The sequence below is a fragment of the Podarcis cretensis genome, assembly GCF_951804945.1.
Source record: "Podarcis cretensis genome assembly, chromosome: 5".
Classification (NCBI taxonomy): Eukaryota; Metazoa; Chordata; class Lepidosauria; order Squamata; family Lacertidae; genus Podarcis; species Podarcis cretensis.
Window position 1 is genome coordinate 74652516 of NC_137174.1, and position 113620 is coordinate 74766135.

General features: G+C 42.2%; 2 protein-coding genes and 2 long non-coding RNA genes across 9 annotated transcripts; 2 read left to right on the forward strand and 2 right to left on the reverse strand.

Moving 5' to 3' along the window:
• Positions 1-17673: 17673 nt before the first annotated feature.
• Positions 17674-31337, reverse strand: PAQR9 (progestin and adipoQ receptor family member 9). Its single transcript, XM_079978110.1, has 2 exons — positions 28050-31337; positions 17674-27995 (listed from the first exon to the last, which is right to left on the reverse strand). Exon 1 carries the CDS (start codon positions 30953-30955, stop codon positions 29582-29584), a length of 1374 nt encoding a protein of 457 aa, XP_079834236.1. The 5' UTR covers positions 30956-31337; the 3' UTR covers positions 17674-27995; positions 28050-29581.
• Positions 31338-31352: 15 nt separating this feature from the next.
• On the forward strand, positions 31353-32277 carry LOC307217286. The gene is made up of 2 exons (XR_013839527.1): positions 31353-31691; positions 31745-32277. It is a non-coding gene; the product is annotated as an uncharacterized lncRNA (long non-coding RNA).
• Positions 32278-50934: 18657 nt separating this feature from the next.
• Positions 50935-86513, forward strand: U2SURP (U2 snRNP associated SURP domain containing). Of its 5 annotated transcripts, none has more exons than XM_079977724.1 (27): positions 50935-51065; positions 55805-55852; positions 57245-57343; positions 59033-59147; positions 59554-59696; positions 61218-61285; positions 62550-62644; positions 62727-62762; positions 62853-62935; positions 64091-64256; positions 65100-65311; positions 66828-66871; positions 70928-71032; positions 71755-71821; positions 71920-72083; positions 72462-72624; positions 73076-73155; positions 73888-73975; positions 75308-75430; positions 76996-77152; positions 78023-78118; positions 78398-78464; positions 79945-80107; positions 81782-81892; positions 82947-83065; positions 84266-84442; positions 84657-86513. In XM_079977724.1, exons 1-27 carry the CDS (start codon positions 51021-51023, stop codon positions 84793-84795), a joined length of 2973 nt encoding a protein of 990 aa, XP_079833850.1. In that variant the 5' UTR covers positions 50935-51020; the 3' UTR covers positions 84796-86513. The 5 variants fall into 5 exon arrangements, with proteins under 5 accessions (XP_079833850.1, XP_079833851.1, XP_079833852.1 ...); XM_079977725.1 differs by having other exon boundaries at positions 62727-62759; XM_079977726.1 differs by having other exon boundaries at positions 59557-59696.
• A 28-nt stretch (positions 86514-86541) lies between these two features.
• Positions 86542-90464, reverse strand: LOC307217264. Of its 2 annotated transcripts, XR_013839503.1 has the most exons (3): positions 90264-90464; positions 87869-88444; positions 86542-87372 (listed from the first exon to the last, which is right to left on the reverse strand). It is a non-coding gene; the product is annotated as an uncharacterized lncRNA (long non-coding RNA). The 2 variants fall into 2 exon arrangements; XR_013839502.1 differs by lacking the exon at positions 87869-88444.
• Positions 90465-113620: the final 23156 nt, after the last annotated feature.

Consider the following 113620-nt stretch of genomic DNA (forward strand, 5'->3'; position numbering starts at 1 on the left):
TGGCTAATTCCAGAATTCTCCTGTAGGCCAATCAGGTTGTGGATTCACTTCCATCTGGAACCGGATTGGGTGGCTCCTGCAGACCAATCATACTGCTGCATTGTTCTAGGACCAATCAGACTGCTGCATTCTGAATCCTATTGTTCTAGGACTAATCAGACTGCTGCATTTTGGACCATATTGTTCTAGGACCAATCAGACTGCTGCATTTTGGATCCTATTGTTCTAGGACCAATAAGACTGCTGCATTTTGGATCCTATTCAACTCAGTACATAACAGTTTTGCTGTCAGAGGTGCAGAAAAGATAGTATTTATTTACTTGCACAGACCTGTAATAGTCAAACCAAGATTTTGCTTAAAATGCTTTAATATGAACGATGATGGAGGTTACATTAAAGCAGAAAAGTATTTGTGAAAGGAAGTGTTTTTAAAGGAAAAAGTTCACTCTATGGGAGCAGACCAGAAGCAGTTACTGGGGTGGGGTGGGGAGAGGTTCTGTAATTATTACTTAGACTGATAAACGATGCTTCCAGATGGGTGTTTATTGTGGGGTGGGGGTTTCGATGCAATTGCTTTTGCAGATTCTACAGAATGTCATTGACATAAAAACGACAGGTCATATTTCTCCTCTATTTAATCTGCATTTACCCTTTCCAAGAAACATCAAGTTTAAAAGGCTGTTGCCAAGAACCCATTTGTGGTAACTAAAAAAATCAATTTACAAATATTAAGCTCCCATTAAGAAGCAGCATTAAGGAACTTACTCTTCCTCCAGTATCGGAGGAAAGGAACCTTTGGATCCAATGTATCAAATTTGTTTTTCCTTCTACATAAATCAACTGGAATTGTTACATGGCTGAAGCCAAACAATCCTTGAGATCTGTATCTGAAAAGGTACTTGACTTGCCAAGCATAATATACCGCTTTGTCTGTGGTTGCACAAACTAAAGATGGCTATTATAAGCTCTGCTGTGTTTGTAGTTAGATTCTCACCATTTAAGGGTATAATTGTGGGGGAGTGGGGGCAAGATTTACCAGATTGAGCAGATGTGTGGCTGAAATGACTGATTCCTAGCTTAGCCAGTGTTAAGTCCTCAACCCCAGCTCTACTGAAGATACACTAGTGTCGGGATTCATGATGACCTTAACAGACTGAAGAACTGACTGAAACTAACAAAATGAATTTCAATAGGGACAAATTGCAAGGTTCTGCACTTAGGCAGGAATAACGAGCTGCAAAAATATAAGATGGGGGACACCTGGCTTGCAAGTAGTACATGTGAAAATCATCTAGGGGTCTTAGTAGACCACAAGTTTATCATAAGTCAACAGTGTGATGCAGCAGCAAAAAGAACTTACGTTATTCTAGGCTATAGCAACAGAAGCATTGTGTCCTAATCGGGGGTGGGGGTGGGGGTTAATAGTACCGCTCTAGTCTGCTTTGGTTAGAACACACCTGGAGTACTGTGTCCAGGTCTCGGCACCACAAATTTAAGAAGGAAGGTGTGCAGAGGAGGGCAACCAAGGTGATCAGGGATCTGAAAGCCAAGCCTTATGAAGAATGGTTGAGGGAGCTGGGTATGTTTAGCCTGGAAAAGAGGAGACTGAGAGGAGATATGATAGCCATCTTCAAATAGCTAAAGAGCTATCACAAGGAGAATGGAGCAAGCTTGTTTTTTCCTGTTCTGGAGAGTAGGACCCAAACCAGCGCCTTCAAGTTACAAGAAAGGAGATTCCAACTAAATATCAGGAAGAACCTTCTGACAGTAAGAGCTGTTCAACAGTGAAGCAGGCTCCCTTGAGAGCTGGTGGAGTCCAGTGGCGTAGCGTGGGGGGTGCAGGGGGGGCCAGCCGCACCGGGCGCAACATTTGGGGGGGGGCGTGATTGCACTCGCAGCTCTCTGCCCCTACCTGGCTCACTCGCTCTCTCTCACTGCAGTGCTGGCTGTGCGAATCCGATCCGAGCTGCCGGGTCGCCGCCCACTGTGGAGGGGGCAGGTGCCAGGTGTGCGTTGCGGTGCGGAGCAGAGAGAGAGAGCGAGGGAGGGACTATCTGGAGGAGGGACAGTGCAGCGGCCGCCCAGCGCAGTGCTAAGCGCGGGAGAGAACTACACCCGACCAGCCCAGGCAGCAGCAAGAAGAAGCTGGCAGCGGCGGCAGGTTAGGGGCGCAAATTACTTGCCTTGCCCCGGGCGCTGACAACCCACGCTATGCCGCTGGTGGAGTCTCCTTCCTTGGAGGTTTTTAAGCAGAGGTTGGATGGCCATCTGTCATAAATGATCGAGTTGAGAAGGTTAGAAGAGATGATCCTTGCATCCAACGCTGGATCGGAAACCCATTCAGCTCGGTCACATTACCTGGCAACCTAGCATGGAGCACTATTTTAAATACTTGTTTTCTCTCTGCCAGGCTGAGGCAGATCAGCTGCTGAATGGGGTTTGGATCTGGTACAACTTTAAATCATCTTAACTTACACCAGTGTGCTTGACACCAGTTTTTTTGTGCATAGCATTGCTCCCTATGTTACCAAGATATTAATTCAAATATTCTTTCACCAGTATAGTGGTACCTCTGGCTGCGAACTGGATCTGTTCCGGAGGCCCGTTTGCAACCTGAAAAGAACGCGACCCACGTCTGTGCGCCTGCGCGGGTTGCAATTCGCCGCTTCTGCACATGCACATGATGTCATTTTGCACGTCTGCACATGCTTGAGCGGCGAAACCCAGAAGTAACCCTTTCTGGTACTTCTGGGTCGCTGCGGGACACAACCTGAAAATGCTCAACCTGAAGCAAACGTAACATGAGGTATGACTGTACTTTCCCTATTTTGAGTCTCCCTCTGTTGGGGTTATTTTTTTGCTATCTATACTTTTTAAAAACCTGGCTAAAAAAAAGAAAAACATTTTGAAAGAAAAAAGCAGGAACTGGATGGGCCTCCAACTTGGATCTGGAGCATGTTTCCAGATTAGGGCCCACAGCCTCTTATCCAAAACAAAATTGTCCAGATTAAGTGCTTTTTTAAAAAAGCATTGTCAGGGGTTCAGGAGCAGAAGCACAGGGAAGAGGGGAGATGGAGAGCGAAGGGGAAGAATCTGAGGGCAGCGTAGGAGAAGATGACAGTGGCCCGAGAGATTCCATGAGCCTCTCCAGCGAATCGGAAGATTCACAGAAGGGGGCGCCGGTGGCCAGGGCAAGGGGGGGTCCCAAGGGGGACACCCCAGAAGCAAGGGGCCAGCGGGGACTCCCAGAGCAGCAGTTGGAAATCAGGACCAGCTTCCCCACCAGAGCATAGTGGGGGGGAAGAGTCACAGGTATCGGGAGTAGCGTCTCCCCCAGCAGGGAGAGGAGAGGAGTCAGGGCTGACCACGCCTCCATCGGAGAGTCAGACAATGGAGGGGAGGTCAGATCCGGCCAGTATCCCGGAAGAGGGAAGCAGTGACAGAAGTAGTGTAACGGTCAGGAGGAAGGTCACTGGGTTGGCGCGAGAGGCAAGTTCAAATGTACAGGAGCGTGGGACAGCAGAGAATGAGGATTGGGAACCGGGTCCTAAAGCCCGCCGGAGGCAGGGGGAGGAGCTAAGCGACTCAGCATCTGAGGAGTCCAGAAAGGGGAATGCCCCAGCAGGCAGGAGGACCCAGAGGAGAAGAGAGCAGCGGAAAAGGTGGAGCAGGGCTAGGATCTTAAACTGGTGTAAGAGGGGAGGAGATTCAGACGGGACTTCGCCGATCTAGGGTTTAAGATGTAGGGCTGCGCGCTGCGGCTTTGAAATGGAAATTGAACTTCAATAAAGACTTTTGTACATTACGACAGCCTAGCGTTGGTCCTCTGTGAGCTGGGACCTAGAGGCAGCTCTGACAAGCATGAATACCCTGCCTGACATGTAGTTTGGCCCCGAGTCTCTGGCAACCAGCTAGAGCCAAGTCTCTTTGATCTTTGGAAGCCCTCTTGGTACAGCTTGCTGTTGCCATTTTCAGTGTCATAAAGTACAATGCTCATTTACATGACTGGCTGATCCTGCGTTTGTTTGTACAGTGGTACCTCGGATTAAGAACTTAATTCGTTCTGGAGGTCCGTTATTAACCTGAAACAGTTCTTAACCTGAGGTACCACTTAACCAATGGGACTTCCCGCTGCTGCCGCACCACCGCCGTGCGATTTCTGTTCTCATCCTGAAGCAAAGTTCTTAACCCGATGTACTATTTCTGGGTGAGTGGAGTCTGTAACTTGAAGCGTCTGTAACCCGAGGTACCACTGTATAGTGCTGTAACTATGCTGTATTCCCATCCACTGCTGCCCACTTTTATCACTGGGAATGTTTGTAATCCCTACCCCTGCAAAGGCAGATTGCCTTTGATGAATGAGTTAAACAAGTTTTGCGCTATACAGAATCCTTCTCCTATGTGTGGACAAAAGGATAGCTTTTTAGTTAGCTATATTTACTTATATATATAAACTAAACTCCTTGTGGCTCTGGATGGTGGTGAAAGATGTAATATTAAAGAATAGAGATCCAGGGAGGAAAAATTCAAGCAGCTGGGGAGTAATCTTCAAACAGTAAGGTATGACAGAAGGCAGAGAGAGACAAAGGATTTCCCTCAAAAGTAAACAGAAAAGGCTTTTTATAGGGATGGACTGATGAGGTTTCCACCTTTTCTCTTGCTACATTTTCCAGGCTGATTGCCTATATGGTACTTAGTAGATATTGAAAGCAGATATTGAGCCTGGGAGTCGTCCCTCAGAGACCTTCCCTCTCTGCCCATTTTCTTTTAGATGTGCGCTGAAAGCTTTTCCCCACAGCTTATCTCCAGTGATCTTTTGCTTTTTTTTTATCAGCCATGCCTTCTCTTCCTCCCTCCCCCTGCCCAAATAGCTCTCCCTAGCCAGGATTCTCCCTCTTCTGCACCTCAGTCTGGTTAAGACTGCCTTGAAGTAATGCAGACCCCTGAGTATTTGTACTTGAAGAAAATGGGCAAGATATAGGAAAACTACAACTCAGTGGAATCAACCAAACTAAATCTGCTAAACAGCATCAACTCATCTCATTCAAATCTCATTTTAAATAAGGACACTTTTTTTAACAACCAGAAGAATGAGGTTGGGTTGCACAATCATTCTGTGTTTTAAGAATATGCTGAGAAAACGTCCCAAGATAATAAATATTTTTATGAAGTAAATTGCACTTGTAAATGTCCTAAGTAATAAAAATAAGAAATAGCATTATTCAAAGTTGATTGTAATGGAATTTTTTTAATGTGTTGCCTGGGATTAAATAAATTTAAGCAGTGGTCTGTCTGGAGTAATGAAGGATTCAAGGGTACAATACTATATCTGGGATCTACCAGCTGTGGGGCTACATTCAGAAGAGGCATTGCTATGCCAACAGATATGCCTGCCACACACACACGCACAAACATCCTGGTGGGACACCTTAGATGTGCTATATATATATAAAAAATGACCTAGTACAGTGGTAACTCGGGTTAAGAACTTACCGTAATTCATTCCGGAGGTCAGTTCTTAACCTGAAACTGTTCTTAACCTGAGGTACCACTTTAGCTAATGGGGCCTCCCAATGCCGCCGGTGCACAATTTCTGTTCTCATCCTGAGGTAAAGTTCTTAACCCGAGGTACTATTTCTGGGTTAGCGGAGTCTGTAACCTGAAGCGTCTGTAACTCGAGGTACCACTGTACTCTGTTCCAAAGCTGAATTGTGAGGGTTCATGCTTCTCCAGGCACACAAGTAGGATGGATTCTGCTGCCAGGGTGGTGGGGAAGGGGCACTGAGTGGTATGCAACATGGCAGGGCTGTCAATAATGGGGTGGGGTGGAGTTGGTCTGCCATATGGATTGCCAAGAAACAGGGTGGGCCATGAGGGCTGGCTGGCTGATGCAGATTGGTGCAAATAATTTTTCAAGGGCTGTGTAGACAGGGTGTGTGCTTGTTCTAGCTCAAGCACAGGCAAACTCAGCCCTCCAGATTTTTGGGACTCCAACTCCTATCATCCCTAGCTAACAGGACCAGTGGTCAGGGATGATGGGAATTGTAGTCTCAAAAACATCTGGAGGGGCGAGTTTGCCTATTCTTGTTCTAGCTGCTCTGTTCAACTGCACACCTGCTGACTGGCTCAGTGACTGCCTTTCTTGACGTTCCCCAGCCTTTTGATCCAGAGCTGAGCAGCTTTCTGCTCGTTAAGCTCAAACACAGTGGTTGATCTGGCCTACCATCCCTGACAACCTCAGGGGCATTTTGTAACACACAAACATGCTCCAAATTATGCACCACTTCTAAAGCAATATCACTTCCTGTATTCATCCCTAATCTAAACTAATATTACCTGCCTGGGTGTAGTGTTGACTTGTGTGCCTATCTATTGGATGTCCAATATAAAACCCAATGGAAAATACTTTATATTGGAGCCAACCTCTATCACGTGAATAATATGCACAATTCCTTTGCAAGAGGAATTGTGTTTGAAGGGGAAGAAATAGAACTGGATGCTCTTCTTGGATAAGACAAAGGAAGTTCTCTGTTACAAGCCTCTGTTTTGAACCTCAGACCATTTTATCTTAGTGTGTCTGCATTAGTAAAATTTCTTTTCCCACATTGTCCTGAAACAGCATGTGCTGTTAGAATATGGGCGGTCCAAAGATGCAAACAAAGAGCTGCAGAAACCACTTGCCACTAGTGCGCCCCCCCTTTAAAAGGCTTAGACGCAAGTAGATTCTTTGGATAATGGCTGAAGCCTACCCTCCACTTGCAAGGAAAGGATGTCACAAAAAGCAGCAGCCCTACTCCTTGGAATTGATGTCATCCAGACCCTTGAGCTACATTTTGAAGTCTTGTAAAAACAGGAGAAATGCTGTTTGCTCTTGGGACTTGGTCTGCATTGACCATACCCGTACTGCGTCTTTGATGTGGGGGAAAAGACTGACAGTTTGAAATAATACACTGGCTTAGGGCTCCAGGTCAGGAACAGCAGCTTTTCTGGATGGGATTTTGGGATTCCAGCCATAATGAACTGCAAGAGGTTATGTATTTACAACCTTGGAGAAGGTGGGCCAGCACTGCCAAACAGCAGACTAACCAGTGTGTTTATTTTCTACTACTTCCATTCTTGTGCTTATACTTTTTTCTTCCTTAAATAACATTTTGATTTAAAGAAGCGTTTTCTTGTTTTACAGTGGTACCTCAGGTTAAGAACTTAATTCATTCTGGAGGTCCGTTCTTAAACTGAAACTGTTCTTAACCTGAGGTACCACTTTAGCTAATGGGGCCTCCCGCTGCCGTCATGTGATTTCTGTTCTCATCCTGAAGCAAAGTTCTTAACCTGAGGTACTATTTCTAGGTAAGTGGAGTCTGTAACCTGAAGTGCCTGTAACCTGAGGTGTCTGTAACCCGAGGTACCACTGTACTTGGGATTTTTTTTTTATCCTCCCCCCTCCCGTTTTCCTGATCATTAGAGATGATAAACTGAAAAAAATACCTGGATGTAAATAGAAGTGGGCCAATCACTTTGGTTCCACTCCCCCCACCCCACCCCGCATCCATGGCTGTGGACAAAAGGCATTTTATTTTAGAATCAATGGAGACCACCCAAATATTAATTCTAAAAATTGCTCATTACTAAATGCCCCACTATTTTGAATCTCATTTACCTTTCCAGAACAGGCTAGCCAGGAAGATACACCTCTGAGACAAAGCTTTGCCCAAGGTTATTCGGAAACCTTCATGGCTAAGCAAGTGTTAACGCAACACAGGGTCAAAGGAAATACTGTAAGAATGCAAATGTGGGGACTCTCCCTTAGGTACAAAAGGAAAGCTTAGGAGAAATGGGGTTAGGACTAGAGTGATGCAATCAGGAACCAGAGAGGCTGCAGAGGAGGGATGTTGATACTGTGGAATAAGCTGGCATGTTTTGGGGGTGCTGCTGCTGTGAGCCCCTCCACTGAAAGCTCCAGGTTGTTTACCCGTGGAAATAAACCATATATCATAAAGTCACACAGCCCCTGTTGTTCTCCATTCCCAAAGGAAACACAAACCCTGTATAGCACGCCTGCAACCCTTTGAATCCTGTGCAGCCGCTCGGCGGAGACTGGGAAGGCATGTAACATTATTATTAAAAAGCTGCTTTTAACGTGCCTATAACGTGATGACTCACAAACACCCACAACAGCATTTTCAGCTTCAGAGAACTCAAAAGTCACTGTAAGATCCCCTTTGTATTAGCTCCAGTGCTATATTTTTAGGTTTTTAAATTTAGAACACTTCACTGCAGAGCTCTCATTCCCAGCCCACAGTTTCACCTTATAGTAGTCCTTCATAGTTATAATTTTGTTTGCCCGGTTTTCTTTACTGTGGTTGCAATGCTAGCTAGGCAGACTTCTTTGGAAATAAAAGTCCCATTGACAGCAATGGGCTTTTGCTCCTAAAGCAAAGCACACACACTTCGCACTGGTGCAGATCATCTTGTTTACATGGAAAAAGCATCAGATCAATTAGTTTTAAATGAGACATGTGGGGTTGCTTTGGCTGATTACACACTGCAGCTGCCGGTGCTTCACACCCAATTTTTCTTTTCAGTCACCCAAGCTGAAGTACCTCCCTTTTCCAAACGCTTTTTCGTTTTCATTTATCATCAACTGCGATGAAATCAAAACAGCTGTTCTGACAGATACTCTTCCTCAGTCAAACTTCCATCGTACTGTTCCATTTCGGTTCCCACCCTTTTCATGGTCCCTGAGGAAATCCTGTGTTGCTCTTAAAGCAAATGGCTCGAGCCGCAACCCAGCAAAAGACTTGGATTTGACCTCCCAACAGAGAGATCACTTCTCCCTGAGCGCAGCTGCACATTTCACTGTTTAGCAGAGTTATCCCCTTAAGAAAAAACACATTCAGGAGTCTGGATGCCTTTGCTACAAGTAGCTCCATTTCTTGACTGGGCTCTAAGCAGCAAAGCAAGCATTGACCTTGAGAAACCTGGGAGCAGGAACGCAGCCAAGGAACGCCTCACAAAGCCCAATTTCTTGACCCCCTTGGACAGCGTACAATTGACTGCACTGAGCGGCCCTCTTGCTCCCCCTCGTGGTCAATTTAAAACACCTCCTACCACTCCCACAATAACACAAGGGCCCTGCAGGATCAAGCCAATGGCCCATTTATTATGGCTCCCTGTTTTCACAGTGGCCAAGCAGATGCTTGTGGGATGCTCAAAAGTAGGCCATGGGCTCCTTTTCCAGACCAGGCCCTCCTTTTAATATAAAGCAACAAGCAACCCATTATTCTTTATTATTCTTTTGGGCAAAGAAATAAGGGCATACTATGGTATCACAGGCACCAACACCTCTGGGGTTGCTGGGGAATACAAGAAGAGATGTACTCAGCTGGTCCCTGTGGGAACAGTTGAGTTAGACCTTGGGTCTGATCCAGCAGGGCTCTTAAAAAAGCTTTTTTAAAAAATTGATTCGTGGGGGGGGGGGAAATGTGTAAATATAACAAAAAGAAAACAAAAAGTGTAAATCATAAAGCACAACAGGGCTCTTCTTGTGTACCTCGTATCTCTGCATTATGTAAGTTGTGTACTCTCAATCTCAGGTTTCTTTTAGCTTCAGCGGAGCCAGACTTTTATGTACACTCTGTTCCCCTGCTCTGCCTCTTGCTAGGCAGTGCCTAACTAATCATCACCCCCTTTGGAATGCATTTCTGATCCAAGCGCTCATGACAATGTGTCGGATATATTTAGGTTTCCTTCCTTGGGACACTTGGTGGCCCCTAATGCCCTAATCACTGTGCTACTGTTGTTTACACTTCTACCAGACAAACCGCTACTGGGTGGAACGCATTTTGGTGTTTGCATTATCTGCTTTGCGTAAATTTTGCAAACTTCTTTGTCAGTAGGAAGCGGGGAAGAAAGCATAATGCTTTGTGCAGCTTACCTGGTAACTGGCAGGTGCTCAGATCTTCCTGGAATCTGTCCAGTCTTTTTCTTTAAAACTTAGTCATACTACTTGCCTTTTCCATTTTGAAGATGGAAGGTTCCAGTGGTCGACTGCATATGTGTGTGGTAGGGTTATGTTATACAGGTACAAGCAGATGGAAGTTTGACAATTAACTGCAACAACCTTTTTTTTAAAATTAATTATCAATAAAATAAAATGAACCAAGGAAAATGATCGGTTGCAGAGAAAAACTTCACATGCAACTAACAGTTGGTTTGATAATACTGATTAATTGAGGTTTGGGGGGCTTAGTCTGGAATATTAGCAATCTCTTACAACTAAGTTTAATATATGAAATATCTCCAATAAATATTTTCCTTTACCAGCATTGTATATTGTAAGCATGGATATTGTACTACTCTTTTAAAAATTCTAGATCACTTTTCTGCATGTGCTCATATATATTTATGTAATTCTAAATATCAGTCAATTTTTATGTGATATAATACCAAATATACTTAAAAAAAGTTAAATTACAGACGTTGACCTGGATATTCTGATAGGATAACTTAAGAACATAACCAGAAGGAAAGAATCCCTTCCTTCCCCCCTCTGATGTTGAACAGTTCTTTGGAAATAACTAACATTATATTTAAATTTTTAAAGTAAAAATGTTAAAAATGAGCATCAGTAAGCCATGTGCATGTCCAGTACACAGTCCCCTGGTTATAAAATGTTTCTGGAAATACAAAGAAAGGATACTGTTATGATCTGTGTTTGGCCAGGTGGGTCCCTGGCATACACAGACTGATCCTTGTGATTTGTGCCTCTTTGCTGCTGCCCCCATCACCTGCAGGTCCCTGGGCTTTAGCCTTGTAGTCCAGCCCCAGCAGCAGTACTGTCCCCCAGCAGCCCTGTTCCCTTTCCCATGTTGTTCTGGGCCCCACAACCCTAGAGAGAGGCTTTGTAGAAGGGTGCAGGTGGTTGCAGAAAGGAGGAGGGGGTGGGAAACTCTTCTTCTGTGAACTTCCTTAAGTCAATAGTGGACAGCAGGATGGAGTGTTCACCTGACTTCCCAACATGGAAGCCACTGCCAGTAACCAAGAGCGGGAGGGGTAAGACAGAAGGGCAGTTGGTGCAGTGTGGGTGCAGCAGCAAAGACAATCTGATGTTCCTGCCACTGCAAACACACCATGCTGACCTCCGCTCTTGGTTACCAACAGCAACCTCCGCATTGGAAATCCAAGTACAGTGGTACCTCGGGTTAAGTACTTAATTCGTTCCGGAGGTCCGTTCTTAACCTGAAGCACCACTAATGGGGCCTCCTGCTGCTGCCATGCTGCCGGAGCACGATTTCTGCTCTCATCCTGAAGCAAAGTTCTTAACCTGAAGCACTATTTCTGGGTTAGCAGAGTCTGTAACCTGAAGCGTATGTAACCTGAAGTGTATGTAACCCGAGGTACCACTGTAAGCAATTCTGTCCCACCCCACTCGACCAACCGCTGTGGACTTAAGTTGCCTTAGTATTCCAGTCTGTTCTCTTAAAACAAGCACTTTAAAAGTTGAGAGAAACATACCACATATGGCTGCTGTATATATTGTAAGCTACAATTCATATTGAATCACAGAGCATTTTTTTTTTTTTTGGTATTGCTTTGCACTAAAAAAACCTCACAGCCCTAAGTTCTTTTAATGCAAAACTTTAATGCTTTCCCGGTGCATTAAATCTTAAAGGGTGCCCATAGGAAACCCAGTAAAAGCATGAATGTTTAATTCTGATCAGATTAAATTGTGAGTGGAAACTGTATCAGGTCCGCGTAGGTCTGCAGACCTGCTTCGTCTATTCAATTTGACTCCAAGATATACAGTGCATATTAAGTCATACCGAGTGTAATGGAAACCCTTTATGCTATTCTGCGAGGAAGTTCCTGTTCTATTCTTCAACTTTTGCAATGTTTATGACTAGCCTTCCCCAACCTGGTCCCCTCCAGATGCTGCTGGACTCCAAGTCCCATCAGCCACAGTCAGCATAGCCAATGCCCAGGGATGATGGGAGTTGTAGTTCAAAAAAATGGATAAAAGGATCAGCAGGAGTAGCAAAGCAAGGATGGCACAAGAACCTTGGTACCATTGTCCCAGTTGATACCATAGTTTAGGAGGCACATGCCTCACACCCATGCACTTCTTGGTTTTTTTGGCAACCATTACTAAAGAAAGGGACGCGGGTGGCACTGTGGGTTAAAACACAGAGCCTAGGACTTGCCGATCAGAAGGTCGGCGGTTCGAATCCCCATGATGGAGTGAGCTCCCGTTGTTCGGTCCCTGCTCCTGCCAACATAGCACATCAAAGTGCAAGTAGATAAATAGGTACTGCTCCAGCGGGAAGGTAAATGGTGTTTCCGTGCGCTGCTCTGGTTCGCCAGCAGTGGCTTAGTCATGCTGGCCACATGACCCGGAAGCTGTACACCGGCTCCCTCGGCCAATAAAGCGAGATGAGCGCCGCAACCCCAGAGTCGGTCATGACTGGACCTAATGGTCAGGGGTCCCTTTACCTTTACATTACTAAAGAAAAATATTGCCTGAATGCAAACTTACAGCCCAGTTCCATACCTGTTTACTTGAAAATTAAGGCCCCCAGCGTTCAGTGGAGCTTTAACACAATTCAGCATACTTGGGATTTCAGGCTCAATTTCTAAGATGTGCAGCAATCCTGTATGGAGGTTATATTATTAGGAACCTCCTCTTGGTGGACAAAATGGATGGTAAAACTACCTCAAAAGTATGGATGGAGAACAAATCATCATCATCATCATCATCGTCATAGTCATCCCAGTTCAGTTCAGTTCATATCTAAAGGCAAACCTACCTAATTTGAACTTCCCAACACAGTTCACTTTCTGAAGCGTAGTCATCCTCCAAAATGAATTTTGCAGTACAACTCTGTTAGGAGATTTTCAGTTAAACGCTGATAACTTTCCATGAAGATTTCTCTTTCTTTCTCTTTCTTTTCTTCTTTTTAACTGACATGGAAACATGAAGAGCTGAACTTTTGGTAGTTTTGAACTGAAGACTGGAATAAATGAAAAACTGAGAGCATCCAAAATTTGGCAGATTTGCCCATCCATACTCATGACACACTTTTTGAATTACCGTATTTTTTGCTCTATAAGACTCACTTTTTTCCTCCTGAAAAGTAAGGGGAAATGTGTGTGCGTCTTATGGAGCGAATGCAGGCTGCGCAGCTATCCCAGAAGCCAGAACAGCAAGAGGGATCGCAGCTTTCGCTGCGCAGCGATCCCTCTTGTTGTTCTGGCTTCTGAGATTCAGAATATTTTTTTTCTTGTTTTCCTCTTCCAAAAGCTAGGTGCGTCTTATGGTCTGATGCGTCTTATAGAGCGAAAAATACGGTATATGTTCAACCTGTCCCTAACGCCAAGATAAGATACTATACTACCATTTTGCTCTTGGTGTACAATAACTTGTGTACAAGAAGTAATTGCTTGGTGAGCTCTATACTGGCCCATCAATCAGGAACTACCGTATTTTTCCATCTATGAGACGCCCCCATGTATAAGACACCCCCTATTTGGGGGGACTCTGATTTAAGAAAATGGGGGGAGATCTATCCATGTATAAGATGCCCCAAATTTTGGATATTATTTTTTAGGGGGAAAACCTAGTCTTATACACGGAAAAATGCGGTACTTCCTACCCAAGGCATAAAATGTTTTGCAGAACAGGACCCAGACTAATCTTCCTTAATACATTGCAATCCAGAAGCACCTGGATAATGAACCAATCCTCTCCAGAGTGCCAAGCAATACACAGCTGAAGATTTAGCTTACTTTCTGGTACTGCTACACATGGAGACCAAGGCGAGCAAGTCATTATTGATGTCCTTAGTAAGAAATAATAATAATAATAATAATAATAATAATAATAATAATAATAATAATAATTTATTTATACTCCACTCTTCCTGGTTCAGAAAACAGGGCTCAGGGGGGGCTAACAACAAATTTAAAACACTTAATTGATGCAACAAAAAACAGCATAAAATACAATATAAAACGGGAATAACAATAAATTCAGAATTCAAAAATCAATTTAGGGGGAAAATCCATCCAATAAACATTAGATGATCACCAGGGCTAGCTGGCTAAATTAGTCCTATTTGGGCCAGCAGGGAGACCAGGAGTGAATTAGCTGTGGGATCCAGAGTGGGTAATCTTCAAAATTCAATTCTTCCAGGGAAATACCATTTTTTTAATTGTACTTTATAGTGTGGAAGGCAATCCCCTTTCTTTGCCTTTTGCAAGTCACTACTGTGACAAATGACATGACGGGGGGGAAATGACCACAACTGACACTGGTGTACTGACAACTCAGGAGCAACGCAGTACAACATGGTAAATACCTAATTTACCACAGCAGGAGCTTGCAGATACATACCAGTGAATAAAAAGTATGATGCGCTATTTGGTTAGCTCTCATCTGTCTTAGTGTGGGCCCCAAAGATAACAAGTGTTTGATCTTTCCAGACTTAAACAAACGGCTGTCACTTACATAGATGGTGGTTTCTCTGACATACAGTGGTACCTCGGGTTAAGAACTTAATTTGTTCTGGAGGTCCGTTCTTAACCTGAAACTGTTCTTAACCTGAGGTACAACTTTAGCTAATGGGGCCTCCCGCTGTCGCTGTTCTCATCCTGAAGCAAAGTTCTTAACCTGAGGTACTATTTCTCGGTTAGCGGAGTCTGTAACCTGAAGTGTCTGTAACCTGAAACGCCTATAACCTGAGGTACCACGGTACTAGTGCTTTTCTATAGAATAGTAATTATCTTAGATTAACAGCAAATTTACTGCTATTAATCTCACCCACATGATATATGGTAGGGTAGAGGCCCTGTGCCCCACCCACCTCAATATTGTTGGACTGTAGTTTCATCATCCTTGACCATTAGCAATGCGGCTGGCACTGATGGGAGATAGAGTCCAGCAACATATGGAGAGTCACAGGTTCCCCATTCCTGAAGTATGCACCAGACCTCGTGTGTCTCAACATTCCCAAAAGTATGCTTAATTGGGACTGGGGACAGGCCTTTTTCATACTGAGCCATACTGAGGCTCTGGAACAGCCTCCTGAGAGAGGCTCCTTTTGCTCTCCTTAATGTGGACAGCTAAAATCTCTTATACCGTAAATGATTTATATATCCCACCTACATGTATATCCCAATTTTCCTTCAATAATCTTAAGATGTGCATAGTCTTTCCTACTTTACATTCACAACAACCCTGCAATGTAGGTTAGGCTGAGAGAGAGCAACTGGCCAAGGTTACCTGGTGAGCTTCATGGCTGAGTGGCGATTTCTCTCACACCTGAGTCCAATACTGGCTCTCCTGCCCTGATCTATTTTAAACTTGCAATTCTGTATTGGCTTTTACTCCATGAGGATGCCAATTGTCTTAATAGCTGCCTTGTACTTGGTTGTGCTCTGCTCCTTTTAATAATTTTGTTTTACTATATTTGCTTCAGCTTGTCGTTCGTCTCCTTGATCTTCTTAAAAGAAACGTGGAGTATGCGCGCTTTAATGAAGGAATAGATTTAGACACACAAGGCCAAACCTACAATTCTTACACTTGCTTTCATTTCCTGCACACATCCCTTGGTGGAGCGCCACTAAAAGTGAACAATGATTAATTGTGTCACTTAAGATGGCGATCTGTGTTTTTTGTTTTAATGCAACATCAACTTTACCGTGTGTCAAGAGAGGAAGTGAATTAGTGTTGCATTAACAAAACAGGTCACCACCTCAAGTGACATAATTACACTGCCATCTGTACTCAATGGGACTCACTCCCAAAGCAGCAGGTAAAGGCTAACAACTTTGGTGCATGCCTCAATTTTTTAAAAATGAGCTTTGTACATAGCAGCCAGAAGAATGATGCCACATTCAGCACACCCCCGCCTCTCCCTTCCTGTAGAGTTTGTATCTAGAGACAATCATGTTCAACAGGTTCACAGTCAGTTTTCTGCAATTCTATAATTCCAGCAATAGCTATCTCTTCTCTAATGCCGAGCACTCCAGTTTGCCTGTCTTGGCCTGCAGGTTTGTAGAATTAGCATATCTAGAAAGATACTACCTGTATCTTTTGTGACTGGAACAGACACATACCCAGTATATGTGAAGGCAATTTAAGTCACCTGTTACTACAGCACTTCCCTTTTAGAATAGGATGCCTCCTTGATTTCATTCTGCAGCTCAAGACCAGCCTGAACATTTTGATCAGAGGGATGATAGCACACCCCAAAGCCAAAAGGAGGAGCTGGAAAGACAGGTGCAAACATAAAACAGAATATATGGCAGGCTGCCTTCCAACTAGGTGAGAACTCACCTGCTGATTACATGCGCTTTGCAAGTAGGAACACCAATAGAGATTGCAAGGAGATGCGGAGAAGCTCCTGACACAGACTTCTGGCAAGCCTGTGGCACTGATATACAGCCTAGGAGGGCATCTTATGACTCCAGTGTTTAGTCAATTGAGCACAACGACTGTCAATAATAGGTACAAATCAAAACAAGCTCCTTATCACTCCTTAAAAAGGAGGTTGGATCCTTCCTAAGAAACAACTGGCAACAAAACAATGAAAAGAGATGTCTCTGCACAACAAGATGAATGATACTGTACGGAATTTTGCAAAATGTTATGCTTTACCAGTGACCCTCTGGTGTAAAGTGAGCCTCTTGGGTTTGCCGATTGGAAGGTTGATGGTTCGAATCCGTGCGACGGTGGTGAGCTCCTGTTGCTCTGTCCCAGCTTCTGCCAACCTAGCAGTTCGAAAGCATGCCAGTGCAAGTAGATAAATAGGTATCGCTGTGGTGGAAAGGTAAATGGTGTTTCCGTGCGCTCTGGCTTCCGTCGTGATGTTCCACTGCGCCAGAAGCGGTTTAGTCATGTTGCCCACATGACCCAGAAAGCTGTCTGTGGACAAACACCAGCTCCCTTGGCCTGAAGCGAGTTGAGAGTTGCACCCCATAGTTGGCTTTGACTGGACTTAACTGTCCAGGGGTCCTTTACCTTACCTTTTTACCTAAAGCAACCATGATCATCAGGATCTTGCTATCTTCTTGAGCCATGGTAGCTAAAGAGAACGTTTCTGAATATAGTCATGTCCTAAGGACTTATTATTAAGAATATGGTGCCGTGTTGTGCTGACACTGAAGAAATGATAGGGCCCTAACTTTGTCTTGTAATATAATCACTGTAGGACCAGCTAGGCTGATTCTACTGAAATGAAACCACTGACAAAGCGTTCAAGGCTCATCTGTACAACAATGTAGCCTTCTTGAAACTTAACACGTTTCAAAATTGTTCAATTCAATGATGTATGGTTTTCCTTTTTATTTGCTCATATTGGCTAGATCCAGAGAGAGCAATGCTTAAAGTGAGCACAATGAAATCAAAGAGATTCAAATCAGCTAAGACTGATTTGTCCCACTGATTTCAATGGGTCTGCACTGAGCGTGACTAACACCCATTACATCTTCCAGATTGCATCACAGTCTGAGTCTAAGTGACAGTAAAAATGCAGTGAGAACACTTATGTACACATTGCATGGAATCGTTACAGCTGTGAAGGCCACCATTTACATGTAACATGGGAAACAATGGGAACTGCGGTGCAGCAGATCTAATAATGTTCATAAGCAAATTTCACAAGTTGATCTAAAAGCTGATTTCAGAAACAGTTTTATTTGGATTTCTTTACTTCCCCCCTTTCTGCCAAAAAATGTACAGTACCTTGATTTTACAATATAATTAGCAACCAAGACTTTTAAGAACAAATCCTTTAAAAAGCAAACAAGCAAACACAGAAGATTAAAATAAACGCCTGCACTTTGCTATCTTCATTTTCACAGGCATCATCGTAACAAAACCCTGTGGCAAGAACAAGTGCTCAACACACCAGCAGGTACAAGGATATCCCTAACAAATTCCATTCAATAAACTCTTAAATACAGCAGCAAACTCAGAAATATGAACTCATAGTGGGATGTACAAGGTAGGCCTTTTAACCATGGAGTTCCTTCACTGGTAGCCCAAGGGGAAATTGTTGCCCATTGGATCAGACAAGAACCCCCCAGAAATGAACAGACATTGACACAGTACACATATCTCCTTCTCCCTCCTGTAATAGAAAAGGGATGGAAGGAGAGCTGCAAGGTTGATAAAGAGAGACTGGAAAGTGACTGGAGAAGGATTTTTTTTTCCATTGCAGCCATCAACCAGGGAGACTATAAGTAGCTTCCATGGCACCTGATTTAAGGCTCTTGAAGGTGGCTGAATGAAGGTCTCTTATTTCAGCTTCCCAGCCTCAAAAACACAGTGCAACTTTATTTGGCCCAGTTCTGGGGACACACCTCCCCTCCTCTTTTTTGCCACCCTGCAAGGAGGCAGAGGGAAAGAATGCATGCAAGGAAAAGGTGCATAGCCCCGAATCCATGGCAGGCCACCAAGGAAGCAGTTGTTCAGTGGCTGCTCTTGTTTCACCTGAACACACTACTTGGAAGTGGTATTAGACAGCATAACAGCAAGCTGTGCATCCTCTGTCCCTGCTTATGTGAACAGGGGAACCACCACATCTCTCCTGGGTGTGCGCATGTCTATGAGCTGTACCTGTATTAGCAGCACATCAACCTCTTTTTAAGTGAGATACACAGTCCCCCGCTGTGCCTGATATTTTGAACTATGTTGCACCAGGTCTCCATAAATTCGACAATGAATTACTCAAGCCTACCCCAGGGCAGGGCAATAGGCACCCTGTTCAAATATGCTGTTTCTACTTTAACATTTCCACTGAAGGGAGAGTTTCTACTTCCAGGGAGATGCTGACATATAAGTGCTTCCAAACAAGTGAGCTATATTCATCTGGGCTCACCTCTTTTACCCCCTCCCCAAAATTATTGGGTTCGTCGGGTGACAACAGCAGAAAACAGCTATTTTTGCAGTTTGCATCCTGGCTGTGGAATGGTCTCCCTAGAATGACTTGCCTAGTGCCCACTTTGTGGTCCTTTTGGGCCAAGACCCTTTTATTTTCCTAGTCCTTCGACTCTTACATTTTAAAATCTAAAATTTATTTCTTGGTGAGGATTTGTTATACTGATTTTGTACTCCTGGTTTATATATTTTTTTGTTTGCACTTGCATTTTACTGTTATTAAAAGCCATCCAGAAAACTCTGTTATTGGGTAGCATACAAATATTGTGAACGAATGAATAAGTAAATACATTCAGCTACACTTCTGAATTGACTCTAAAAACCAAAATCCCATTCTGCAGCAAGTGTGATTGCAGTTTATGCCTCTATTAGCAATCTTTCTAGGGAGATACACTACCACAACTTCTGAAAATAAAATTGGCCTTAAAGAATACATAGGTGCTGGAGTTATCTCTCTTACTCTGTGCAAGTTATGTTGGGCAGCTCCCAACAGAAGGACCGAGAAGGAAAAATTCTCAGTAGGCTGTTATCAACAAGCAACACATGGGAGAGAAAGAGATCTGCATTTTTATAAGATCGAGTACTTACAGGCACACCCCGGCTCTTTAAAAACCAAAGACAGCAAAAATAAATTACATAATACCCAAGAATAAAATAATATAAATACCCAGTGGAAGTTACTGAGAATTAACTGGCTTTAATCCAAACTCTTCTCTTTAAACTGGCTGAAGCACAGACTGCCCTTCAAATTTATCCAGATCTGATTACCACCACTCATCAAGTAAGTCCCTAGATGTATTTTGTCTGCCTCACTTACTCAGATGTACCATTCAGAAAAGTAGTTTCAAAAAGAGGACCACGAGGGTTGGGAAAGGGATAGAGTCTTTGAAGCTACAATTTTGTGGGGAGTCAGCTCCACTGGACTGTGAATAATTTTATCTGAAGTAACATTATTACATCTGGGGAACACTGCAGTCATTTCAGTGTGTAACTGTACCTTGTGTTTCACTCTGAAAGGTGAAACAACACTGTACCAGCGTTGCACCAAAACAAATACAACAATATAAAACCAATGAGAATTTTCCCTATTTATTTTCACTGGCAGACGGCAGGACAGACGGTGACTTTTTTCTAAGCATGTACTAAAGGTAAATTCTGGGCAAAGCAATAAATATTTTCAAAAGAAACATGTTTGCCTTACCCCTCTCTTGCAATTCTGTATTCTGTTGTAAAGACACTTTGCTGTTCACACCATACCTGGGTAAGGCATTTTGGTAAAGACAATGAGAATTTGCAGTGCAATCCTAACCCTGTCTACTCAGAACTAAGACCCATTGAATTCAATAAGGTTTACTCCCAAGATCATTTCTGAATTTTTTAAACAGAAACTGAACCACAAGTGGAAGGGTTTGCAAATGTTTGTTTGTTTGTTTAAATCTTACAGGCATAAATGCTTCTTCTACAGATGAGAAAATGAACCACCAGAAGTAAACAACACTCTTAGTGTCAAACACTCCATTAGTTCTTTCTGCATTGCTTTCAAAGTGTTTCGAAGACACTTACTCATAAACATTTCTGATGAGGTAGTTAAGCAAATAATCCCCATTTTATAGATGGAGTAACAGAGAAGGATGACTGAATACATGTCTGGCATAATCCTGTTGACTAAATGGTTCATTCCTATGCACAATCAATGGAACTTAATTTTTTGGGGGGGTCTTAATTCCCCAGTGAGGACAACAAAACTGCATTTCAAAAACATGAGCAATCTAGACAAAGTTAAGCACTACAACATACTGTTTATTTCTCTGAGCGTTAATCAAGCATGTGCTTGAAATCGGCAGCACTTTAAAAAGTGCCGAAGCTTTGCTGGATTGCACCACAAAGCCACGACCACAGTGCCCCAACATGGCATCAGCAGCTGGAAGATACCCAAGACTCAAATAAGCCCTGTTTCCCCCTCCCCACATTCATATACAAAGCTCTACACCAAGAATGAGGAACCTGTGGCCTTCCTGACCTTGTTGGACAACAACTCCCATCATCTCTGACCATTAGCCATGCTGGCAGAAGCAGATGGGTGTTGCATTCTAACAACACCTGGAGGGCTCCAGGCTTTTTGTTCTGCTTTCTGCCCATGGTTGAACCAGATTGTGTCCCAAGTGTTTATGGTGAAGTTCTTAATTACATTTTCTTCTTATGAAAAACTTGTGAATGACTATACTGACTGCTGGCAACCAAACTGGAATTAGAATCCAGGTGCAACTTTAATTCTCAGCTCTGTGCTCCAACAACTTAAGCAGGAAACTGTAACGTGCATAACTGGGCAATTACTGTGTGCATGATGCCTTGCTTGTAAGGCAGGGGTGTGCATCCTGTGATCCTCCAGATATTGTTGGACTACAATTCCCATCGTCCCTGACCACTAGCCACATTGGCTGGGGCTGATGGGAGTTGGAGTCACTCAACAACATCCTGCTGTAAGGCATGTGGACAACAACCAAATGATTTTAGCTAGTTTCAAAGTACAACGTCCCCATACAATTTTGCCAGGAGGAATACTATACTAAGATGGCTTTTACTGATTCAGACACAGAAAATAGTCAAGTTACAGTTCTGTTGGAATGGCTAACTAGGTGGGAGTCTGAACATGGGAAAATAAGTTCAAAAGAAGCTCAACATGAGTAAGGCAGAATGGTAACATTTTTGGTCTGCCTGCTCCATTTCTACATATTAAACATGGAGAATTGTGGATTCACAACCTTTTCTGTGGCCTCTCAACTTGAAAATGTTATCCTCAGAAAGGGATGAATATTTTGATGCCAGTCCTAAGGATACCTTTCTTTGAAAAAGTGCAGCTGATGAAATGGACTGTGGTCTTTGAAAATTTATGCTGTAATAAATTTGTTAGTCTTTAAGGTGCCACAATAATCCGTGATGTTCTCGCTCAGAAGCAAATCCCATTGATTTCAAGGAATCTAATTCTGAATAAATGTGTTGTGAACAGCCCTGAGACCTACGGGTATACGGCTGTATACAAATTTAATGAATAATAATGATGGTGAACAAATGATTTGAAGTGAACTTTTAGCTGCACTCTTAGGTAGGTACAAATGACATACAAATGAATGTACTCCAGGCCGCACTTTCAGACATTCTATAATATCTAGTATGGTCAACTTGGGACGAAAAATAAACAAACTGAGAACCGGAACATGTTCTGCAGCAACTGGAAACATTATGTTCTCTGTAGAAATCACTATGTTTTGTGGCATATATATCACATAAACTCTCAAACAAAAGAATTTGCCAAAGTCAGCAGGTTTCCCTTGGTATGCACAGCACCTGCCCTTTATAAGTGTGTATAAAGATGCTTTCAGGATAACATCCACTGGTGCACTATTTTACAAAACACAGTTTGTAAGCCTTGTATGGCTTGAGGGCCACATCTGTTCTGGGAAACCTTCCAGGGGCCTCATGCCGGCCCAGAGGCAAAAGTGGTCAGAGAAGCAACTATAAGATTTAACTTTATGCAGTACACTAGTTTCCGCACTCATACACCTTTCTATCTTCCATCCAGACAAACAAGGGGTCGTGATCAGAGTTCAAGATCACATTCCAGCAAAAACACCTGAGGCTGCTGTGAAGCAGGGCTAGCAAGGGGTGTGGCCTGGGAAGAGGAGGTGTGTCAGGGAAGAGGAGTAGCCTGGGGGGCGGAGCCCTGAGGGCTGAATAGGCTTTTAGGGCTGGTCCCTGGATCTGAGAATTCCTACCTACCCCTGGTCTGTTAGGGAATCTTCCATAAAGGGGGTCCATTGCTCAAATACCAATGAACAATGGCCATCCCATTCCCCTACAATGTTTTAGAGAAAGGTGTTGAATCCAGACACATTACAGAAAGGAAGAAATATTCAAAGCTTTGTACAAATCTCTTCCCTAAACAGCCCTCAGTGGCAGAGTTGGTGTCTGGACATAGAATATGTCTACGGATATAATGAATGGCGTCATGCCCTCATACCTATCTGGAGTCGCCTCTTGCTCACAAATAACGTAGCATAGATTTTGCCACTGACTTAAAAAGAAAATGATGGACCTTCATATTATAGCTTTCTCCCCATATTTACGGACAATAAATCATCAATTAGCAAACTATGCCGCCTTTGCTATAGGTGTGCCCTTCAACGGGGCTAAAAGCAAGCATTCAAATACTTGCACCCTAGAATTCCTGCACAGAAATGCGGTAATCGATATCTGAAGCACATATAGCCTTAGCAATGATTTTCAATTAAAAAACGGTGCTCTAACGTGATCTACTTTATCGGCTGTCTTATTATTTCTTGTTATGATATAAACTGGGTTTACACCGCCCTGAAATTCAAATGGGGTGAAGGGCAGTATACAAAGATTTCTAAACAAATATTTGCCTTCTGATAGAGCCAGTAAAAGACATACTGTATAAGCAACCACAAGTAACAACTGACTCCTTAGGTGGACTTGGGATGGTTAGCATGCTTCATATCCATGGATCATGGAACGACTCCCGACTAGGAAAAAGGCTGTTAAGTCTCTAGGTGGAAAGAGTAGTAAAGTAAGTAGCTGTAAGAACAGCTAACACCATATCAGCACCATAAGCTTTTATCTGTAATTGAGATATATATAGAAGCCATCACATGGTCTAAATATCAAATGTATTTTTACCGTTCGCCACGGCCTTTCTGACATTGCTTTGCAGGACGCCCCTTACGATGTAACTAGTAAGCACAAAAAGCAAAACAAAAAACCCGCCCGCTACTCATTATACTGTATAAACCTCTTTTCAGATTTAAATTGGACTCTGAGGTTTCTCATAGCAGTGAGAGTGTTAACTCCTTGACTTTTCCATTTTCCAGTGCCTTTCTTAATTGCCGAACTCGATGCTCTAATGGCCTCTCCTGGAGAAATGCTTCGGATAAATTATTTATTTTGAAGGCTGGGTGAGTCATTTTGGGGGCAAATCATTAAAACAATTATGTTGTTCTGGATGAATTTCACCCCAACAACAACATTTATTTTTAGCAAGCCCATGTCAGATTCACTGTGCCGTATACGCGGAATATGTGCAGAATATGATAAAAGGTTAAAACCTGCAGCTGCTCCTCATTTGGAGAAGAGAAGTGTATGAAACTATACAAAGTCACAGGCTGGGCAGACTTAGCTAAAGAGAAACAAAATGTTGATATATTGCATATAGTGCAATAAACATGTATTTCCCCAGCCAGGCCTTTTTTTCCTTTTTACATAGTGCTTAGCCATAATTGAGACTAATGAAGGTTAAGACCACAAAATATGTACCAAACTAAGGTTTCACATTCTAGTTTGTGGCCTATACTTAATTTATAATTGTACTGATACCTGTGTTATCTTACTGGGCTTGGTGTTTTAAATTGGTTTTAACACCTGTCATTCAACTCATGGCCTGCTATTTGTTGTTTTGATGTGATGACTGTAATTTTCAATAGTTGGTGGTGCTCTCTGTTAGCTGCTCTAGAAACTTCATTGGAGTTGAGGAGTGGAATATATATATGCACATTTAATTTTTTTTATATAAAAAAACCTAATGTATTAAAATGTAACAGTTAGCCATGGTTAAGGAAAACATAACCATGGTTAAGGATTAATCCGGTGCTGATAATCATTCAGTCACCAGGCGAAAATGTTTCTTTATAAATAGGCCTTTGGCTGATTAAACATTCTATGGCCTTTTAAATGTGTTTATGGGAGAAAGGTTATTGCTTTGATTTCTGTGTTCTTGTTTTGTTATGTATTTGTGTTCTCATTTTGTATTTTTACGTTGTGAACCACCCTGTGATCTTCAGATGAAGGGCAGTATACAATTTAATAAACAAATATAAATTATAATAAATAAATCTCAGCTCAGTTATCCACAATATGAACAATCCTTTCCCCTCCCCTCACTTAGCCCCTCTGCTCCTAGCTTTTCATGACACACAACTAAACCAGGAGCCCTGTAATTATTCAGTTTCCCATTTTGCCCAAACCTGAAAACAATAATTATTCGCTGCAGAACAAGTCAGGATATTAAACCAACTTCAAATTATGGTTTAATATCCTAGAAGCTGGCAACCATAGCTTCCCAGTTTGGATTAAATGGGAAACTATGGTTGGCTGAAGAGTTCCTGGTTTGTTTGCTTGCTCTGCCGCAGGCGTAGGCAAAAAATTGTTCATCTTGGCTTATTAAGCAGAACCCAACCATTCTATCTGCATGGGAGGGCCTCAGTGTTCTAGTCTTATCTGTGATTTGATGATCTAAGAGAAGAGTACCAGGAACAATCCACTAACAAATGATACCATTTATTTCCAGTGGAGAAAACCAATGGTTTGCCACCTAAACTTCCTAGTATAATATCCTTGCATTATATAGTACCATACCACTATGTCATGACAATTATTGTCACGATTTGCTCGGATTATGTTATCTCCCCCTCTGGAAAAAATACTGCCTTGCTTACAGGCTTAAAATGATATGAGTACTGACAGAATGTCTGGTCAAGAATAAAAGCAACTGTTCATCACAGAACAACTTTTGAATTGAAATACCCTGAACTGCTCTAGAATTTATTCATTAAGGGGGTGGGGGTGCTCTTTATCCATACATCTAACAGGAAACTGAAAAAAACAGAGTCACCTAAAAAAACCCACCTTCGGATTATCCTGAAATTAGGTGACTCTTAATGCCCATGTATGACTGCACAATGTTGAATTAGGAAATAGCAGAGGAACAGAGAAAGAGTATAGAATGACAATTTTACTTCACCTAAGTTCCTGACAAATAGTTCACTCTTCCAAGTTGATCCTGATGTTTTCCTTACATTTTAAAGTATTCAGTTTAGGCCAACCCACAATACGTGTTGTTTCTGCTATCAAAATTCAAGGCCACCACTACATGATAAGGCTACTTATCATGCCTACTAACCAAAATGGCTATGTTGTCAATATGGGAGTCTGAATATGAGTTGGTGGAAATTACAAGAGGGGAGAGAGTGTTGTTGTGCATCCCATAGGGATCTAGTTGACCATCGAGAGAATGGGATAGTGGACTAGATGGGCCTTTGGCCTGATCCAGCAGGGCTTTTTTATGTTCTTATGTAGGATTATGGATCACAGAGGGGTAGCTGTGCTAGTTCATTATAGTAAAAAATAAAAAATCATTTAGTATTGTGGCATCAAAAAGACTAACAGGTATATTGTAGCATAAGGTTTTGTGAACTGGAACCCATCATCACACACACAAAGAGGTATCTTCAGTTGGTAGATTTTTCTACAGTCATACCCAGAGGTACAGAGGATGCAAAATAGTAAACAGTGGAGCCCAAAGGCCATGAAATTCAACAGTCAGTAATGTTTCCATGAAAAGCTCAGGTGTATGCAAAATAAGCACAGTGACCACTCCCAACTGCAGTAATGCTCTGTGCTTTGCTATGCTAATTCAAAGCCCAGGGTGGAAGAGAAAGATTTGTTTCCAATTTGACTCTTAAAATAATTGATTCAAACTGCTTGTATATTCAAATTTGGCATTTCTGTGCTGGAACCTCCCTTGGAAAGTTTTTTGGTTTTGGAGTGCAGTGATTTTCCTGTAAGCAGCAGTGTGTTCTGGGAGAGTGAAATGTTCTGCTGTTTTCTTTTTAATGTCTGATGTACACAGACTTTGGGCAAAGACTGACCTGTTTGGGTTAGGCAAGACAGCAAAAGGGTGTTTGTTTGTAAGCAAGGAGAGGCCTCTACCCAAAGGCCTGCAAGATGATGGATGCCCACGTCGGACAATGATATTCCTTTTCATAGGTCCTGTGGCTGGTTTGATCTCTTAAGAGTTCCCTTACCAGCAACAGGACAACTAGTGAGACACACACCTGAGGAACCAGACTCTGCAACAAACCTAGACTATATCAATTTGAGGTAATAACATTACACAATATAACATTACCCAACAAGAAGGTAACAACATTACACAAGGCCACTCTGTCAGGGACTCATTCACCTGCTCCTCTCTGAACTGGATATATGCAGTGACCTGCAAACAATGTCTTTTTGCTGTCTACCTGGGACAAACTGGAACAGACACAAATCTGACACAAAAAACGGGGAAGCTCACAAACCAGGGAGAGAACATTCCAATCCTCTCTTCTGGAAACTTGCCTCCTTTAAGCAGGCAATTGGGACCTTCCTCTTTAGACAAGTGTTTTGTTATTTGTTCGGCTTAGTTGTTTAATTGTTCCTCACTTTTACGATTGTAGTTGTGCTGTTGTTTTAAAACTGTATCCGTTCTTTGAGAATCACAATGATCAAAAGCATAAATAAACAAATAAATAAATCACCCAGGACACCGCTGTTGATAACAGACAGCTGATGAACAGAACAATTTCAATAGGAGCCCCCGGTGTAAAACTGCCAAACTATAATTGCTTGTAGGAGTCTGATTTTATTCATTTAGGGCTTGACTCTACCCAAGGTTCTCTCCAACACTATGGGTATTCAAATTAGCACAGGAAAGCTAAGATTATAATCAATTACTGGCATTGTGAGTGGTCACTGTGCTGAGTTTGCACAGAAATGGCACAGCATGTCTTGCCCACAGTTCAGGTTGTTCTTTGCTGTGCTGCTTATGATCCCATCACTGCCCCCAGTTTGTGTGTGTGTGTGTGTGTGTGTGTGTGTGTGTGTGTGTGTGTGTGTGTTATATTCCAACTGAGGAAACACTTCATGCACCTGATGAAATGGGTTCTAGTCCATAAAAGCTTATTATTGTAGGTTTCTAAATGCTGGTTTTTCTTCTTGGAATAGGAATCATGGACCAGTGCTTTGTTTACTTCCACAACTCTCCTGAAACAGTACAGTTGCGGATTTTCTCTCTGTGCCTCTGAGCTTTTATTTTCATAAGTTTTACCGATGATTTGTTTACACAATCAAAATTCAGAAGTAGTCCCCCCCCCCCGAGTTATAGTCCTGAGATAACAGTTGCTATAAACGTGAACATAAAATTTTCAGCATCTTTCATGAAACACTTCCTTGTCATCTATCCTGGGACATCCACATATTTTTCTATGAAACTGTAAACTTGACCAAGAGGTGTAACAACCCTGCCACTATCATATAGCACAGGAGGTGATAAAAGAACTTGCCATTGGATTGTTGTAAAGCTCTCTTTCAGCTCAACTCTGCCATACCCTCCCTGGGTATGTATGTATGTATGTATGTATGTATGTAAGCAAATCAGAAAGTTTGTTCTGTGGCTGTTATGCCAGGATAACTAATAGTGCAATCATATTCTGACACGTTAATAAACTCACTGGTGATTTGGTCCTGTATTTAGTGCTACTTTTTCTAGGATGTACTGAAACTATGTTAGTTCTAAAGTGAACAACTCCTTCAGCTATACTTTCGGCTTACGTGCCATTTATATAAATGTGCACCCTTCACAACTGTCAAGACATGCATATTTTGTAAATGGGCACCAGAACCAGAGTACAGTCGTACCTTGGAAGTCAAATGGAATCCGTTCCGGAAGTCCGTTCGACTTCCAAAACATTCGAAAACTGAAGTGCGGCTTCTGATTGGCTGCAGGAAGCTCTTGCAGCCAATCGGAAGCCAGGGAAGCCCCGTCGGATTTTCGGCTTCCAAAAGAACGTTTGAAAACCGGAACAGTCACTTCCGAGTTTCGATCGTTCGGGAGCCAAAACATTCGACTCACAAGGCATTCTGTATAAAGGTACGACTGTATAAAGAATTTTGCAAGAGGCGGGTTTTATGTGTAGAGGTTGGGCTGGCTATGTTCCCTGCTCACCTTTTGTTTCTCACAGTTTAACCAACAGCTTCTGATCAAATTATAACCCAGTTCCACTATAGTTCACAGTTACTTAAAGGTATTTCTATACAGAAGTTTTAAGTACTGCATTTGCCTTGGGGCCAAGGCAAGTTAATGCAAAAAGAAACAGAACTCAATCTGCTTGTGTTGAAAACCAAGTTCCAGTGCATATGACTTCAAAATACTTTAACAGAAAATGCACACACACATCCTTGAGTGCATCATGTGCATTATCTGATTTTAAATCTCAACAGTTCGTCAGTGCAGGCCTAGCATATATTGCTAATTGAAATAACATCTCCTAGACAGTCTGAAATCAGTAGATAGCATTCATATGGTCCATGCATATTGTTCCCCTGAAACCTTGATCCTAGGCACATTAGTTGAAAGTAAGACGGTGCGGCTTGCTTTCAAAAAATTTACTGAGGATCAAATTGTAGGAGAGTTCAAGAAAGGGTCCTAAATGGCTTTTCTTTGTATCCTAAGCAGCAATAAATAAGAGTAAGTTGTATACAGTGATGCGGCTCGAGCGCCTTTTTCTAAAATCTAAATTTGTTTCCAGAGAAACAGAAGTGTTCATTTTCTCCTAAGGAGTTCAGTGCTTGATTTGGACGAATTCAGTGCTCTTCTTAGCACCTTTCTCTGAAAGGTACTAGGGCTTCTTAGAGAGTCAACCTCCTTAAGTTTTTCTGCGGCAAGCCAGCAAAATAAAATATTTTTTAAAAAAATACCCTCCGGGCGATTGAAATGGAGACCTGCAACAGAAACCGTAAGGGGAGGCTACCTCAATCGTGTTTGCAGGCTTCGGGGACGTTGAGAAACTTCCTGATGACCAGGCCCAGGCACAGTATCAAGAGCAGCATGTAGCCCACCGTGCCCGCGAAGGTGGGCGAGGCGGGCGCGTGCCCTTGCAGGAACTGCTGCAGGCCTTCCTCGACGTAGAAGAGCTGGTCGTAGATGCTGAGGAAGGTGAAGATGTGGAAGAGCTGGTGGCTGTGGCCGATGATGTCGAAGAGGCCCGGCTGGATGCGCTCGGGGATCTTGCTGACGTTGAAGAAGGCGGCCACCAGCAGCCAGAAGTAGCGGCGGTAGAAGTGGACGAAGAGCGTGGGGTTGTGGCCCTGCAGGTCGAAGAGGAGGCTCTCCAGCATGATGGGGCAGGCCATGCTGAGCGGCATGACGAAGACGAAGGTGCGGATGGCGAAGGGGTAGGCGCAAAACTCGGAGCGGCTCTTGCAGCAGGCCACGGTGCAGGCCACGGCCAGCGCGAAGGCCACGGGCAGCACCAGCGCGCTGTAGGCGGCCAGCGGCGCGCTGCAGTCCACGTGCCAGCCCAGGCGCTGCTGCAGGTAGCGGCTGAGCGCGCGGGGCTCCAGCAGGCTGAGGCCCGGCAGCAGGTAGTAGTAGTAGGCCACGGTGCTGGCGAAGCCGTAGTAGCTGATGGAGGCGTAGTCCAAGTAGAAGAAGGCGGCGCGCAGGCGCAGCGACAGGCAGCTGAACACATGGGCCGTGCAGCTCATGGCGAAGGTGAGCAGCACGCCCGACGCGTAGCACCAGAGCGGCAGCAGCGCCGGGTGGTGGAAGGGCACGTCGCCGGCGCCGCGCAGCAGCAGCAGGCGGCAGAACTTGGCGGCGAAGAGCAGCAGCGGCACGAAGTGCGTCCAGAAGTTGAGCGTCTCGTTGGTGGGCTGCAGCACCGACGCCAGGCACTCCTGCGCCGTGCAGTGCAGGCGCCGGTAGCCCGACAGGATGAAGCACTCCACGAAGTCGTCGGGGACCTCGTCCCAGCGCAGCAGCGGGCCGGGGCCGCCTTCCCGACGAGGCGGCGGCCGGCCCAGGGAGCGGGCAGGCTTGGGCGACGGCGCGGCTCCAGGGGGCGCCTGGCCCTCGTCGGATCCGCCGCCCGCGGGCATCCCGGCGCCCTCCTCCCTCGACGGCTCCCCGGCCTGGGGCTGGAGGAGAGGCCGGCCGCCGGCTGCTGCGTGCCGCTTAGAGAAACAGCAGCCCGAGCCGGGATTGTGATGTAAGCTCACCAAGGCAAAGCCGCTTTCCTTGCTGCTGCTGCTGCTGCTACTGGAGGAGTTGCGGTGGATTTGTGCTTCGCCCGAGCAGCGCCGGCGGCCACCGCCTCCTCCTCCTCCTCTTCCCGCATCATTCATTGCAGCAAGGGCAGGAGGCAGGCAGCAGCAGCAGCAGCAGCAGCAGCCTCGCTCGCCCCCAGCCAACGCGCAGCAGCTCCTGCAGGGAGAAACGGCAGGCGCATCGCCGCGGTAATTCAAGCCCGGCCAGGCACGCCTGGGTCAATTTCTATAGCTCAGCCAGACTCCCCACCCGCTTTCGCCGCGGCTTCGGTTTCTTAACTCCTCTGCGGGGAAAGTTTCCCCTTTCCCAACTGCGCCCTCGGTGCCGCGCGCCGGTTGAATGATTGATGCCCCCGACGCAAGGCATAGACTGCAGTGCCTCTCCGGGAGCACCGATTAATTGCTAAAGCCGGGGATGCCCCGCCCCCGCCGCCGCCGCCGCGTGAGCCCTCCCTCCCTCCCTCCCCCTCCCCCTCCCCCCTGCCTGCCTGCCTGCCTTCCCATCTGTCACTTTCTCTGAATACTAGGCGAAACCCTGGCCAAGAAAAGGGATCCCTTCTGCTCTCTCCGCGGAGCTGTCCTCCTCTCACTGGTAATTCGATCTCCTTAGGCTTACCTTGGAGGTCTCTCGGTGTCAGCTCCTGTGCTTGAACATTGACGGGGGAGAAGGCAAGAGGCTGATATTATAGATGGGTGCACAAAAGCCATAGATTTAGGCGCAGTGAAAATTGATTTAAAGCAACATGTATCCATTAACAGACACAAAGATCTGCAGCCTCATTTGTGGGCAGCCCATTGAATACAGTAGGACTTGGTTCTGCTTTTCCTGTAACTGGTCTGTAACTTCTGACAACAGTGAACAAAAAGGACCCAAGGGGACAACACACGCTTCAGTACTAGAGCATAGAGATTTTTTTTAACAAACAAGTTAGTGTGAGTCCTTAAAGGTACATCAACTAAACAATTTACTTAACCCCCCCCCAAAAAAAAATATTGCTTGTGCTATGATAATTAACCCATATAATGACATTGTGTTATACATTTTAATGCAAATTAATATGTACAGCACAATGTCATTCTGTGGATTATTAAACTGACTGGTATATGCTTGACCTTTGTGAGATAAAGGGCCTCTTTTTTTCCATGCCAGATGGTGTGTCCATGATTTTTAGAGCACTTCCAGACTGCCATTACTTTGGGGTGGGATCCAGACCCATCCCGGCAAATTCAGGCTGCACAATTAAAGCTGATTTTGAGCCCTTGTGCAACAAAGCCTCTTTCCCAAAAGGTAAGACTTTTTGTGAAAAGGGAGTATGCACTGGAAACTGTGGGATAATGCTTGATGCAACATTGTCTAATCTCACAAATCATGATGAATGCTCATTAAATCACTCATGTAAGCTTCTCTTGTCCTTGATAAACAGATACACCAAAAAACTGAATGAAACAGGCCTGTTATCTGTGACTGGCAGTATGGAGCAATTCCTTTGGTTTATCTAGCGTTTCTCTTGCCTCCCTGCCTAAAAGCCGCCTTCAAAACACATTACTGTATTTAAAAATCAGTTGAACAGGGTTTTCGATTGTCATTGCATATTAAAGAAATTTAAGTATTCTTATTGTACTGGGGCATGATGACTGACCATAACTGATGATTCGTTTCAAAAGATGAAATGAAGCAGCCACTTTAAATTTCCCACCAGTTTTAGGTGACCAATAAATAATAAAACAGGGAGATGTAATGTATATGCAACAAATTAATAATTGAAAAGAAAAGACAAAGGAGTGTTATACTGTAAACAATGGGACTTTCCATGTGATTAGATGTGCCCATCAGTGTATCCTGGGTGGCCAGAAGCCTATTAAGATGCCACTGTGCTTAAGACCCATGAGTGCAACAATGCCACCCCCCCCCCATGATTCTCAGCACCTTATATCCAAAGGCATTCTCTGCCTCCAATACCTGGAGGCAGTAGCCACCTTGTCTAGAAGCTTTATCCCCCACGAGTGTCTAATCCCCTTTTAGAGCCTTCTGGTGGCACTGAATTCCACAGCTTAATTATTTGCTCTTTGAAGAAGTTACTTTTGTCATGGCTCCTGAATCTAGCAGTAATCCACACACATAACGAGGCTGCAGAGGCACCAGCTGAGGAGTCAGATGAAGTTTAGGGTTCTAAGCTGGCTGCCAGATACCAAGAGACCATTGTAACTGAGGCTGTAGGACAGGGGTCTCCAGAAGAACCTCTGGACCATTAGGGTCCGTAGGGACCTTGGTGGGCATCTTCCCCTGAAGAATCAGATGCCTCCCACTACACTTCACCAGTCTAGCAGCACAGAGAGTGCTATGGAATGAAGAAGGAGTAGCAGTCTTGAGGCCAGAGGATTTGCCCTTTAAAGTTCTGAAGTTCTCCGCAAGCGGGTGGATCCTAGAGGAAGTCGACAGAGGGCTCCTCCACACTTCCAAGGAGAAAGCATGGGTCCGAGCAACTTTTGGAGCAAACGTCAATCCGTGGAAAACCCAGTGGTAAAGATCAGGTTTCCCTGGGGGAAAGCAGTGCAAGGGGAAGTCTGGATGAGCCCAGAAGTTTAAAGGATATCAGTCTGCTCCCAACTTTTGCTAGGGCAAGTAATTTACTTGGAGCTATCCGTGGTCCTGTAACTTGTGAACAGCCTGGCCTCCATGAGATCAGGCATCAGATTAGAACATGACAATTTGGTTTTTTGTTCTGACACATTCTACCCTCTTTTCCTCCTTTTCCTGTTTGGCTCCAGGCCAACCAGTCAGTGTGACGCAAAGCTTAGAGTAATGGATGATGAACAGGGAGGCAAACCTGCAGTCAGCCACAAAACTTGCTGGGTGAACTCAATTGCTTATGATCTTTTGGTCTAATGTATCTCGCAAGTTGTTTTCAGGAAGTGAGGTGGCATCTATTTCCTTGGAGGAAGGGTGGAATAAAAATGCAATCACTCAGATCAAGTCAGAATAAGAGGCAATGAACATTTGGAGAAAGAAAAGAAAACAACAAGCCATGTTTAGCTTTCACGCTAGAACAACATATCCTACACAGAAGAAGATACTGCACATCCAACAAATTTATAATAAAATACATATGGCAAAGGAAAATAGTATTTAATAAATATACAGAGTCATTTTGTATTCCAGTAGGGAAGTGGAAAAATATTAGGAAAAAAACTATTTTCCGTACGTAGCAAGAGAAGCTTAGGATCTTTGACCATACCAGTTATATTGCTTTATCTGCAGGCTTAGTATCTATGAAGAATGATGTTTCTCTTTAACTTCATATAATGTGACATTGAGGAATAATGCTTTTCTTAAGAGCCAGCTAGTACTGGAGTCTATTTTGTGTCCTCTTTCTCCATCTATGAGAATCTGAAATGGCATCAGTGGTTATTCTGGCTGCTTTAAGGAACCTTTCTTCCATTTGGCTCCAACTTGTATACAGTATTTGTAAACAAAGACAACACAAGTTTTCAGTGCTCTTCTTAATTACAGGAAACCACTGCTCAGGGAAGTGGAGAGCATTTAATCAGGGTTTAGGGTGCTGCAATAAAAACAAGTTGCAAAAGCATAGGCAGCTCCCATAATTCCCCTCCCATTCCCCCCCCCCTTAACAACCATGGGAAGCAGTGTAAACTATGAGATAGTAACTGGCCCAAAGTCACTCAGTTGGCCCTATGGCTAGTGTAAATTTGAACATGGACCTCTCAAGTTCATGTCTTGATACTTGAACAACTCTACCCCCCATCTGGAACCCCGGACAGCTGGTGTAAGTCAATGTAAACAGTACTGAACTAGAAGGAGCAATGGTTTGATACAGCACAAAGGCAGATTCCTATGTTCCCAACTGAGCAAGCACACAGGCCACCTGCTTACAGGTTTCCCCAGTATCGTGAGATGCAAGGTATTTATATTTAAAGTAATTATGGGAGCATCCAATCCCAAGTTCCGCCTGGATTAATGGAATTTGGAATAGGCAGATCTCCAGCTGAGCTGGAGTTTGCCCAGCTGGAGTTCCTCATCCCAGCTCAAGCTCGGATCCACCTGTTTAAGTCTTCCATTCTGGCTCAGCTGGAGCAAATCCTGAAAAACAGGCAAGGCAAGGTAGGGCAGAAGAAGGGCAAAGGGAGATTTACCCTTATTCCAAATTCCCTTTAACTTGCTCATGTGATCTAGCCAGGGCCAGATTTAGGTTTGATGAGGCCCTAAGCTACTGAAGGTAATGGGGCCCTTTATATGTCCAGCTGTCCTTTGTCAACAACAAATTGTTGCTTTTTTGTGTGTTGAATATATGATATATGATATATATATATAGGGGTCCATTACTTACATCACAAGAGCCTACACAACACAAAACACTGTTGCTGTATGCAGGTTTTATTTTATTTGTTTTTTGTCTTATATTCTGGAAATGTACATCCAGGTTTTTTTTCCTTTAAATTTTTTTGGGGGGGCCCAAGAAGAGTGTGGCCCTAAGCTATAGCTTGTTTATCTTATACAGTGGTACCTCGGGTTACATATGCTTCAGGTTAAATACGCTTCAGGTTACACACTCCACTAACCCAGAAATAGTGCTTCAGGTTAAGAACTTTGCTTCAGGATAAGAACAGAAATCGGGCTCCGGCGGCGTGGCGGCAGCAGGAGGCCCCATTAGCTAAAGTGGTGCTTCAGGTTAAGAACAGTTTCAGGTTAAGAACGGACCTCCGGAACAAATTAAGTACTTAATCTGAGGTACCACTGTATGTAAATCTGGCACTGGATCTACCAGAAGGTATACTGACAAAAAAGGGTGGCATAAATCAAACTGTTTAAAAGGCTTGTTTTTCTCTCTGCCAGGTCCCAGTCAGCTCAGGCAGCAGTAGCGCTGCTCCTGAACAGAGTTTGGAATAAGGGTAAGTTACACTGGCATAGAGCATTCCTACAGTTTGGAGTGCTCTGTATTTCTAAGTGTGCATCTCTACCATCAATTAGCACATGCAGCTTTTATGCAAACACATCTTATTTTCCAGAGATGTGTTTCCTCTTCTATAGTGATAGATAAGTGGTAACCCCAAACAAAGCTTCACCCACACTTCCGTTTGGCCCTTCTAGGCATGGATTTCCCTGCTGCTTTCCCTGGGGAAACCCGCTGTTTACTGCTGAATTGGAGCAAATGTCCATTGGGTTTCCAGCAAATTGATGTTTGCTCCGATTCAGCATTAAACAGCAGATTTTTCCAGGGAAAGCAGTGGCACAAAAGAAAAACATCTTGGACCCATGCCTAGAAGCCATGGACCATACAGAATAAAGTGTGGGGCAAAGGGAACTGCAAGTGAGCCCTGGAGAGGATTCACCAGAAGCAGGTGAATGTGTTGCATATACACATGGCTTGACCTGGCTTGCCTAATATGTGTAGGCTGGATTGAGGTATTAGAAGAGATAAAATCTCAAAGAACCTGCTGTGGTTCACTTAATGTACAGGGTTTGGCCTGTTGCACTTAATGTACAGGGTTTTGGCCTGTTGTGCAAAGGCCTCTTATTTCTTAATTATCATTGTGACCAACATTCTCCTCACGCCAAATTAGCAATGGCGAATAATGATCTGTGCAATGCTTAAGCAGAATACCTCTTCCAGTGGTGACTCGTCTTGTAGCACAGAAGACAGAAGCAGTTTGTCTACAATGGCAGCTTGGCAAAAGTCATAAAACTACTCCAGTTTGAATGCTGCCTTAGGCTGCAACCCTAAACACATGTACCTCTGCATAAGTCCTATACATCCCAGAAGAATTTGTTTCCAGGTAGACATGCAGAGGATCGTGCTATAAGTAATCCCATACACAAAGAGTACTCCCACAAACACAGATTATTCAATGGGTTCTCTCCCACCAACAGTTGCCAAACAACTGCATACCTCTACATAGGTTTTGTAACCATTTGCCAACGAAGTGAAATTTATTGCTCAAGATACCATGTGAAGCGTTCCTAAATCAACTAGGAAAAACAAATGCCTGCACATTTTCTTTTGCATAATTTATGCTTCCTATTTAAATGAGACTTTCAGTGTAGAGTACCAAAAGAAGCAATATTTTTTTACCTTACCACAAGAAGCACAATCTTTCATAACAAGGGGAGAGGGAGAAGTTTGGTCAGATTCACCCTGCATGTAACTTCCTAATCCAGATGCACAGCTATTTCTTTTCTCCTTTTTTGACCTTTTATGTTTTGCTTGATATCTCAAAGGTTTTACAATGCTAATACAAAAACATTTTACAATAAAATAAAATAAATCAGAAAAAATAATAAAAAGGAGAAAGTAAACACCACTCTCATTAACACTGAACAATACAAAAGAAAAATACAGGGCTCTTTAACATTATCAGAACTACTTTGATTTTTTTACACTTAAATAAATTCAACTGACTGTACCACTCCTAACAAGGAGTGTGGGGTTGTGTTTTCTTGTACCTTGTTACCCAGTATATAATTAAACATACATATATTTCTTGGCAAAATGATCATACAGTCACCTTGGTTGTCGAATGCCTTGGTACTCGTATGTTTTGGCTCCCGAACGCCGCAAACCTGGAAGTGAGTGTTCTGGTTGGCTAACGTTCTTTGTAACCCGAACGTCCGACTCAGCTTCTGCGGCTTCCAATTGAGTGCAGAAAGCTCCTGCAGCCAATCAGCTGTGCCTTAGTTTTCGAATGTTTTTGGAAGTCGAACGGACTTCCGAAATGGATTCTGTTCGAGAACCATGGTATGGCTGTAATCCTGTTTGCCTTCTCTCACACAAATCAGTTAATTTGATGATACAGGCAACATCCTTTACTTTATTTAACCAGTCATTTGGTTTCAGAGGGAAGTTTGAACATATGAGAGCCATTGGGGGTCTTTTCCAGCCATATTTGGAGATGCCAGGGATCTTCTGCATGCAAAGCAGGTGCTCTGCTACTGAGCTACAGTCTTCCCCCATTTGCTGTCCAGGTGTTAGCTATTGATGGGCAACATCAAGGTCTCTGTTCTCCTATTTTTAGCTTTAAGCCAGATTTGAATACTGGACAACCCTTCAAATAGAGGACAGCTATCTGTAAGGAAAGACACATGGCCACCCTACTCTCTGGGGTTGTCAGCATTCACTTGTGGACAGCTGCATTTCTGGGCATTGTAACAGGCGTCTAGAAAAGCTACATTGCAGGCGCAGGTTACAACAACAGCCAAGGCGACATTTTTCCACCTTTGCCGCATCAAGCAGTTGGTCCCTTACCTTTCCCACCCCGACCTGGCCACAGTGGTCCATGTGATGGTCACCTCCAGGCTTGACTACTGTAATTCGCTCTACACGGGGCTGCCCTTGTTCCACCTGGCCTTTGGCTTAGAATCAGTTTGATTCCCAACCCCTCTTCCTTTTTCCTTTCTCCTCCTATGAAGAGACTGCATACTAATGTTTTAATGTTGTATCTTAATCTTTTAAATTGTATTTTAATGAACTTGTTTTTATTGTTGGTTGTTAGCCGCTCTGAGCCCAGTCTTGGCTGGGGAGGGTGGGGTATAAATAAAAAATTATTATTATTATTATTATTACATTGCTTACTTTCCATACTGTGATGGTTCTAGCAACTGTGAAGACATAAATGCATTCTAAAAGCTTCTGACCTACCTCTGATCTCACCTATGTGTACATTTTGGGGCAAAAATAGCCTGTTAATGTTTGAACAGCTAGAAGAAACACATTGGAGAAATGCTTGTGGATGTGTGATGTCACCGCCATATGCAAGAAGGTGGAAGGAATTGTGATCACGCAAGTAAGCAAGTTCATGTTGACTGTGGAAAAATTCTTATACAACCACACCAAGCAAGAACGGAATCCTAAACAGTGGACAAGGATGGCATTTCAATAGGGGAGGGTCATATTCACCAGCCGCATGATGTGCATGACACAGAAATGGACAATTTCCAAAATATGGTATAAAGCAGGCATCCCCCAAACTCAACCCTCCAAATGTTTTGGGACTACAACTCCCAATATCCCTAGCTAACAGGACCAATGGTCAGGGATGATGGGAAATGTAGTCCCAAAACATCTGGAAGGCCGAGTTTGGGGGTGCCTGGTCTAAAGTGCACGGTGTCCTGGTTGAATTGCATCCCTGACTGGGCCCTACCCTTCCAGAAGCTAAATTAAAGTACTCATTTTAAAAAAATAAAACTGCAAAGAGTGTAATTTTCCTACCTCTAATCGCCACTAGGTATCAAGCCAAATAAGGGGGGGGGTCCTGTGGCCTTTGACATAATTTCATATGGGGGGCAGAGGGAGAGATGGTGGGTAGTAGGTGGAAAACATAGAGATAGCAAATCAAATTAACCCCCTCCCCCCCAATGTCTCAACAAATGAAACTGATTTGTAAAAATGTTACACGGAAAAAATACGAGAGACATTAGACAAACCTCTGTAAAACAAGAAAATCTTTAATAAAAAACAACAACAACAAAACAGTAAAACCTTGTTTTCTGGATTAAGGAAGAGCTCAGCTTTGTGAGGAGTAGATTGCAGAACAGAATCTCCTTTTTACACAGAAAGTCAATAAAACTTCTTACCAAAAAGGACAATAATATCCAGCTTTTCTTAGTTCATTCCAGAAGAGGCCACATTGCCAAACTTGGGGCCACTTCTAAATTGTGATGCTGTAATAAACAAAAATGATTCTCATGCAAAAAATTAAATTAAATTAAATTAAAACTGGAGTGGGGAATCCTCTGCAAGCAAACAATGGAGACCTTTGGAAGGGTGATATGCCCCTCACCCAGCAGTCCAATGGGCAAGAAGAAGTGGGTGGCAGGAAGACAGAGAAGCAGAAATGTATGGCAGAGTGTCAGTGGGAAAAGTGAGTGGCTCACCCACTGTCAGCTCTGGCCCTGCCCACTACCAACATGTGGCCCCTGACAGATTATCTTGTGAGAATGCAGACTTCAGATAAAAAGGTTAACCACCCCTGATTTATAAAACGAGGTATTGCTCAGAATGGGGGAGTGCAGTTATTTTTCACTACAGGTGCAGAAGTGTTCTCCCATCAATGATTAAGGCTGCAGTTCAAAGCATGTTGGCTAGACAGTAAGTCCCACTGAACCTTGTGGGATTTCTTTCTGAATAAACACACTTAGGATTGTGCTGCATGAGTAGCTTCTCTTAGGATTTTGGCATTTTCCATCAACTATTTTTGACATATACATGCTGGTCTAGTGCATGGTCAGCATGTTACATGCTGCTAGAGCTAGTTAAATATTGAATAGTAGTAGTAAAATAAATGATTCATAGTGTAAGGCATCACATATTTAGAAGTCTGAACAATTACATCTTTCGACCTTGTAACCTTGAGCTTGTGGATCAACTGAAAAAAAGAATGTCCACCCAAAAATGTTTATTCAAGTATAACATGATGGTGAGATTTTTGAGGGGTTTTTTTGTATACTATGCAGTTTTTTTAATGAAAAAAAAAGATGCTGATACACATCACTTATTACTTGCTAAATAATCTCTTCTGCCTTTTATAAGACTTGGGATAATTACAGGCAAGTTCGTTTTCCAAATGAAAGTGGCCCATTTCCAAGAGTTCTATGATAGTTTTCTTTCTGGTGAAATGCCACTGATAATTCTCTTTAAAAAGATAAATTAATTTATGCATACCTGATACATAAATGTGGATAAACAGGCATATTTGTGTGACACACCAATAGCGAAATTTTCAAAACTTAGTTGCCCTCAACTTGTATGTAATTAAACAGCCTAATTAAAAGCCAATCCCATATGTGGATTAAGTACATTTATTCCCGATGTCTTGCAACTGCAATATTATCTCTGGTCTCTATCTAGGGTGTAGAAACCTTCATACAGTATTATTTAGTGGAGGAAAGGCCACATCTCAACATGCATTGGCTATCTACTTCTTTTCTCCTAGCCTTCTAAAGCATTGTTGGATTTTCACGTTTCCTGGGTCCAAGTATCCTCCAGACCAGGCTTCCTCAACCTTGGCCCTCCAGGTGTTTTGAGGCTACAATTCCCATCATCCCTGACCACCGGTCCTGCTAGCTAGGGATCATGGGAGTTGTAGGCCAAAAGCATCTGGAGGGCCCAAGGTTGAAGAAGCCCAAGGTTGAAGAAGCCTGCTCCAGACAGTTCCAAACGGCTAAGGGAGCTGGGCATGTTTAGCCTGGAGAAGAGGAGGTTAAGGGGTGATATGATAGCCATGTTCAAATATATAAAAGGATGTCACATAGAGGAGGGAGAAAGGTTGTTTTCTGCTGCTCCAGAGAAGCGGACACGGAGCAATGGTTCCAAACTACAAGAAAGAAGATTCCACCTATACATTAGGAAGAACTTCCTGACAGTAAGAGCTGTTCGACAGTGGAGTTGCTGCCAAGGAGTGTGGTGGAATCTCCTTCTTTGGAGGTCTTTAAGCAGAGGCTTGACAACCATATGTCAGGAGTGCTCTGATGGTGTTTCCTGCTTGGCAGGGGGTTGGACTCGATGGCCCTTGTGGTCTCTTCCAACTCTATGATTCTATGATTCTATGAATCACAAGGTTGCCGCCTGCAGTGGGCCACCAGATCTGACCTCCAAAGAATGTGTCACCTGTGGCTTGTTCCTCTGAGGCTGGATCTGCCATCACCTTGGCACCCCCATGCCACTTCCACAGCAGCCTCTCAGTGAATAGGGGACACAGCTGGTCTCCTCCCACCCTTAGGGAAGAAATGGTGGGGGCTGCTTTTGTTAGGATTTTTATCCGAGCTGCTCCAGTGAGTGGTACTATGATTGTATACATCATGTGTGTGTCTGAGACAGCGTGAGAAAGGAACTCTGTACTATCTCTTCCTTTGAGTACTATTGGAAGTTAGTTTCACTTCTGTGTGTGTCACAGGTTTCTGTACTGGTATTCCAAGAGCACGGACATACTGATGGAGTCTCTGTATATGACTGTAAATAAAGTAGTTTTAGAACTACGATTGAGTCTTTCTTCTCCTATGATATGCCAGAAGACTGGCGTGCTCTTTTCAGGAGAGGCGGGTCGCCTATTACCGGTGTCTCTGGACTGAGGGAGATTTATAGCCAGAGAGGATCACCGGAGAGACGCCCCAAAGATTTGGGAAGTTGGCAGCCATTCCCAGGGCATTTTTCCAACAGCCTTCAGGGGTCTCCTGAGCTCTGTACCCACAGACCCGTTTCTCCCTGTGAAGTCTTTAGATTACCAGTTCAGCTGCTGGGTAAGGTTGACTCGATTCCCTTCTTTGTTCCCAATGTCGATCTTTACTCTCCCTTGTTGATAATTATTCCCCCCTTTCAAATTTTTCTTCACACCCCCTTCTTTCCTGAAAAAGGCCCATTTTGTGATTTGCCTCAGGTGCCAAAATGTCATGGGCCAGCTCTGTTTTTTCCCATTCTGTTGTAGCTGGCTATTCTGCACAGCCCACTGGTGGCTGAGATTCCCTCTCTGGGAGAGAGACTGGGGCTGGGAGCAGGGGGCAGAAAAACACCAAAAATAACAACTATACTAATCAACCGAAGGAAAGGGGAATTAGGGTTGCAAAGAGAGTTGTGAAGGGACATAGCAAAGGAAAGACATAGTTGGATTTAGAGAAATCTGTGGAGTGGTGAAGGATAGAAAAAATGTGGGGGTTATTGAGATAGGGTGAGTGTGGTGGGTAGGGCAACAGGAAATCAGCAAAATAACAGATGGAGAGTTTGACGCTGTTGCCTGGCAACCAGCAACTGCCAGTAAGGGAAGACTGTTTCCATCATGGGATGAACCAGGTCCAGCTACTTGGCCTCAGAGGATTTTTTGTGAGAACTGTTGCCTGGTATGACGCTAGGGAAGAGACAAGGAAATGAACAGGAAATGCTGCCTTGATACTGTGAATTTTTCGTCCTTCTACCAGATTTCTACTAGATCTGAGTGTGATTTTATTGTGAGAATCTTTTGTAAGCTGCTATGAAAACTTTGTGGGGCTATAAAGTAGGGTGGAACTATTTTTTATATAAATCTGCATCATAACCTGCCCTATGGGGTGCAGAAGGAAGACAGAGCGCTATAAAGCAGAGAAAGAAAAGGAGAGAATGGACAGCGTGCATTCTGGGGTGCTGAGGAAAGTGAAATTGGGTTAAAAATAACAACCATACCGTTAAGACATTAGCAATTTCCTCACTTGCTGGCCCTCAGAGTGTCTTGAGAGATTCATCCCTGGTTTTCAGAATAAGCTTAATGTACTGAAATCACCAAAGCCGAGACATCACCTTGCCAACAAAGGTCCATATAGTTAAAGCTATGGTTTTCCTAGTAGTGATGTATGGAAGTGAGAGCTGGACCATAAAGAAGGCTGATTGCTGAAGAATTGATGCTTTTGAATTATGGTGCTGGAGGAGGCTCTTGAGAGTCCCGTGGACTGCAAGAAGATCCAGCCTCTCCATTCTTAAGGAAATCAGCCCTGAGTGCTCACTGGAAGGACAGATCCTGAAGCTGAGGCTCCAATACTTTGGCCACCTCATGAGAAGAGAAGACTCCCTGGAAAAGACCCTGCTGTTGGGAAAGATGGAGGGCACAAGGAGAAGGGGGCGACAGAGGACGAGATGGTTGGACAGTGTTCTCGAAGCTACCAGCATGAGTTTGACCAAACTGCGGGAGGCAGTGGAAGACAGGAATGCCTGGCATGCTCTGGTCCATGGGGTCACGAAGAGTCGGACATGACTAAACGACTAAAGAACAACAACATTGAAATCACCATTCACTGGAGTGACAGCTATACATATTTACCATTGGAAACAGTTTGTGGGGTTTCTTTCAGTTGTGCAAGACAACAAAGATAAGCATGAGCCTGCTGCTAAATGCCATCCTTTCAAGTGTCAAGATCAAAGAAAGGTGTGCCATATTTTCACTATTTATTTATTTCATTTATATGCAACTTGATTAACAAAAGCTCTAATTGATCCTAAAATGTATCAATTAAAACAGTTACAAAATTAAGAGCATTTTAAAATTTAGTCTCTTTTACCCCAATGTCAACACTGAGGTCCCATCATAAGCATCTCTGAAAGATCTCCAGTGCAAAAGACCTGGCATACTGAGTGATATCATTCAGTGGCTGCTAATGTGTACTGGAAAAGAGCTGTGCCACATTGTGTTATAAATAGCACAAATTCAGGGATATACTTCCATATGGAATCAATTGTTAGGGGGATGACCTTTCAGATTCCAGCTAAATCTCTGCCATGCTTTCCCTTTTCACAGAATTCCCTGATACCACCCTGCTTGTAATTTGGCAAAGATTATTCATTATGAAAGCGCACAGAAGCTGAAATCATGCGTGCGCGCACACACATACCAGTTGGTTTCAGTTAATGAGGTGGATAATTAAAAAGGATTAATGAAGTGGAGTAAAATGAATGGGTTGTGACCGAAGATAACAGTGGAAAGCACTACAGACTCTGCAACCATTCCTGCTTTCACACGGACACTGTCATTTTCTCATTCTTCTCCCCAAACCAAACATCTTACCTTAAATGCTTCCTATTCACCTCACGAGCAGAACTCTAGGCTCCCCACTCCTGTTGTTTGGCCTTTTACTTCTCTGGATGCATCCACTATGGACCAGATTAGTTCATGGTGCTTTGCTTCTAAAGTATGGCCTCTGGCTGGGCCCCCTTTGGCTCAGAACCAGATCAAAAATAAAGAAGCAAGGCAGAGGATGAGACTGTGTGTCAGTTCTGCTGTGAAAGATGGAGGGGCCACCTAGAAGTTAGCAGGAATCCAGTGGGAAGCAAGTGCCCTATTCCCCTGTCAGGTCAGCTGTGTTATTGCTGAAGACAAAAATGCTGCAATAATCACATTTTAAAAGAATGAATTAACACAGATTACTCTCTGTCCCAATAAACGAGGACTGGATTAACCATAGACCCAACAGCCAGTGTAGCATAAAGTTAAGAGCCAGTGTCACATTACTGTTAGACTAGGTCGGACTTGGGAGTTCAGTTCCCCAATTAACCATGAAGCTCACTGAGTAACCTTGGACCAGTCACTGTCTCCCAGCCTAACCTACCTCACAGGGATGTTGTGAGGAAGAAAGGGGAGGGGAAGAACCATGTACACAATCTTGAGCTTGGAGGAAAGGTGGAATAGAAATTGAATGAAAATGCATAAGTAGTGGAACCAAGGACAGGTTTTAAAGGTCTAGGGCTGGCTTTTCCACACTATTAAGTTTCTTAAGGGTGCTGAGAGTTGTTAAAAGACACCCCTCCATTCCCCTCACAGAGCTCCAATTCCCAGAGTGGATTAACAACCAGTCCTTCTTTCCCAGGGAACTCTGGGAATTGGAGCTCTGTGAAAGGAAGAAAGAGGAATCTCCTTACCAATGTAAGTGGTCAAATTATCCTTGTCCAGAAAAGGGCACAGTTGATGCACCTGCTGAACCTGGTGATAAATGCTCTTTAAAGGTGCCCGGGCCTCCATGGAGAACGACTGCTCCCAGAGCACCCCTAAACTGCATACAAGTTCTTTCACAGGGAGTGCAACCTCATCTAGAACAGGCAGACCCCCAATTCATGGACCTGGGAACCACTTGCCCACAGTGATCCTGTCTTAAGAAAGGTAAAAGGTAAAGGACCCCTGGACGGTTAAGTCCAGTCAAAGACGACTATGGAGTGCAGCGCACATCTTGTTTTTCAGGCCAAGGGAGCTGGCGTTTGTCCACAGACAACTTTCCGGGTCATGTGGCCAGTATGACTAAACTGCTTCTGGCGCAACAGGACACCGTGATGAGTGCCAGAGCGCACGGGAACGCCGTTTACCTTCCCACCGGAGCAGTACCTATTTGTCTACTTGCACTGGTATGCTTTCAAACTGTATTAGTAAGACTGAGCTTCAGTCTGTTGACCATTATTCACTCCACTGCATCCAGGCATTGGTTCAGTTTATCCTCTCCTGACTCTGATTTAATAGACAAGTAGAGTTGCGTATCATCAGCATGCTAAGGACACTGTGCCCTGAACCTCCTCTTGAATTGTTCCCAAGGGCTTCATATAGATCTTAAATAGGACTGGGGACAAAATAGTGCTTTGCAGCACCCCACAGCTGTGCTGCCAAGATGTAAACATGTAGTTCTCCAGTGCTTCTCTCTGCCACCATCATGCATGTAGAAGCGGAACCACTATAAAACCACATCTCCAACTCCCAACCCATAGAGATGGTCCAAGAGGATATTCTGCTCAATGGTATCTAAAGCTGCTGAAGGATCCAGCAGCAGCAGGCTTGCACTCCCCTGGCTGCTCCATCAAAGGTTCTCTGTCAAGGCGATCAGGGCCAATTCCATGCCAAACCCAGGCCTGAATCATAGGAGCCAAATCCTACAGCTCCCCCGTAAAATATTTGAGGGGGTCACGCCCACAAAGTTAATGGCCATTGCCATTCAAAAGGTGTGTGTGCACCATGTCATGTAATTGATTATTCAGAGTGGCGCTAACCTGCCCCTACCCCCCCCCCCCAATATTTTATTCTAGTTGGCACCCCTAGCCTGAAACCAGACTGAAACAAGTAATCTGTTTCCTCCAAATGTGTCTGCAGCCAAACCGCTATCACTCAAAGCATCTTATCCCAAAAGGAGGTATTAAAGACTGGGTGGTAGTTGTGAAACCCCTCTGGGTACAGGAAGGGTATTTTCAGGAGCAGACGTACCACCTTCTGCTTTAAAGCAGTCGGAACAACACCCCCACCCCACCCCACCTCACACTGTTTGTCAGTGCTGATCACCCTCTGAATGAGGAACTGCCTTCCTCCCACGAAAAAAAGTTCAGCCTGTGAATCATTTTAGGCAGACAAAAGCATGTGATAAACAAACAAATCAGTGTAAGAGTAAGCCAGTGTTTCAGAGTACAGTGGTACCTCAGGTTAAGAACTCAATTTGTTCTGGAGGTCCGTTCTTAACCTGAAGCTGTTCTTAACCTGAAGCACCACTTTAGCTAATGGGGCCTCCCGCTGCTGCCGTGCCGCTGGAGCACGATTTCTGTTCTCATCCTGAAGCAAAGTTCTTAAATTGAGGTAATATTTCTGGGTTAGCGAAGTCTGTAACCTGAAGCGTCTGTAACCTGAAGCATATGTAACCCGAGGTACCACTGTATATGCTGCCTTGAGGTGTACGTATATGACACATTGTTAGCGTCTATGAATAGATTTCAGTAGTGTTCATCTTTTCCTTTAGAAAAATGTGTTGACTGCACCCCCTAGTGGTGAGGAACCCCACCGAACATCCTTTAAAGACTTTTGTGTTCATGCAAAAATGTGGCGTGGGTGAGCACAATCTTTTACTAGACCATGGTACTGAAAATGCGAGGCCTGTCAGCTGACTTATCTTTATATGATGTACATGCATCTATATACACAGTTGTTTCAAAAGCTCAAGACTTTTAGGATTCTGGAGATTTCTTCCATTCCTTTGATACGACAGCTGCATCACCACTATGAACCAAATATGATGTAGGCTTTTTTCTTCTTCCATATATTGCCTATTTGTTGTTGTTGGGTTTTGGGTTTTTTTGCAGGTTTCGGCACTTGAATGTATTTTTATCCCACCCTTCCAGGCTGGAAGGGCCTCCCAATGCAGCTTACAGAAATAACAACACTCAATAAAATAAAAATGATGAAAACTAAAACAGCAGCATAGAACAAGGTAAACTCAGATCAGCAATACACAGAAAACATCATAAGCAGTGGTGACTTAAAAGTCTAGCCCCACATTAATAAAAAATGAATGAGAACAAAAAGCTTTTTAAAGTCCAATCTGAAATGGCTAAAGTGGTGGTCAAATGTACTTTGGTGGAGGAAGAAAGTTCTACAAAGATGAGGCCACCAGTGAAAATGCTCTTTGCACCTTTTTCATTTGGGCCCACTGAACTGATTGGCCTTAATGTAAGTACAATCTGTGTGATTGCTCTTAAGAGTATACCAGATGGAGGAGCCGTATGGGCAAGTTCATTTAAGTGTCCTGATACAGACTAGTTATTATATACTCTTATCACTTTACTCCTCAAGCAGCTGAGCAGCTGTGCTTTATGGTAGGTGAAGTTTTTGAACAGCCTTTAAAGGCATGTAGAGCACATTACAGTAGCATACCCTCCAACATTTCTCTGATGAAAATAGGGACATCCCATTCTATAATGATAATTTTATTATTTATACTCCACCCATCTTACTGGGTTGTCCCAGCCACTCTGAGTAGCTTCCAATATATGTCAAAAGGACCCCTGACAGTTAAGTCCAGTTGCAGAGGACTCTGGGGTTGTGGCGCTCATCTTGCTTTACTGGCCGAGGGAGCCGGCGTTTGTCCACAGATAGTTTTTCCGGTCATGTGGCCAGCATGACTAAGCCGCTTCTGGCGCAACGGAACACCAAAACCAGAGCAGCGCACAGAAACGCTGTTTACCTTCCCGCCTGAGTGGTAACTATTTATCTGCTTGCACTTATTGGCATGCTTTTCAACTGCTAGGTTGGCAGGAGCTGGGCCTGAGCAACGGGAGCTCACCCCATCGTGGGTATTCGAACCACCGACCTTCCGATCAGCAAGCCCAAGGGGTTCAGTGGTTTAGACCACAGTGCCACCCGCTTCCCCTAACATACGTAAAAACATAATAAAACATTAAACATTTTTTAAAACCCTTGCCTATACACTACACGATTGCCTTCAGACGGTTCGAGGGTTGGATAATTCCATACCCTCCAACATTTCTTCAATGAAAATAAGGACATCCTAAAGAAAAGCGGGACATTCCAGGATCAAATCAGAAAACGGGCCAGCTTCTCTAAATCAGGGACATCCCTGGAAAATAGGGACACGTGGCGGATCTGCAGTAGTCTATTGATTGTACGGTAACTTGTTTGTTTTCTCTTTCTGAATCTAGTCCAACCTCCTGCATTGCTTTGGGTCCCGTGCAACCCTACAATTCTATGACTAATACATGATTGTAACAAGTCTTCATACACAACCCTGGACAACCAAGTGGCTTGCAATAATTAATGTATGTAATTTTCTACCACAAGGTGTGGTGGTTGTTAGCTTCATGTTTTTCCCCCCTTAATATTTCTGGGTTGCTTTTCCAGGATGTTGTTGTTGTTTAGTCATTTACAGTAGTCATGTCCAACTCTTTGTGACCCCATGGACCAGAGCACGCCAGGCACCCCTGTCCTCCACAGCCTCCCACAGTTTGGTCAAACTCATGCTGGTAGCCTTGAGAACACCATCCAACCATCTCGTCCTCTGTTGTCCCCTTCTCCTTGTGCCCTCAATCTTTCCCAACATTAGGATGTTTTCCAGGGAGTCTTCTCTTCTCATGAGGTGGCCAAAGTATTGGAGCCTCAGCTTCAGGATCTGCTTTTCCAGGTAGTGCCCATTTAAAGTGGCTTACAACAATGCAGTGGGACGCAGGTGGCGCTGTGGGTTAAAGCCTCAGCGCCTAGGGCTTGCCGATCGAAAGGTCGGCGGTTTGAATCCCTGCGGCGGGGTGCGCTCCCGCTGCTCAGTCCCAGCGCCTGCCAACCTAGCAGTTCGAAAGCACCTCCGGGTGCAAGTAGATAAATAGGGACCGCTTACCAGCGGGAAGGTAAACGGCGTTTCCGTGTGCGGCTCTGGCTCTGGCTCTGGCCAGAGCAGCGATGTCACGCTAGCGCTGGCCCCTGGCCTCTTAAGTGAGATGGGCGCACAACCCCAGAGTCTGTCAAGACTGGCCCGTACGGGCAGGGGTACCTTTACCTTTACCTTTTTACAACAATGCAGTACATGAAGCACACAAGTAAGAGATAAAACCACCTAGTCTTCTCAAAGATAAAAAAGACCAACAAAACAAAAAGGAAATAGCCACAGTCCACCCAACTTCATTATGCAGGCAGGATAGCGTAGGTGAAGCCAACTTCGGTCCAAAACATTTAGAGCTTTAAACATTAAAAACAGCACTTTAAATTGAGCCTATAAATACACTGAAGCTTTTCTCCCAACAGGACTCTGGATCAGCTCAAGTTTTCAAACCATCTTCAAGCACATCTGCAGTGTGTATTGCAGTAGTCTAGTCGAATCTTTCCAAATAGTGCTGCAATTCGCATACCAGCCGAAAGCTGGAAAAAGTCACTCCTGGCTACCAAAGCCACGTGCTATTTCCCAGCCAGCTATGAGGCCCTCCAAACGGCACACGTGGTCTTTCAAGGCGAGTGCCGCCCCATCTAGAACAAGCTGCAAGCCTCCTTCTACAGCTGGGCGTCTTGGAACCTACAGGACCTCCGGTTTTCTCAGATTTAATTTGTTTGCCCTCATCCCAGAACTGTCTCCAAGGCGCCAGTTTAGGATTTCAACAGCACTTCTCTGACTCACATTATCCCTGAAATAAAATCCGCCCGAAAGCTCTGTCCAGTAACGCTATTTATTATACACATTACGACTGGAGCTACTCAGCGCTATAGGAAATGCATATAATTTACTTATGGCCAGGATTCTATACTGTGTGTGTGTGTATGTATGTGTGTGTGTGTGTGTGTGTGTGTATATATATATATATATATATATATATATATATATATATGGGGGGGAGGGGGGGGAGAGAGAGAGAGAGATAAAATGAATATATCCCTGCACAATGAATACACACACACACATATATGTGTGTACATATGAATATGTGTGTATATATGTGTATAATGAATATATATATTTATTATGCATTACTTAATTAGCCGCAATTGGGCTCATGGGTCGGCGGGCTTTGGGCGACTTATTTGAGTGTCCGGATCAGCGTTTCCTGCACATGCCAAGCTGACAAGACGTCAATAGGATTTAAGAAATCTGCATCCCATTCGAAGCAAGCCCTTTCACCGCGCATGCGCGCCAACGCCCCCCCCTCTCTCTCGCCTTATGCCCTGCGGGCGAGGCGGAGCTAGGCTTCCTCCTTTGCCCAACCTTTTTTTTTATAACCTTCCGAAATCTCGCGCTCGGCCATCGGCTCGCGGTGCCTTGCCCTTCCTCCTCGCCGCCGCCGCCGCCGTTCCTTCCGCCTAGAATCCCTCTCTCTTCCAATCCGTGGAGTCGGCGCTCGATTTCCCGCCGCTGAGGCTCGAGCTGGGGAACAGAATCAAGATGGCGGACAAGACGCCAGGCGGTTCGCAGAAGGCCAGTGCGAAGGTGAGGCCGCTCTTGGGGCCGAGTCGGCGGCTCCGCCTGGTCCGAGGGGGGCAGGCGGGCAAGTGCCGGCGGGTGGACGCGGAGGGTTGGCGCGGGGAGCCGGCCTGGAGACGCGCGTGCCGCCGCTGCGGGACGTGGTGCGCAGGCGGGCGAGGAAGCGAGCTCGGTTGGCTTCGCGGCCTAGTCTCTCTCCCGCCTCCCAGCTCAGCCGGTGGCGGTGCGAGGGCGACGGAGAGGGGGGAATTATAGCGGGGAGGAAGCGGAGCGGCCGCGTCGCCTCCTTTTCCTTACACATTTTTTTTTAAAAAAAATTCTCCCTTCTCTCCGGGAAAGAGCTGCTTCAGTTTTTTCGCTCTCCCGCTCCTCCGATGCACCGTCTCTTCGGGGTTTCTCGGAAAAGGCTGCAAAAACGTGGGGTGTATATGGGTCACGATTCCATTCTGCATTGATTATTATTGGGAGTTTATATCGGTGTGGACTTTTAACCTCCCCTCCCCATTTTTAAGCCCTCGTGTGCTTGGAGAGGGAGGTCTGGTGTGTGTGATCTAGGCTTGTGAGCATCCCCTCCGCCTCCGAGCCGCATAAACATTCAGTTTATGCATCCTGGCGATCATTTTACTTAGGTAATATTGGCATATATTTGCGACGCGGGGCTATTTAAGATAGCTAACAGTGTAGCAGTTTACAGTATTTTGAATGTACTGTCTTGCATTGTCACGAAGGAGATGCAATACTTAAAAATGACAGAAATGATTAAACTGTAGATCAGTGCTAACAAGGCTGCACGATTCTCATGACTGGCTTTTCATTGAATTTACACACCACAAAGTACGTTATGATGTACAAGGCCTTTTGTTACATGGGGAAAAAATAGGGATATAGACTTGAGTGAAATGGCCCTTCCTTATTTGACACGTTAAAGCTGTTCTAGAGCAGTTTATTCCTGCTTACATGAGTTATGTTTCAGAATTTTGTTGACTGATTTTGTTCCCCAAAAGTTTCTTGTTTTTAGGTATAGATTGAAAATATTTCCCTCGATTTTTGTGCTGCCACCTTACCTGGGTTTCTGAAATTAAATGATGTTTATTATAAGGGAGGGTACAGAGGTTAACTTATGCATCTTTTAACTTGGCACCAATTAATCATTTTATTTGTGTACTGCCTTTATAAAGCTAAAACCATGCTCAAGGCAGTCTGCAACATATATATTAAAAAATCACATAATTACAAACATAACAAAACTAAAAGTAGTCATAAACAACAAATTACCGTATTTTTCGCCCTATAGGGCGCACTGGCCCATAGGACACACCTCATTTTTTTGGGGGGGGAATGAATAAAAAACAATTATTCCCCCCCCAGCCGTGGGGCTGGGGAAGCCCGAGCTACCCCAGCCCCCAGAACAGGCTGCTATCCGCAAGCCCTGCGAGCCCGGCAGCAACTCCCGCCGGGCTTGCAAGGCTCGCGGACACCTGCGCGAAGCACGGGGCGTCCTCCGGAGGGCGCCTCGGGCTCCGCGCTGCAGGCTGCCGCCCACAAGCCAGTGCGCACCGACGCCTCTCGCTCTCCAGGCTTCAGCGAAAGCCTGCATTCGCCCCATAGGACGCACAAACATTTCCCCTTCATTTTTGGAGGAGAAAAAGTGTGTCCTATAGGGCGAAAAATACGGTAAACATCAAAAGTACACAACCACATTGAATAATGTGTCTTCAGCTAGTTGTTTCCTTAGTTTTTTTATACATGTTTGACATATATTCTTATTCATATATTCATGTAGGTATTTTTGTTTTGCTTGTATTTTTGAGGATTATGTATGCATTATTGGAGATCAAGAACCATCTAAATAATGGTAGCCAGTAGACTCCTCTAGATGTTGAACTCCCATCAGCCTCAGCCAGCTTGGCCAGTAGTCGGGATGACAGAAATTGTAGTCCAACAATGTATTAACTTGAGGGGACCACATTGGCTATCCTTGTTCTAAATCAAGTAATAAAATAATCAGCAGCACTGGGAAAATGTGGTGTTGTGGCTCTGCTTTTTTTAAAAAAACTTATAAAGCACCTACTGGTATATTTTTTCCAGATGCTGTACAAATATTTAAGAAACAAATTGTCCATACCTACTCTCTTACAGTTTAACAGACATGATACAAAAAAGAGAAAAGGAACAGAAAGCAAAGCAAATTCAGGCACTAGTTTTTTAAGGTTTAATGAGCAAGTGGAATGGCCTTCTGAGAGGAGTGTTGCCAGCTCTGCTCAAAGCTCTTATTACATTTGCAGGTTAAAAGTTTAATATACAAAAAAAGGACTTGGTTTAGTAGGATGCAGGTAGTCAATGTTGTGTCCTTCAGGTGCTGCTGGGCTACAATTCTAATCAACCCTGACTGTTGGTCATAATGACTGGGGCAGAGGGAAACTGTACTTCCAACATCTGAAGGGCACCAGGTTGGCTACCCCCACGCTACAATTTGGTAGTTGTAGTGAGAATGAGAATCACCAGTGACTTCATAAAACAATCATTTATGAAGCAGAGATTATTATGTCTAAACTGACCAAATTTTGCACATCATCCACCTTCTTTCAAGCGATTTTAGTTGATGTACTTTCTATGGGAAAGCAAGTTTTCCTAAAATATTGGGGCAATTCGAAGAAATATAGAGCAGCGGTGATTTAAGCAGACTGCACAGTGCGGAACTGAGTAAAGTAAAGCTTATTCACCCCAATTCAATAACTGTGAAGCTGAAACCCAAGTTTTTTTGGTTAACTCTCTTTTCTCCCCACCCTGTAACCTACCCTGCCACATCATCTGGCAAACTGCCTTTGAAACTGAACAGTTTCAAAAGTACTGTGTGGTACAGGATAGGGCTCAGCTATTTCAAGAGCAGAGAGGATAATGAATTTCACTTACCTAATGCAAGCCCCTTGTGAGTGTTTGAGCAGCTTTTGGAATCTCAGCCATTGCCTGGAATACGGTCTTCAACTGGATTATTTCTGTAGAAAACACTGGCAAGCTTCCCCCCCCCCAAAAAAAAGTTCTATCTATCCAATTATTACTTGTACAGTAAAGGAAATGCAATATTCTTGCCTTTATTTTAAGAGGGAAAGGCTTCCACTTGCATTGTATGCAGATGCATTGAGAGATTTGTTCTTAAGTCCCACAAACAACAAAATTCAGGCCGTAGTAAAATCAGTGAAAATTAGCCTGTTAAAATCAATGAGAAATTGTTACTTATTGCCATTTTAATTGTATGGGAACGGAACAATAGTAATAATGATGCATGGTCTCTGAAACCTGCTTCTTTTCTAGATACTAATAAAATCAATTTTCTACCAGTGCTTGACTTTCAATAAAGTTGGATAGTTTTTTGTATTAGAAAATAAATTACCAGGTTGTGATTCAGTTTCAGTTATTACCGTATTTTTTGCACCATAACACTCACTTTTTTCCTCCTAGAAAGTAAGAGGAAATGTCTGTGCGTGTTATGGAGCGAATGCCAGCGGGTGGCGGGGGGGATCTGCTGCAGTCGTGAGCAGAGGATCCATGGTTCCCCTTCCTTCCCTCCTCCGTTGTTACAAAGCATGGATCCACATGGATCCTCAGGATTTTTGCATTGGGCTACTCCAAACTCACTGTCAGATCACATGTCTGTGGCCACAGCATGAACCACAAAAATCATATATCCACTATTTTGTTTAGAATATTTTTTTCTTGTTTTCCTCCTCTAAAAACTACGTGCGTGTTATTGTCTGGTGCGTGTTATAGAGTAAAAAATACGGTACTTTATTTCCAGTGTTCACATATTTATTGAATAAGGAAGTTAGACTGAGGTTCACAAATGGTTTTCTTCATAACATGGCAGAATAGACTTGTTTAGCGAATGTGAGGCAAGGATCCAATGAACCATAAAACTCGTTCTGTCTCAAATAGCAGGTACCTTAATAAATAGTGTAGAGTTCAGTTGATTAAAACGAATAGACTAAAATTGAACCTAGGCAGGTGTTTGGATCATAACTTTATTGCTTTGTTTTGTTGCTTTTTGACCTTTGTGAATTAATTTAGTTTTTGAATACTAATTTGAGAGAAACCACATAATTTCATTGCATAATTTAATTGACTCCTTTCAAATCAGTATTCAAAAGCTAAATCAATCACGAAGGTCAAAAACAAACAAACAAAGCAATAAAGTTACCAATTAAATTATGCAATGAAATTATGTGGTTTCTTTTCAGGGTCTGAATAGCAGATTGGATTTTGGTCAATGAAAATAGGAAGAATATAAAATTTTACTAAAATGTTGTGTCCTTTATAGCAAGTGGATTATGTATGAGGTAGATAAAGGAATTTCCGGATCAGCAGCTGGAAATGAAGATAGTCACATTGGACTACCTGGAGTAGACAACTTCAGGATTATTGCTGAAAAGCCTTACAAAATGAAGGAAAGTGTTATATCAAAGATCCTAGATGGTGACCACTTTGTGCAATTAAAAATAAGCCAGATTATTTTGAAGAATATTGCCTCTCCTTTTAAAAGTATATTGTCTTTTACTTATAGAACTTGAGCTCATTTTAGAATCCCTGCAGTAAAGAGATGGCTGTGTTTTTCACAATTCTTTTCAGAATGGTCAAACCTGAGTTTTGAGTTGGTGGTGAAGGCAGTTCAAAAGAAAATTGATTTTTTATGTATTGACAACCAATTAAATGCCTCTAGAATGTAATTCTTGTATATCCTTCATTTTTAGGCCAGGGTGCCGGACACAACACGTGTAACTGGATCTCCGGAGAATCATGTAAGTCTCAAAGTGGATGAGCAAAAATCTTAACAAAACTGTTCCTGTTGTCCTCACCAATTGATATGTATGAGCTGTTGTCTCTTTAAAAATGTTTATTGTTACTTTGGTTCATTCCCTTCCCAAAGTGGGATTTTTGCCAGCTGTACTACATGTTGGATATAGTACAATAGTTGATTTTCTTTTATATCATTGTATACTGTTGGTGTGAATGAGTTTTAATGTGGTTGAGCATTTCAAGAAGTGTTCTGTAAAATGTATTTTAAAGACCATGCTCATTGATATAGATCTTGCTTTGAGATACGGATCTTCTCAAAAGCACAAAGTGCTTTGTTGTTGTTGTTGTTGTTAATTAAATTTGTATGCCACCCTACATCCAATCTCTTAATATAAACTTAAATTCACCTAATCTTTGAACCCTTTCCCCATCCCTTCTATAGCCTATGATTTTTCTACTGTTCTGCCTCCCAGATCACCATGTCTTGTTCCCTTGTCTCTTCTCTCTTCTCAAACTTCACTTGGCCTGTAAACCCCCAGCCCTTCCCTACCCAATTCTTCTGTCTGTTCTCTCTATATCTTCTGTCTGTTCTCTCTATATCTTCCTGATATCTGGCCTGTGCCTTTGACTAACAGGTTTCTCTACCTGTAAGAATCCTAGTCTTCAGCATCTCAATGTTGCCTAGCTTGGTTGCTGATTTCCAGTGGTGCAAATTACTTTTCAGTCTTTTCATATCCACCCCATCCCAGGAAAATGCAGAGTTTTGGGGCAGTGTCACAGGCACAAGCTCTCTGTCTTTCTGGTGCAAGAGGTGTGCGTCCCCTAAGTCCAGGTTTCCCACCTATAAGATCCTTCCAACTGTAGGAGGACTTCTTACTCTGCCAAAGACCTTGGAGAAGAGAAATGTTTTTGCCTGGTGCCTAAAGATACACAACAAAGGTGCCAAGTGAGCCTCCCTGGGGAGAGCATTCCACAAGTGGGGAGCCACCACCTCACTTTGAATTGTCAGTGAATGCAGTCAGGCCAGGATTGACATTATATGCTCAAAACTCTCTTGCCCCGTTGAGCAACCTGGCTGCTGAAGTTTCTGAACTGTCTTCAGAGGCAGCCCCACGTATAATGTGTTGCAGTAATCTAACCCACAGGCTACCAGAGCACAGATGGCAGAAGTTAAGCTATCTCTATCCAGATGGGGACTACATTTCCCTTCTCTCCCGACAGACGTCATCGTACAGGGCAAACAGAACAGTTTCCGTGCCAAAACAGAACCTAAACCCTGACTGAAATGGATCTAGAAATTCATTTTCCTCCCAGAGCACTTCAGGTGTTACTGGATAAATGAATGCATCTAAAATCCCAGTCTTATGATCGAATTAATATTTTTTCTCTTGCAGCCACTTTTAGAAAGCAAACTTAAAGCATTTAGTATTGGCAAGATGAGTGCTGCCAAGAGAACTTTAAGCAAGAAAGAACAGGAAGAATTGAAAAAAAAGGTAATACTTCAGAATTATTTTATTATTATTTAATCAGATGGATATGTTCTACTTATTGCTGCTACTCACAGATTATTGCTGATAAAACCAGAAGCTTTTATTTGGAGAATACTGACTTAGTTTAGTGTTGTTTTCCCGTTGTACTCTTAAAATTGTATCTTGTTAACATTTGCTGCCAAATCTAAATTGTGCACACAGCTGTTTCTCTAAACCAATGGACAGATTTCAGACAGAAAAGTTTAGCCCAGTAAGATGCAAGTTCTAACCAAAAGTAGGTTGGGCTACAGGATCACTCTTTGCATTTTGCATGCAAATTTCTTCTCAACGCAGTTTGGCTATTGTGTGTGGTGTTTATTGTTTTTAATCCTGGTTATAATGAACCTAGGGGGGTCCCTTTTTTTCTAACTCAGTCTTAAAGAAAGTTCAAGAGAAGCAAATTAACTAATTGGGGCTGAACACCCCAGTATGTCTGCCATCAGGGACAGGCACAGCAGTAGGCTATACCATGCCCTGGTTTTCTAGTCTCAATTCTTTGTAGCCCTTATGTTTCTAATTAATCCCAAATTCTATCTTGAGATTGGAGTCTTCCCTTTGAAAAGGAAGATTGTATCCTTCATACTCATAGTTTTATTTGTAGTCGGTGATGTAGGTTTTACAGAAAGCTTTCCAGTGTCATCACCAATTTGGATCTGACTTAACATGTTTGACTTAGTAACAAGGTGTCCCCTTTTAGTTACCGTATTTTTTGTCCTATAGGATGCACTTTTTCCCCTCAAAAAATGAAGGGGAAATCTGTGTGCGTCCTATGGGGTGAATGCAGGCTTTTGCTGAAGCGTGGAGAGCGAGACGGGTCGGTGTGCACCGACCCCTCTCGCTCTCCACGCTTCAGGAAGCTATCAGCAAGCCTAGGTTGCGGATAGCAGCCTGCTGCCCGGAGCACAGGGCGCGCTGAAGCAGAGCACCCCGCGCTTCGGGTAGACATCCGCAGCGGGGGGGGGGATAATTTTCCCCCTTTATTCCCCCCCCCAAAAAAAACCCCTAGGTGCGTCCTATAGGGCGAAAAATACGGTATGTTTACTATTGTGTCCTGGATGAATCAAAAGTGTTTCCAGTGGCCAAAGGGAGTAGAAGCAAAAATATTTAAATAGTGGAGAAAAAAGTAAGCTCATTTAATGACAATTATTTGTATTGGAATACTTTTAAGACAAAGCATCTCAATAGTGCAGACTTCTTACATGTAAATGGAAAAAATGAAAGCATTGTTAAATGACAATTCCTAACGACTGCCACCTGAAAAAAGTTAATTGCAACTTTGAAGCTATCCAATCTGGCCAGTATTATATTATCTCTATTTTGCTAAAGAATTTTCCCTTCTCTCAAGGTCTGCTCATGAATGCTGAGATACCTTGGGCATGGTATGGGATATGTTGTTGGAGGCTGCAAATGGAGGAAGGACTTAATGGAAATCCCCTTCCTTAAACTAAAGGAAGAACAGTTTAGGATCCAAGCCAGTAATGCTAACTTAAATCTATGAGTTTCCTCTTCATGTGGGGATAAAGTATAGTAGCAAGAGAATTTGCATCCTACACCTTTGTTGGTAGTTCAGGTTAGCATGGGTACAAAAATGAATGTGAACAATATGAAAATCTCTCAGAATTAGTAACTTGCATAACATTTTTGTGGGTGTAGGAGGATGAGAAGGCAGCTGCAGAAATTTATGAAGAATTCCTTGCTGCCTTTGAAGGAAGTGATGGTAATAAAGTGAAGACGTTTGTCAGAGGAGGTATTGTTAATGCATCTAAAGGTAAGATATGCCACTATACTACTACTACTATTTATCAGGAATATTTTGATTACTTAGATTTTTTTTATCCTACTTAAAATGTTTGGGTTTCAGATTAAGAAATATTTCTGACATTTTCGCTTCTAATGATGAAGTACCATGAAGCACAATAGTTATGCCCTGCCCAAAAGCATGCATCTCATTTTGAGAGCCCAGTGGGGCTTTAGATTTGAGATTTTTGAACAGCAACACCCTGCTTCCCATGTAATCTGGCAAAAGAAAAAAAAAACACCTTTGAAAAGGTGTTCATTTCTCAGTTTGTGATACTGCGGGTTGGGGAATTCTGTTTAAAAGGGGAGAAAGTTAAAAGGCACATTGCTAGTGTGTTCAAATAGAATCTTTCAGTAACTATTAGCCTGTCTTTCAGAAGAACACGAAACTGATGAGAAACGAGGAAAAATCTACAAACCTTCATCAAGATTTGCAGATCAAAAAACCCAGAGCCAGAGCCAGTCATCTTCTTCTAATGAGAGGCCTCCATCCCTTCTAATAATAGAAACCAAAAAGCCAGTAAGTTTAGATTTTGCAGGTTTTTTGTTTCCCTATATCTTGTTTTGAAAATACATTAATTACTATTTTAGTTATTTATGCTTTTCAAGTGAATCTTATAAAGTGATGTAGATGAAAATTATGGAATAAAGCAGAAAAGACAAACAGGAAATTCTTGTAGTGTCAAACCATGTTTTGGTGTTATTTACGAAAAGTGAAAAAGTCAATATTATTATCATTATTTATTGCATTTATTTGTTGTTTACCACATAAAGTATCTCAAAGTGACTTACAGTTGTGAAAGCATAAACAGTGCAAAATTTAAAATAACATAAATTCTGGTGGTATTTGATTTAAGAAACATTTCTAGAAGAATGTGTTGTTTTCTAATTATATTAGTTTCAGTAAATAAATTAATAAGGAGGAAAAGGTTGTGAAATCCTAGCTGAAGACTAGCGAGTCTTCTCCCCATTTTATCCAAACATAAGGAAAGGCATCTTGTTCGTCACCAGCCAGCACAGGATAGGGCTGTTATTAGAAGCTCAGGGATTATACCATGGCTTTCTGCAGGTCTTGGGGTGGGGTTAAAGTTATTGGTGGCTCTCCTCTTCACCTGAAATACCCCTAGACATAATGCTCTTATATGGGTTGCAGCTTCTCCGTGTTGAATTGCAGGCCATTTTAGTGTTGATGTGTGATATTGATGAAGTGTGAATAGGTTTTGAGCTTGAATCCTGACAGGATGGAGGTTGCATGGAGGTGATTTCCTGTGTCCTTGAAACTGAGCAATTCTGTAGCCTGGATGGGATTGCATCCCCTTGAAGGAGCAGGTTTGCGGTCCAGAGGTACTTCTGGATACAGTTTTGTCACTGGGGGTCCAGGTAGCCTCAGCCCTTTTAGCCATTTATCAGCTATGACTGTTCTGGACAGGAGAAGCTTATTCACAGTAGTTCATGCATTGGTTACTTCAAGACCGGAATACTGCACTGTGCTATATGTAGGGCTACCCTTGTGCTCCCATATGGAAGCTGCAGTTAGTGCAGAATGCTATGTATGGTTGCTGACAGAAGTAAGACCCTTCCAGCATATAACACCTCTGCTCCCAGACCTCCACTGTGGCAGTGTGGTGTAGTGGTTAAGAGCGGTAGACTCGTAATCTGGTGAACTGGGTTCGCATCCCCGCTCCTCCACATGCAGCTGCTGGGTGACCTTGGGCCAGCCACACTTCTCTGAAGTCTCTCAGCCCCACTCACCTCACAGAGTGTTTGTTGTGGGGGAGGAAGGGAAAGGAGAATGTTAGCCACTTCGGGTAGTGATAAAGCGGGATATCAGATCCAAACTCCTCCTCCTCCTCTTCTTCTCCACTGGTTTAATCTGGTTTTTAGCTTATTGTTCATTATAATTATTTGTTGAATGTTTTAAACAATTGCTTTTAACTGGTCATTTTTACTGATAATGTTTTATTCTTTCTGTAAACTGCTTTGAGATGTTGATAAAATGGTCATTGTGTGTTCCTGAATATTATTCAACTTGTGTTATTAGCCTTTGAAGAAGGGGGAGAAAGAAAAGAAAAAGAGCAATTTGGAGCTTTTTAAAGAAGAATTAAAACAGTAAGTATTTTCCTTCATGTTGGTTCAGATAATCAGATTTTCAGAATTTGATTTCTGTTAAAACATCAATATAGGACAGATTGGTGATGAATAAATAACCTAAGTCCTTTTAGTATATTGCTTGAATTTTAGATAGTGTCTTCTAATAGTAGCAAAAATATTAATGCCCGGGAATTTTTGTAGTCCTGTAATCCCTTCTGTAAAGATTTTTTTAGAATTTGGAAAATTGCACAAAATATAGAAGCAATAGAATATATATGAATTAGGGAAGATAAAACACCATACTGAGTGTTCTGAAAAATCCTGGCTCCTCTTATTTTAGCCAATTAATAAATATGGATCTATATAATTGTTCTGTTTTCTGGTGTATATATGTGTTTCTCTTACAAATGTAGGCTATGTTCATTTGTTTTAATAAAATAGGAACAAAATGCCAGTGGAGATGTTCTTTACTTGCTATGCCATGCATAGAATGCAGAATACTTAATATAACTGGCCTACTGTTAAGTTACATTTTCATTGAGTTTTAAAATACATTTTTTGTGTTAAAAAGTAGCTTAACTACAGCTGCTCAGCACGCCCGGGCTTCAGGGTGCAGGTAGCTCTCCGCAAGCCGTGGGCTTGCGGATAGCTTCCTGAAGCCTGGAGAGCGAGAGGGGTCGGTGCAAAAGCCTGCATTCGCCCCATAGGATGCACACACATTTCCCCTTCATTTTTGGAGGGGAAAAAGTGTGTCCTATAGGGTGAAAAATACGGTATATTGTAAACTACTACATGAAAACGAAAGTTACATTTTGAAAGTAAAGACTACAGGGCTGGGCCCATGGGAGTTATAGTCCAGAGCTGTGGAGGACACCTGGTTGAAGAAGGCTGCTCTACATCAATGAGACAAAAGTGTCACCTGTGTAATTTTGAATTGTGCATGCAGTTTTTATTGGGTTGGATCCAGACTCTTGAATTTAGTCCCTATTGAAATCAGAGTTATAACTAATTTCATTGATTGCGGTGGGATTTAATCCAGCCCATTGTAGATTTGGAGAAATGGGGAAAGTTGCTCTTGTTTGAAGTGGAATTACCTTGGGGCTAAACATGACGACTTGACACAAGGATAATTGAACAGTCATCCTGTGGGACATTTATTTTAAAGTATTTAAAAATGCTTCAGGCTGTTCTCTGTGTTGAATTTTTTTAAATAAAAAAACCCATTTAACTATAGCCATTAGGATTCCAACCAGTTACCGCTTTCATAAAATATCTTCTGTAGAATTCAAGAAGAGCGTGATGAAAGACATAAAACCAAAGGTAGATTAAGTCGTTTTGAGCCACCTCAATCGGATTCAGATGGCCAACGCCGTTCCAGTAAGTAGTTATTATAATTTTATTGTAGTTATTTAAGTCTACAAAAGCTGTGGAATTAATAGGCATATTTTGCTTCCCTTAGTGGATACGCCTTCAAGAAGAAACAGATCTTCGGGTGGTAATAAAGTTTCATAACTATTGATTTAAAATCTTTTGTTAATGTAAAACTTACACTTTAGATTACATCCTATTTTCTTTTTCTTTTTAGTATTGGATGACTATGCTCCAGGTTCACATGATGTAGGAGATCCAAGTACGACAAATTTGTACCTGGGAAACATTAATCCCCAGGTAATGATTGCAGTAATTGATGTTTGGACCAATCCTTCCTGTGTTAACTTTATATATATTCCCACGTCTGCAGTATACAAATATTATTGTACTTATTTAGGATAGCACTTAGGTGTATTAAAACCCTTTTTGCTGAACAATCATGAAATGTCAATTCTCATTTTACAGCTAGGGAATTGATAGAATCTCTGCATGAAATTATCAGTAGCTGAGTAGAGATTCGAATTTCGGCCTCTGAGTTCCAGCTTTATCTGCTGGACTTGGCCACCATTTATTCGTTTACAGTGGTACCTCGGGTTACAGACGCTTCAGGTTACAGACTCCACTAACTCAGAAATAGTACCTTGGGTTAAGAACAGAACAGAAATCGTGTGGCAGCAGCTGGAGGTCCCATTAGCTAAAGTGGTACCTCAGGTTAAGAACAGTTTCAGGTTAAGAACGGACCTCCAGAACGAATTAAGTTATTAACCTGAGGTACCACTGTACTTTTTGCAGAAAGCTGTTCCAAAAATGGCTTATATTCTCATGTTTAAATATAGTAGAAAGTATGGTTCAAGCTCTAACAACATGAGTGAAGATGCTTCACAAGAACTTTGTTGTGCACCCTCCTGCTTAAAAAGAGATTGATGGAATGAGATACCAACATTCTAATGCCAGGCATAAAAGCCACAGAAAAGAAAAAAATCTCTGCTTGCCCACTTGCACTTCCCATTATCTTTTTTGTTAGTCTTTCTGCTTTATGGCTAACCTTTCCCCCATTGATTCATTCTCCCCTCCACCTTCCTGCTGTGTCTGGGGAGGAGTGGCCAGTTGTTTCGCCTCACACAGCCTTGGCTTTTGGACCAACATATATTTGGCAGATTTTTCACCATTCCCATACCTTGGAATTAATTGCAGGATAAGTGGCCACATGCTATGTCAGTGAGCGAGGAAGTAAATCTGTATTGCAAGTTAAAGGTACACCAGATTAGTATGTCTTAGAACTAGTTCTAATCCATGATTTGGTGCTATGACAGTGAGCCTTCAATCTGTGTCTGCCTTATTCATGGCCTTCTCATAACACTTTTACAATGCCTGGTTCCTTAGCTGCTTTCTTCTTGTGTCCAGTTGAAAGGAACTTGTTGAATCATGTTCTGGTTTCTTCCTATGCTATAGATGAATGAAGAGATGCTGTGTCAAGAATTTGGACGCTTTGGGCCTCTGGCAAGTGTCAAAATTATGTGGCCAAGAACTGATGAAGAAAGAGCGAGAGAGAGGAATTGTGGATTTGTTGCTTTCATGAATAGGAGAGATGCTGAACGTGCGCTAAAGAACTTAAACGGTAAGGAGAGGGTTTCAATAAAACTTTTGAAATATGACATTTGAGGAAAAGTATTAGGAGAAGCAATGTACTTTTTAGTGGAAATTAATTGAGGGTAGAGGTATATTTTCTCTTTCAGTTGTGCTCCCCATTTTTCCCCCATTGTGGGGTGCTCTAAATTTTAGAAGAACCCTTCTGAGCCAACTCAAGCGGAACTAAGACAAAAAAGAGACATCTTTGCTTTCATTAATCATTCCCTCGTGGGGCACAAATTAATAAAAGGCGAAGGCTAGGAGGTAGCATTGGAATTTCTTTCAAGATTCCAGAGTGAAAGAATCCAGGAAAGGGGGAGAAAACCTCCCCACTTTTGTACACCCTATGCAAGTATTGGGCACTTCACAAAAATAAGTTGTGTTCCTATCAAAAAGGACTTGCAATCTGAAAGCTTGCCTGAGTTGTCTTCCAGTGTAGAAGATTGTGTAGGCAGTTCGTAAAAGTTGAAGGCGTGCGAGTGAGTATTCCGCTACTTGAACTAGAACTCCTTTATATGTAATAAAGTTTTACTATACTTGCTGGTCTTTAGGGTCGGCAATGCTTAGTTGCTATAGACGTAGTATGTCCATCCAGATTCTTACTCTTGTTCTTCTTAAGGATTGGAAGCATACATTTCTCCTAAATAAAACTGAGAGTGCAGGACTTAGCGGAGAGGGGAGAATTCATATTCTGGCAGCAGCAGGCAGCATTATTCTTTGATATGTGACACAATAAGTGAGCTTTTATGTGGACACCACTTGTTTTCATTGAAATACTGCTATTTCTTTCAATTTGCATATTTCTAAACCAATGCAATCTTTCATTTGGCAGGCAAGATGATCATGTCTTTTGAAATGAAACTAGGCTGGGGCAAAGCTGTTCCTATTCCTCCACATCCTATATATATTCCCCCCTCCATGATGGAGCATACTCTCCCGCCACCTCCTTCAGGCCTGCCATTTAATGCTCAGCCCAGAGAGAGGTTGAAGAACCCAAATGCTCCAATGTTGCCGCCGCCAAAAAACAAGGAGGATTTTGAGAAGGTAAAAAGTTAACCAGGGCCATACCTCATCTTTATAAATGCTAAATCTATGGTAGTCTTTAATATTGTCTTTATAGAATTGCACTGTCCAGGTCTTAGCTAAAACTGAGTTGTTCCCTGCCTTAGCTTAAGAAGCCTCATTTCAGAGGCATTGCCTTGGTATATTTATGCCACAGAATTGGGCCTTGTTTTTCATTGCACTTTTAAATCTGGCCGTCTTGGGGTTTTTCCCCCCTCCACGCTCCCTGGTTTTTTCCCCTCTTATGTCCCCCTTTTTGTTAGCTGCCAGATTTGCATTATCTAAATTATTTCATTTTAAAAGGCTAAATTTTAAATCCAGGCAGATAAATTAACACTAAAATGAGCTCACAATTAGGTTTTTTTTTAATGAAGAAAATTATTTCAGACATTGATTCAGTAGCTGAAGAGGGCAGGATATTTAAAAGGATATTAGTCTTTAGAACATGGTAAGTATATCTTGAAACCAAGTGTAAGGTCACAATGATATAATAAGTTGTAAAGTTCTTTAGAGTTGGAAGGGTTGGGAACTAGAGACCAGTGCAAATGTAACACTCTTGTTTGAATTGTGAGCTGCCTGCAAGGTTGTGTGCCCCATCACTTTCTGAAGTGTAAATTGGCCATTGTTGACCTTAACCATGGCTAACAGTTGTGTTGGCAGTGTTGCTGGCCGTGAGTAAGGCTACCCAGGGATCGCTCCCCCAAGCAGGATTTGAAATCAAAGGTCAAAGCTTGGATTCTCATCCTGGTTAAGTGAGAGTCCTGATTAGCCTTAACTGTAGTCAGTATTACTGCAGATGTAATGATTAACTGTGGTTAAAGCCAATGGTGCAGATTGGAGAAATCAGGCTTCAGAAAGGAGGGGATGGAAAGGAGCACATAGTCTCACAGCCTGATTACTTAACCATGCTTAAGTAAATCATAAGCTATAGTTTGTGCAGGACCCAAGTAGCAAATGGAAGGGAAAGAAGATTTCTTTTTTTCTTTTTACATTGGTCTTTCATCTAGCAAGCCCCTTCATATGCATGCAGTGGACTTGCCAGGGCACAGTAAGGTTTTGATTTTTCCACTTTCTTTAAAGCCTTTCCCCTATTCTGTACTAGGAAACTGTTTCCAAAATGCAAGAGGCCTTTGGAAATGGCTACTGATGCAGGAGAGGGGAATTGCTGTTAGGAAAAAGAAAAGCCCTTCTGTGTGCATGGATCCTGCCTGCTCCTCTAGATTGCTGCCATTGCCAGTATAGTACCTATTCAGTTCATTGATGTGCATTCTCTCAGGAATGTTCTAGTGCTTTGAAATTAGTGAACCTTCAGTGGTTCGCTGCACACAGCCATTTGCTCTTTATGTAAATCCGTAGTGTATAACTTCGCAGCAGTGATTGCCTGCAAAACTTGTGATAGATGTGTAGTATTTTCAATGCATATGTATTTTTTTGCTTGTTACTTGTTAACAATACTCACATATTCTATGTTTATTATCTGATGTGACTTCATATACAGACTCTGTCGCAAGCCATAGTCAAAGTGGTTATCCCAACAGAAAGGTACATTTTTTTCTTTATTATTACTGATCTAAATATAGCAAATATCCCCTTTTGGAATTTTACAGAAAAAGTGTCATGTTGAGGAAAGTTTTAGGCTTGACTGAGCAATGGTTATACCACCCAGGTTGGCAGTGTGAATGTTGGGATCTATATTAAAATTGAGGTTTCATTTATTTTAACTAGTATTTCAGTTCAGAATAATAATTTAAACGGATTAAATATGGGATTATTTTTGCAGGTGAATGAAGACTTCTGTATATCAGTAAAATTCTGAGTGGTATATAGATTTGCCGAATGACTGATAGCTTAATGGGGTATAGCAGTATAGTCTTTCTTATCCAGATAGCCTGAGAGTATCCCATAAACATTTACTCAGCTAACCTGTGACCCTTTAGATGTTGCTGGATTATGAACACCCCATCAGCCCTAGCCACCATGGCAAGGGTAAGGAATTATGTCAGTTGTCCAACAACATCTGCAGAGCTGCAAGTTAGGCACTCTTGTTTAAATACACAGATAACCAGAAAGATATAAATGCTACTTACATTATCAGAAGGTTTAATGGAGGATATAAAATTGGGATCGTTAGAAGAATTTGGTTACTAAAGTTAGGATAACCATATGTTCTTTTCTGTAATGTTTCCTTAAAGGCTGTTTTGTTGCACTTGCCCCAATTACGTTTTGTTTCCCCGAGTTAGGAGTGTCTAAACATGGAAGATAGCCACATAGCCCAGAGATTTGACACCAAGGGTGCAACTCATGATTAGTGCAGTGTAAGTGCTAGGCATACCCTTGCTCAGCCAAGCATAAAATTATTCTCAAACATTGTAACACAGTTGCTTTAAAAAAAGAAAAGAAAAAGGAACACCAAAGAATTCAAATTCTCTTTGACATTGGCCTTGGTGAGCAACACCAGCTGAACTGTCTGCGGCAGCGGGGGACCAGGAAAACATCATGGGATGGATTGGGAAAGTATACAGTTTTTGACCAGACACTGGTACGATCGGCTCCAATTAATGTGGTTTTATTATAACTGAAAAGACTTTTTTGTTGGCCAACTTAATGTTTGAAATTTTTAAACTATCATCCTTTCATGCTACACTGTTTTTTGTCATGAACATTCTCAGTACTTTTGTAGCAAGGCTGTAAGTTTTTGAGAGAGCAGTGAAGACATCTTTTCCATACATAAAACACACCGTATTAACGTAGAGGAGTTGCAGCTTCTGGAGGTGAAGAGTACTAGTGCAATGGGGGATAGTTGAGATGGGCCAATAGAACGTGGTTGCAAACATTTAGATAGATTTTTGTTGGCTAGCGTTTAAATTAATATCTTTTAGAAAAAGCAGTGCTCCAATTTTGCTCACTGCAACATTTCAGTCTGTGCCATAGAAACTGTTCCTATGTACATCTATAACTGTATTTGAAAGTATTAATATGAAGCATTTTGAGCCTCCTACTAGAAATTCTATTGACATAATTTTGGTGAAACAGTTAATGAACATCTCCAGCATATGCTTTGATGTACTGAGACCGCAACATTTCTAGTAAATTAGTTTTATCTGTGATGCTGTTCAGCGACCAAAATGCAAGAGCATCAGCTTTGAACAGTAAGAAGTGGTAAGATTGTAGCTCATCTTTAACCACTTTGCTATCCTGTCCTGTTGTTGCTCCTGAGTGTGATGCAAAGTTTTCAGAGATTGGATGCTTCAGTCCTCTTATTCCTTGAAAAAGGGTTTGGTTTAACTTTTTAAAAACTTAATTTGGAGCATAAGAGCCTGATATGCAGAATCAACTTTATGGGGGGGGGGCATAATACTTTCAAATGTATCAAAGGAATGCAAAGAAGGGCTGGTTTGTGCTAGAGGAGAAATGGCTTATGATGAGGGCTTATTGTGAAGCCTAGGCACCTCAGGTAATAGCTTTTTATAACTTGTGTGCCACTACTGAATATGCCCAATTACTTGCAAGTAATGTGATCCCAAAGGCTCTTAAAGGTCAAAACCAAAAATGACTTCCCAGTATTGGTATTTTCAAATACAGTTTGTGCATACTCAGATATATATTTTTCACTTGAGACTTACAGAAAACTGCAGTGAGTAAAATGATTACTAAGTTATTTGGAATGTGTGTTGAGCAGCGGTTCTTGGATGATCATAGAAAGTTTTTAGGATAAGACTTCTAGACTGCTTCTAGTAAGTTAACAGCATGTTTTAATTGTAGTAAGAATAGTCCTAATATTCATGAAGGTAGGAACAGATTTCTCTTTTTAAGTTGCCAAACAGATGTGCATTACCTGTGAGTGATTAAGATTGGACAAAGTCCTAACGTGCAATGATATGCACATTGAAGATCTATGAAAAGCATTAAGCAGAGTATGACACTTAGGAATAATTGTAGTTTTAAAATATTGAGACATGCATCTCGTTTAGTAGTCACAAACACCTTTTGAATGTGGCAGGAAGCCAATACTGCTTTGATTTAATGCAAATAGCATCTGTAGTAGGATGAAATTGGGGCTGCTGGGGGGGAAATGTACTGTTTTTATTCTAATACCTATTACATATTGTGATATCTGTCTTGGTATACAACTGAGCAACCCAGGGAAGCCCTTTTCATGTGCAAATGAGCATGCATGCACCATGGGTTTTTCATTGATTTGATTGATTTCTTTTTAAACTCTGGAAAGCTTAAACTGCAGTTTATAGTGCAGCACAAACTACTGCTGTTCAGAAAAATACTTCTTTTTTTAAAACAGTACCCTGCCCCATTGTGTATGGATCCCTTTGCTCTTCTCTGGATTGTGGTCAAAGGCTTGTATCTGAAGATAAATTAATTTAATGGAGTTTGATGGAAGAAAAGTTTTCAACTTTCTTCTACTGCAGCCACCTGTGCCCCATGAAAAGCCTCTCTGGAGGGTTGGGGTGGGGGAAACTCCTCAGCAGTTTTGGATGTGGCCAAAGCTGGCCAGCTCAGTTTGGGCTGATTTCCCCCGCCTCCTGTTTTGGCTAACTTCCCACCCCATCCCTCATTTTGGAGGAGGGCCCTGGCTCTCCAGTCAAGCATTTGTGGAAACTCAGGTGGTTACAGGCAGACGAAGGGACAAGAAACTTTCTTTCCTTGACCTGTCTTAACTTAGGATGTGAGCAAATTGGATATATTCCAAAATTAAAAACTTTTCTTACTATATTGTAGTAGTTGATTTTTACATTTTTTTATGAGTTGACTTAAATCCTTGAGTGCAATTTGAAATGCCTAATGATTGAAAATCTTTAAATTATTGTTCATGGTAGTGAAGCGTTTAGAACTTGTGGCTCAATAGTTATTATTACTAAGCGGTATGTTGTCACTGTTGACAGCTTTCTTTTCATGGCATAAATACTCGCCTGAAGAAAAGTGTTCTTCCTAGTGTCCTTGAAAGTAAAATTAAAATTGCATCCTGGTGGCTTCTCATCCAAGGAACCTGATTAAGATCAGGTTCTTAGGCACTCAACTTTCAGCAGTACTGAAGCATAAGCTGCCATACCGTTTCCTTCCGCCTCTGTTGTATTTTCATTGTTAGCATTTGTGTGTGTATGCACAATATTTTAAATTTTAATTGAGCTTAAGCAAAAGATTTTATCAAACAAAAAGTTTAATTTTGAGCAGAGTATACTCCTGCAGCACAATTCTATGCATGTCTAATCAGAAGGAGGCCCCAGTGAGTTTCAGTGGTCCTACTCCCTGATAAGTGCATAGAATTGCATTATTATATTTAGAAACACAGTTTTTATTGCATTAGTTCTGATTCAGGCAAAAGTGAACAACAAACTGGAAAAGAATATTGCATTTCTCTTTCTAATATAATTCAATGAGCCACAGGACCTACTACTACTTTATGCTAGTTTTATTTTTGCCCATCATGGTGTTCAGAACACTGCTCCAAATTCTTAATTTGTATAAATCTTCTTAACTGTGCAGCAAAAATAATCTTCTCCATTTATTAATACCTTAGGTGCAGTGTAGTTTGTTTAGTGTTAGGTCTGAATCAATTTTTCTTTAACTGTGTTGTTGTTGTAGGAATTTGCTTGCGCTGATACATCGAATGATAGAGTTTGTGGTGCGTGAAGGACCTATGTTTGAAGCCATGATTATGAACAGAGAAATCAACAATCCAATGTTCAGGTGCTTATTTTTCTATTTCTGTTCAGTGCTGTCTTTGTCGCATGCACCGTCATTGTTGCTTCAGTACTGCTGTGTGCAGTTATTCACAGGCATTTATGCAAACCCAACTACTTGTAGGCATAGTTCTCACAAGCAGAAAATGAGGTTTCAAGTATTTGTGTGTAGTGCACCTTTTCAGACACAATTGACTATATTTCTTTAAAAAAATAAATGACAGCAAATAGGAAACTGACCTAACCTTTTCCTTGACATGTCAGTCTTGTGTTGTCGTCGTCGTCTTCTTCTTCTTCTTCTTCTTCTTCTTCTTCTTCTTCTTCTTCTCCTCCTCCTCCTCCTCCTCCTCCTTCTTCTCATCACCACCATCATCATCATCATCAAATTTGTATACTGCCCCTATATCTGTAGAATCTCAGGGCAGTTCACAATATATTCCAATATAAGAATCACAAAATCCAGTTCCAATTCCAATATAAGAATCACAAAATTTCTCTCACTCACCTGCAGGCTGAAGTGGTACAGTGCAAATACTGGTATGCTACCAGATCTGCTGCTTATAAGATCTAGGTCTTGATGATCTGAATGTTGCATAGATCAAAGAATGGTATAGGTGTGGTATAGTGGTAGAAACTGGGTTTTTTCTGGTGTTGAAATGCTGCTTTCCCTTATGTTAGTGATCTCAATAGGGACATGCTCTGATTTCACACCCTCTGCTTTTTATTTAGGTTTTTATTTGAGAACCAGACTCCAGCCCATGTGTACTACCGGTGGAAGCTTTATTCAATTCTACAGGTAAAAATACTTTTTAAGTGCAACTTCTAATATTACCTGTGATTGGCATACTGGTTGCTTTGACCATGGTTGTGTGTGTGTGTGTGTGTGTGTTTTAGGGTGAATCACCAACCAAATGGAGGACTGAAGACTTCCGTATGTTTAAAAATGGGTCATTTTGGAGACCACCTCCTTTAAATCCATATCTCCATGGGATGTCAGAAGAACAAGAGCCCGAAGCATTTGTAGAGGAACCTAGCAAGAAGGGTGCACTTAAGGAGGAGTAAGCATCTTTAAAGAACCTAATATGTCATCTTTTCACATAGACAAGTGATAGCTCATCTGCACTATTCCAATGTGTAGAGATAGGAGCCTACACAGAAATCCCAGTATGTGGAAGACCTGGCCAACTTTTTTGAAAGCATCCTAACACAAAGTTTCTTAGAAGTAACTAATTTCTAAACATCCATGTTTCCCCTCCTGTTGAGTATGGGTGAAAATGATAAACTACTACTAAAATTCTCTCGTCTCAGTAAAAAAATGTATTGCAGATTGTTCTCAGTTACTTTGACTCTGAAATAGAATGTTCAATAAGGCTCATTTATAAATATACAGAAAAGGTGTTGCTAAGTTTTCTAAAAATTTGAAACTGGAATTTTAGACAGAGGGACAAGTTAGAGGAAATCCTGCGTGGGTTAACACCGCGTAAGAATGATATTGGAGATGCAATGGTTTTCTGTCTTAATAATGCTGAAGCTGCTGAAGAAATTGTAGACTGCATTGCTGAGTCACTATCCATCTTGAAGACTCCACTTCCTAAAAAGGTATGATTGATTTCTCAACAGTTTTTATGTTTTATGTGTAAATTTGTGCATTGTTGATTGGCTGCAAAACAATCAGTATCTATGTATATAGTAATAACCAACTATGAAAGATGCTTTTTGCTTAATTAAAATTGTCTTCTACCGTAGTTGTAAAGCTTTGTAATAGCCACATGTTCCTTTTGTGTTTTTCTTCTTTGATTAAAAATAAATTGCATAGGTATTTGCCTTCTGTCAGATTGTGCCAACTGTTCATGAAACTTTTTTCTTCAGAAGTTGGACATTGAGTATTTGGGTGCTGAACTGTGGATAGTTTGGCATTTTGTAGCAGCAGTTTATATCGTGCACTTTTGAACAGGCTTTAATTATTTTTTCAAAATGGCAATTTCAACTGGATTTTCAAAGTTATTTGTGGAACAGTAATATTGGTAACACTTCTAATTTTTTTTTGCAGATTGCAAGATTATATTTGGTGTCGGATGTGTTGTACAATTCTTCTGCAAAGGTTGCCAATGCTTCATATTACAGAAAATTGTAAGTATCAACATTTTAAACTTTCAAGAAAAGTAAAAAACCTTTGTAGATTTTGAATTTTGCATGTGCTACCTTGTAGTACTGTCTTGTACCTTGACAAATCTGTAGGAGTACCAATCTTTAAAAAAATGTTTACACTTGACCAATTTGGAGCCAACTTAAAATTGTGCAACTTTCCTCTGTAGCATGCACTCATTGTTAAACTAGGATAATTTCTCTCTCTGTATGTGTGAATACAGTCATACCTCATGTTATGGATGCTTCAGGTTACATGTTTTTGGGTTATGGACTGTGGGAAACCCGGAAGTACTGGAACGGGTTACTTCTGGGTTTCGCTGCATGCGCAGAAGCGCTAAATTGCGCTTTATGCATGCACAGAAGTGCCGAATCGTCCCTGCACAGACGCAGCGCTTCAGGATGCGAATGCTGCGGGTTGCAGACGTGCCTCCATCATGGATTACGTCTGCAACCCGAGGTTCCACTGTATATACATGTGCTAGGTGTCTTGAAAGGCTGGGTTGGCCTATAGCAATAAATTTTGACACATTGTAGTAACCTTTTTAAAGGTTTTATTCATGAAGCTAATTTTATTCCTAAATGGGTGTGTTTAGGTCCTCTTCTGTATAATTAGAAATTTGGGCGCACATTTTTGTAGCTCAGATGCAAGTTGAATGACTTTCGCTGTGGCTTACTCAGTAATGCAAACTGTAATATATGAAAATGTTGTTTCAGTTTTGAGACAAAACTTTGCCAGATATACTCTGATCTGAATGCTACATACCGAACAATACAAGGCCATTTACAGTCTGAAAACTTTAAGGTATGTGTATGATTATTTATTGAATTTGTTTACTTCCATGCAGTGAGCAGTTTCAGGGTGAAAACAGCCGTCCGTTGCAACTTAAAAGACTAACCAATTTATTATCATGCAAGCTTTTGTGGATCATAGACCACTTCAGCAGATGAATGAAGTGTAGCTGTGAATTGGCAAGCATATATATGCATGATGGGGGCAGGGCAACAGAGAGAAGAGATGGGAAATATAGAGAACTGATTCAGAGGGAAATGAAGAACGAAACCACCACTAGCAGATAGTGATATTTATCTAAAAGCAGATTAGCTGCCGTGACCAATTTAACAAGGCCATAACACACACATCTTGCTATTGGTAAGCTAGTTAATTCAAGTAGTGTGGAACAATAATATCAGTTCTTGCCACAGGTGATACAATTTATCAAGTGTTTCAATTCAGTGGTATCCCATGGAACTTTCTCTTAGAAGTTTATTTTTTATTTCCAATATTTATATATCACCTAACAACAAAAGTCCTCTGGGTGATTTACAAGTAAAAATTAGAAGCATAAAATATGATAGGAAACTAACATCTTGACACACAGTAAAACCAGCCACAGAGAATGACATCAGTACAACAAATAGAAAGTAAAAAATAATAATATTTATGACTGAAAATGTCACCTGGCACCTTAAAAGACAGACCTCTTTGAGGGTGCCAACACTTGAAAGGCCCTCTCTAGTAGCCAACCTCATTCGTTCCTTTATTGACATGAAAAATGAAATTATAAATATATAATGTAAATAATATAAAACAGCAAACAAAATAGTGTTGCAAAAATATAAGTATTAAATAAAAGCTGTTCTGCTTGGTGCCAAAAAATAATTAGTGCAAGCCTCTCTGGGGAGAAAATTGCATTAGGAACCTGCCCTTCAATAAATATACAACCTTTCATGTCACAAAAATATGACTTTGTTTTTCACCAAAGCAAAGTTTGTGTCTAGTTTGCTGTGAAAATAAAATCCCAATTAAATATAAATAGTGCAGTCTACACTCCATAGCAGTCTGCACCAAATATATTGGTTTTTATTGGCTGTACCCAAAAGGTTGTATCTGTCTTAAGTCAAAGTTGGAGTAGACCCATATCAGTGGACTCAAGTTAGTCCTTAACAAGGATTTCAGTGGGTCTGCTTTGAGTATGACTTTGCTGGATGCCCCCCAAGTTTACTAAACACATCAAAACCGATATGAACATTCTGTGACGGGTGCAGTGCTAATTAGATAGGTGGCGTTGTGCTTTGTGTAATGTTCTTAAAGTACTTCTCAATACAAATGACTAGCATTGTTTACTACTTTTAGCAACGGGTAATGACATGCTTCAGAGCATGGGAAGACTGGGCGATTTATCCAGAACCATTTTTGATCAAACTGCAGAATATTTTCTTGGGGCTTGTAAATATTATTGAAGAAAAGGAAGTGGAGGTAAGTGTGAGATAAGACCATTATTGGTACTATTCGTTTGGAAGCAAACAAGAGAATCTGAAGCCTTACAGGTAAGGAAATCATAGCAGAGGTTTGTAGCTGGACTCTAGGGCATGAAGGCTTCTCTTGGTTCCCAAATGAATCTTTCCTTTCATTTGAAGTTGCATAAACACAGTTTTCCCCTAATGTGAATGTTAACATTGTCCATACCTTTGCCTTTGAACTAGCTCATTTACCAGTTACGTATTGGAAATTACTTGGAACCTGACGCACGTGCATTGCCTCTTTATCAGTATTCAGGTGTGTGTTTGTGAGTGAGAGAGAATTTTAAAATACCTGAATGCTTGAGACCAGCCTCCATCTCTTCCATATTATGTGGTTAGAGTTGGAATTAATGGAATAAAATACATGTTGTCTATTAGGGCATTTGTCTCAAGAAGCTGGAATGTGTCTAAAACGTTGTTAGAGCCAAGAATTTCTAACCTGTGGCTAATTCCTCACAGGTGCAAGGAGAAGCAATTTTGAGAAACGTATAGTTGTTGAGAGTTGGTTGGTTTTGTAATTAGAGCAGAAGACACAAACAACTTAGGGCCGGGTTCACACGGAGTGTTGTTCTTGTCTTACGGCTCATGGTTTGTTTGGAGAGAAGCAAAGGAGCCTAAGTTTGACAAGAAGTCACAGTACAGTTTGTCTCCTCCCCTGCACAGTAGCAATGGGCAAGGAGCAAAATGCCCATAGTTTCATCAGCATGTGTAAAACATAGTTTATTTTAAGTACTATTTCATGTGAAGTGCAGGCCAGGCCAAAATTATTGGGTTATCCAAACCATAAATATGTACTACTCACGCCAGATGTCTTTTGTGAAGCAATTCAAGAAAGTAAGCAGGAGAGATTACATCTTTTGTATGTAGACTTACTGCAGTGTAAACAATAAATGAACCACAGGAATATGGGAACTCAGCTATCTATTACCTGGTTTCTGAAGGAAAACATGGAAAAAAGTGTTTGCATGTGCTGAACTCTTTTATATTATTAAACACAAACATTGGTGTCCCCTTCCCCCCTCCCCCCTCCCAAGAAATTGTGCATCTACTACATTTATGGACCCTGAGAAAAATGTATTATATCTGTAACCAGGGTCTTACTTCTGGCATCTTCATGTATTGTGTGAATGGTAAACTGCTTTGCATACTTGACGGAGGTTTTTAATGTGTCAAGTAAATCCAGAAACTTCCTATGTGTTCAGTTGTACAACAAACTGTGATGCTAGCGTACTAGGGGTGCTAGTAGCATCCAGATGTGTAAAACAGTATGCTGGAGGTTGAAAGACTGGGGGAATCAGACATATTGTGCAGATGCCCATGTCACATTGTATATCGGGTGCACACACTGGGCCACTTCAGCCCACAAGGAAAAGTGCTGGATTTGTGAATTGCCCCATAATAGGAGGTGAACATAATAGCTCTGCACATTTTTGTGAACTAAATGCATAAAATGTATCTGAAATGAAGCTGTAAGAACTTGAGGAAAACACTGTGCATATAAAACTTACATTTGGTTTACAGGAAGTACCCGATGATCTCGATGGAGCTCCCATTGAGGAAGAGCTTGATGGTGCTCCTCTAGAAGATGTGGATGGAATTCCTATTGATGTTGCTCCAATTGATGATCTTGATGGAGTCCCAATTAAGACGCTAGATGATGACCTTGATGGTGTTCCCTGTAAGGAATATCTAAATTTAGTGTGTACTTAGAAGCCTGCACTTTCTTACTGCAAAACGCACATTTAATTGAGGCTCCATTTTTTCTGGTACTTTGGCGTTTAAAATGCAGTGTTGCCGAGATTTGAGAACAGGTGTTTTTATTAGAAATTTGGCTTCCATAGAATAATATTAGAAAAATGGAAGACGTGAGGTGTGTTGGTTATTACTATTCTGTCCATGTTCAATCATATATAAGCAAGATCTGTATTTTCATTACCTTGTTAGGCCATAAATCAACTTGGGGCAGAAACCCTTTTATTACAGGTTTATCTTGAATGCCTCCTAAAATTGATAGCTCCAGTGCAAAATGATAAAACGGCAGAAAGACTACAGCAACTCCTTTGCACAGGATAGCTCAAATGTTCCTAGATCCCACAAAGCTTTAGATCAGGCCTCTCATAATTTGTGCTCAGATTCTGGAATTTAGAGGGGCTTGAGTGCATGTCTCCCAGAATTATGATCTCTGTCTATGTCTTGGTCTTCTCCATGGCATACAAGTTTCCATATGCAGTAGGCTTTTATGTGAAGTGAATCCTCTGCCTTTACTTTAAAATGGCATGGGCCTTAGAAGATTGCTTTATGCGCCCTTCCTGGATATTCAGGTCTGCCATTCTAAAAGCACAAGGTCATATATACCCCATTGGTGGGATGCTTCTGAGTAAACATGCAGAGACGTGCTCCGCACGTAATCTTTTACTTGCAGCAACGTATGCTGAAGCCTGCACCTTTTAAAATGGCTTATCTTTTTCAAGTGCCCTATATAAGAGAGAGCATACTAAGCAGGACTACTTTGGAACGTTGGTCATTGCTATAATCTTTTATTCAACAGTGGATGCTTCTGAAGAGTCTAAAAAAAATGAGCCAATTTTCAAAGTTGCCCCTTCAAAGTGGGAAGCAGTAGATGAAGCTGCACTTGAAGCTCAAGGTTAGTGTCATATCTAGCTTTTGCCACTTTCGTTACGTACATTTCAGTTAAATGGGTTTTAGTTCAGCATTTCATGCTAAATATTAATGAAGCAATACTTTAAATTCACTAGCAGACATCACAAGTGCTGCTCTTATTCTGGAACAGTGCCATTAAATAAAAAAGTTAGAAATTAACTGCTATGCAGCATAGCTACAAATACCTTTTTTAAAAATAAGATTTATATAATTTTATGTAACACTGGACAATGTTTTTGCATTCCCCCCCCCCCTTTACTAGCGGTAACAACATCTAAATGGGAGCTTTTTGACCAGCATGAAGAATCTGAAGAGGAAGAAAATCAGAAGTAAGAATTAAGGTGTTCTGTATGTCTTTCCCCCTTTGCCGTGGCAACTCTGATCCTAAACATATTACACAATAACAAGAATAATTTCAAACATGCTATGGGGGTGTGAAATGTCTATGCTTCTGGAGTCCCATATTAGGGAAGAGATCAGCCTCCCATGGATAAATACAAAAGTTGTAACCTCATCCATTAATGCACATGTTTCCTTTAATTACTGGACTCTGATAGCATATTAGACCAAAGAACTGTCTATTTGTCTATTCCTGCTTCCACACCCAGTGAAAATCTGTTCAATGCCCCATGTGAGTTAGGCTCTGTGGAGTTATTTTAGAAAGTAATGGTAAAATCTCTTCTCAATTAGTATCTCAGATATAAATGATGTGGGTGCCAAAACAGCCTAGAGAAAAGGCAAGAGTGGATTCCTAGATATGTGGGAGATCCTTCAGGTTTTATGAGAAAACATTAAAAAAAATATGCGGCTCCTATCCCAAATCCCAAGCTGAATCTGACTGATTCAGGTCTATCTGAGATTTGCCTGAAGTGGGTTGAGGCAGCCCCGGGTTGGGCTCAACAAAGGGGAGGAGAAAAGGAATGGGTTTTAAACCCTAATTAAATGTATGGTTGGGGTGGGGCAGAAGTAGATGCAAGCAAAGACTCTTGCCTGTCCTCCCTCCCATGGCTGCTGGCTGGCTGCATGTTTTAAACCCTACATATATATATAGGGCTATGCGAGGCCCCTATTTGGATTTGGGGTCAGATTGGGCCCAAATGATGCGCCAAACTGGCTCAGAGGGAGCTGAAGCTGCACTATCTTAGTAGTTGGCTGCATGGAGCCAAATTGGGGCACATGGTCTTCTTGTTGAATCCAGACACATCCTGGCCCAAGGAGAGGTGCTGGCTTTCCATAGACCTGGGCATCCTCATCAATGAAGCACTCCATGCATTGTTGGATCAGTCACTGTTGATTCATTGCTGGGTCAGTAACGGGGAAATCAGATGCACATTTGCACTGCTTTGGTTTCACGCTGAGATGTGTATCCCTTCCCATAGTTACTTTGAAACCAATCCAGCAATGATATACTGCAGCCACACTTCATTGTGCTCTATTATACCTGTGTTATATTTCCTGTTCCTGGTCAAGCAAGTGACATTTATATGGAAGGCTGCTTCTGCTTGTGAAAGCGTGAATGAAGGGTTGAGAGGAAGCGTAAACAGATATAACCCATCCTCCCTGTTTTCCCTGTGCTGTTCTTCTCCTCAGAAATTTTTCTTTGCAGTCCATGCCTAGTATTTTAAATAAAAAGGATATTGTATAATAATAACAAGAGGATGTTACAGAACAAAAATAGAAGCAAAGTATGCTGGCACATGTATCTGTGCTTGACTTTATGTAGTGACAAAATGCTCTATTGGAAAATGATAAACATAGCATATTTCCCCCAGAGAGAATTAATTCCTGTACTTCTGGTTTTTTTAAAAGCCAAGAGGAAGAAAGTGAAGATGAAGAGGACACCCAGAGTTCTAAATCAGAGGAGCATCACATGTACTCCAATCCAATCAGAGAAGAAATGTCAGATTCAAAATCTTCAAGCAAGTACTCAGAAATGAGCGAGGAAAAGCGTGCCAAACTCAGAGAAATTGAGGTGTGTGAGAAAAACATCGATAAAATTTATTTTTATACTCTTGACATGATGGATCAAGTATAAAAATAACCAGTTTCCCTGTTTTCAAAATGTTCACTTGGATTTTAGGAGTGCTAATCAAATTTTATCCTATTTAAGAATTACTTGTATTTGTGCTATGGATATGTGAGGCTGGCACTGGGTCTTAATAGTTTTATTATTGAGAGATGTAACGTAAGGGAAACATAGGTACAAGCTGGAGGGCCCTCCTGGGCAAATTTTGGGGGAATGTGATGGGAGAAGAGGAAAAGGTTAAAATGCACAAGCAAAAAACTATTACACAGTTCGGTGGACATAATTAGGACATTTTTCAATCATAGCAAGTGTTGGGAAATAGATAGGGGAGGGCAGAAGAGGCAACAATTGAGCCATACACACGAGAAGCCTTGAACATTTTGAACTTTGAAGCCCATAAAGTATTGTGCAAGTATATTTCTAAGCTACTTATTTTGCATAATTATTGGAGTTAATGCCTATGCTCTTTATTCAGTCTTGATTTAAGGATGATTACTTTTACCTTACTTGGAAAGTCTAGGGTGCCCTCTGCTGGTGAGAAGAGTATAACTGTATTGCAAAATGAGATTGGTCCTTTAGTATTAATGGATTCTTATTCATGGATGCTTATTTTGAGGATCCCTTTTCTAAATATGATCTCAAATATTTATTAGGAGTAGTAATGCCCAATGAAAATCTTTAAATTGGGGTATAATAATATCTAAATTTATTGTATGATCTCCATTAAGGTTTTAAGCTGCATTCATGCTTGAGAGTGAGGAACCCTGTATTAATTTTCATTTCATTTTTTGAGCAGTTGTGTTGAGATGTAATGCTTAACCATTGTTAAGCGTTATGTGAACGAGCCCCTTTCTTTTTTTCTCCTCCTGTGTGGTTGCTTTCAATTAATCACAGTTCAGGTTTACCTGTGGTTTAGGGTTCAGGCATAATCTTAAACGAGACCCACTACCTGCCGGTGTAGACATTACTAAGTTAGATGACCACTGGACTGACATGATATAAGGTTGCTTCCTTGTGTTCCTAATTTGGCTTGTTAAGTGGTAAAAGCTAACAACAGTTTGTCCCAGGATAAGGCTAAACTGCAATTGTTTAAATAAAAGCAAGAATTTCAGATCTTGTCATGACTGTGGTGGACAATTCCCAAACCCAAGGCTTATTCATGTAATGCCAAGTCATAATTTTCCTTTTATTGAACCTGATGAAGAGACTTCAGCCTCACTGATAATCTGAGGCATGGGGTGGGATTTTATTTATTTATTAAACAGAATTTGTATACTGCTTAATGATAAATAAAACTTCTAAGTGATGTACAGTACAAAGAATATAAAATATACATTAAAATTGTAAATAAAAGTCAAAGCTTTAAAGGATCAAAACATAAAGTCAGTTTAAATTTCATTATAAACTAAAGGTACATATTCATGCCAGCTTTACATGTATTTTAATATTGTAATTCCACCAATTAATTGTTTTGAGAACTCACCACTGGGGAGAAATTTATGTGAATGTACCCTAGGGCCAAAACGAAGTAAATAAAAAGCCTAATCCAAATGTGTATGTTGTAACTTTGCCAAACTTGCAGGTAACTCTAGTACTGCGTTTGCATGTGTATTTTCACAGCTGAAGGTAATGAAGTTTCAAGATGAGTTGGAATCTGGAAAAAGACCCAAGAAGCCAGGCCAGAGTTTTTCAGAACAGGTTGAACACTACCGTGACAAACTGCTCCAAAGGGTAAGTAGTACTACTGTTCTGGATTTTTAAATTTAGTTTAGATACGGATTTCTATTAATGTTACTGGAACCTGTTTTGATTATAATGCTAAGTTTAGCATGATATGCACAAGCAGCAGCACATCTCAGGCTCAAATCCAGTTGCAGTCTGGATCCAACCCATTGAATGGTACTGGCCTCACGTTACACTTGGCAATCTTAAAAATAGTTTTGGAGCAGTTAGTAGTTTGCCAGTTTAGTGTTTTAGACTTATCCAGATAGATTATTTGATCTGTATAAGTGCATGATATCTAAAGTCATTTCTGTGCATGATAGGTGCTTTGTGGTAGGGCTGCATTTAAAATTGAATATGAGCATACAGAAACTGACACAAGGCTTTATTACCTTTTAAAGCATATTAAAGTGATAGACTTGTGTAAACTAGACAAAATAATAAATAGCTTGGGATTTACTGCCCTACAATAACTTCATGATATTTGTTGTTACTGTATCTATTTTTAAAGCGATTTAGCATCAAAACCTCAATTTTAAGGTTACTACACTTAATGATTACATTGCCACATATAACCGGCACATTTAGCTCGATACATTTTTTTTAGAAGTTAAGTGCTGAAGGTTTTGTAGCTTTGAGCTAAAGATATTTGAGAATGCAAAAGAATGCGATTAAGAAGACAAAGATGTTTCCGAACTTGTTGTAAAAGTGGCTACTTGATTTTGTTCTTGTAAATGTTTGACTGTACGGCAACGACTGTTGGTTAGTAGTAGAGCATATACAGAAGATCCCAGGTTCGTTCTCTTATATATCTAGGTAGCGCTGGGAATGGCATTTCTCTGAAACACAGGCGAATCATTGCCAGTCTGGGTAGATAGACAGCATTCAGCTAAATAGATCAGTGATCTAATGTGGAGTCATAGGAAGCCGCTTTAGACTGTTTCTTGTTCCATCAGTGTCAAGCTTTGGCTCTGTTTTGTAGGGCGTAAAATGAATTAACATATACATCTTGCTGTATGATAAATTCTGAATTCTCTGAAGTGCCCAATTACTTTTAATCTAGGAGAAAGAAAAGGAGCTGGAGAGGGAAAGGGAAAGAGACAAGAAGGACAAAGAGAAATCTGAATCCAGATCAAAAGAGAAGAAAGAGAAAGAAGAATGTACACCAACAAGAAAAGACAGGTATATAACTTAAGACGGCTAGATAGAATGCAGCCTGTGCAATAAGCTTTCCCCTTCTTCTTCCCCTGCATGTCCCCAAAATTTGCCCCAGGGGCTCCTCCAACCCTCCAGAGCCAATTTTGAGGGGGTGGGCTACAGGGGAAAGGAAGGGAAGTTACATTCTGCAAGCAGAAGTCTCTTGCACCAACAGAGCAGAAAATTTGGGGGCCACTCTGTTTTTGAATTGTTTTTCTGGTCACCTAAATTTGAGTGTCTGAATTGGAAAATAATACTTTCAGTAGGATGTGAGTTATCACATTTGTGTGTGTGTATGAAGACAGTATTGCTTTTGCAACCTTGCCATTGTTTACCCTGCAATTTCACAATCAAGGATCTTGGCATTTAGAAGAAAATTATCATCCAGTCAACTGATAACAGTGACGATAAATGTGTACAGACACTTTAAAAGGAACATTTAAAGCAATTGTTGCTTTTTTAAATGTTAAGCATGTCAGGATAAAACGGCAAACAAGGGTGCACACAAGTTACAATATCTGAAGAACAAGGCTATAGCTTAAAGCATAGGTGGGGAATCAATAGGCTGTGGGCCTTTTTTGGCCCAGCAGGTGGCCTAATTTAACCTGCAAGGTTGTTTCCCCACAAGCCATGCACACCCAACTTGTATGATGTCAGGTGTAGGGCAGCTAAAGGCGTGGCTGCAAAGGAACAATCAGGAAGGCTTTAAATGCTGTTTGGCACAGACTTCAGACCCTGCTGGATCAGCTACACCTTCAGGAACACTTAGAGTAAAGCTTATCCCTGCCAAAAGCAAATCTTGAATATAATGCCATTCAGTACTCGGAACTGGAGTGTATGCAATCCCAGCAGGGCTTGAAGTCACTGCTGATTAATTCAAATATTAATCATTACTGATAGGCATCTGAAATAAATTTTACCATAGGTTTTCGGACAATCAGTTGCAGTTGTGTTTTTTTAAGGCAGTATAATTAAGTCCCAAGTTTTATTTAACCATGCAGTTTTGATGGGCAGCCTGATTGCCGCTGTAACTTCTATTGCTCTGGAAATGTGCATAAAGAGATTTTGAATATTTATGCATTTAAAGTTCTGAAAACTGCTTTAATATATTTGGTGAGGTGATGGGCATCTTTGTATAGGTGCTCATAATTTCTCCTTTTTTCTTTTTTCTTTTTTTTGAAAAAGGAAAAGGCGACACAGCACATCACCCAGCCCGTCCCGCAGCTGTGGGAGCAGGAGAGCAAAATCACCGTCGCCAAAATCGGAACGCTCGGAGCGATCTGAAAGATCCCACAAAGAAAGCTCACGTTCCAGGTCATCTCACAAGGATTCTCCCAGAGATGCCAGTAAAAAAGCTAAAAGGTAACGCTGTTCATTTCTGGAAATCCATTTTTGTTCAGTGTGACTCAGCAGCTAAGCCATCATTTGGTTCTATAAATGAAAGTTTTCTTTGTGTAGTATTGTGGAGTTACATAATTCTTGGGTGACACATATGCAGTACTCTAAGAATGGGGTTGATCTTGGCAGGCAGAAGCCAAATAAACAATCTATTGACATTAATACAATTTATTTTTAGGTCGCCGTCTGGCTCAAGGACACCCAAAAGATCAAGGAGGTCGCGATCCAGGTCACCTAAAAAGTCAGGAAAAAAATCCAGATCTCAATCCCGCTCTCCACACAGATCCCACAAGAAGTCAAAGAAGAGCAAACACTGACAAACTCTTAATTTTTATGATGCTGTCACTTACTGGAAATGCGGTTTTGTTTTTGTGCCTGAAGAGTCTGTTTAAAAAAACAACAACACAAAACAAAAAAGCATTCCTAATTTTTTTTTGTGAATGCACGTGTATACTCATGAGTAACTGCATCGGTAGACCTGTCATTGTTTTATATTGTACAAAATACCTTCATTGTGGCTACTTCCCAGAATGAGATTTTGTGTTTAGAAACTTCATCTGAAATGTGTGTAACTGATCTGCTGGCAGTAGTGATATTTTGTTTTAGAATGTTGTGAGTTAGGAAAAAAACCCCACCCACAAACAATTGTTTTTCCCCCTCCCCCCCTTTTTTGTAGCTTTGACAACTTGAATTAGATTTCAAATAAAATCTGAAAAGAAAATGTAAAAAAATAATAATGGTGTTTTCTTGCCCCTCTGAAACAAGAGTTCTCTTCCCCAGTCCCATACAGAGCTGCCAATGCGAGCTTCTAGCAGGAATCTTTCATACGATGGTCAGGTTATAGAACTCTTCCGGGTATGTTGGGATCTATAGCATGAATATTGTCACTTGGCAATACATTTTACTTAATGCAGGAACAGTTATGCAGTACAGATGTTCTTAAATGTTACAAGCTATTGCTTGAATTTCCAAGCATAGCCTGCAGGCACTTTGAGAACACTTATTCTCTCTCATCTTACGGCCTAGCAGCCAGAATGAGTCTGTTGATAGTTCTTTCCAGGGACATCAGGTCTGCTTCTTCCATACCTACTGAACAATGTGATTGTTTACTGGAGATAGATTATCACTGTTGCAGCTACTTTCTATCTGTCTGGTGCTATAGATGCTTGAGCAGCAAAGTACATAGGAAGGAAGGAAAGCAGGGCTTGTGGGTATTAGGAACCTCAAATGCAAACTTGTGCCTATGGCCTCTTCCGTTTGCTTGTAAACTCTTCCCTTTCGACACCATAAATCTCTCGAGTCATTCATAGTAGCAGGATCACATAATTGATTAGACTAGATTTAAACCAATGCACTAGGGCAGTTTTAGTACACATTTCTGGAAATGTGACTCTGGCAGACTTCCACTATGCAGTTTCTTCATGCATGCTCTTTTTCTCCCCTTTTACTCAGATGTGAAATTTGCTGTTTCCGTCTGAAACACACATATTTCATAGGAATGGTTTCAAGGCACATAGTTCTTCACTGAACATGAAATCCTTTCAGCTGGTATCTTTGGTGAAATGGTATTGAAGCCACAGTATTAAGTGTTTTAATTACTTTCCATGAATAGTGAAAAGAGAACAAATTATATTTCCCCCTTACAACAAATACTGTCAGAATGATAAGAACTCTAAAATGCACATCATGAAGTGTCTTTATAAAGTGGATTTTATTCCAGAAGATGACCTTGTAAATGCATTTTTGTATTGAATTCCTCCTTTGGCTGTGAAAATTGTTGAAAGAGTAGCAGAAATTAGATTTTTTTAACTTGTATCTTTTTCTAATATACTTGTATTCCTTCCCCCTTCTCCTTCCCCAGTTTTGGATGCCCTTTTGTTTTAAACCTGTTTTTTTCCTCTTTTGGCATTGATATAACATAGCACCTCCTCTGGGTCACTTAACTTTTTTTCCATGAAAGAAAAGTCACAAAGGTTCACTGTTTGTTTCCTGGAGGAGTGGGCAGATTGTAATAAAAATGCAAAGTTTAAAGGGATCTGGACTCCGGTGAAGTGTTTTTTAAAAAATCCATAATTATGTTTATAGACCGCTACGTGCTCTTTTATTCTATATATGGGGTTTTAAAAGTGTTTGAGAGACAAAATTTGTATTCGTTAGAGGAATATGATGCAAAAATACCTAAAATACACATTTGGGGGGGGGGGGTAGGACCCAGATTTCCTGTGTGCTTACCTGTATTGCTTGCACATTCTCATACAGGTGCTACTGATTTTTTCCATTCTTGCTACATCTCTTTATTCAAATATATAATTTTTAAAATTGTGTTTACACCCTGCCTTTCTTCCAAGGTGTATCCAAGCAGTATACAATTTAAAATGATGAAAATAAAAAGGTATGAAACGGCCAAACCCTCTGAAGCTAATAGAGGTCTCCTCGGCAGTGGTAAATTTTGATGTGCCGGATCTGATTATGACAACCCCCATACCCAGGCCAGCTGCATTGTTCTCTAAAGAGCAGCAAGGACATGGGTAGTCAACGAATGGAGTTGGCAAAGGATGTTGCGCTGGCTGGTCTTTAGGAAGACCTGGGCTCATGTCCCTGATTATCCATGAAGTTCACCACATTATGTTGGGTCAGTTACCATCTGAGTTTACCCAAATAAAAGGGTTCATTAGATGCCTGATTAGACTTGCTTATGCTCCACCACATCACCACTCTTCAGGAGCAGATGGATAGTATGAGATCACTGACCTGGGATTCTCTTAAGCCTTCCGCTCAGTCTGTGTGGACCTCCGAGTAGTGCCAGCTAAAGTCTTGTTACATGCCAGTTTAGTTCGAAAACACAGAGACGATGAAAGCTTAGGAACAGTGTGGTGTGAGCCAACAGAAGGAAGCTGGGGACACAGAGATACATGGCTTTTAGGCACGAGAAGAACAGAAACCTCGTGCAAAGTGATGGTGCAGAACCTCTCCATCTAGACTCAGGTTGTAGATATGTGTAAATAAACCATATATCATGAAGACACCACAGTCTCTGCTGTGTCCAAAAGAAAACGGACCCTGGGCAAAGCACATCTTGCAATCCCTGGAATCTCACATTGCTGGGGAGAGTGGGGTGGTGTGCGGTATTTTAGCAGAAGCTACCTTATTCCTATTTCAAAGGTCTATTTTTGGCACGCTGCATTACAAATATGAGTATGGAAGTACAGCTCAGACTCAACTTTTTACAAAAATAAGCCAACCACAACGTTCTGAGAGGTTAGCAAAGGTTAATATGTGTGCAGCTGAATGGAAATTCAACAAGAGTGCTGTCTACATGCATCTTTAGATACAGTTTTAATGTGTAAAATACTGAAAGCATAAAGTACTGAAGAAGCTTCAAATACAAACGCTGTCAGTGTTGGAAAAGGAAAAAGTCCTGACTTCCTTTGTCTCCTCAGCCTGGTCCTCGAACCGTTGTCAGCCTAAAAGAGTCCAAGAGAAGAGCGTCCTTGCAGAGTATGTTCTGCTTTTATTCTTAAAAGTCTTTATCTGCAAAACGAACAACCAAGTGTACACACATCTACACTACCAGCTTTCTCCAACCAACCCACCACCACACCAACATTGACCACTCTATATATACAGGTACAATTAAGTGAGAAGTTGCATGAGTCATTGTAGGTCGCCGACTCATGCTGACTTAGTTCTTTTAGCGTTAAAGAAACCGGCCAGTTTTTAGCCATGACAAACATGACCTCCACCTGAATATGAGTGGGCAATTGAGTAGTGTCTTTATTGTTAATAGCTAAGCAAATTGCAAGGCGAAACTGATGGGCCTTATAACCAGGTGGAGGGCAAATCAATTTGTTTTTATACTGGCTCTTTACCTGCAAGCGTTGTTTGTCTTGGATTTGCCTCTTCTCTCCAACTTCTGATTTCAGCGAAGTTTATTAGCAATGATAGGCTTTCAAACGGTCGTCTTAGCTTCGACGACAATTATGGTTTTGTAAAGAATGAAAAGAATCTCCTTTTATAATGCTCATCTTCTACATACACGAAGCTTGTCTTTTTTATTAATGTCATAAAAGGGGGGGAATTTGACATCTTTTTCATGCCTAGGATATGCATTTACTGTGGGGGAAGAGTGGTGTCTAAATTTAGGAGAAAACCTCTGAAAATCTATTGCAAGGAGGGTGTTTGTATTTAAAAGCTTGGGGTGGTGAGAGAGAGGTGAGGGGAGAGGAACTTGGAAACATGGTAGCAGAGTGATTGGTTCTCACAAAGCACCAAATGATTCATAGTTTGGTATGCCGCTTCCACTGTGCTCTATCCAATTACCGTACTTTATACCCCGTGAATAAGATGACCCCTATTTTTTTGGGGGGGGGGGAGGATTGCCAAATATCGCTCAACCACCTGACTGACTGCCAATTGCATGCGTCACGAAGCCTACACTCGTCTGCCCGCTTGCTACCATCAACCGCCAATCACCCACCCAATTGCCACAGCAGCAGCCAATCGACAGCAGCCCTTGCTGCACCTACCAATCACCTGCCCAATCCAAGATGGCAATCTCCTGCTCGCGGCAGCAACCCATCGTCTTATACACGGTATACTACAGTACTTCCTGGTTTAAAACCCCACACATACATTAAGTAAAATATAAACATCAACAACCAACTACACACCAATCACCACGGCCCCCTCCACCTCTTTTCCCCTTTTCTTCCTAATGTAACACTAATGTCTCAACAAATGAAACTGATCTGCAGAAAATGTAACTTGGAAAAATAGACATTGCACATACTTTTGTAAACCAAGAAATCTGTAATAAAAAATACGTTAAAAATAATAAACCTACGTTTTGATATTTTCCCAACACACCAGGACTGCACACCAAGCTCAAATCTTCATTTGCAGGACATGGATCACAGTTTTGGATATGTAATGAGATGGATCCAGAGACGCGGACAGAAGAGGATGGCAGAAGTGGACTTTTGATAGACTATATGGAATTGGCTGAGATGACCGGCAGAATCCGGGACCTGGGAGAGGAGAGGGTTGAAGAAGACTGGAAGAAATTTAGGATTTATTTACAAAAACAGTGTAATTTGGTTGAATGTTAAGAAGGATGCCAGACCATAAATAATTGAGCACCACTAAATTAGACGTAATCTGGATGATAAGTGAGATTGAGGAAAATATAAACTTTTTGGAGAATTATTAGATTAAATTAAATGAATGAGATTTAAGAATGTAAACAAGATGATAAATTGCTGGAAAAAGTTTTACAATGATGTAAGTGGGAGCGGGAGACGTGAGGGAGTCCAAAGAAGCTTTGAAAATATGTTATGATACATGTCATATTGTTTATTATTTTTGCATTTTGTATTTAAAAAATCTCAATAAATATTTATATAAAAAAAAGAAGAAGTGGACTTTTGTTCCTTTGATCCCTTTGGGGGGGATGACTTTTTTCTGGTGCTGTGAGTCAATTTCAAAAGTAGATGGATGTTCCTGGATACTTACCCTGGTTACCAAAAGGCATATGTGCCTTTTGGCCTATTATACAATTTTCTGTGGCCTACCTACCTCATTCTTTTCAAAGCTCAGAGGACAGCATGGGGCACAAATTTGTTTTGCAGCCTTCTGCTAAATGTGCAATACCGCGAAATATTGCACAAATTGATACGTTAACCATTAACTGTTGAACATAACTCCTTAAGTTATCTAACAATCTGATAAACACATTGGCTCTCCTTACTACATATATACCATTTAGCTAGGAAATGTAATTAGTTACCTCTGTGAGTGGAAGCAGGAGACCAGCTTTCAGGAGAAATTCCATTGGTATTTGGTGTGGTAGAACCACTCATGTGTGAAGGGAAATGCATGTGTCTCTCAATGGGCCGTCAATACATTTCATGGAGAACCAATCAATGAGCAGTTTCCTGGCACATGCCTCTGGGTTGTTTGGGGGACAAACACCCATGAGAAATATCTGGCTGCATTGTAAAGTGCGAAACAGTGTTAAATATGTAACAAGCAGATTAAGGGATGGTAGAGTTTTTTGGGATGGGAAACATGCATGTGTCTGCACCCAGGGCTAGGCATTTATTTTTTTTAATTACTCATGCATCTCAGATGACAGCTCATTGCCAATATTAGTTATGCAGGCATGCCACTTTTACTTTAATTTCTTTTGTTGCTAGGGGGAGAAGATATTTTTCTTTAACTCCATTGGGTCTTCCATAAGGATGCACTCATTATTCCAGAGGCCTTGATGCTCCCTGCACTTCCATATGCTGCTTTCTATTTAGGCTATATTGAACTGACCTAGTTTTATTTTATTTTTCTAAGACAACCCCTCTAGGGTTATACGGATATGGTATTGTCCCAATTATTTTATATATATTTATATATATTTAAATTAATAGCTAGTGTTTCTCCCCTGTAGCTTTCTCTTCTAAACATCAGTACCGCAGAATCTGGGTTGTTTGAAAATTATGTTTTATAAAGCCTATTCAGGTTACATTTCCCCTCCAACCAGTTTCACTGTTACAGCCTTCAGATGTGAAAGGACCAGGTTGAAAAATGTTTATTGTTGTCATTTTCAAAATATATACTGAAATACAATCTGGTTGTTAACATTAACAAATAATCAAGTTTATTTTTATAAGCATGAACATGCTTATGGTTTCAGTTATTTTTTCTTGGCAGTTTCTTAATCTTAGTTTCTTTACTGCCCCAATGTTCCTAACAACTTCAAACTGATTATCCCAACTAACTATCTATCTGACTCCACCTAACAATTCCTCTCACAACGCAACTCGACCAACCCACAGACTATTCCTCCCTCTTCCTTCTCCAACTCCCAACTCTCAGCTGACTTTCACACAACTCTACCTCTAACTCCTCCCCTCAGGTTCCCACTAGCCAATCACATCACACTCATTTAACCCTTTCCTTATGACCCACCTAGGAGGCAAACGCCACACTAACCAACAATGCTTTCAAGCAGGAGTGGGGAACTAATGCCCCTCCTGAGATGTTGGTGAACTACAGCTGCAGCCATTGGCCATGCTTTCTGGGGCTGATGGGAGTTGTAGTTTTGCAACATATGGAGGGCCATCGGTTCTCCACTGGTACTGTAAAGTTTGAGCTATAAAAGTTAATTGAATGAGTGTTCAAATTTCTTCCCTTAAAAATTATTGCTCGTTTAAATGATCCATCTTATCTACTGAAGACTGATCAGAATTTTTAAAAAATCATTAGACCTGTAATCTATTTTTACTTTTAAACATGAAGTCAGAATAATTGTTATTAGATGTTTGTGGTGAGAAACATCTGTTTAATTTCAACTGGGGGAGGGGTATTTCCACCACCTTCAAAAGTTTGGGTAGCCTGGGAGACACCACTCTTTGTGGCAGCCTTTCATTTATAGAACCTGAGTCCCCATGGAGGTGCATCTGACAGCTTCCTTTTATAGTTTTCATTGGTACAAGAGCACAATATCCCAGTTTCAGTCCCAGGCAACTGGAAAACACAAGTGATGCTTTAAACTATGTTAATGCCATTAGTTTTGCAGCTCATCAATAGTTGAAAAAGGCTCAGAAGCAAAACAACAGCAACAAAAATCCCACCATCATGTTTTCGGTTCAACAAGGACATTATCTTTCATCAAACATGAAGGTATTTTTATTTATGACAGAGAAAATTTTATATGGCCTTACGTAGACATCTGAAGGCAACCTTGTACAAAACAACAACAACAGATGTAGCCTAAGCTAGTTGATTTATGGGAGAAGTCTTAAATGTCTAACAAGTACATTTAGTCATAATTCAGCATATCTGACACTGATCACCATGGAAAACACCCTACCTATGCAGATCTGCTGTGCTTGGAACCAAGAATTAAGATACGGTAACTCCAGGGACCAAACTGAGCCTTTTCTGTTGAGGTGGCCCAAAACTTTGAAGGAAAACTTTCCTAGTGGGAGCTATTAAGGCACGAATGTTCCATTTAAAAACAGGCTTAGACTAGTTTATTTGCTATAACTGGATGGAATGAGGAAGATGGCTATTTTTTAAAAAACTGCCTCTTTCACCCAATTCCCCACAGGGATAGAGGAAGATGGCAAACATGTGTGTTAATTAATATACATTGCAATATACAGAATGACAAGTTAAAAAGAACCCCACAACACACATAGGCACTTGCCACAAGGAACATACAATCTGAATTGAGATTCTGGAAGGAAGTTAAAAGGAAGCAAGGAAGAGGCCTCAGATACCAAGGACAAATGCAAGTAAGTGTAGCTATGCACACTTACATTAAAATTAATTAGGGAAAATTAATTAGGGTGGAGGGATGTGACAAAAGTTTTACTGGATTAATAGACCAAATAGAATAAAGCTGGAAGGTGTAAAAAGTTTTCAATCACTTATGTTTAAAATATTTTTATATGCATTCTATACCGAAGTTTGTAATATTGAGCACTATTATCTGACAGCTTGGAAGCATTCATACACAAACGCCAGGGAGAGGGAGGGAGAAATCATGCCGTTAAGCCACAGCAAATATTTGAAAAACGTTAAAGATATTGAATTGCCTTGAAGAATATTATACGGTTATGTAACCCTAGAAAGAATTGCTATTTCAGTGCAACTCTGAAAAATGGGCTTACTCATCCTCGTGTCCTGAGGACATTCATAAAACTCAAAGCATTTCTCAGGATGCAAAACACTGTCAAAGCAAAAGGCAAATATTGCCCAATTGTGCTGCCTTGCCCAAATACAACAGATGATGACTTGGTATTGATTTGGCTTCCTGATTATTCCATGTTCACCATTGTGAAGAGAAGCCTTTGCTTTGATACCTGCCATTCTGCATTGTAGCATTTCACATTTTATTTACTTAACAGTAATAACTTTATATTGTTCATATCCCACCCTTCAATTAAAAACTCCTAGTGTGGCTGACGTGGAACAAGAAGATACAACAGAATAGAGTGCATTACTGCCAAACCAGCAATGTACAATAAAAATCTGTCAGACCTGATTTAACACCCCTGACCAACATCCATCAAAACTACTGCAGTAATTTGCTCAGTAATAAGGCCTGGCCAAGGATTCTTCGCTCGCTGATTGTATGTGTCTCTGCGCATGTGTTTATCACCTGCCAACTCATAAAACATGGCAGCGTACAACAATATAGACAAGTATGGCAAAGCACTGAACAACATAAAAGCAATACAAAATAGCCCCGTTGTCATAAAAAGTTCAAGAGATGCCTGAAAGTCAGTACTGCCAAATCTCTGGTGGAACTGTATTCCACAGCACGGATTTGGCAACACACAATTAGCTGAAGCCAATTGGACCTCTGTAACAAAGGAGAAAACAACAAACCACAGTTCTTTTCTCATGGATATAAGGACTCAGGTGATCTTTAAAGTATAATACAGCCATGTTGTGCCAGCACAGATGTCTTAGCAAAGGTGTCACATACTGTCTGCTCCCATCAGCCGTATAGCTGTCGCCTTCTACGTTAGTTGGAGTTTCCAGATTATGCCCAAGGCCAGCTCCACATCTAATAGGAAAGAACTCAGATTTAGTGCCAAGGGAACCACTCCATGTTTAATGTTTCACATTACGAGAAGCAAAGCTACAAGGAACTAGGCAGAGGGCCTTCTGGGTAGTGGCGCTCACCCTGTGGAACACCATCCCATCAGATGTAAAAGAGATAAACAACTACCTGACATTTAGAAGACATCTGAAGGCAGCCTTGTTCAGGGAAGTTTTTAATGTGTGACATTTTAATGTATTTTTAATCTTTGTTGGAAGCCGCCCAGAGTGGCTGGGGAAACCCAGCCAGATGGGCGGGGTACAAATAAATTATTATTATTATTATTATTATTATTATTATTATTATTAGGGCCACCACAATTGAGAGAACCTTTGTCCAATCACCCCCTGCCTAACTTCAGGAAGTGAGGTTTGCAGCAGAATGTGATTGGCCTCTGAACATGGAGCTTGCTCCCACAGGAGGCAGTGATGACCACCAAGCTAGGTAAAGGTAAAGGGACCCCTGACCATTAGGTCCAGTTGTGCCCACTCATCTCGCTTTATTGGCTGAGGTAGCTGGCGTGCAGCTTCTGGGTCATGTGGCCAGCATGACTAAGCCACTTCTGGCGGACCACAGCAGTTCACGGAAATGCCGTTTACCTTCCCGCCGAAGCAGTACCTATTTATCTACTTGAACTTTGACGTGCTTTTGAACTGCTAGGTTGGCAGGAGCAGGGACTGAGCAACAGGAGCTCACCCCGTTGCGGGGATTCGAACCGCCGACCTTCTGATCAGCAAGCTGTAGGCTCTGCGGTTTAACCCATAGTGCCACCCGTGTCCCTGACCACCAAGCTAGATGGCTTTAGAAGAGGATGGGTCAAATTCATGGAGGAGAGGGCTATTGATGGCTACTAGCTATGATGCCTATGCTCTGCCTCTACAGTTGGAGGTAGTAATACTTCTGAATACTAGTTGCTGGAAGCCACAAATCCTGCTTGTGGGTTTCCCACAGGCATCTGGTTGGCCACTGTGAGAATAGGATGCTGGACTAGATGGGCCACTGGCCTGGTCCAGCTAGCTCTTCTTATGTTCTGATTTAAGAATATTGTAAAGATCAGATAACTCCGGCAGAAGAAGATTCCTCTTCAGGTACCCAGGCCCTGTATGTTCATTATAGGTCATCACCACCATGGCAACATAGTCTTGCTATCTGAGAGTCATTTCAAAAGTCTACCAAAGGGAGAACAGCAGAGAGATAGCTACATTAACACAATGTCTTTATATATATATCAAAGACTCAAGGAAACAGTGAACAAGCTATTGGGACGTGGGTGGTGCTGTGGTCTAAACCACTGAGCCTCTTGGGCTTGCCGACCGGAAGGTCAGCGGTTCAAATCTGTGTGACGGGTGAGCTATAACAGATAGGCAGTACTAAAAAGAATATTTATGTATTTCTCCTTACACACACACACCCTTTTCTGAACAATCTTTTTCTAGTTTTAAGAAATGTGTAACTCTTTCATTGTAAGAAAATCATTCAGCATGTATTCATTAGAGTATATAACTCATTCATTCTCTCCACTTTCAGTATGCATGATCCATTCAGTTAGCACTCAAGTATTGTGTAAGTGCCTTTTTGTGGGGAACACTGGTTGAGTGAATGGAAGCAGATGCCAGGCTAGCTGTCTGGATTGGCTGATGTCTTAATGGAACCCCAAATTTAAACAGTGTAGTGAAACTAATACTACTGATGACATTTGCTAACGCAAAGAGATCGCACGTCTACCGATTTCAACAATTTGTACACCACTTAAAACCTTAGCCTAAGCAGGTGTGCAGTAAGGTTACCAAAAATAAAATCCGTTCAAATTAACCATAAAACATCCTTAAAATGCCCACTGAAATAAAAAGCTCTTTACTGAATGCCAGAAATCCAGCATGTTCCAAATGAAAGGTACCTCTGCTATTTAAAATCCCGATTTTGATTTGACATGACAGCAGGCTCCCACATGTAGTAAAGAACCATTGCTTAAAACCTTGTTTATCCTCCAATTTTGAACCTAACTGGGCTGGAAGGAACATGTCAGGATTCCTAGAGACAGCCAGACGTGCTCAGAATCTCAGTTCGTTTCGTGTGTCTTTATTATGTCTTAGTCACTCTAGATAGACCACTTCTGAACTCATTAAGGAGAAAAAAAGGTGTCAGGCTCTTTGAGCGTTCCAGGACACCTCTGATGGGAAATCAATTGATACGTCTTAGTATCAGGAGTCATTGTTTTTATCTCTTGAACTTTTTTCTGTTCTTCCCACCACCCAGCTTCTCATACGAAACATATGGGGGGAGGGGGACATCTGCCATCGGGCTGCTTTTTAGATAAATCTGGTATTTCCCTCTTTCTTCTTCCAGGTGATTTAACTGTGTTTTGGAATTAAATTATCTGCAGAAAATGCTCCAAAGCACTTGCCTATGTGGTTATAAAATTATTAAGTGCTTTGAAAAGGATTACGGTTGCAAAGAGGTTGGAAGTAAATAAATAACATGTTACTAAAATGTAGCTAATGTGAAGTGACAAGAAATTGACAATTGTTTCTCCACACCGATAAGACGAGAATAGACTTGAAAAGTACTTATTCAGTTACTTATTTGAAATATGTTTCCCCTATAGATGTTACTTTTCCAGATGCAGTGAGACTTTTGTACAATAAGAGAAATGAACTTAATTCCTTGGCTGAAAGAATTCCTTTTTTAAGCAATGGGACTTAATGGTTAGGGAGAGAATCCTAAAGAAAGAGCCACTGTGCTGAGTGAGGTTAGGAACCAGTGGTTCTGAACTGATAGAGCTGGAAGGTTCCCACCTCAGCTGGGCTATGCTGGCTTAATTCCCTCATCCTGGCTCAGCCAGAGATATGCTGGTGTATCTCCTGCACTGTGTCTCAGCCAGGACCCAGCAGCCTGAGCCAGACTTGGCGAATCTTACTCCAGTGCAAGTCCTGGGAAAAGGGATGTTTCAGAGGCATGGTGGGTGCAGAACAGAGGGAGGAAGATTTGGGCTGGATCCTAAGCCTGTTCAGCATGGTCACAAGACCTGGGAACAAATTAGCTGGCCAAAGGATGGTGTCACTCAAGCTTTATTTAAAGACTTGTTTTCCCTCTGCCAGGCTTAGGTTTGCTCAGCCAGCAGCATCCCTACTCTTGAACCGAGTTTGGATCTGGCATACTTCACAATGGCTTAATTTATGCCGGCTTGGTTTATGCCAGCTCTTTGTATTTAGGATTGACCTCTTTGTGGATTAATGAGGTGTCTTTGGGTGAAGCAAGGCAGATACGGTATGTTTACTGTCATTTTATTATATTCCTTACCCACTCATCATTCAGCGGTCCCAGGATGGGTTGCAACAACTGGAAACTGCAATATGAAAAGCAGTTAAAGCATATTACAGTCAAGAGGACGCAACGGAGCCTAAAATATATAGCAAGTGTCTTCAACATATGTATTGTTAACTGCTGTGTAAGGGTTGTTGTTGTTTAGTTGTTTAGTCTTTTAGTCGTGTCCGACTCTTCGTGACCCCATGGACCAGAGCACACCAGGCACTCCTGTCTTCCACTGCCTCCCGCAGTTTGGTCAAACTCATGCTGGTTGCTTTGAGAACACTGCCCAACCATCTCGTCTTCTGTCGTCCCCTTCTCCTTGTGCCCTCCATCTTTCCCAACATCAGGGTCTTTTCCAGGGAGTCTTCTCTTCTCATGAGGTGGCCAAAGTATTGGAGCCTCAGCTTCAGGATCTGTCCTTCCAGTGAGCACTCAGGGCTGATTTCCTTCAGAATGGATAGGTTTGATCTTCTTGCAGTCCATGGGACTCTCAAGCACCATAATTCAAAAGCATCAATTCTTCGGTGATCAGCCTTCTTTATGGTCCAGCTCTCACTTCCATATATCACTACTGGGAAAACCATAGCTTATATAGCTATACGGACCTTTGTCAGCAAGGTGATGTCTTTGCTTTTTAAGATGCTGTCTAGGTTTGTCATTGCTTTTCTCCCAAGAAGGAGGCATCTTTTAATTTCGTGACTGCTGTCACCATCTGCAGTGATCAAGGAGGCCAAGAAAGCAAAATCTCTCACTGCCTCCATATCTTCTCCTTCTATTTGCCAGAAGGTGATGGCACCAGTGGCCATGATCTCAGTTTTTTTGATGTTGAGCTTCAGACCATATTTTACGCTCTCCTCTTTCACTGTGTAAGGGTACTTACCAAGAAATACATCCACGAATAAATAAAATAAATAAAGTATTGAAATCAATAGGATTTACAGGCTTAATTCTGACTGCCTCACCACCAGGGACCTTAACCAAAAGGACGTAATAAAATAATGTACTATTTTTTTCCTCCATAATTTGCAAGTTTTATTCTGTTAGCAGAGTTCCCCCTGCCCTTGGGATGCCCTCGAACTGCGTTAACTAAGAAAATGGTCATATATCTACGACTGCCAAAACCTATTAGTGTCTGTCCTCCTGACGTCTGAGGCTATCTATGGCATGTATCAAATCGGGGGGAAACAATGACTTGTTTATTGCTTAAATGAACTATATTGCTTGGTGCTAGCTGACATTTATAATTGATGTCTCTCTTTTGCCAAGGCAAGATTATCAAGCATTTTTGGATATCAAGTTGCCTACAGCAATAGAAGGAAGGCCTGAATCTTAGATCCTGCACAAACAGGATATGCAGTGGGGCGAGGAGGAGAAAAGGCTTGTTATGTTATATACCCCCCCCCCAATAATGCTGGGCTTGTTAAACAGCTCCAAGGAACTAGGGCTGCAATTCCATGCCCACTTACCTGAGAGTAAGTTCCATTGCACTCCGTGGGAATTACAGTGCAGTCTCATACCTGCTAACTTAAAAATGAAACTAAGGCTGTTGTCCTATGTACACTTACCTAGGAGTTAGCCACACCAGTAAAGTAAGATCAAAAGTACATATACATAGGATCAGTGCTTTTTTTATGAGGGGACGCAGGGGTACGCATACCCCTAAACATTTTGTGAATCTACGTTTGGCCTCATTGAGGGGGCAGTATTTCAATATGAGTAGGAAAATGAGAGTACCCCTAAACGTTTGTTATTTTTTTTAAGATAAAAAGCACTGCATAGGATCAAGGCTCATGGCTGCAATTCAGTGCACAGTTTAGATAAAGTTTGAGAAGGCATTATTAGCTATGATTCCTGCACTGCAGAGGGGTGGACTAGAGACTCTTTAGGTCCCTAACAACTCTGCAGTTCTATGTTTCTGTGTCATGTTTCTATTAGCTATAAAGGTGAAACCGTTGTATTTAAGAGCCTGTAAGTTTCCTGGGACGCAGGTGGCGCTGTGGGTTAAAGCCTCAGCGCCTAGGACTTGCCGATCGAAAGGTCGGCGGTTCGAATCCCTGCGGCGGGGTGCGCTCCCGCTGCTCGGTCCCAGCGCCTGCCAACCTAGCAGTTCGAAAGCACCCTCGGGTGCAAGTAGATAAATAGGGACCGCTTACCAGCGGGAAGGTAAACGGTGTTTCCGTGTGCAGCTCTGGCTCGCCAGATGCAGCTTTGTCACGCTGGCCACGTGACCCGGAAGTGTCTCCGGACAGCGCTGGCCCCTGGCCTCTTAAGTGAGATGGGCGCACAACCCCAGAGTCTGTCAAGACTGGCCCGTACGGGCAGGGGTACCTTTACCTTTACCTAGGTTTCCCTTCTGGTGGCAGCAGCCTTGGGAGCATATGCGATTTCATTCAGAGCCATGCTGCAGAGGCCACGGGACTTCCCCTCTCCATATACTGTGTCCTGCAACCAAATAACCCACCCACATGCACACCCAACCGCCCAAAACATTTTGCTGCCTGAGGTGGAGCAGCAAATCCCTCCAACACACACCAAATCAAGGTGCATAGTACCACCGAACATACACAGACTTGGCTTTAAAGGAACGTTGTACAGTGGTACCTCTAGTTGCGAACGGGATCCATTCCGGAGGCCCGTTCACAACCTGAAAAGAACGCAACTCGCGCATGCGCGGGTAGTGATTCGCCGCTTCTGCGCATGTGCGTGACGTCATTTTCTGCGTCTGCGCATGTGCAAGTGGCGAAACTCGGAAATAACCCATTCCGGTACTTCCGGGTCGCCATGGGACGCAACCTGACAACGCTCAACCTGAAGCAAACGTAACATGAGTTATGACTGTATTTCAAATAAGCAGATAGAGAATACAGTATGCAATCCTTACATTACATAGCCTCCTGCCAGGGCTGGCCTAAGACATTTGGTTCCTGAGGTGAGCCACAAAATGGTGGACTCCCCATTCCTGCCAGGGAAAAGGCGTGAGTGGAGATCTCCATCACGTACAATGTTTTGGTGTGTGTGTGTGTGTCCTGCCACCCAAGGAGATCTTCTCACTTTGCTGGCCCTGCCTCATGCCTCCTCTTCCAATAGAGCCAAAGATACAGGTTCTCCAAAACCAAAGAACCGAGATGAAGCCAGAGTTTAGTATTTTCTGTAAGGTGTAATTTGGTGTGTAATATGTTAGGTATATTTTCCTTCATTGTGTGCGTGAGAGCGTGCACTGCATTTAGCCACGAAGAGCTACGTGCGCAGGCTGATTATCTCTGCTTTGGAGAGGCTCTGGAGAAAAACAGTCAGGATAAACTGCGGCCTGAGGCAGCTACCACACTTTGCCTCACCTAATGGTAGGGCCGGACCTGACCAATAAGGATGTGCATGTGTGTTCCATTTCAAGTAGCATGCTTTCAGGATTTTTTGTAGACAAGTTGTTTCCAGTTCTGCTCCTGTCCCACCATGTCAATAACTATTTAATAGTTCCACGAACAGGTTTAAGTGACACTGCTGTGTGGAGTTTGATAGCGGCATCTATTTCTAGCACGGTAGTAGCAACTACCTTCCAAATGAATGGCAACATAGATCCATAGGTTTGCAACCAAACCCCCACACTAAATGGTTATTTGCTGGTATACTAGTTCATAGACCAGGCTGTAAAAAAAAAGAAAAGCTATCAAATTAATAATAAAGCCTGAATAGGTTAAGCATATGGAATTAGAAGTCACAAGTAAACCCTTTAAATCATTTTGTCAAAGGTTTATGGCTCAATTATTTTAATTTGCATGGGGTTGAAACTTTGCCTGTATGCTGTCAACATGCTGCAAATTATTTCCCTGGAATGTGGATTCAGATTCTTTGCTGACCGGCAGCAGCTGAAGCCTGCCTTAGTTGTGAAGATGTGAGGGCTTGCAAGCCAAGCTGGTACTTTGCTATGTTTCTTTACAGAAGCTTTACTAACAGATGTTGCCATTCATAACTGTTCAATGTTCTTTTCTTCCAGTATGGATTTCCCCAGTGATGGAGAGCTCTTTGTGCCTGAGATGACAGACAAAAGATTCTCCATTTTATTAGACGGAACTGCTAAGGTTGCTAAATCTCAGTGGGTGGTAACCACAGATTCTCAAGGCATATTTTCCATTGCATTGCTCTGGATGGGCATCACATCTTTCCCCATTTCGTTCTTGCTCTTTGAAGAGTTATTTATTGTTGGTGCTGGCCTAGCATCTGGAAGCATTGAATGCCTTTTTCAAGAAGGTATCAATATATCACAAGTTTAACAGCTTGCATTGGCTTACATATCTAATTTACTATCTAAATATGCCAATAAACCCTCCATAGTTTGCAAAGCGATATAAGAACAGACTAGAGATGTTTGGACTTGCAGATAGCTTACCATCTCCATTAGCCAAAATAGGGATTGCAAGGAGAGGTCAGGAATTGATAGTAAATACAAAGAGTTGTATCCAACTAAGCCATGATTAGCAAGAGTAGAACCATTGAAATTAATGGACTTAGGTCAGTCATGTTCATTGTTTTTCAACAGGTCTGCTCTGAGTAGGTCTCTGTATACACTATACAATTAAAACACATTTCCTAGAACAGGCTTCCACAAACTCGGGCCTCCAGATGTTTTGAGACTACAATACCCATTATCCCTGACCACTGGTCCTGCTAGCTAGGGAGCATGGGAGTTGCAGGCCAAAAACATATGGAGGGCCAAGTTTGAGGAAGCCTGACCTAGAAACTGTATTTTACTAAGGGTGTTGGGAATTGCAGCTCTGAGAGGAGAAAACTACAGTTCCCAGGATTCTTCGGTGGAAGTCATGTGATTTCATTATACAGTATGTATGCAGCCTTTGAGCAACATTGGATACAACCCATATACACTAACTATCTCTATCCATCAATCCCAGTGATGTACAACCTAACTCTAGGATGTTTCATTTCTCCTCTTGGTGCAATATTTTGAATACTTTAAAAAAAAATATGTATACAAGCATGCACTACAGTTCTTCAAGCTTTAGTCCCCTCTCCAGACTCAAATCTTCATGGGAAAGCTAATATATCTTGTCTCTAGTTGATGCCCATGTAACAGGGCTAGTTCCAGGTTTGGCGGGGCCTTCAGCATAGTGCCCTTTGGAGCATCCCCCTTCTATGTCTGTGGCCTCCCTTATGAGCTGTGGTGGCTCACCTGCAGGCAGGCAAACTGCTCCAATGAACACTGGGTGACTTGGAACCTCCATTTTGATTTCCCACAATGCCCTGGAGTGATGCCGATTCCTATTTCTCAGGGCATTGTGGGAAAATTAAATGGTAGTTCTCTAAACTACCCAACAGTACTTGGAGTGCAAGGAAAAGGGGACACCATTAGCAATGGGGCTCCAGGAGCAGCCTAAGCTTGTTGGGTGCTGACAGAAGCCCTGCATATAAACATGCTTGCTCATGGACACAAGGAAGAGTGTTCAACGAAGGTTTACTCAGAGTAGATCCATTTAAAGTAATGAACATGGCTAAGTTAGGGTCATTAATTTCTATGGGTCTCCTCTAGGTAAAACTTATAAACGTAGAGCTGGAGGGGACCACAAGGGTCATCTAGTCCAACCCGCAGCACTGCAGAAATCTTTTGTTCAATGTAGGGCTCGGATCCATGACCCTGAGATTAAGAGTCTCGTGTTCTACCTACTCAGCAGGCACCCTGATCTCAAGCACTTGGTAGAATATCACCCTTCCATCCCCTTCCCACCAAATATTGATGAACATATTTGAACTGCAGTGATTCTATAATGATTCTATAATAAGTACAAGCAGGTAAACACTTTCTGCAGAAGACACTGCGGGGCAGGCAGTCGCTGAGAGTAAATGAATACAATGTGCAGCAGATAGGAAAGCGCCTTCAGCATTGTGTAATGGGGGGGTGGGGGAGATTCTCTGTGATTCTCGGTGTGCAAGCCTAGTGTTATTACAAGTGTGTCTCCGTCTTCATCTATGAAACACTGAAGGATGTGTGAATAGTGGCTATGGCACAGGGAAGTGACTAGGCCTTCAGCAGAACAAACAAGTTTAGAGTGACTCAGGGAAGACTTTTCTGAAGAAGCAGGTTCAACAAAAGGCCTTGATTTTATTTTATTTTTTGTTCTACTGAGCATGGCCTTTAAATTCAAACAACACAACTCAGTCCTACTGTGACCGCAGCTGCTGAACTGCCACATCTTCATAGAGACTGAAAATAGATGCTGTTCCCTCTGGTGTCAAATTGGTAATGCAGCTGTGAATCTGGTTCAGTGAAGGATAAACTATTCTCCTCTCGTCTGCATCTCCTGATATCTCAGTATGGGATATTTTAAAACTGACTAGTCTATGAAGGATGTTTATTAGAGATCATGAACTTGGCCTACTGGCAACAATCTTGCATAGGCACATGTGCAAAGGCATAAGGCAAAGTTGTTGAGATTTTTTTTTGCAAAATATTTTTTTTAAAATGAAGTTTCTGAACTATTTTAAAGGAAATTCACCAGTTTCTGCCCGGACACTTTTTCCAACGGCTGAATACCAGTTATGTCCGTGAAATTCCGAACGTATGGCAACCCTAGCATAAGGTAAGCGTCCAAGACATCCAAATGTTTTTTTCTAAAAGCAAAGCTGTTGGATTTGTGCTCTTTGCAAGTTGTTCATGTCCCTTCTTTATTGCTAAAGTGCAAGTTCTTCCTTAACTAAAACCATCAGTGAATACCATCTATAAATTAAGCGCCCCCCCATGTCCTGAACCCCTGGCCTAAAGGTAAAGGTAAAGGTACCCCTGCCCGTACGGGCCAGTCTTGACAGACTCTAGGGTTGTGCGCCCATCTCACTTAAGAGGCCGAGGGCCAGCGCTGTCCGGAGACACTTCCGGGTCACGTGGCCAGCGTGACAAGCTGCATCTGGCGAGCCAGCGCAGCACACAGAAATGCCGTTTACCTTCCCGCCAGTAAGCGGTCCCTATTTATCTACTTGCACCCGGAGGTGCTTTCGAACTGCTAGGTTGGCAGGCGCTGGGACCGAGCAACGGGAGCGCACCCCGCCGCAGGGATTCGAACCGCCGACCTTTCGATCGGCAAGCCCTAGGCGCTGAGGCTTTTACCCACAGCGCCACCTGCGTCCCCCAGAACCCCTGACCTACCTGGCTGCAAATCAGTATAATGAGTCACCAGTCCAGGGTCAGTCCACAAGTCCAAAGTGAACCACAGTCTCACAACATCCAAGCAGAGGCCCCTCAACATGGGCAGTTGAGCAGACACAGCACCTCAGCTTTGCTACCCTTTGGAACTTGGCATGCTGATTGCAGCATCTGGGCTTGATGAGGCATATGACTCTCACCTGTTCCAAGCCTACTCCAGCTGAGGAATCACACACTTCCTCCCAAAGCTAGCCAGCCCCACCTGGCCAGCTAGGGAGCTGGGCTGTGGGCCCTTGCCTGCCTCAGTTTCCTGGAGCACCCCTCCCACTGCTCCCTAAGTCTCAGAGCCTGCCATGTTCGTGATGGGTCCTGTTAATCTGGTTCCCGTGCACTGACCTCCATCCCCTTGCCATCCCCCATCATCCTGTGAGTACTTCCTACACCCATCTTTTATTCCCTTTCTTCAGCTTGCCCTGGTATGTCCCAGTCCCAGCTAAAACCCTCGCCAGGATCCTCTTCCTCCTCCCCGTTGTCCTGCTAGTTCATGCCATTTAGCAAGGCTGCATGAAGTTCATCAATCTTTTCCAAACAGACTTGAGTAAGTATCATCTGAAGAAGAGGGGAGCGGGATCTGCCATATTTTGTTTTCCTCAGCTTCTCATTTTTGAAATTTTAAGCTCAGTCCTCCACACTAGTTTGTGATATCATTATCATTATCATCATCATTATTATTATTTAAAAGAGCCACATGAAAATTAACCAGGATTTAGTGTGCATTTTCTCTAATACAGACTTTTTGGCATGCAATTTCACTTAATATATACATTTTTGCACCACACATGTTCTCAAATATTTATATTTTCCCTGATGCATTTTTATATGTTATTGTCACTAAATGTGCATTTTTGTGCACACTTTACCTTGACATATGCATTTTGTGTGCACTTTAATTTGGTATATGTATTTGCAACTGGCTGCACTGCAAATTCAGAGAACTGTAAATTTTGAAGGATGGCTGCGTTGTGGCTTTCAGATTGTTTTGGAAAGTGTGATTTAAGGGAGGGACATGTGAACTGAATAAAATTTCTCCTTTATCCCCAATTCTAGGTCCTAAATTGAGTTTGGAGTGCATTTTCTTTGATTGGTGTGGAAAAACCCTTGTGAAAGGGCAGTTTACAATATAAAAATAAAAAACAGAAAAAATATAATCTATAATAATAAACAAAAACAATACCCCCCAATTGTTTAAAAGGTCATAGATAGTTTCATGAGCCAAAGGACTGGAATAAGAGGGATGTTTTTCCCTAAAAATATGTAACAAAGGCTGTGTTGCTGAAATTTCAGCAAGAATTCTGTAGGCAAAATTCTTATGGAATGCTGTTTCATTAGAATTGCTTTTTTGGCGGAATATGGATCCCCTATGACAAATAAAGAGAAACCATTAGAATGCAACCCAGATTTTATGGGCCCATTAATTTCAGCAAAGAAATCAAGGGTCATAGGTGCGTTCTCATTTATGCCAATGGATTTAGGGTTCCACCACAAATGACAGAGATTCTACCCATTCTGTATACTATTGCTCGCCTCTTATAAAGGATTTCTTTTCTCACTGTACAGTGATATGGCAAACCATGAAGCTATTATTTATTATTATTTGCTTGAGTGTTTATGCCCCTGCTTTCTAGTGTAAACATGCCACTCAAGTTAGCTTGCAATGTATAAAAAATACAAAACAATTTCAAAAGAGATAGGGTTAGCAATTTTTAAAATCCTCAAGACAGTATCTGCTTCATAAAAACAGCTGCCTGCCTGAAGTTTCTAATTGCTTTCCTCTATTATTAGGAAACCATTTATTTCCCCTAACAGCACCATCAAGGTTATGATGATCTAGGACAGCCTTATTTTGGACTACAAATCCCATCAGACCCAGGACCCCCGTCAGCATGGCCGAGGTTATGGAAAGCTAACCTAGGTATTATTCTTCACATGAGAAGGCAAATGGTTTCTTTGTTTCCACTGCTTAATGAATGTGTTAATCAGTGCCGTGTGTCTCAAGAGGAATGAAAATGATCAGTTGAGAAGTACTGCTGGCTTTTTAAAATATAGATTAGAAGGAAAGATAACCAATTTCTGAACATTCCTTGGTTAATTATAGTTATTTTCCAGCAACTTGGTGCTGCTACGAAAATCCCATTCTGAAGGAACCTGTTCTTTGGCTGTTCAGGCTCTAAATAAACTGTGTGTGAAGGGTGCCCATCATAGAAAAATCAATATTTTTCAAAATCCATAGAAGCATAGAATCATAGAGTTGGAAGAGACCACAAGGGCCATCGAGTCCAACCCCCTGCCAAGCAGGAAACACCATCAGAGCACTCCTGACATATGGTTGTCAAGCCTCTGCTTAAAGACCTCCAAAGAAGGAGACTCCACCACACTCCTTGGCAGCAAATTCCACTGTCAAACAGCTCTTACTGTCAGGAAGTTCTTCCTAATGTTTAGGTGGAATCTTCTTTCTTGTAGTTTGGAGCCATTGCTCCGTGTCCGCTTCTCTGGAGCAGCAGAAAACAACCTTTCTCCCTCCTCTATGTGACATCCTTTTATATATTTGAACATGGCTATTATATCACCCCTTAACCTCCTCTTCTCCAGGCTAAACATGCCCAGCTCCCTTAGCCGTTCATCCTGACCCATGAGTCACCATGCTTCAGCCATCTATAATGGCAAATATATTATTACAATAGAAGTAAGACATGAACTCCACACGTTGTCAGGAAACAAATATATGGAACAGTAGATTGCAGTGGTACCTAAAATAGCTCATCGTATCACAATACCTACGTCCCACAAAGGATACACAGAACTACACAGTTCCATTACAGATTAAAAAGTAGACCTGCCTGCTCACCTTGCAGCAGTTATTAGTTTGAAAATTCCCACATTCGCTGCTCTAATTTTTGGCTAGGGGCTGTGTGTGAAGCACCTACAATAATTGGTCACCAATTTACTGACAGTTTTAAGCAACCTCTGGGTATATAGACTTAATTCAGTCGTACAGCAAAGTAAAAAAAAAATGTGAAAGTGTGATCATGCGAATCAGTTCATTGATTTTATTTGAGGCATTTATACCTCATTCTTTAGCCGAAAATCACTCTCAGAGTGGCTTACAAAAATAAGGATCAAGGCAGACCCTGGTCTGAGATAACAATCTAAAAAGACACATGAGGAAAAAGTAATGAGAGGGAGAAGAGGAAAGCAATTTTAGGTGATTTATGATAATGATAATAACAATAATAATTTTATCATTTATACCCCGCCCATCCGGCTGGGTTTTCCCAGCCACTCTGGGCAGCTTACAGCACATATAAAAAATTGTAAAACGTCAGACATTAAAAATTTCCCGATGCAATGCATTTTCTGTCTCAAAAGAGATGCTCAAGACAGTTTATGTGGAACAGTGAAAGTGAGGTGATTCCACCTGGGATATAGGGCTGAGCAGCCTACTGCCCCCGCTGGGCCTTAATGGGACTCATGAAGTCCTTTAGCTGCTTACGAGCATAGGAAGCTGATGTCAAGCATATCAGGCTATCAGCCCATATAGCTCCATATTGTCTACCCTGACTGGCAGCAGCACTCCAGGGTTTCAGACAGAGGACATTCCCAGCCCAACCTGTAGATGTTGAGGTAGAAGGTAAATGTAAAGTCCAGTCAAAGGCGACTGTGGGGTGTGACGCTCAGGGGCTTCTTGTCCATAGAGGTAAGTGGCATGAGGCACCAGGGCGCCAAGTTCTGGAGGGCGCCAGGGAAGAGGCGGAGGCTGGGCGCGGCGCCTCCTGGCATCAGCTCACCGCCCTTGCCCGCCTTGCTGAAGCAGCACCGCACCCAGAGCCTGAGCCTCCGCCTCTTCCCCGCCGGAGGAGCTGCCCTCCAGCCACTGCCCCGCAAAGCTGCCAGCGGCGCTGTAAAAAGGTTGGCAACTCTGGGAACTGGGGGGGGGGGGGCTGGAGGGATCTTTGCACTACGGCGCAATATATACTTAAGACGGCCCTGGTGACACTCGTCTTGCTTTTCAGGCTGAGGGAGCCGGCGTTTGTCCACGGACAGCTTTTTGGGTCATGTGGCCAGCATGACTTCTGGCACAACGGGACACCGTGACGGAAACCAGAGCACACAGAAACACCGTTTACCTTCCCGCCACAGCAGTACCTATTTATCTACTTGCACTGGTGTGCTTTTGAAATGCTAGATTGGCAGGAGCTGGGACAGAGCAACTGGAGCTCACCCTGTCGCGGGGATTCGAACCACCGACCTTCTGATCAGCAAGCCCAAGAGGCTCAGTGGTTTAGACCACAGCACCAACCACTCTCTTAAATGCTGGGAATTGACCCTGGGATCTTCTGTGAGCCAAGCAGATTCATCAGTGTGCTACTGCCCTTCCTACTTCATCGTCTTTTGTATAAAATGCAAGTGTAGATGGGAAGCTGACTCATATAAAAAGGACTTATGTCCTCTGGGGCCTGCCTTTTATAACTTCTTTCTGTGTAAGAAAAGTGCAGCTAATGTGTGGAGTGGCCCTTCACCTCTAGCAGTGGTGAGAGATGAAGGACAATGCAGCATAAATGTATCGGAGGAAGAATGAGACCCACAGTAAATACTGAGGGATGTTCCTCTGATTTTAAAACCCCCACAAAATTCACAGACTACTTCCAATTAATGTGAATGTTTTGAAGAAACGTTATCTGCCCATAAATATTCAATAAGCAGAAAAATAGGTTGCGTTTGTTAGATAAATTATTAACTATTCCTTTTTTTGGGGCCTTAGTATATCCTAAGATCTGGGAAGAGGATCAGAAGTGTTTAGCCCAGAACGTGGTCCTTCAGTAAGTGAAAGCAGAATGGCCACAGAAGGCTCTGCTCTTTTTATTGGGCTTTGCTGGAAAGCCACATGGAAAATTCTCCCTGGAGCTTTTGAACGCCTGAGCCTGTTTAAAAACAAATGTGTAAAAGTTATCTGGCAAACTGTGTCTGCTAGTATAAACCAGCTGTGGACACATCTGTAGCTAAAGAAAAGAGGCTTCTCTGAGGGGTGTTTTACAAAGTCTTGGCCTGAGCAGTGCAGCAAGTGTTGCCACACAAAGAGGTGAAGACAAGTGTGATAAACAGAACATACATCCTATTTTTTTTCCTGAGCAGGTGGCCTACTAGTATAGTCGAGCAACACTGCCAAGTCCATTGTGTCTGAGTGGTACCTCGGGTTAAGAACTTAATTCGTTCTGGAGGTCTGTTCTTAACCTGAAACTGTTCTTAACCTGAAGCACCACTTTAGCTAATGGGGCCTCCCGCTGCCACTGCGCCACTGCTGCAGATTTCTGTTCTCAGCCTGAAGCAAAGTTCTTAACCTGAGGTACCATTTCTGGGTTAGCAAAGTCTATAACCTGTAGCATCTGTAACCTGAAGTGTCTGTAACCCGAGGTACCACTGTAATAGAATCATAGATTTGTAAAAGATAAAAGGTAAAGGACCCCTGGATGGTTAAATCCAGTCAAAGGCGACTAGGGGGTCGCATGCTCATCTTGCTATTAGGCCGAGAGAGCTGGTGTTTGTCTGCAGACAGTTTTCCAGCTCATGTGGCCAGCATGACTAAACCACTTCTGGCGCAACGGAACACCATGACGGAAATGCTGTTTACCTTCCTGCCACAGTGGTACCTATTTATCTACTTGCACTGGCATCCTTTTGAAATGCTAGGTTGGCAGGAGCTGGGGCAGAGCAATGGGAACTCACCCTGTCGCAGGGATTCAAACTGCCAACCTTCTGATCAGCAAGCCCAAGAGGCTCAGTGGTTTAGACCGCAGCGCCACCCACATCCCTATCATAGATTTGTAGAGTTGGAAGGGAACCCAAGGGGGTGCCTTCCTGCCTCCTTCCCAAAGCCTATTATCATCATCCTCAACAACAACAACATCATCATTTAATTAAATTTATTTACCGCCCTTCATCATAAGATCTCAGGGATGTTCACAGAATAAAATACAAGATAAAAACACCCAGTAAGCGCTTACTTTGTGAAGGATCCGACAGAGGCCTGAGGTACCCCTGCCTCCTTCCCAAAGATTTCTCAGCCTTGGGAAGGAAGCATGAGGGCTCTTGGACCCTCCTTCCCAAAGCCTGGTGCCTCCCTTACCAGACTTTTGGAAGGCACCACAAGGGCTGGGAGGGGGAAACTTTTGGCCTTGCATAGGGTGCTATATGACCCAGGTCCACCCCGTCCCTGGCCATTGAATATGCTGGCCTAGACTGATGGGAGCATCTGCAGGGCAGCACATTGGCTACTCCTAGTATACAAGATGGAACAGTCACACCTAATGGATACATATCAAATGTGTGTTATGTTCAATGAATTTTATATTATGCTCTCTGGTTTTATTTCTATTGAGTTTGTTTACGTACAGGCATGCTGTTTATGCATTTGTCCTGCTATTATGTTAATCACTTGACATATTTTTATTGTATTGTTTATATATGCTTTTTAAAATCTATGATAAACTGCTTTGAAATTTTCGGATAGTAAGTGGTCTATAATTGTAAATAATAAATTAACAACTATTAAATGATAATAACCCCCTCTCAAGATTAACAGTAAAAATGAATTGCTAACCCGACCCTAATTTCTCATGCTGGCTCTTGCTGCACTCCAAGGGGACACAGGGGCTTGGTTTAAATAAAAGCTACCAATCTTAGGGGCAGGGTCTTCATATGAAGGGAGATAGTTCAGAGCTGATTCCTAAATTTCTCCTCCAAGGAGCTACTGACGGCAGTAAATGAAACATGGTGGATACAAAAGCAAGGCATAAATACAATAAATTCATATTAAGAAACAAAAAGAGAGAAAAGAAGGTTATAATGGACACATGGGAAATATAAGCTCCATGTTATTTAATTGAAATAGGAATGAAAAGGATGTTATTGATTAGTTCCTCCAACTTTCAGGGGAGTTTGTTACATAATGATTTCTGTGACAAGGCACCCCCTAAGGCTGCAATCTTAAAATGCACACTAGAAGGTAAGTCCCTGCTGAAAACAGTGCTACTCCAGAGCAAACATGCCTAGGTTTGCACTCTAGTGTGAAATCCTAGTGACATCTATTCATAATAATAATAATAATAATAATAATTTTTATTCAGAAGTAAATCCTATTGCGTTCAGGGAAGATTACTCCCAGGTAAACCTTAGGCTGCACTTTTGAACTCTCTTACTTCTGCGGAGTAAGCCCAGATGAGCTTATTTCTGAGTAGACGTGAATAGGATTGTGTTCTGTCTATTTCCCTTTTTTTCATGGAGTTAAAAATGTTACAGTTAAAGGCAGTGGCTTGACAATGGACTGGTGTTTCTTTAAAATTGCCTGAATAAGGCACCAAATTCTCATTTTCTTACCAAGCAGGAATGATTTGGACACCAGAGGGGGCAGATGGCGAAAACAAGTGAATAATATAATACAAATCTGAATTTTCCATTTAACCTTGCTGTTATGATCCACATATCCTTCTGCAGAATAGATAATACGATACAACGCTGAAGACAAAACATATACCAATATTCTAACAGAGAAGTTGCATGTTAACAAAAGAAGACAGTTAAAATGCAAAGACCGATACATCTACGAAAGCTAGATCAATCATATTTTGCAGCTTACTGTTAATTCAGTAGAAGGCAGAACTTCACATGAGCAAAAATGCATTTATGCAAGGAAAATGAGCCTGCTTCAGAAAGCTAATGAGGTTGCTGAGTCTGAGCCAGAACTGCATACAAAACTAGGCAGGATGAAAGCCAAGGGATAAAGATTTGACACAGGACTTTGAAAGGGACCAGGGAAGACTCGCAGTAAGAGTGAAAAAGTGGGACTCTTTTAATAAAGGCAACTCTGTTACTGCAATTGCTGAAGTTTAGGATTAGGATATTACACTTCGGCATACATATCTCAATCTGTGATTAACTGAACACAATGATTAACACACTGTAAGCTTCCTTAGTCTGGCTATAGAAAGGGTGAGGAGTCTGAAAATATCCCCTATGCAGGGAACAGCTGTTGGTCCATCTCTGGGGTCCCCAGTGTTGGCATCTGCGGGTGTCATGGTGCTCTTGAGTACTTCCTTGGCTGCCCACGAAGCCTGTGAGTCCCCCTCTCCCACCCATTCACTGATCCCCTTCATCATGAAGTGGTGGTGGGGGCGTTATCCCAGAAACAGATAGAGGTGATAGAGAGAGAGAGAGAGACACGCTTGGACTACTGGCCCTTGCAATTCTTATCCAAGCCGCGGTAAGCACATAAGGCTGAAACAGGAAGTGGGATGAGCATCACTTTCCCTATTTCCTCTTTCAGCTCTGTGTGGTTTTCTCTTTCTCGTTTATTGCTTTTCTTTTAAAAAATGGATTTACAAACACTGAAGAGAACAGAACTTCACAGAAAAACAGAGACCCACAGAAACAACTAGCTTTGTTTCCATCCTCCTCCCTTCTGATTGGGCTGCAAGTAAGAAGGGAGGCAGTGGGTGAGAGCACACTGAAGTTGGTGGGACAGTGTTCCCCTTGGCCTAATGGACTAGCCTCCATTGGATGGCAAAAAGCACAGATAAAAACTTACTTGGGCAAGAGATTCCTGCATTGCAGGGGGTTGGCCCAAATGATCCTTGTGGTCCCTTCCAACTCTGCAGTTCTGTGATCTGATGGCAGGCTCGTTATGTAGGGGATGCGGGTGGTGCTGTGTGTTAAACCACATAGCCTGGGACTTGCTAATCAGAAGGTTGGCGGTTCGAATCCCCGCGATGGGGTGAGCTTCCGTTGCTTGGTCCCTGCTCCTGCCAACCTAGCAGTTCGAAAGCACGTCAAAGTGCAAGTAGATAAATAGGAAGGTAAATGGCGTTTCTGTGCACTGCTCTGGTTTGCCAGAAGCGGCTTAGTCATGCTGGCCACATGACCCGGAAGCTGTATGCCGGCTCCCTCGGCCAATAAAGCAAGATGAGCGCCACAACCCCAGAGTCAGTCATGATTGGACCTAATGGTCAGGGATCCCTTTACCTTTACTCGT

Excerpts from the sequence above, each read along its gene's own strand:
- PAQR9 (XM_079978110.1), bottom strand. The coding sequence starts at position 30,955 with ATGAATGATGCGGGAAGAGGAGGAGGAGGAGGCGGTGGCCGCCGGCGC.
- U2SURP (XM_079977724.1), top strand. The coding sequence starts at position 51,021 with ATGGCGGACAAGACGCCAGGCGGTTCGCAGAAGGCCAGTGCGAAG. Across the intron at positions 73,156-73,887 it reads GCTTCATATTACAGAAAATT|TTTTGAGACAAAACTTTGCC; the intron begins GTAAGTATCAAC and ends ATGTTGTTTCAG. Across the intron at positions 73,976-75,307 it reads TACAGTCTGAAAACTTTAAG|CAACGGGTAATGACATGCTT; the intron begins GTATGTGTATGA and ends TACTACTTTTAG.